This window comes from Archocentrus centrarchus, chromosome 4, assembly GCF_007364275.1.
Source record: "Archocentrus centrarchus isolate MPI-CPG fArcCen1 chromosome 4, fArcCen1, whole genome shotgun sequence".
In the NCBI taxonomy this organism is placed as follows: domain Eukaryota; kingdom Metazoa; phylum Chordata; class Actinopteri; order Cichliformes; family Cichlidae; genus Archocentrus; species Archocentrus centrarchus.
The window spans coordinates 25,137,909-25,282,087 of NC_044349.1; the positions used below are offsets into that span (position 1 = coordinate 25,137,909).

Below are 144,179 nucleotides of genomic sequence, written 5' to 3' on the forward strand. Positions count from 1 at the left end.
TATATATATTTCAAGCAGAGGTTGACAAACTCTGCACATGAAGGCATCTCTAGAGAATTTAAAGATGCTTTTTTTTAATGTGTATGAACCAAGATTCTAATTGGACCTCATTTTATAGTCACTTTGCATTAAACAAATCTCTGCTACCATAAATCTGCTTTTTGACTGATTTTGATTGATATTAAGTCTCAGAGTGTGCATCTAATATAAGATTAGTTTATCATAATACTCCAGCCGCACGCTGAATGCTGTCAGTAAGGGTTTAAATAACGTAAATGTTTTATGGGCTATAATTCAAAACATCTTGGAATTTATCACAATTGTAATAAGTGCTGCTGTTTAGTTGTGAGTCCTTCTCAACCTTCTAAAATATTTTTCTAAAATATGTATAAAAAAAAGTAATTTTCCTGAAAGTTAAAAGCGAGCCGTACGTCTCAGTTATTAAATCAACTTTTTACTTTCTTCTTTGAAAATCATGGGCATACTGTCCTCTGGGCTAAAGAGGTATGACTTCATCAATCTGTCGCTTTGTTGTGGAGGAATTTTGATCCACTCTACTTTACAGTGGGGTTTCAGTTCATTGAGGTTTGTGGGCATTTTTTGGTCAGCTCTCCTGAGATCCCACAGCAGCATTTCTGTCTAGTTGAGGTCTGAACTTTGACAGGACTATTGCAACATCTTGATTCTTTTCTCTTTCAGTCATTCTGTTGTAGATTTGCTGCCGGGCTTGGGGATCGTTGTCCTCATGTACGACTCAGTTTCAGCCAAGCTTCAGCTGTTGGACAAACATTCGACTCTAGAATATTTTGGTATACAGAAAAGTTCGTGGCCGGCTAAATGACTGCATTGTGCTGAGGTCCTGTGGCTGCAAAACAAGCCCAAATCATCACCTCTCCATTACCGTGTTTGACAGTTGATATCAGGTGTTTGTGCTGATATGCCGTGTTTGGTTTTCACCAAATGTGGCACTGTGCATTTATGGCCAAATATTCAAACATCTCCACTGTGTGCCACAGGTCCTGTGGTTTGTTGTGATGGAGATACCATATTCTTTTTTGGAGGATAGAGGCTTTCTGCTGGCAATCATATGGTGCCATCCATATGATGCTACTTTTTTCAGTAAGGTCTTGTTTGTTTTTTTAAAGCAAGACAATGCCAACAGCGTGGCTCCATTATAAAAGAGTCCAGCTGCTAAAATGGTTTGATACCGAGTCATCTTGCCAAATTACTTCTGTTACAATATATAACATATTGTACAAGTGATGCATTTGACAGCAGAGCTCCATAGGCCAACAGGTCTCTTTTTTTTTATTTATATTTAACACGGGAAATGGGATGGTATTTGTGAATATGTGGAGTTACTGTGGTCTGTTTTCTGTTGGCAGTCCAGCTACAGTAGATGTGAGTTAAGTGGGGACTCTAAATTGGTGATAAGTGTAAAAGTGACTGTCTGTATTAATGTGATAAAGTGAGGGCCTGTGCACAGTGTTCCCCTGTCTCACACTAAGCATCCTGGGATAGTGTCCAACCCACCATGGCCAGAAATAGAATTAATATACATAGACAAGTTTGCTGATATGGTACTATGTGAATGTACCACATGTCACTGAATGTAGAAGCACCAGAACACGAAAGGGCATCACATCAGACATTAGTATGGGGCTGTTGCAATGCTCTTTACTCTAGCTGCAGCATCATCAGAGAGTAGACACTATAGAAGTGCTGGTCGCTATCTGGAAGGCATGCCAGAACTTGAAGCCACTCTTCGATATCCGCACCACTCACTCTCACCGAGAGGACTTTGATTTCCTTGCCAGGCTCCTGGGCTCTCCTCATCTATCTCCCAGCACTCAGCAGCACTGGCGGGGAAGCACACTGTACAGACAGCCCTTGTGGGAGCGAACGGGGTCGTAGCTCTATGACAGCAGGGGAGAGGAAGCAGAAGGCAGTGCAGTGGTGGGGGTGTGGGTGCACTGCTGTTTGGCAGACGGGTGGTACAGTATTGGCAGGTGTGTGTCAGGTACGTTAGTGTGAGTTGGGCTGACCTTTATTCTGACTGATTGGTAGTGACGCATAATTAACAAACATCAATTTTCCTGTAAATTACAGATGAAAAGTAGTATACCCTTTGAGGCTTCTTTAATCATCTGCATGTCAACCTTTAAGTGGCAAACTCGCACAATAAGTGTGAAGCCTATTAAATTTCCCCCTTTGGAGACCATCTGTCTCAACAGTGCAGGGAAAACTGTGGCTCTTAAAATGGCACTCCAAAAATGTCCTAGCAAGGACGTCTAGAAGTGGAAACTTGTTTTGTTTTTGTTTTTTTTTCAAGTTTTGCTTTTGAAAAATTTCAGAATGTTTTAGGTTACTCATTGAACACATTTTTAGTATTTTAGAATATTATTTTAGCAAGAAACAATGTGAAAGCAAGACCCAATTTTATTGTATTTATTTATTTACTTTAAACAAGTGGATATTTTGTTATTCTTCAGTTTCTCAGTTTTATTGTACTCAAATGGGCTCCACAATGGTACAATAAGAAAAAACAATTATTTTGAAATGAAATTAAAGCATCCAGTATAAAAGTAATTGCTAACTATAAATATTTTGGGTGGCTACATATGTGCTGTATTCATTTATATAGACCTTGTAGAGTAGATAGACGCAGCCACCATAAAGTCACCAAATGGGTTGTCAGAAACCGTTTTAAAGCTGTAGTTGACATAATCTTCACACAAACCAGACAAAAAAATTCAACCTGTGGCAACATTTTAAAAGTAGCTCAGCTCAGACTAACCTGCCAGCAGACCAGGAGGCGCTGCATTAGTGGCAACATATGGGCCCCTAATCCAAGGGTGAGCAATGGCAAGTAGGTCATCCCAGCTTGGTGTGAGTAAAGTGGAATCCATGATGCTTCCTTTTTTTTTTTTTGTGGTGGTGGGGATATCAGTTTGTGTTAATATCTTGGCCATGTTTGCTAATGAATCCAGACTATTTACATCACACTTTCCCAGATCCTTTGCAACCTTTACCTCGTGGAAACAAGAATGTGTACACCTGGGACCTGAACTTTAATTTTGACATTATTGTTGTCTTTGGTTAATTATCATGATTAAATTGCATTAAGAGTTTCATCCATTCCTATTCCAGATGTTTATCCAGATCAGAGCCATGGTAGGAAAAGGTCAAGCAAAGCAGCTGGGTAAGTTTTCCTTAGCAACTGCTCAAGTTCGTCTTAGGAGGTCCCCTGGTTCTACAAGACGAGCTGTGAGAGCATTTACATTAAATACTGTCCTATGATATTTATCACAAACAAATGTATAGAAATGTTTCAGGGGAAAATGGTCACTGTAGATGGAAAAAACATTAGAGGAAAAAAATGGATGTTACTGAAACGAACACTCAATGATTAACTACCGAAAGGGGGCATAGTACAGGAAGTAAGTGCTGGAGTAAGTTGAAGTACAGTCAGTATTATGTAGAATAAATACTTCATACTAAATAATATCTTGCATAATTATCAGGAATGGGTTATTTACTAAAACAGAAATGTGTAATAGTGCAACAGTAAATATTTGGGCCAGTAAATGTGACTCTGCCGGTCACTGGTCAACATGTAGCTCAGAATGCCACTATATGAGCTTATAAAACAGATATTAAATCTGTTAAAACACCACTTTATGTAGATGATATTTTCAGATCATAACCTTTATTTGAACTGCAAATGATGACCATATTTTCAACATAAAATCACTTTTACAGGATCTCCTGGACAGATTTCTTGCTAAAAAAAAAAAAAATACCAAATGTTAAGATCTCTGTACATGACATTCTTATATATGTAAGATGTCTCTGTGGTTATTAAGCCCATGCCTACTTCCACATACAACCTGGATTCGTCATCAATTTTTCAGACCAACATGTAGCCAGGAAGGCAGACGGAAGTGCAGTAGGAATCAATAACCCCAAGGTTCATGTAAATTATTGATAGTTCCTAATACCCAGAAGGAAGGTCCTGGGTTGAGTGGCATTAAATGGACTAACAAACATCACATTTCTGTACAGAAGTCGTAACCAGTTGTATTTCTTAAATATGAGCTGCATTTGAACAAAAGCTTTTTAACTCACACATGAAATATTGCGGTATCTTTGATGTAAACAATCAATAACAGCTCGGTCAAATGAAAAATTGCTTAATGACAAACAGAGAGCAGAGGCATTCATCTTTACTGTATTAAGAAGTTCTGATTCTATTATTATGCACAATTACTGACTCATCACGTTTGTGCTTTTCCAACATGCTAACCAAAAATAAATCACCTAAACATGAGGCAGCGGAATCATACTGTATTCAAATACAATTTATTGGTTTAACTCTGTAGTGGGATATATGTGACAGTGACGTTTGCATTGTGAGGAGCTTGCATTTTTACAGCCACACACAAAGAATATAGTACACGTATGTGTAAACTACGATATTTGCTAGGCACTAGGTATGCACAGTACATGTTATGGGATATGACAACTGCAGAGTGGCTCAATGACAGAAAATCAGGTCCCTGACTCAGAAACGTCTGTACTGCACTGTTGATTTTTCTTAAAGTGACGGCTTGAGATTGTCGGTTTGCTTCAAGGGAGTTCCCGGCAAAGAAGTTGTCTACATTTGTCTGTAGATTTAAGGTATCGATAGGCTGTTGGTATTGGCTTTGTACTGAGTCGCTGTAATATTGAAGGTTGTTTCACTGACAAGTCAGGGATCTGAGAACATGGAAACAAATAATAAATAAATACATACTGAATCATATCGCACCACATCCCATAAAATACAGAAACAGCCGGTATAAAAATTGCATCATATATATTTTTTTTTTCTAGTTGCTATTGGTCAGTAAAGAGTGAAATAATCCAAACTCATTAGTATAATTGTACATTTGTGATAATGTCGACGACACAGAATCACATCCCCGCTCAGTTCAAATGAACAGCCCTTGTAGGTAAACATTTTAAACACTCTGATTCACCATGCTTTACTCCCATCGATGAATTCAGATATGTTAGAATAAAAACTGGAATGGTAGATACTGTAGTCTAACTTTGGAGAAGCACTGAAGATGAGAAAAATGAGGCTCTATGAAGAAAGCACACAAATACGCAAATACAGATGCTACTGTTGCTGTTTCCGCTGCTGTGCGTGCGAGTGTGTGCGTGTAGCACAGATGTCTTACAAAAGCCTTGAGCATGTACTGAAAAAAATTGAACAGCTGAGTTGCTGTAGCATTTACATAACACTAAACATGTTTGTAAAGTTGCAGAAGAAGTTAAAAAAAAAAAAAAAAAAAAAAGAGTGCGTTTACAGAATTGCGGGCAACACGCTGCTGATGTTTCAGCGGTGGCGATGAAGGGTAAAAATAATGCTAAACTGAAGTGGTAAAAGAACCAGATTTTGCAAATTGATCGGGGGTGGGAGATTACAAAAATAACCTAACAAATAAAACACACACAGTAGAAGAAACCATGCAGACCTCACAGCAACTGGCACAAGAATATATATACAAACTCTGGGTGGTAACTGTGAGTGACTGTAGAAAAACTTTTTTTTTTCTCCCCTTTAATTATTATGTTCAAGTAATATCAGCTCATACCAGATGATAATATGCATTCTGTTAGAGATTACAAAGAGATTCTTTTTTTCAAACTTTTTTATATATATATATATATATCAGATCTACATTTACAGTAAACTAGGTTATATAAATAAATAGTCTGGTTTACATGATGCACACTATGTTTACACATAGAAATACCATGTCTGTCAAGTTATTTTTAGTGAACAGTCAGCATGGTTTAAATCTATCTGCTTCCAAAGACAGATGTTAAACAAATTCTCTTTAAAGTTTGGGATCTCACTCCTAAATATTGCATCTTCGTTAACACCTCGAGGACAGAACATCATCTGCATACAGTGGAGCATTCACTCCGTTTCAAACAGTTATTGCTTCATGTGATAAACATCACTTTCAGACAATAAGACTGGATGAGTTTAGTGTTGTCTGATTTTTATGCTAAATCACTGTGAGGTTTGCACACACACACACAAAAAAAAAACTGCAATCTTTGGAACTTTGGTTTCAGTTTTCATGCGTAATTCAAACATGGGGTTTAGTTATAATCATTAAGCCTGATCTGTAATATCTTGTGATATGAGTTAAGGTACTGATGCCAACCTTTTTTTGCACTCAGTCTGGTTTACTCTCTTTCTCTGTTACACTATCATCCTCTACTATGTGCTTTCCACTGAAGTAAAAATATCTATAAACTAATTTAGTCACAAAATGCATTTCCTGTCCTAACAGAGCGCCTCCAGGACACAATCTGAAGTTCAGAAAAATACCATTCTCATAACAAGCCTCTATTAATTATTTTGGAGTACCTAATAGGTTCCATGGGGCATAATTTGGGGATAAAACAAAAACACAACCTCAAAAACACTATACAAAAATACTTATAAACCTTGAACTTTGTCCCATTCGGAACTCTCAAGGTGGATAACAATGCCCGAACTGGAACTAAACAAAATGAAAATGCAAAAATGATCATAGGAGACGAACTCATTATTGGCACTGTATAATGAAATCCAATTGAAGGAGAATAATAACAGTCCCAAACAGACCCGGGGGATTCCAATTTCCACACTCATTACCCAGTAATGGTTCAGGCATTAGTGAGATGAGGTGAATAGAATATCAGGTCCAGGAGAAAAGGTTCCCTTCCTAATGCTTTTGGACTCAAATTGCCGGAATTCCGTGTCCTCTTATTGAAGCCTTAATAACAGAGGCACACTGCAATATACATCCTGCAAAGTAACAGCACCGTCCTTGGCTGTGGACCAAAACTGTAGAGTTAACAGTAGCACTGAGCTTCGCAGGAGTATCATTATCGGTGTGAATTGGCTTTGGCATAGTGACACATTGCCCAAACTGCAGCTAAAGGAAAGTGGGATTAGGGGTTGGGAAAAGAATGAATTTACATTTTGATGAGAGAATTTACATTTTAACTACAAAAATCATTTTAATTGGCTGGCAGTGAATTACAATTTAAAAGAATAGAATATTTCCACAATTGTGGGATATTACCACTCACATGACTACAGTCCATAAACCTGTACTTCAGTACGTGTGTGTTCGTCCAAAAAAAAAAAAAAAAATATATATATATATATATATATATATATATATATATATATATATATATATATATATATATATAAATGATCTCCTTGTGATCTACTTATATGATGGACTTAAACGGACCTAAAGCTGCATCAGTCAGTTTGTGGTCACTTGAGGGCCAGAGTCTGATATCACTTACCTTAGAAAGTTGCTCACATGAGCAACATTATTATTGCATCACAGTACTTTTCTGGGCCCCTAGTTAACTCTCGTTTGGTCTCAGTAAGATCATAAAAACTATTTTTTTATGATAGTTTAAAATTCAGGCTGAGACAGGGCTGAATTTGTCTCTCTGTAGTTGCTACTCTGCAGGTCTAGCATATTTCAATATTAATTATTTGCTGGAAAAAGGGTAAACAGTACCACAAACTTGCAGGTGTTAAAAAAATGGCTAAAAGAGGGTCAAAAACTCCAGAGATGCAGACTGAGATCATCAGATTCACTGTTAATTTAAAATACAATGATGAATGCGGCTTTAAATAAAACAAACGGGCTTATGTGCACTTTTGAAATAAGTGCCCTGGCTTAAAGAAACAATACAACTGCAATTTCAGCATTAAGGATATTAACTGTCTGTGATGTGACATGTCTTGGACTTACATATTTATTTGAGTTATGGACTATCATATCTTATTACTCTGGTTTATAAATCCACTTTCAGTCAAAGTCAACTCCTTTTGCCTCATATTTTTAAACATCATCTATCTTAATATTATCCAATTTTCTTTTTCAAAATTTGAAACTGACAAAGTTTGCTCAAATATAGCAGTAAAATCCCATTAAAGTGCCAACTTCTGATACCTAAAACACTTCCCATCTTTAAAGACTTCTTTAATTCCCATCCGATTCTAAGTTTGCATAAAATGAGGCAATGAAGAGGACAGTGAAGCAAATCGCCCATATGTTGTTGATTATGTTGTGAAATAAAAACGCTACTGTACCATTACCAATCTGCAACTAGTACTTCTGTTAGTAGAAACATCTCAGTGCTGCAGTGTTAAAAGTCACCATACAGACTTTATGTTAGAATGATCAGTTCTCAGTTTCTCCCTGCTGCATCTCATTTGACATTCATACAATCGGATAGTCAAACTGGAGTAAAGAGAAGAAGAATTGTTGGAGGGGGAACAGAAATCCCTCCATGTTCCTGCAGTCAAGACCGTTGTTGAGTCACTGTCCTAGAAATGTTTAATTATGTTCACAAGTTTGAGGACAGCCTGGATCTGACTTTGATGTGGTCTGTCTCGGGAAGGCTCACAATAGAGTCCTTCTTGGGTAGTCCTGATTCTCCCAGACCAGTTCCCACTCCTCCTACTGCTACCCCTGCACCAGATGCAAAACCATGAATAGAACCAGGAAGGGATGCTACGGGGAAGGCCCCAACAGACATTTGGTGTGGGAGAACCACCCTATGTGGTATAGCGCTCCGGATGCCTGTGTGACCCAATGGGGTCTGAGGGGGCTCAATGGAAGTGGAAGAGACTCGTGTAGACTGGGGTGGACTAGGGACACTTGGTTGTGCCACCTCGTGAGGCAGTGAGGGCTGAGAAGCTGACAGTGCCCTGGCATCTTGGCTCAGACTTCCCATTTGCAAGGAATGGGTGCTCTTATGTGTGCTGGGCCTGTGTATAGGGCTGGCTATGTGCTGCTGGACTAGAGAAAGCTGCGAGCCTGAGGTGGGACCAGCCATGGCACTGGATCCATACTGGAATGATCGCCCGCCAGTTGCAAGTGGGCTCTGAACAGGGCTGGACAGGACCGGAGCAAAGGCACCAGAAACAAGTAGTTGAGACTGTATTGGAGAGGCTGAGACAGGGCTTGGTACATTTTGCATCACCTGAAATCTCCTCATCACCCTGGGAGACTGCAGGTTCCCTACTCCCACAGAGTTTCCTTGCATTGGTGGACAAAAATTCATGGCTACAGCCTGCTGCAGAGTGGCAACTGCTGAATTTTGGGGCTGGATGGAGGAACTCAGAGGAGTAAAGATCCCACCAGGCAGAGGAGGTGTCATGGACATGGCCCGCGGGCGTGGCACATCCACCTGTTGAACCATCTCTCGATCATATTTAACTATCTCCTGGATCATTTCGTTCTCACGATTGTTGAAAACACCTGAGTTGAGATCATGCTGAACTTTGTGCATCAGGATTGAGTTCTTCTTGCCTGTAAAGACATGGAAAAAGGAAATAGCAGTGTTGCTGGAGCAAATGCAAACAGTGGGGGGGGAGGGGGGGGTCTTTATTAAGGCATGAAAATGCAACATTAATTATTAACAATATGCTAATATATAATATATATATAATAATATAACAATATAAAAAAAACAGCTCCATCCTTTACACATGGCCTTAATCTAGCCTTCAGCAAGCCAGATATACTGCATGTATGTATTTTTCTGCAAACATGAAATCCAACACTGATGGACACATAGACACAGAAACACCCTCTGCTTAGAATAGGGTATCAGAAATATAGTGATTTCCTGTTGTAGATGTAGGCACTCATTATTTTTGCTGTCACCTCTCTGCGTATGATGTAAGAACATGTTCACTGATAAAATTTTTGTTTCCTCTGGAACTCTGCATGTAGTAGCCCTACAGGAGAAAACACTATTTACTTCACTGCAATTCTAACTGCAGCCATGACAGCTATTGCAGCTCACTATTAACTCGGCAGCTTACTGATAAACAGCAGCAATTGTTGCATCTATTACTAAATTTGACGGTTGCATGAGTTGTAATGGATAAAGGAAGCTCAGCAAACTACAAACAAGAGATTAGTGAAACCATCTGAGGAAGAAGTCTATGCCCCACTTAATCTGGCACTGGGACTCTAGCCTTGACCACCACTGAGGAAGGCACACCTGGGTTTACTGCCAGATGCTGACCAGCCGCATGCCCTCCTGGAGATGATAGAACCGGATCCAAATTAGCAAGCCAATCAACAGAACCTAAGCTGCCAGCAGCGCACTGGATCCGGTCTTGCCAGCTCAAAGCACAGCTGGATGCAATGCTGGATGAGTGGCCCCAATTTCAGAAGCAGTTGCACAGCTGACTTGAGGCCTTTCTCCATCATCATCTCAGCTGTGAGTGTGGTGGCCAAAAACACACACTTGAGCAAGTGATGTGTGATCTGCTGCCTTAGCAGCAGCATACTCAGTGTAGTTGGTGAAGTAAAAAAACAGCCACATGATGTATCACACACTAAAATCAGTACTTAAGAATCCCCAACTGCAGTCTCTCCAGACACTTCAACAAATGCACTACAGTAAGTAGACAGGACAAGAAAAAATACAATATGTGCACTCTGATCTACAGCAACATGGAATGTACAGGTCATGCAGTATACATCAGGGAGTTAGGAACCATACCGGCATGCACCAGTTCATTCCTTAATTCAGTTGTCTGTAATGATTCATATCACTTTAAAATATTAACCTGTTTTATGTGATCTCAGACTGCAAATGACTTCGAGAAATGCACTGCTTCCTATGAGCAACACTTAAAAGCACTTAGGAGTAAAATGGTAAACCCGTTGGGATTATAAAGGAAGATTTGCAGGAGGTGCTATGATGTATGTCACTGACAAGTGAGTTGTAGAATCCCACTTAACAGATATTTTTGTTTTAGGACTAAGACAGAATAATTCAAGTGAAAGCAGGTGTGCATTTCAGCAGGGGGCCCATCCAGGGTCACAGCACTACTGTAGAGAAGAGCGTAATGGGATCACACAAGTTCAAACCCACCACTGTCAAGCAAGTAAGATGACTGTGTCAGAGACTATTGTGTTTGATACCTGCTGAGTGCCGAGTATCTTCCCTCTGATGTGATGTCCAGACAGGCTAATAGTCAACAAACAGAGCATGCTCTCGCCTTAATAATGACACCCATTCACATGCGAGGAAAAGGCAACTAATGGTGAGATGAACTGAACAAACCTTCAATATGTCAACTTTCAACAAGAAAAGTAGAAAGTTCATTGCAGGTGAGCATTAGATACCATTGAAACAGGAGGCAATGAAGTATGAGAGGAAAAGAAGGATGCTGTGATGTGTTGCTGCAGGGATTGGAGGTTGAGACCAAAGACAGGATTCTGGCAGCTTGTTGGCCTTCTTAGCAAAATCCAGATGATCCAACATCTGTTTCTTAGTAACAAAGAGAGACTCACAGGAGATGGGGCATGTAGAGATATTTGTGTGTTCATATGGAAACTTCAGTAGTCCATATGACTTCTATAGTATTGCAGCCAGCTTGGTTTGCCAGTGCAGAAGGCAGTCTAAAAAGCTAGCTTATCAGTAAGCGCAAAGCCCGAGGCCAACTGTACATCACAAACAAAGACAATTAACCAGAAGGAGAACGTGAGGGGGAGACTGATGATGATCATTTGGTGACTTGTGCCTTACCAGCATGATGCATTTGTTGCACGTGTGGAATGAAAACACTTACAGTTTGGCAATATAATGGTGGGAGAGCAGGATGATTATGCAAATTTGCACTAGGTGGAGTGTATAGAGGTGAAAACAGATCTACAAAGGTTGAATATATTTAAACCTCTGCAATTTTGCTTGATTCTGTGCAGCAGAAGCCTGTCTGCCCAGATTCTCCCATACACTGAATTCTCCTGATGCCACCAACAATCAAAAATAGAGGACAAGCTCGCGATCACCATTTGTGGGTAGCCATAAACGTGTGAATCAATTTAGCGTTTATATAGACACACAAATAATTAGAGGGCTTGGAAAAAATCATGGGAGTTCCTGGTAAGTTCTGAATATATGTTACTGTAATTTCATTCCAGCTGTCAGTTGACCTCCTCTTCCTCCTCCCACTGGTTTTACATCCCACAAGAGTTGTACTCACTGGCGCAGACTGACTCAGATTGACTGCAACATGTTGGCAGCCTGTCCGCATTTATAAATTAGGTGTCAGTTATTTGCAAACCATTGCCAATCTGTGTGAGAGTGATTGTGATCAAACGTGGTCACCGAGAGGTTGAGGGTGTTGGATGCTCAACCTCCGCGCGACCGGTTGCTGAATGTGAAAAAAATACAATGCATTCCCCAGGTAACAACCAATTTTTCCTGGTCCGTAAGAGATGCTGTCGTACTTTTCTCTAGTTTGACTGAGCATGAAAATTCTCATAGATATGGTGATTTTTCTTGTTATACATCCTCCTCAGGTGGTTAAAAACTGGCAAAGAAATACTGCCAGCTGCTGCCAATCAAGTGTGCATAAATAACAAAGAGATGATAAAAATGGATGACAATAAAACGGGAAAAAGGCCAGCAACCACCTGATCGTGTTCTCCATTTGCATTCTCTGAAGTGCAAATGGAGAACTTGATTGGGGTTATTGTGCCTTTGAAGAAGTTGATACTCCAAGCTGGAGCTGCCTCATTTGCAGACTTCAGAGCTAAACCACAGACAACACATCACTGTTTCCACAACAATACCATTACCAAGTAACACCTCCATCCACTCTTCATTTGCTGCTGCTAGAGCTTGTTTTACTGGCCACTGAATTGTAGAGAACACACAAGGTCACACTCCATCCTCTTGTTTGTAACAACCACATATAGACACTTATTTGACAATAGACACGTAATTAATGGCCCACACAGATCAAAGACTGTTTTTTTTTTTTATTGGAATGTATGGAAAGCTGAATCCGCAGTCCTGGTTTCGGTCAACAATGTAAGCATTTTGGTCTGATCTGAAATTCAAGCTTATAGTTGCCCCCAGAGAAAAAAAATAAATACATGTTAAAGACAAAAGAGCTTAAAAGCTACATTTTTTAAAGTTTGGTATTTAATTATGAAAGATATTTAACCAACAAAGCATCTCTTTTTGTTTAGATTCCACATTCTTAACATGCCTGTCTACAGATCTCTGTGTCTGTCGTCCACTTGTTTTGTTTTCTGACTGTCAAGAAAGCCAATTAAAAGAGTTCATCCTTAGTGACTAGCATGCATCAAGCATGGATGGAGCCCAGTGGGAATGTCTGATTGGAGGTTCGGTCTTGAAGCAGACAATCCTCTCTTCAGGTTTATGAGCTGCCTGATTGAAGGCTGCTCATGTGTGGAACCTGGCTGCTATGGCAACAGCTGGCAGGTGGCAGAAGCAGGTCCTTGTCAACGTATGAGGCGGGGTCATGTGATGGGGGGATGCAACATTAGCTGCACAGCTGACCTTGGGGGGCATGATGGAAGGTGGAAAGTTGTTTTTAATGTGAAGGAAAATATAAACTGTCAATCAGCATTCAGTGAGCGCATCTTTGTGATGACTTTTTGTTTGTTTGTTTTTTTGTTTTGTTTTTCTTATTTTCACCCCAATCAGACAGTCACCGCTGAGCAATCATTGAAGAAATCAGTATGACACATTTCAAGTAAAGTAAAAGTATTAAATAGCTTTTTCTTCTCAAAATAGCAAATATCTACCAAAAGCATTAAACTACACTGAAACAACTGAACTCAGCAAACCTAATGAGATACATATTCACCTTTGATTTATTTCCTCAACGCTCCACCAAGCACAGTCCTTGTTAGGATCATTCATAGAGTACATCACAGCTATCAGACAGCGCAATGTTTTGACAGAGACATCACAGTAATGAATGAGTATGTTTTCCTTATGCTTCATTTCATCTTGTGAATGACTCATAAGCTCATGAAGACAGCACGCGTGTGGCGTAATTATCCAAGACTAAATCTCTTTTCACAAGTCATGTCAAAATAAATATATATTTCTTTTGTTTATTGCTCGGTCTTGCATCTTTTATTCCAGTGTTTTGTAGCATCTTTCTCTATAAATTTGAATAACGCTGGGGCCTGTGTTGCTACAGTACTGTGCAAAAGCCCCCCCCTAATTTCTTTTGCTTCTTAAAATACAGACTTTCTTGTATCTGAAAGTCATGTCTTTAAGAGATAGGAAAAAAAATCCAGCCCTTCAGTCGAGCCATCTACTGTTCACCAAAACCTCATCAGAAACGGGATCATTGTCAAGGAAAGCAAACATAGAGAAAAGGCTGGGTCGACCTAAACCTAACTACACTGATCAGCCACAACATTAAAAGTGCCTGCTTAGAAAGTCGAAGTCCCCTATGTGCTTCTAAACAGCCTCGAACCACTCTCCTTCTGGGAGTGTCCTGTGGTGTCTGACATCCAAAAGTTTGCAGCAGATCCTTTGGTATCCTGTAGGAAGCAGGGTGGGGCCTTCTGGGAATTGGGCTTGTTTTGGTGCATCCCATGGATGCTCATTTAAACTGGGATATCATGTTTTTGGTGGGGTGCAGTGTTGTAATGGGTGCGGCTGCTGTTGTCAGCTGTCAAGGAGTGCTATTGCTATGGGGGTTGTATGGCATGGTTTACAAAAATGTTTTGGTGAGTGGTATTATCACCATAACATCCACATAAATGCCAGGACCCAGAAGCATTGCTAGCAGCGGTTTTAATGCTGTGGCTGGTCAGTGGAAATACAAATTCTGGGACTTCAACCATAGAGTTAAAATTTTATTTTGAAATTCTGTATAGGCATCATATCAAAGCAACTGCTGGGGATTTATCAATCCTCTTTTTTTTAATGAACAAATCATCTTACCTATCCTGTCCAATCTGTCAATGGCAACTGTCTCGAACGCCCTCCTCATCATGGGATACTCCTCCAGCACCTCGTTGAAGTTGTCCACAGAGAGAGAATACAGGCGGCAGTAGGTGTCCGCTCGCACACTGGCTGTCCGTCTGCCACGAGTCAGCAGGCAGATCTCTGCAGGGGTGAGAGATATGGTCAGATCAGAAAATGGCAGAGAAACACTTTGTCTTTCTGCTGAGCAGTCGGAACCTCAGCCACGGCACTGTTACATTAAATTTTAAAATGTTCATCTTAAAAGAGAACTTGTTTTTTCACTGGGCTGTAGAAAAGTCTCAGGCTTAAGGAAAAGTGTGACCAGAATAAAGGGGTTTAATAATACAAAGGCTGTGCGTTGTCAGTTTGACCCACTGACAGTAACCTTAAGTATTTCCTCAACCACTAGCAGCACTGTAGTTAGAGATGTGCAGCTAAGCTTCATTGCGTTCTGTCGTTTCCCTTCCCTTTTTTAGTATCTTCTTCTCTGTTGCTTTTTTTCTTTTATCGGCTGGGGCTGACTGTTGTCTTGACAACCATATGCCCTCCTTTTCCCTCACCTGAAAGGTCGACCTCCTCTGACTCTCTGGGGAAAAGGGGGGGAAAAAAAGGAAACACGGGTATACACCGTTAAGAACACTGACTGTTCCTGTTTATATGAGATTTCTCACAAACTCAGAGTAATCCCAATCACATTATATACAACGGGTGATTTGTTGTTGTTGTTGTTGTTTTTAAATCTATTTATTTATTTTTTGTAACTCATCCCTTTGGGCAGTCTTAAAGTAACACGGCAGCTTTCTTTGAGAGGTGTGCTGACACAGGTACGTGTAGCTGATATCTGTCTGCTAGGTGAATTCAATTTTAGTATTTTATTAGTTTGTTACTAAGCACTAATTAGCAAGTATGTGTGTCTATACACTGTACCCAAACAGCCCCACCCCCACTCCCACCCCATGCAAACAAAGGTATTGTTTTAAGTCAATACACTGCAAGGTTCGGCCACAGGTGCCTTCACCTGCATGCACATACACATTTCTACACAAGAGACACACACTGTACATAGAGTACCTTCGTATTAATTCACTGACTGTGAACTTGATGTTCAGAGGTTACCGAAGAACAACCTCGAATGTCACCATTTGTTCTGTTTATCTAATAAAGGTTTTCTGTTTCCTCGGTAGATTAATGATTAACGGCCTACACAGATGCTTCACTTACTGTTCATAGTTAGCTGCCACAGTGGCAGTAAAAGCCAGAGAATTACTGTATAAAACAGATATGCAGGTACAGTATTATGCTGTAAAATGAATGAAACAGTTCATTAATTACAACAGCAATTAATTAAACTATACTGTATATGACCCGGTCCCCTAAAAACAACAGGTTTTGCCCCGTGATCTTTATTAACTGAAATTCTGTATTGCCTTCATATTAAAGAATCTGCTTGTAATCCAATTTTATCAGAGTTGTGGAAAAACCACAAACTCTCCCAGACGTCCTTTTCAGAAAATTCACATCTGGGATATCCCTGTTTATACAAAACACAGACATTTACATGTTGCTTGCATCAATATGTGTGCAGTGGGAAGTGCTGGCAGACGATAGGAATGCTAATGAAACTGCTGGTGCTGAATTAAAAGGGTTTTCAAACCGCTGGGTGATCATTTGTAGCTCGCAGACAGGGAAGCTGTCATCCTTAAATATACTGAGAAAAGAGAAAAATGCTGGGTGGTTAATGAGAACTGTAGTAATTTTAATCTTCCCCAGAAATTCTGGATCATAACCTGTTTCTGTGGCATGAGCTGCATTGATGAATTGCTATTCCAATTAGTATAATGACTGGAAATTCTCTTTTATTGTTTCATTTTCTGATGCGTTCACAGGAATTAACTCCTTCTCCTGGTTCTAACAGCAACTTGGGATGGGGAGTACTACTCGGACTGTAAAATCTCTTCTTGTTTGTCTTGTTGTTGTTGTCTAGTTGTAAATATACAGTTACAGACTGTTCTGTAACAAATGCATAGAAATATATAGAAATATGATGCCAGTATCTGGAGAAGAGATGGAGACTGTGCACTCTGTGGAAACTGTGGGGAAGAAATACAAACCCTTTCTCAAAAGCGTCAATAAAATGTTTGTGTGTGATAAATATGTCCAAAAATATGGTTTGATGTGCCAATAGCTAAGGTAGAAAGTTGAAACACCATGAAATTGCTTCTTAATGTTAGAAAGTCTAAGAGCTTTGTGCTTTAGTTGGTTAGTGCTGTTGACACTACCATCTACTTACTGCTACTGAGTTACTCAGATATTTTACCAAACATACACACTCCAGTGGCACTGAAACTGTGTTTCCCCCTCAATATTCACGCACTGCTAGTTTTGTGCATGGAGACCTATGATTTCTTCCCTGGTGGCAGGCATGACTTCAAACACTCGATGTTTGACATTATAAATGGCCCCATCATCTTCATTCTGCTGTGCTAATTAGGTGTTATTAATTAGGTGTGTGTGTGTGTGTGTGTGTGTGTGTGTGTGTGTGTGTGTGTGTGTGTGTGTGTGTGTGTGTGTGTGTGTGTGTGTGTGTGTGTATGCGTGCTGTGCAGTCGAGTCACTACAACAGCGCTCTGGGCAGCTGGCACATCAACATAACTGCGAGTGGACAGAGCTTCTGCAGAGGGCACCGGATGTTAAAAATGCAGCCCAAAGAGTCACGCTACAGGACTTAAAAAGTGTATGTCGGTGTGCGTGTGTGTGTGTGAGTTTATATGTGGCAATAGCAGCACTACATGTTTCTAAACAGCCACAGAGGAACAACAGCCTGGGAAAGTGGGACAGAGGTGGCTGTAAGGCAAGGCTAAACAAGAAGTCCAAATAAAATGTTATTTTTTTGTTTATCTGCTTGCTGCAATATTTTCTATTTAAACAGTAAACACACGTGTGGTATTACTGTAGTGGATTCTAGCGGGATTTAATGTGCAAATAACACCTAGAAGAACAGAAATGAATAGACCCGAGTATAATACTGAGTAGACATACCTCCAAAGTAGGAGCCGTCCATCAGCTTCATACCAATGCTTCCTTTGGTCAGGACGCTCACCACCCCGTGCTGAATGAAGTACATCTTCTTGCCAATTGTGCCCTCTCTGATGATGTAGTCTCCAGGCTGAAATACTTCGAAACGCAGTTTGGTCAGCATGGCTGTCACAAAGTTGGGATCTGCATTGGCAAACAGCGGCATGGAGGCCACCAGCTTACGGCAGTTGAAGTTGACAATTTCCTAAACGGTAACAGGAGACAGCGAATGGTTAATTTGTGGAGATTTTTTTTAGCACTTGAATTCACAGCCACAAGCACTGGTTTGATGATAACTGTGTGATGAGTGTAGTACAGTATATTCACGTTTTGCACAGCTGAAACACTAATCTTTATTTTATTTGTTTCTTTTTAGATTATCTTGAGGGACCTTTGCACAGATTTTTTTTCCTTCCTGTTTTTCACTTCAAACCAGATATTTTTCAATAAAAACTGTTTAAAAAATATATAATTAATTTAATAACTGCTGAATTAGTAAATTAGACACTTAATAACTAAACAGTACAGTTCTAGTACAGAGAAGGCTGGAAATAACAGATTTTAATTAAGGGGTTACATTTTTCAGATGAAGCAACTATAAATGAGTATTATATTGAATTTATTCCACCTTATTTCCTCTGTGGGGAGTTGAGAAATGTGTGTATTCATGGGTGAATGAGCACATCACAGTGAATGGGTGCTTTCATACCTCGCGCAGAGGCTCATTAAGCTCCTCCAGGATGCTCTCTTCGTCAAACATCTTGCCCTGGTATCGGTGCTCATAGTAGTCATGGATTTTCTGTCGGAAGTCAGCTGGGAGTTTGTGGAATGACATGTACTGCTCCACTTGTTTGTACTAGAAGGTGGAGAGAGGTGTAAGATATATTAATGAGAATGAAGAGAAGCATAAATCAATGAGAACAGGATTTGGCAACTTTCTTGTTAATTTTGACAGTTTGAGAAGTATGTCCAACTTTAAAGAATCATGGCGGCCTCGCTACAGAAGTTGCAGCAGCTGCAAAGACAATTCTCAAAAGACTGTTTATCAGACTGTTCCCATCAGCTTCAGGCGTGCATGAACAGTAAATCTACTGAGATGTACAGCTCTGCACACACAAGGATCCTATGACCTATTTATACCTTGTAGCCATGGGAGGAAAACTGTGATGAAGTAGTAAAGGAAACATGACAGCTCTGTAGTGCCCATGAGGATTCCTCATGCTCTGATGTGTTTAGAGAAGAAAGATGCTGTGATGGTACTTGCTAAATAAAGCCAGTTTCTCTCTCTCTCTCTAGTGATGTTGCTTTACTAAATCCTTTTTTAAGTAACAAAACTACAGAAAATGCAATCAAGATTTTCACAGAAGAAACATGTATTCCTGTTCTGCGTTTCATTTTTCATGAGGAAGGAAATGTGAAACAAATCTTCAATGAGCTGTGAAGACTGAAGGAAAGATGGTAAATAATTAAATGGAAATGGGCATTTGTGTAGAGAGAGTTTCTATTTAGAGAAAAGAAGATATTTGCCACCTATGCTTGATTAATATGTATTTATGTGGCCAGAAATAATGACGTGAAATGATATGATGACGTGGTTGGCTTTAGCGCTTCGTGTTTGCTCACTGGGGGAGTCAAATTGAACCCACTGATTCACACCATCGCATATTCAGCACTGTGATGCGTATCTGAACCAAATGCAGCCTGAATGTCCACTTTGTTGCTCCGTAACACATTTAATGCCTGAACTCCCCGTGGAAACACAAGCTGCTGGACCTATAGCTTCTCCTACAAGCTGAAATTGCATGGCACCTTACTCACTGTACACAAACCGCTTTTGGATTAGCTTTATTTATTTATACCATGAATATCACACGCAGTTTTACATGCCACCAACTTCCTGAATAAAAAAAAAAATATGTAGATCATTATGCTGCACACACTGTTAGTGTCCTGAGGGTGAAAAAGCGACCACATGATTTAGAATAATGAGCCAACAAGATAACCCCTGAAACTAGTCCAGAGCTCTTCACTTCCTGTGATATCAGCAGACACAGCAACACAAAATGATGCATAAAGATGCAACTTGGACACACAAAAAGGCAGAAACTATTGTATAAAAATAAAATAAAAATCTCTGAAAAAATCATAAAAGTGGAGAATAATATGAATGAATCAATATTTATTAAGGACTCGCAGATAGAAAAGCTGCTTTAAAACAACAATCAATACTGGTCGAAGCGAACAACAAATCCACGTGGCCCAGTGGCTGGAGTTGCTTAATGTTACATAAGGTCCCTCTCTCTTTCTCTTCCAAGTGTGTGTGTTTTGTGTGTGTAATAAGCACTGTGAGTCATACATCTGTGGAATAAACTGTCAGTGGGTTGAGTAGTAGCTTTCATGGGAGAATCTTCCCTGTCTGACACTTACAGTTAGATTTAAAGGACACAGCATGCATGGAGGAGCAGCAGCAGGGGCACTGACAGTGACCTTGCTTGTAATGGTCAAAGACACATTCATTGGACAGGATGGCTTGCTGTCCAGGAAATTACATTTTGCCACATTGTGAGGTGACATATGGCTTAGAGACTAAAATGGAGGCTTGACCCTGATGACAAGGGTGACACGGCAAATCACAATATCCTTTATGCAACACATACTAGCTGCCACGGTATGACATCATTAAACTGTTTCTCTACAGGAGAATTTTCTCTCCAAATACAGCATGGGGAGTGGATTTGACAAAAACAATAAAAAAAACTTGGCTTTATGTAAGAATTGCCATATTGTCAGAAAGGCGTGACCTTTGTCCCTGGTTTCAGGAGAACATAATAAAGTTCTCCAGGTAGTTGGACCATTATAAATCCGCTGCATCTGCTATAATCCTTCTACAATATTTCTGTTTATTATTTCAAAGTTTCCTAATACTTTTTCATTTTCTATCCATGTAACTGCCTGCTATTGTACCGTTGTGGGATGCAGATCCTGGACAAATAAATGTTACTACACACAGTACCGGTCACACCTTCTAATTCAGTGGTTTTTCATTATTTAAAAATTGTCTGTATTATAGATTAATACTAAAGTCATCCAAACTATGAAGAAATACATGATGACAGATTTGCACATCTTGGCATTTTCTCAGTCAGCTTTATGAGGTAGTCGCCTGGAATGGCTTTCAGTTAACAGCTGAGCCTGTCCAGAGTTAATTTTTTTAATTTCTTGCCCTCTTAATGTGTTCGAGGCCATCATTTGTGTTGTGAAAAGGTAGAGTTGGTATTCAGTGAATAGCCCTATTTGAGTAATGTTTTAATCCATATTATGGAAAGAACTACTCAACTAAGTAAAGAAAGATGACAGTCCATCATTACTTTAAGAAATGAATGTAAGTCAATCTGAAAAATTTCAAGATCTTTGAAAGTATCCTCAAGTGCAGTCACAAAGAGCATCAAACGTGATGCAACTGGTTCTCATTAAGACCGCCCCAGGAAAGGAAGACCAAGCGTTCCCTCTGTTGCACAGGATAAATTCAGTCACCAGCCTCAGAAACTGCAAGTTAACAGCACCCCAGATAAGAGCCCACCTAAATGCCTCACAGAGTTCAAGTAGCACACACATCTCAGCATCAACTGTTCAGAGAAGACCTCCTGAATCTGGACTTTATGGTCAAATTGCTGCAAAGAAGCCTCTTCTAAGAAAGTACAACAAGAGGAAGAGAATGGCTTGGGCCAAGCAACACAAAGAATGGACACTAGACCAGTGGAAATCTGTCCTTTGGTCTGATGAGTCCAAATTTGAGATTTTTGGTTCCAAATGCCATGTCTCTGTAAGACACAGAAAAGGTGAGCGGATGGTTCCTACATGTGTAGTTCCCACCGTGAAGTATGGAGGAGGAAGTGTGATGGTACTGTATGGGGGTGCTTTGCTGGTGACACTGTTGGCGATTTATTCAAAATCTAAGGCACACTTAACCAGCATGACTACAACAGCATTCTGCAGCAACATGCCATCCCATCTGGTTCGCACTTAGTGGGACCATCATTTGTTTTTCAACAGGATAATGACCCCAAACACACCTCCAGGCTGTGTAAGGGTTATATGACCAAGAAAGAGGGCGATGGAGCGTCGCCTCAGATGACCTGGCCTCCACAATCACCTGATCTAAACACAGTTGAGATTGTTTGGGATGGGTTGGACCGCAGAGTGAAGGCAAAGCACTGCACCTCTGAGAACTCCTTCAAGACTGCTGGAAAACCATTTGATGGGATCACCTCAGGAAGCTGATTGAGAGAATACCAAGAGTGTGCAAAGATGTAATCAAAGCAAAATGTGCCTACTTTGAAGAATCTAAAATATTTTGGTTTGTTTAACACTTTTAAGTTTACTACATGATTCCTTATGTGTTCCTTCATAGACAGGATGACTTCAGTATTAATTTACAATGTAGGAAAATAAATAAATAAATATAAAAACACTGAATGTGAAGGTGTGTCCAAACCTCTGACTGGTACTGTATATATACAGCAATGGATTACACTTAACATACATACATGATCAAATGTATATCATGTCTGAGTAGATCACCTGCTTTAATGAACAGCATAATGAAATTTCAACTGCAAAAATGATTTAATGCTTCCTCCTCTTTCTTATGTAAACCAATTTTAATCTCCTTCTCATTCAGTCTTAATTAATTGCCTTGGGTCATGGTTAATTTAGCATGAAAGGCCAGCACTAAATGAAACCTTACAGGTTGTCTTGCTCAGCCATCTGCTCAGATTTCTAGCATATGTTGAATGCAAACACATAATCCAAACAATAATAAAATTATATCATATATACAGAATAAAAGGGGGTTCCCCCCAAAATGAATGTGCCCCTCACAGACCCAATAAAAAAAGAAAAGAAAAAAAACAGTTTAACTTGACAAATTCCTCCCCATTCACCATGTGTCAGTAACAATAAAGATGTAGCCAACTTCCATAATATCTGACTCATTCAGTCAAGCACGGGGATAAACGGGAAGGCTCCAATTAAGTGTTTCCTGCCCCAGGATTCAGTATGTGACAGTCTCAATTAAACTGGAATGACAACTCTCTCTCTCGTGAGCTCGCTTCCTCGTTCTCCTACTCCTTAAAATTGGTTGGTGAAGAAGCTTTCTGGTTTTCTCAGCATTAGACTCAGATTAGTGACTATGTCAGTCAAAGTTAGTAGGACAGAGTGATGCTCAAAAGGCCTCGTGTTTGAAGAAAAGCACGTTTATAAGTAAACAGCTAAATTTGAAGGTCTCACATGAGGGAATATTAAGAAATTATGCTGTGGAAATACAAAAGAGCAAAGGAAGAAATGGGAAAAATGGCCAGTGGCTGTTATTCTCACTCAGTTAATGCTTTCATTCATGCTGAATAATACACAAACCATATAGGGAATACAGTTTCTTTGTGTTAAAATTTCCACATAGTTTCTCTGTGTCCTTTTCCCTGTGTTTCCACCTGTGCTCTGCATGTTGCTGTGTCAGTCATTTCCTACTTTATTTTATTACTCACTCTCCTTGCAATTCGCTGTCAGTTTTACTCCTATTCCTTCCTCAGCTTCCTGAGTATATTTATAGTGTCCCTAAATTTAGCTGTGTTTTTTTCTGCATCAGTTTAAAGCTTTCCTTTTGATTGCTATAAGTCCATTTGACTGTACAAAACAAATACATCCATGTCAGGTACACCTGATATGTTTCTGATTTGTACTAATAATGCACTATCCGTTTTAAAAACTCAAATAAAACGCTGTGCAGGAGAAAGATGACACTGAAATCAGGTTCTCCTGCAGTCGTTGTATAAAACTAAATAACATTTATAAAATTAACTCAGAGACTGTGGATCTAATATAAGTGGCAAAAGCTGAACATATTTTTTTTTTTTATTTTTAACTGGACATAAAGCTCCTGGTTGGTGGCTTGCAAGCATGATGCATGGCTGTCACCGAAAGCTGACGCAGAAATTGAATTGGTGCTCCGGTTAATGGGCTCTGTCACTGAGAGTCATGGCTTGAGATGTGACAGTCTTATATCTGTCTATGTGTGAGCTGTTCTAAGTCTATAAAACCCATATCAACTTCAGCAGTACCCTTTAGCTTTTTGACTGAGGAGCAGAGACAGACCCATGGCTTATTGTTATTGTTGTTATATTAATATATTTCAAATGTATTTCCCAAATTACACTGATCACATTGATTTCTTAAAGGCACTTTGGTCTAATCAAGGAGGATTATATATAATTATATTAAAGGTTATAATCCTAATCCATACTTTGCTTTAGTTTAGCTGTTATCATGGATATTTACTTGATTACACGAAGACTTGAACACAGAACCAGCAGGAGTTGCTGTAAAGCCAAACGTTCATCTAAATAACATTGAGATGATGCTGAGTGTTCACTGCAAATGAAGGTCTGGTGTTTCTTACTTTAAGCCCTGAGAAGTGTCTGAGGGCCTCACAAAGAAAGTAAGTAGTAAGTGGATGCTAAGAAAAATGTTTTTTTGGGATCAAACTTCAGATGATGTAGCTGCTCTATCAAATGTAAAAGATGGACTCCAAGTAGTCCAGGTTAGGCCTCAAGTGATTGTCCAGGTTATGAAGTGAGTGGTTCTTCAAGTCGCTGTTTGATACGTCAAGGCCAAGTGCATCACTGCTCATCATCAAAGGCCCCAGGGGTCACATCTCCCTCCTCTCACCACTATTTGGACACACTACCCCATGGCTCTTAAGGGGGAGGAAGTGATGGGGTAGCGGGAGTACAGTTACATAAGGGCTAATGCCCTCTGTCCATGTGCAGTGTCCACTAGCAGATGGTGTATTGCCCAACAATCAAGGGCGAATGGACAGATAAAATGGGAGGGCTTGAGGAAGGAAGATGGGAAGGGGTTTTTCAGACACCAATCACCTCAAGACAAATGAGACAAACGTTCAGCTGCATCTACTGCTTCATAATACCCACAGACATTTGAAAAGTCAAAAAAATATCATTCACAAATTCGTGAAACGACATCAACTATTTAAAAAATTACAATTAAGATGTTTTACATTTTATGTTTATGTTGATTTTAGATATTTTTGTCTTTAAAATAACAGCGAATATCTGTAAAATATCTTGAGCCAGCCCTAATTTTTTCAAATTTATTTTGCAAGGAAAATGACTTCAGCGATATATTGAAACATCCGCAAACACAAATACAGAATATGAGGCAAAAACACAGATTGTACAGTTCTAATGAGTTTGAAAGTCAATATTTGGTATGACTACCTTTATTCTTCCACATGGCCTTCACTCTCCTTAGTAAGCTTTCTTGTAATTTCTGCCTTTGGCTGCCTTTTGTTCCATTCTCTGCCAAGATGATCTCTCACTGCTTCAATAAGTTTGAGGTCCTGGCTCTGTGGAGGCCAATCCATAATTGGTGGTGTTCTATTGTGGTGGTTTTTCTATCCAGGTATACTTTGACTACATTGATAGTGTGTTTGAGAAAAATTAAGCCATTGCTAATCAGAAGCTTTCTAGATGGAATGACTTGGTGAATGCAAATCTGATGGTACTTTTCTGGTGTCGTAATTCTGTTAATTTTAACAAGATCTCCAACACCATTGGCATAAATCAGAAGCTATAGCCGTATCCAAGACATGTCAGCCAGATATGGTTAGTGCAGGACACTTTAAATGGCTCTTATCTGGTATGAAATATTTAGGTGTTAAACTGTGTGCAAATATATCAGATATAATACCTATTAATATGACTCCCCTCCTGGTAAAGATAAAGAGCAGTCTGGAGAAGTGGAATATGCTTAATTTAACATTGTTGGGGAAAATAAATACAGTCAAAATGGTGGTTGCACCTCAGTTTAACTATTTGTCAATGATGCTTCTGATATCAATACCTGGAGAGCTTTTCGCGTAATATAATAGAATGATTAAAGATTATTTATGGAATGGGAAAAAGGCAAGGATTAATTTAAATAAACTTTATGTAAGCATAGTGGTTGGGGAGTTTACAATTATTTATATTCTGTTGAAAGTATAGTGGGCATGTGCTGCTTGGTTTAGTTTGGTTTAGTTTAGTTTGTGCTGTTATCTGTATTTTAGGTTGTTTATTTTATGTTTGTTTTGTATGTTTGAATGGGGCAGGGGTGTGGTTGTTTTTTTTTTTTATGTTTTTGTTTGTTTGCTTGTCTTTCAAATTTAATAAAAAATTTAAATAAAAAAAAAAAAAAAAGATCTCCAACACCACTGGCTGAAATGCAGCCCCCATACCATGACAGAGCCTCCACCGTGTTTTACAGATGGCTGTAGATACTCACTGTTGTACCGCTCATTTGAGCTACTACATATTGACAATGATTTGAACCAAAATTTCAAATTTTGATTCATCACATCAAGACCTGTTACCACAGCTTTTCAGTCACATTCTTGTGTAATTTGACACACCTCGGCCTTTTGTCTGTTTCCCTTCTATAAGAATGGCTTCCTGACAGGCACTGTTCCACTGAGACCGTTACTGATGAGTCTTTGGCAAATAGTAGTAGTAGTAACAAAGTCCCTAAAGATACAATTTAAAATTGGTACTTTGATAAGTTGTTCATTATGTGTAGTCACAACACTGGTCCTTCCCTTGAGGTAGGTGCCTTTTTTGTGCTTGAATAATTTATTGGTCAGTGTTAAGTGGCGATTATGCACTGCATACTTGCAAACACATGATGGACCATCGTCATGTGGCCACAATTTCACCACAGAGAAGTGAATGGTGGATTCACTTCTCTGAGGATAAAACAGAAATGAATGATGTAATTTAAACATTTAAGCAATGCCTCTCTGGATAATCTGGTCTGCTGTGAGCAGTTATCATTAGAAGGACTTTGTAGCTACCTTTTGCAGCCAGTAAACTTAGATCTGTAGACTGCCCCACTCAAATAAATCCAACACTAATTCAGAACCATCTTTTAAATCCACTTCTCAAAATACATTCCCCTAGACTTGCTTTTATGTAATTACTTTTTGATCTTGCCAACTTTTAACCTTGCGATGCTTACCCATGCATTTTTTTAAATCTAATTTCATTTCATTTGTTTTTCTTTTGATCCTGTTTTCTATTTTTATTTCCCAGTAGTTTTTTTTTATTCTTTATTAATTTGTCTTTTTATTATTTAATTTTTGCTTTCTTGTTATGCATTTTGTGCAAGTGCTATTTTCAAAGTTTCTCATTTTTATTGTCACTACTGCCTCTTCAAAGGTGGTTATGTTATTGATTATGCTGATGTTTGTCTGTTAGTTATCAGGATAATCTCGAAAAGTTCAAAGGGATTTAATTTGCTTTTTTTGGGGGGGGGGGGGGGGCTCATTTCACAAAAACCTTGACATGTGGAAGATTAGTTTATGCTCCCTGGAATCACTAATACACTATTCCCATTTGTGCCTCAACACACCTTCCACATTTTCAACTTTCTTCATATTTATTTGATAGGTGCATGGTATTGGTTTGTGACTGATTTTGGTTGGACTGTTTGTCATTAATGCCATAAATCTAAAGGAGGGCCTCTTGCAGTGAACACAGATCACAGTTATCCTTCTAATAGAGACTCAAGAGAGACTGGAAAAAAAAAGAAAGGAAAATGAGAGTCTGTCTCCATGCTGCAGTCTGTTTTGTGTCAGTTATGTGTTTCTGTCCTCCTATTAACACTGTGACGTCTGGAGCAGTCGGTTCCTGCCGTCTTTCTGGTCCACGATTCTTCCATGATGCACAACAATGAAATAATGAACAGAGGAGCAAAACCATGTAAGGCTGGACCGAGCCAGCTTAGCCAACATCCAGTTTGTCGCCAGTCACTCCTGACTGTTTGTTCATCATTAACCACTGAACTAAACAGTGCAGCACAGCGGTCCATAATAAGTCCTGCCAACAGATAACAGGCTGGAGACAGAGCTATGAGCTGCAGTCGTCAAGCTGACAAAACAGATTCTTTGTGTAAGACAGTCTAAATGCTAGCAACAGCATGGACTTGTATTGACATACCACAAAGTAAACAGTTAGCATTGCATGCTGTGTTGAGACAGAAATGTCATAACTCCCGTACTAAGCATCTTCTCCTACAGATACCCCACTGACCAAAGAGAGCTGTGGATCTGTTTACTGTGGTACTGAGTTAGACAAAGCATGCTGGCATTGTTCTGCTTTTACCAGATCTGACATATATATTGTTGGGTTATTGATCTGTTTATGGTTTGGACCATAAATAGAGATAGTTAGTGTGAGATAAGGAGAGGGATGTTGTGTTAATGAGAAAGTGGTGAGCAGTGATTCCCAACATTTTCCTTCTGTAGAGCATATCTCTGTCACATTATTTCAACAACCTTCCACAACCACAATATCAAATGATGCCTTCACTTGAATTGTGAATATTTAGAAGTATTTGAATTGTTTTTCCTTTACTTTGAGCCGGTTTGACTGTTTATTTGTGTGTGCTAATCGTGTCAACAATGTTTATCTATTTTAAATCCCTAACCTCTCTAAGATATCTCAAATATTTTACCATTACTTTTGGCTAACTATTTCTGCTTGCTTCACTAAGTAGCTGTAAAGCATTATGTTAAGTTTGCAACTGACTCAGGTTGATAGGAGGGACTGGGCAGTCATTTAGCTATAGTTAGTAGCTCCAAGAAATTTACTAAAGATCACTTTCATAGCAGTTTGTAATCTTGTTTTAATATTTTTGCCTCCTAAAGACCAATATGTGGATAATCTTTACTAGGTCTTAAATATAGATAATCAATACAACTTCAAATGAACAAAACATGTGACATATTATATTATTACATTATTTATTCAACAAAAACTAAGCCAATGTGTGAGGCCATGTTCTTTTTAAGGAGAAGAGGCTCTCTCCTGGAAACCTTTCCAAACAATTCACACTTGTTCAGTCTTTTTCTAATTGGCAGTGGCAATGGAAATATAATTTATATGGCACATTTTATTATACTAAAACTCAGTGTGTTTAACAAACATTGGATTTTCATGAACTGTAATTTAACTTGCTTACTGAGGCCTGCAGAGTCTGAGATGTAGCTCTTGCGTTTGCTGCAGTTTCTCTGAGCATTGCATGATCTGAACTTGGGTTGAATTTCCTGGGACAGCCACCCCTGGGAAGATTGGCAACTGTCTTAAATGTTTTCCACTTGTGAATAATCTTCCTCACTGCAGAGTAATGGACTTCAGATTCTTTGGAAATGGCCTTATAACACTTCCCAATTTGATGGGCAGCAAAAGTTGCTTCTTTGAGATTATTGCTGAAGTCTTCCTTCCTTGGTATTTTGTTAACACACACCAGAATGCTGTAGACCAGCAAACTGCCAAAACTTGTGCTTTTACAGAGGTGCTCACACTTGCTCGTGATCAATCAATTAAGTGATTAATTAATGTAATTTGATTTGATCTATTTTAAGAGTAGCACCTGCCTGCTACTCACAATCCCATGGAAGCAGTAAGGGGGCACTTAGTTGTTCAAGCATGGCTTCTGCAATTTGGCTCAGTATTTGTTAAATAAATAATGACCCGATGCAATACATCATGTTTTACATTGGGTCATCTGAGGCTTGCAATAATGATAACTTATGGTAAATCAACAAAATTAAGGTGTGCAAATCACCTGCACACCTGTATCTTTCTGTTTTTATAATGACACTGCTAACATAGGTCCCAAACACTGAATAACCTGTGCCCACTGAATAAAGAATTAAAATAATTTATACCAAACATGTGTTTTCTGAAAAGGGTCAATTGTGTGAATGCATGCCACACTTACAATTTATCACATCTGCATGGGTGAGTAGGGGAGCAGATAGCATGAGACATCTCCATGTCACCCAGGATCTAAGGGAACTAACAAGACACAGAGCTCTAATAACACTGTCACCATTAAAAAAAAAAAAGCAGGAGCAAGCTCCCCTCCCTGGTCTGCAGAGACCCAAAGCTTTGATCTGCTGTTGTACAGAGACGACAGACTGGCTGAGGCCCAGCGAGCTGCACCCATGAATATCAAACTAATAGAGCAGATGCAGTTCCTATCAAATGAGCTACCGTTCTTTGTCTGAAATCAGATGTGATAAGCTTATCCATGTTGTTGCAAGGGACAAACAATGGAGATTTAATTTCTTTTTGGAGTCTCCTTATGGTACCAGAGAGGGACAGAGAGGCCAACTGTGGATGTTAAAGGTGATTAGAGCTTACTACCAGTAATCTAAAGATAGACTGGGAATAAAGTCATCCCCCTTTTTCTGCCATTTTTCCTTGCAAAGAACTAAAAATTACAGCATAGCTTGCTGTACAATTTGCTAACTCAGTCATGCTGTCCCTTAGAATTTTGATGGCACCCTGGCAAAGTGGGGGTAAAATAAATGGTGTTTGTTAATAAATTAAATTTATTACCCAAAGAATATGATGTGAATTTTTCAGTTTTAGTCTTTTTTGGTCTCCGCCAACACATGTCGGATCCCTACCTTTTCCTGGTATTGCCGTCTTGATGAGTCAAGTGACTGGATGAGTGCGGTGGCGTGGCCGATGAACATGGCATAGCAGGTGGCTCCTACGATCATACTCAGCATGGTCAGCCAGATGTCCGACATGCTCTCTGGGGCTTGTCTTCCATAGCCAATGCACAGCATGTGGCTCATGGCTTTAAAGAGGGCAAAGGAGTACAGCTCGCTCCATGAGTCATTCTGTAGAAAGAGATATGGGGTTAAGAATTGGTTTTGGAAACAAAATATATAAGTTAAAAAAGATGACAGAAGAGATAGCAGTGAAGGAATATCAAGATCAAGGTCCTAGAATAACTTCCGCTTTCATATTTTAATTTCATGGAACAGTGGTGATTACTTTAGCCTTGTGACCGGAGACTGCCTTCATTGCTAAAGGTAGACTGTTCATACAAGTTAGAGTGGTGCCAGAGAGAGTGAATTAAAGAATGAGAGGTCTAAAGAGTAAGTACATTCCTGGCGGCATCTATGGCTCCGTGTCTGGTGATTGTTTCAGGTTTAGTTGGAGGGTCTAATCATCATCACTGAACAGCCCCCTCTCGCCTTGGCCAAGCAGAGGGAGATGGGAACACGGTGTCTGGTTAATGAGGAGCCCATACATCTGCTTACTCCACTGTGCCTTTGATTGATTCTCACACATTCAGTCTACCTTAATTCTCCCATGTAGAGTTCATTAGACAGCCCTCCACAGGCACTACTAAACCTCTCATCCTCCCCTTCAAACAGATGTGGTTCACACACATACGCATGTACCACTGCATGTGTGTGCGTGCTTCTTCTACAAACTCCTCGGCCTGTCAGCCACTGATTGACTACACATTTTCTCTGGTTTCTATTTCTCCACTGGTATTTGCATTGCATTTGAGATTCAAATTTAGCTGGTTTTGGAAGAGGTGAAATAGGATGTACCGATGAAGGACTGCTGTCTGATGTTTGTAATTTAGCATTTAAAAAGTTGATTTGAGGGACTGCAAATAAAGAAATGAGATTTCAAAGGCACTTGGTCTCGAGGAATGGGGTAACCGGAAACCTGGCATCACTCTGTAAGCTTAATTTGCTTAGCAGTCCTAAGAGCAATTATATCAGCTTTGTTGTTTCTATACAATGCCACCCTTTAACCAATGTTTGTTCCATTCTCATTTGAGCTTTGATGTTTTTTCAAACTTCTCCCATTCCCGGTGAACTCCACTGTCACTCCCTTCCCTGTTCCGGCCCGCTTATCAACCGACCAACGCACAGCATCATTCACATCGACTACTGTGCAGTTGGGATTTTGGAGGACTGCACAGGAGCATGTTTGAAGTGGATGAAACCTCTCTCCATAGGCAAATACCTTCGCAAATGGAAACAACCTCATTAGCATAAATTAAACCTAAGTCTCTCTGACTGCCACAGGTGGTAAACAGACGTGGAGCTGCCATCAGCATGTGGGCCACATTGCTGGTGGATAAACAGCAGGAGCAGGGAGCCCTAAGGTGTAGAAATAAACTCCTTCTTTCATTCAGCTGCATATGCTCGCCTGGGTTTCCAGCTTTTTCTCCTATAGTCAAACACATGCACAAATAAGTATATAATGCACACTGCGTTTCAACTAAGGCAGCTTGACTGCAATGCAAATGTATTATCTGAATGATATTCCAAATCCTTCTTGTGATACAACAACAAATTCTAAAAGGGCTGCTGCTGAACAGATTCTGTAGACAATAAGTAATAACAAATCCACCCATTCATACTCCCGGGTTTCACTGGTTCATGACCACATTCAGTGGTCCTTAGCCTGTCCATTTGTGATCTATACAGCAACTCCTGGTGGTAAAATAGGCTATCTACTACTGCCACATGCTATTGTGACATTTATAAGACATCATTACTATAAATACACAGTCAGTGTCAGTACGTTTTTTTATTCTACTATCTTGGCACAGGCACAAGAGGTGAGAGTATAACTCATATATGGGTCGAAGATGCAATACCCTGAATGTCTTTCTGTGTGGCCATGTGACTGTTATTGAAAGCCCACAGGTGTAAATTAACTCATGCTGTATTCCCAGAAATGTTTTTTGTTGATGTCAAGACCTGTGTTGCAGGTAAGCTTCCTGTTTCTGATCTGATTTTCATACAAGTACACAACATATGCAGGATGTATTTGCAGAATTGTTACTTCAGGTTAGGTAATTAAATGGAACCTACACTCAGTGACAACTTTAATGGGTTTAACTGCTTGTTAATGTAATTATGTAACCAGCCAATCACATGGCAGCAATTCTGTGTATTTAGGCATGTAGACATGGTCAAAACAACCTGCTGAAGCTCAAACAGAGCATCAGAATGGGGCAGAAAGGTGATTTTACTGACTTTAAATGTGGCATGGTTGCTGGTGCCAGACAGGCTGGTCTGAATATTTCAGAAATTGCTGATCTACTGGGATTTTCAGACACAACCAAGACTAGGGTTTATAGAGAATCATCTAAAAACTCTAAAATATCCAGTGAGCGCTGGTTCTCTGGCTGAAAATGCCTCATTTTTGCCAGAGGTCAGAGGAGAAAAATAACAAGTCAAACCTTGAAGCAGAGGGGCTACAGCAGCAGAAGATCACACGAGGTGCCATTCCTGTCAGCTAAGCACAGGTAACCTAGGCTACAATTCACACGGGCTCACCAAATTAGACACCTGAAGACTGGAAAAAAATGTATATATAGTCTGATTACTCTCAATTTCATTTCTGCTGTGACATTTGGCTGATAGGATCAGAATTTGGCATAAACAACATGAAAGCATGGCTCCATGTTGTCTTGCATCAATGATTCAGGCTAGTGCTGGCTGGTGGTGTAGGGAATATTTTCCTGGTATACTTTAGGACCTTTAGTACCAACTGAGCATCATTCAAACACCACAGCCTACCTGAGTATTGTGGCTGACCATGTCCATCCCTTTATGTACCCATCTTCAGATGGTTGCTTCCAACAGGATAGCACACCATGTCACTAAGTTAAAATCATCTAAAACTGGTTTCTTGAACATGACAATGAGTTCACTGTACTCAAATGACCTCCACAGTCCCCAGATTTCAGTCCAATAGAGTCCCTTTGGGTTGTAGTGCAATGGGAGATTCGTATCACGGATGTGTAGCCAACAGATCTGCAGCAATTGTGTGATGCTGTCATGTCAATATGGACCAAAATCTCTATGGAAGCACCTCGTTGAATCTATGCCATAAAGAATTAAGGCAGTATTCAAAACAAAAGGGGATCCAACCCAGTAGTAGCAAGGTGTACCTAATAAAGTGACCAGTGAGTGTATAATGCTCATTTCCACTTCCATATTTTATTCTTACTCTTCTAAAGTAGATCTGCATGTTTCACAGTTTTACTAATCCTTATTTACCTTTTTCAGGGCCTTATGCAACCCCTCAGTTCATCCTCTGACTGAAACAAATCATTTAGCTCTCTTCCTGTTTGCTTTAAGCCAGTTGCCTTCTGAAAGACTGCCACTTTTCAACAAAAGGTTTGAACAGCAGGTTGTTGGAGCTTCTGTGCACACAGCCAGAGCTGTCTACCTGATATCCCCATATAAGGACATCCACATCACTGACATCATACAGAGCAAAGAGCTGAATGAATGTATGTATGAAAGTTAAAAAAAAAAAAAGGCTCTTCAAACACAGTAAAAAAAAATGACAGAGAACCATATGATGCTTTAGAGATAAAGCTGACATTTTGTAAAGCATGCTTACTTGCATTTTTGAGAACAAAGAACCTGAATAAGCACAGCTTCCCCAGTGTTGAACTGTTCCTTCACATGTGACTATATGACCAAGATAACCCTTTGAGATGAAGCCAAAAACACACTGCCCAGCTGCAACCAGCTAGTATGCGTTTGAGATAACAGCTGATTAAAACTGACACAGAGCACAACTGTCTCTTACTATTGAAAATCACAACCTTCATAATAACACAATAAACTAATTCTACAGAGATACCACCCTATATGAGGGTGGGATGGGTGGGACAAATTAAATTAGCGCTTGTGTTCATTTTATTCGCTATCAGTCTTCACTGAGCAACACCAATGATCACTAATTGTACATAATACATTTAGAGAGGAGCACAAAGGGAGTATGGGACATCTATGATGCATGATGGCGTAATTATAGAATAGGGGGTGTACGTGTGTGCTGGCACACCCATCTGGGTTTACATGGTGTTTGACTCGCAGCATATTTGACTCTGGGTGTATTGAGCATCTCTTAGACACACTGCAGTCCCTCTCTCTGAAAGTCTAAAGCTGACACAGGGAGCTTGGTTTGCCTACATTTAGAATTTTAATATGTAAAGTTCCATAAAAGTGCTTGTTAGCAACGTTAAGATTCATTATTTAGAACCAGGGGCTCCATGTTTCTTTTTATTATTCAAACCCAAATGAGTCCAGAAAGTTGCAAGATGTTTTGGTGCCTGCTGGAATTACATAATATTAATTAAGAATGCTTTAACAGCATAATGTAATGTGTTTGATTAGAGTGCTCGTGCACAAAGTGTCAAAGATAAATAATGGACTAATGAGTAAGACACATATCAGATAACTAAATCACAGGTTTTAATTTGTTATTTGAGTTGAACATCTCATCTTGTCATCTTTTGCTTAATTAAACTACAAGCATTTCATTTAGCATCAGGTGTGGAGAAAACCCCCAAAGGTTCAACCAAATTATTTTATGCTTTATTTTCTTCACCTGCACGTTGCAGTTTAGAGCATTTACGATGAAGCAGGAGTTAATATTCTGAGAACAACTTATCGCAGCACATGCGCCACCAGTGAACAAAGATCTGGACATGCACGGTTTAGTTGGGACATGCATCAGTGATTCAACACAAATAATATCACCTCATAATATGGCCTCCTGTTGAAAGTCCAAAGATGATAATATGTGGACTTTGTAATAACAGTACTTAAGTTCTGATGTTTAGCAGCATTCTCGTCTTCTCGGTCAAGTATAATAACCTGATATTATTAGCAGTTACAGCTGCAGCCGCCAATGTCACTGCACTACTACTGGTGTTTCGTTGTGTAAAACTGTAAAGTTGATGGATCAGTGCAGTAAATAGGATTCATTGTCTTTCATTTCTATCAAATCCATATGAAATTGCTTGAACTATTTCAGTGGGAACCAAACTGGTGGAACTGGCATCCCCAGAGCTGCTAGTATGGCTACAATTTAAAGGAATAGCCCACTAAAGGAACACTTGTGATGTACATGTCCATAATTCAAATTTTATATTTCAGTCTGGTTTATTGAAGTCCTACTCCTGTGTATTGTTTAATTGACTTTTTCAAAAGTGAAATGAATGCCTGTAAATTTTATGTCCAATTTAAATGATCTGCAAGAAGAATTTGACTCAGTGGATCGAAGCTTCCTGCTCAATAGGCTCTTATTATTGGCTGTGGGGTTTATTAGTCTTTAACTGGTATTTCTCCTTAGACAGATATGTAGACGGAGAGATACAGCATCATATGCACAATAAACAGCTGCCAAACAGATAAAATCATCTGTTTACTTGTTGGCTATACCAGCAATATTCAGTGTCTTCTTTATTAGTTTTATACACACAGAAAAAGCTAAACTGTCTTTGCGAAGTATTTGACATCTTTATTTATTTTTAGGCCATTTGCAGCTTTATTTGATAGGTGGGAGTGGAGAGAGACAAGAAGGCGAGATGGGAAGACACACAGTAAATGGCCACAGGTTGGGGTACGAACCCGGGCTGCCCGTGCCACCACACGGCATATATGGTCGCCTGCTCATCCACTGAGCCACCCTGGCACCTGACAGCTGTCTTTTTTTTTAAAGCTGATGTTAAGCCCTGAAGTATTCAACACAGGCAGCGCTGGACTGGAGAACATCACAGCTGCCATCCTTTTGCTTTCAGCAAAACTGAAAAGCTACCCATGCAAGTATATATTTTAACAGACAAGGTTTTCTGAGGTAACAAATTACAGGTGCACTACAGTGATTGGGAGTACTTTAAGTTCATACAGAGACTTTACTGAAGGAAATCAGGGTTCAATCTGACTACCGGATCCTCTAACAAACCCCACCTGTGTGGGCTGTTTCATTTGGAGGATCCAGTCTCTAAACAGAGGCCCAGCTGTTGTATTCCGGACTGCTGTTGGTGTGCAACCATGTGCATCTGTCTAGTTAATGATGCAAGCTGTGGCCACATGAGTCCAAAAGCATCTATTCTGCTCTCATCCAAGTACGAGCTTGTCCTTTGTTGTAATGGCAATAAAAAACTGAGGAAGAACAATTCTATAGACTTCTAAACATTTTTAAGAGACATATTTTGTTGTTATGTTTTGTGGCTCCAGGGGACAACCCCCACTGTGGGTTTAAATACCTGGGTTGAAGAAACATCTTCAAGAAACTTAAAGAAGTCCAGTCGCCTTTTTCAAGCTCCAGAGACTTTGTTTTTATTGAGCTTTCGCCTTCAATAGATAATAAAGAAACAGAAGGGCGAGGAGAGAGATGCAGCAAAGGGCCCTCACTGTATTTCACCGCATAGCTAAAAATGACAAGAATGGGGTTGGTTTCACAGGGGCAACTTGCCCCACAAAGACTGCAGCTCCAACCAGTCTGTGAGGACTTTTTTTTTTTTTTTTTGCTACAGCATGAGTTGACCTAGCAAAATAAAAATACGTTTAAAGTTCAGTTTTTAATTCTCTTTGACCAAAATACACGTCTATGGGCTGCAACAGTCACTTTCACTTGAAAATGTATTTAATTAGTTAAAAACATCAAAGTTAATATGCTACCCTATAGGGCGGCATATCAGTCCCAGTAGGCCAGTCCAGTGTACATGAATACTCCCATTATCACATATCATTTGAATACCTGAAACTAAATAAGGAGTAAATCATTTTTTTAAAGTCTCTCTTCTTATATTGCCTGTTCTAAATAGCACACCTTACAGCACCTCCCACTTTTCTTCTCTTAAAAATCTTTCTGAGGTTTGTATCAAATTAGTGCTGAGAGCAGCTGTCGGATCATACAAAGCCATTATCATTCACACACATACACAACAACATCTCCACACACAGACCTCACACAGTAACTGTCCATTATTTTTATGTGCACTGACAGGCCTGTCTGCTGGTTCGATCACTTCAGAATGAATGGAGGGCATCCTTATTAACTTTCAAAGCATGACTGTTTCTTGAAGTGCATCCCCTGTGTGTCTGAATACAGTGCACATGCATAAATAGGTTCTCACAAATTGGCGTTCTATTGCAGTTACGGCAGCTCTTTGGCTTCGGCTGTTAAAAAAGCAGCCAAAATATTAACTACAGAAACACAGTTCAGTTAAATGCAGAGAAAGAAGTTGAGAGGAAAAGAGTGTCTTTATTCTAATGCCATTGATCTAACAGCCAATCAGGCTGAGGTAGATGGGACCAAACCACCTGTCATCTTTCACATAACAGAAACCCACTTACATAACACACCACGATCATCCGGTCTCTTGATCACTCTGCTGCAGGAGCCTGATTGTTGACTTACAATAAACACCACTGTCTGCTACGAGAATATCTTTTCTCTTTTTGATTGTTAAGAGGCAGAGATGAATACATTACAGAAAGGAAAGTAGTCTGAAGGAGGCTATTTTGATGATCACTTATTTATACTATATAATCACATGCACACAATGCTCAGCCACACAAAAACAACACATATACATAAAGGCATGCATAAAAGTGCATATAAAAGTGGCTTCTGAAGAACTAAATGAGTCCCATGTTTCTTTCTGGAATGGCTTTCTTGCCACATTTACATAATTGCATGTGTGACACAGAAAGGAAAACAGGGTGGAGTCCAGAAACTGTCCAGTGCAGGCAGGGAGCCTGTCAGCTTGAAGAGAGGGTGAGGATCATTTAACGCTGCATCTCTCATTCAAAGTGACTCTGAAGATGTGACCTTGATTACCCTGAGATGTCAGTGACAGGGGCCACACCCACATGAGTGCTCACTGGCATTGAGGCAATGAGCTTGGAAACAGGCACAAGGCACAAACAACACATGTCACTCTGGGGCGTCAAAAGGGAAAACTGAATATATACAAGGGGACCGAAAAGAGTCACGGCACGAGGTATGTCAGGAAAAAAAGAAAGGCGGGGTGGGAGCATAAGGGATACAAGGGTGACTGAAAAAGAAATAATACAATTTCTGTACATTCAAATCCTTATGTGTGTGTGGAGAAAGAGAGCAAAAGGGAAACAAGACTACAAGAGATGAAATGAGAAAGCAAGTGATGGAGCAACACAGAGGTAACAGTGATCTCCCCTAGGGTCAATTGGTGTGAGATCCATCTGTTCCTAGAGATCACACATACTCATATCAGAACCCACCTATCCATGTAAACACGTACGCCATAATGTCACAGTACACAGTGTATTTCAGGGACCTGAATGCCAAAATCTCTGTGCCAAAATTAGAAGGTTTCCTCTCAGCATATCAAGCATTTTGTAGCTGCAGCACATTCAGCTGGCATTAGACAAAAGCATGAAGAAGGAATTATCCAGAATTCTGAACTTCCTTAGAAGAAGAAGCAAAGATGTAATGTTCCCCATAAAGATGGTTTCAAGACAGTTACAGTCATGTGCAGAAATAAGCATCCAACAGCCACCCTACAGTAAGACGTCTTTTAGCGCTAGCAGAATGACTTCTGTGACTGATAATATTGTTGTCAATTAACACATTAGATTAATAGACAATTTTTCCCACTTTCTTCCTGTAGTTAGACCCTGTAATCCGAACTTTCCTCTACAACTCCTAATCTATTTACACCCATTAGTGCATTTCTCTTCTCCCTGTGGTTGCATGCAATCTGTTTCACCAGTGTTTGTTTACAGCTGCTCACAAACCAATCATCACCTCTCTGTTAACAACACTGCACGCGCTCTATAAACTACAGAGTCACAGCCATTCATTAAGTTTATTAACTCAGCTGCTTTATGTACCCGAAATATCCCTTGAGTATTTAATATAAAATATTTAAACCAATCCCAGTGTCTCTCGTTGTCAAAGAACTAACAGGATTGACATAGAAACTAAAGCATCTCAGAAGCTACCAGGATTCTTTTATGTTTGTCCATAAACATACCGTCTGTGTGAAGGTGTATATATGTGTGAAATACAGTAAATAGGCTAAAAATTATGTGTGAAAATAGCACAAATGGAGTGACAGGGCAAGCAGGGATACAGTTTACACCGTTCTTATCTCTGACTTGTCTGTGCCTCCGGCCGCTGTCAGTCACCACCTTCCAATCTGTTATCTCCAATCCAGAATGACAAGTCAGACTGGATCAAGGGATTAAGTTCAAAACGATAAAGACCAAAACAGTATTTTTGTGTGTTTTTCCTCTGTATTTGTGTCCACACTTGTGATTAATTATATATTTTAAATAAAAAGCAGACACAGAGAGTGTTTTGTTAAAATGGGCAGACAGGCAACTGAATGTCTGGTGTTAGTTTGTACACTGGTATGTCTCCTGATCATTCTTAACACACAAAACCATACACACAGAGCATTTTTCCTTACCACCATCTTGTTGAGGGAGACCCAGCAGTCAGATGGAAAGTCCTGCAGCATGGGAACAAGAAACTGGAGACAGCCATCCCAGTGGCACAGCAGCAGCATCATACCAATCAGGTTGAATATTCGCACCACAGCACTGGCTAGATCATAGGTCATGTGGAAGATCTGTCAGGAGGAGAGATGGGAAGCAGGGATTACAGATTTGGAGACGAGGAGGTAAAGCCAGAATTGATGTGTGAGGAGAATGAAAAGTCAGTGTTTATAGTGGCTGAGCAACGGTAAACACTACTCAATCGGCTCTCGCAAACAGAACATCCAGCACGTTGTCATTCTGCTGATAGCACTGGCAACAGTTACACTGTGGGGTCTATGTAAAATAGCCTTCAACTTGTGCACAGTTTGCACAGTGCAAATCCTAATCCACTCTGTAGGATAATTATGTTGGTAAAGAAATAAATCATGCACTTAGTGCAGATTTAGCCGATTCATTTGCAGAAGTGAGAAAAACGCAGCTTTCATACGTAGTGGTTTTCTTGCCACCAGCCAAATATAAGTCTAATATTCACATTTACTGTGTTTGTGTTGCCAGCTGTTTGCTAACCTCGGAGGTAGTAGTATGTAGTATGAGAGCAGTGAGAGTGAACCATTACAGTAAAACTGGTAGCTGCAAAAACCAAAACTAATGAGCTGAAAAATGCTGTAATAGATTTGTGTCCACTGCAGGGCAGTGCTGAGCAGAGGTGGTAAAAAGGGTGGAAGAAGTCTGAAAATCACCGCACTATCACAAGAAAGAAGAACAGACTCAGCTTCCTCAAATATCACCAACAAATTCCCCATATAAGTGAATGCAACAAATACAGCAAGCATTTCATTTTCCACAACTCTTTTTGAGGGACTGAAGTGACTATTGTTGCTTATTTTTGGTACCACCTGTAAAATGTCTTACAGAGTTTTGCAGCACTCAAAATTGATGCCACAAAATTATTAAATCACTACATCTACTGGATGGCTCATACCAATTTTTTCATGTCAGAACCATTTGACTTATAGCAAATGGTTCTACCAGCTTTCTTTTCCTCAGACCTTTGGCACATCTCCAGATGCCTACAGAAATACTGCAGTGGATTTATTAGTGATGGGCCCGAGGAGGAGTGCAGAACACCAGTGGATGATTTTGTGGAGTGGTCTGGAAGGAATCATCTACTTCTGAATGTGAATAAGACCACAGAGACGGTGATTGACTTCTGAAAAAAAGAGGATCGCTACATGGTCTGAGTCTATCCACTGACAGGATGCTGATGTGGTGGAGGAGTACAAGTACCTGGGCATCCATATTAACAACAGGCTGAAGCGAAAGACCAATAGAGGCTGTATACAGGGGATGAGAAGGCTCCATTTTCTAAGGAAACTGAGATCCTTCAATGTGTGCAGCAAAATGATGGAGATTTTCTATCACTCAGTTGTAGCGAGTGCAGTGTACTTTGCTGTAGTGTGCTGGGGGAGCAGCATCAGAGCTGGTGACACCAACAGACTGAATAAACTGATTAGGAAGGCTGGCTCTGTGACTGGTTGCAAACTGGACACTTCTGGAGCCGTGGTGTGGAGGAAGTCACTGAACAAACTGTTATCCATCATGGATAATCCTCGGCTACACTTACTGGACAGGCAGTCGGCCACCTTCTCTAATAGACTGATTCAGCTTTGCTACCAGAAGGACAAATACAGGAAATCGTGCATACCATATGTATCATTTCATGCCAGAGGTTGTTATTTTATCTACTGCTAATATATATAAATACATATTACGGCAGCTTTAAGTAACATCACAACTTGTGAGGAAGAACTGTGGGAATGGATATTTTTAAAATCTCAGTTTATTGATCACTTTTTTGAAAACTAGATATATTTTAATATAACATTTGAACATTACAGGAGAAACAATTTGATAAAATATCACAACAGATGCTATAATTTTGACCAGTTTTGTAAAAGTGTGCTTTTCAGTCTCAGGCTGAGGTTCTCCGTTACAACCAGGTGTGAGACCACAGGGTATACAATATGCATTCATGACAAAACCTCATTTGTTGCTGATGAAACTTTGATCAGCAGCCCAGGCCAGGCTTTCACTGCTGTTTCTTAAGATTGCTCACCCCAGGTAAGAAGGCTAATTTTCATGGATGTGGTCACAGCCTTGTAAACACCATTCACTGTGGCTTTGCTGGCTATCTGCCAGGCCTTATTATCATGGTGTGTGTGGGTGTGCGCGCGTGCGTGCGTGCATGGGGGAGGAAGGGGGGTAGATTTACAAGGATGTGTGCACTTGCTTAACTTAGCTAAGTGGATGGCGAATGGATGCAGAAGCATATTCCCCACTAGGGACAAGAGAATCCTTCTAGAGGGAAAGAAAGGAGGCCAGACGCTATGTCTGCATGTCTGTAAATGCAGTATATGCATACTTGAAAACCCTGCTTTATGGGCTAATTTGATGCTTTCTTCCATCAAAAATAGAGACTCTTCCCACTTTTGGGACTTTAGAAATTCATCTTAAATGTAAACTAGGCCTGTGTGTGTGTGTGCGTGTGTGTGTGTGTGTGTGTGTGTGTGTGTGTGTGTGTGTGTGTGTGTGTGTGTGTGTGTGTGCGCGTGTGTGTATAGACCTGAATGAGTAGCCTCTGTTTAGAATTTACAGTTTGGGGGCAGCAGGGTCAGGACGCTCTGTCACACATCTCTTCACCTCAGAGGCCTCTCTGTCCTCAACACACAAGTCACTTGAATATCAAAAGCTCACACGTATTATACTCCAGACGTTAATGTGCACAGTTCTCACTTACATACCTCTTGGACTTTTCATGTGGTTTGTGTTTGGCTGAGTAATGGTTATTTTATCAAAACCTTTGAATTTCTTTAAATGATTCATAAACTGTGCAAAATAATTTCCTCAGAAAAATGTAGTATCTTAGCTGTGCACTGCACTGAAGATCATATCTTCTTCCACTTCTAAAAATAGCTACATATCATCAGCACCTGGTTGTTTTTAACTGAAGGGATAACATCTTTTAATACACATAGAATTCTCTTCTTTACAGCATTTTAAGTTTGATCCCTTCCCCTCGTCTACGTTGGGCCGGTGTAATTAAGTTTAAAAACTACTAAAGTTGCAACTTTCTTTGCATGTTTTGTGTATCTCCTGTAATGGCTAATGGCCTTAGGTCATTTCGGAGAACCAGAAAGGGAAACACACTGTGAGGCCGTGCCCTGTGATTAGAAAGCATTCCGATTATGATTAATGAGGCTCCAGGACTAATGTTCCCCCTGACACAAGAACAGCACCTGGCCATGAGTCACTGTCACAGCACAATCTGGGTCAAAGCATAGTACTGTGACCACGAGTCACAGCCTGAAAAACACAGATAAACTATTTTCTGCTCCTTTCTGTCAGACTGCTAAAATGCATTTTAAGGTAAACTAGTGAAAATGATTAATATGAGCCTTTTTTACCCTTCCATCCCTTTCTATTGTGCATGTACTCTTGCCCATTCACCATCATTGCCTAGCTCATGAAAAAGACATCAATACAAGCTTCCTGCCTCAGCAAATTGATCAGGATACTCACAACACTGCTTTTCTCTGTTACTGAATCACCAACATAGAAGCAGAGACAAACATAAGCAATTTATTCTGAGATCATTTCAAATAAATTGTTAATCTGGTCATTATTATTTTAAGCATGGCTGTTGTCCAGTGCTCACCTCTGTGCTGGCCTTTGAAAAAAAAGCTATACAGTGAAATCATCACAGTATTAAGACAAGCGTTTAGGAAACAATGCTGCAGCGAGCAGACTTAAGCTGAGCCGAGCTGAGCTGGGCAGAAGGGAAACACAGTTCGCCCTGTTTGGATCAGGCAGAGCAGAGCAGAGCTCAGCTGAACTAAGAGGATCAGGGCAGGGCCAAGTTGAAGCGAAGGAGCATTCGAATATGTGTGTGTGCGTATGTGTGCGTGTGTGTGCGTGTGTGTGCGTGTGTGTGCGTGCGTGCGTGCGTTTGAATGAGTAATTAGGGTTTTGTCAAACTCAAATTACCACTGTGTAATCAAAAGAGCGGTGGTTATTTTCAGAGTCAGAGGACACACATTTGAGTGGAAGATGTTTGGTTAGGCCAAATAAGGAAGAAGCACAAAGAAGCACATGCACACTGTAATCCACAGATACTTGTGTGTATGCAGAATGGGGGCATATGATGGATGATAATGCTTTTGTCTATAGAACATTATTTCCTGATGCAATTAGAGATGCAAGGGGTTTTTGCATTAGCAAGTCTTTTAGCATCTAGTTGCAGCTGTTTGATTCCTTAATTGCTTGAAATGCTGCAATAAAGTATTTTTAATATGCAGATTTTTTTTTTCTGGTGTTTATTTTGAAAACCCCCCTTTTACTTTCCTAGTGATAAAAACAAAATAATCTTTCATGTATTTTGTAATGCATCAATATTGCACTCATCAAGAATGGTGAGCTATAATCCAGTTATTAGGCGTACTGGAATTCAACAAACACTTCATTTTTTGTGTCTTTCCTTGTAATATCAGAATGACTGTTATACTGACAGAACAAATCTGCTATGGTGTTATTAATTAGAACCAAATATGTCTAGTTTCTCTGGTCATAACTTTTGCATTACAGTGCAAAAAATATTGAACACTGCATATGTAACATTTTGTGTGCTTGTTTTTAAAGCTGTTAAAATAATTTAATTTCCATTGTGTTTTTTGCTCTTACAAGTTTGTTTCATCTTGTATTGACTGGTATTTTAACTAAAGGGGGTAGATTTTCAATTTTATTGTTCAGCTTGTGAACATAGAACATAATTTTTGAATAATCAGATTGTATCAATTATTAACAGACTTTATGTTTAGCATTCGGTAGCCAATCATTGGATATTGATTAGGTTGAAACTAAGGCCAGCTGTACAGAACATTTAAGTTAGCACAGCTGTTTTCAAAGTGAGATTCAGTTGTAATGAAATATTTAAAAAGTTCATATCTCTAGGATGTTGATCATTTATACCGATTAAAAGTATTGCATCCATTAATCTTACCTGCATTATCTTTGGACCAATAGAAACTCTGATATGGTTGTGACACAATACAGCACATGCATCTAGAATTTAGGTCAAGTATTTAGTATTTATTAAAGTTTTATTTGAACATTTGTAGAAAAAAATAATGCTAAATGGTAGTTAGCATATGCTGTTTTAGGATAAAGAGAGGGTCCTTGGAAAAGTTGATTCCCTGTGAGGAACCCCTAACCTTAAAAAGTTTGAGAACTACTGAGTAAATACAGCACATAATCTAAGATAGAGATGCTGGATGGAGAAGTCATGTTTCCCTTGAAAATTATGTATTTCTCATGTCACATTTGCTGCACATATACATCAGCACACCATCTAATCCCACATGCTTACTTTACACCTAGACTTATTATCCAGTAATCATCCAGCCTAAACTTTAATGGTCAACGAAACACCCAAGCCCTCCTTTCTTCCCTGTGCTTGTATAAATGCTGAAACTCAGCATACCTCCTCCCACTGGTGGATGTAACGGATGAGTCTGGACAGCCTCAGCAAACGCAGCAGACTGAGGATCTTAGTGAAGCGGACGATGCGGAGCGCCCGCGCAGTTTTGTACACCTCTGAGTCAATCCCTTTCTCCACTATCAGGAAGATATAATCCACAGGTATGGAGGAGATAAAGTCCACCACAAACCAGCTCTTCAGGTATTTCTTCTTAATCTTCTTGGGATCGAGGATGATCTCGGTGTTGTCCTCGAACACGATACCAGTCCTAAAGTTGAGCACTAGGTCCATGAGGAAGAAGGTGTCAGAGACCACGTTGAAGATGATCCAGGGTGTGGTGGTCTCATCTTTAAAGAAGGTAATGCCTACAGGGATGATGATCAGGTTGCCAACCATGAACATCAACATGGAGAAGTCCCAGTAGAACCTGTCAGGATGAATGAGCAGAAGATAATTAGAAGCAAAGAAGGTGCTTGTTTAATTCAAAATAAACACAAAACATACAAACACACATAAACAAGGCGCAATACAGAGTTACATGTACAACTCTGAAATCTGGTAGAAAAATGTGATAATAAAAATTTTAAAAAAGACAAAGCTGAGGCAATGCTTATGAGCAGGGGAAACATGTCTAGAAACTGATGTCATTGTGGTGCTGTTTGCTATGGATATCACACACCAGGGAAGATGCTGATTCTGCTTGATTTATGACAGGTGGTAAGCATATTTCCAGCCTTCTCTGTGTCATGAAGCAATGCATCCTCATGGGCTAGACACACTGAGAAAACTAAGCCAATCCAAACAAATCTTTGATTTTTGTTTTTTTTATGAAATACCTGCTTTTTCCTTTACCTTACCCTGTTAACCAATACCACGCAAATAAAAAAACAACTCAAGAAAAAATTGCAGGATGTACTCCAAACAAATCAAGGACAAACAGCGACAGACACCCAAATCAATAAAGCAGCCTTCACAGCTGCGGTGTTGTGCTCCATCAACTATTTCCAGTAGTTAGTTGATGCTATATTTATTGGTCAGAAAAAGCCTTTACACAATAGCCAGTCATGCCGGGCATTAGCTGCTGAATTGTGAGAATAAAATTGATTTTAAATGTAATTCTTCCCTTTTATTGATAGGAAATTCAAAGCAGTTAGTAAACTGATTATCCAAGGCATTCGACCTGTAGTCAGGAAAAAATATCACCCTGGCCTCTGAATGAAAGACATTTTTTTGACTATTTTATTGTATTTTACTTGAGAGACGATAACTGGCATCATTAACAACTACTGTTAGTGTTGTAGAATAAGAGGAAGATACACTGCAGCTACTTCTATTAGAGAAACTAATGGAAGCATCTGCTGAGTCATGACTTGAACTGTGATTATTTGTGTCCTACTGTTATGCTTTGCCTGTAACTTAACACAATAAAGCCAGTTATCATTATTAAACAGTAGCCTATAAATATTTGATGGTATACAATACTAATAAAAGACAAGAAATCTAGTTTTCTACACTTTATTAGAGGAGCTGTCCTCGGTGCTGAAAACCAAGCACATTAAGACACATTTATAGTCAACTTTTTAACAACACTGGAATGTGTGGCATTTTTGTAAACACAGAAGTGTTTATGTTTTATCGTTTAATGCTTTGGGAATGAAGAAATAGCCGTGTTCATGATAGGATAAGGGTCAACCCTCTTTTCAGATAACCATGAAAGAGGGCTTAAAATAGCATTTGTGTGTGTGTGTGTGTGTGTGTGTGTGTGTGTGTGTGTGTGTGTGTGTGTGTGTGTGTGTGTGTGTGTGTGTGTGTGTGTGTGTTCACATTTCCCATATAAAGTTGTTTGTCATAAAATAGAGGCACTAGACAATATTCAAAAACAGCTCTTTATATTCCTTCCAAACCAGTTCACTCTAATAACACGTTCATTGACCTAACACAATTTGACCCATACCTGAAGTCGCTGTATGGGTGGATAATCCAGTTACCCGCTGACTTTACGCGCTCTTGTTCTTTCTCCACTGCCTTTTGACTGCCAAACATGCGCAGGGAGAATTTGTTAACTCCAGGCTGAAGCATGGAACTAAATTGCCGCTGCATGTATGTCTGATTCCCCTTGGAGTCTCCATCATCCGGCACTATCTGAGAGCCGTCCTCTGCTTTGCTGAATGTGACAGAATTTCTTGGCTGCTGAGCCTGTCCTTTACTACTTGGGGCGTTGGAGAAGGAAACTCTGGAATCCTTTTTCTCCGTGGCTGCCGTGGTCTTGACCTCGGCCCCCGGCCCCTGTGTCAGGGACCCAGCTGAAGTGACAGAGCCGTCCATGCTTGCAGCCTGCCCCTTATCGTCTCCAGCTGCTACTACTCCATCTGCCTGCTTCTCCTGTCTTGAGATGAGAGAAGAAAGGCTCCCTGAACTGGCCGGGTCTCTTCTACAATCTCCGTTTTTGTTGCATATCATACCGATGCCCGCCTCTCCTATCACGCCCGCCTCAGACTCTGTGTCCCCAGCACTCCTGTGGTCTGAGTCTGAGCTGCTTCGGCCGCCAGCAGCATCCCTCTGGCATAACAGAGCAGATGCACTACTGCCACTGGCAGTGAAAGGTGTGGGGTCCTCGTCTCGCAGGAGCAAGAGCTCATTGTTGTTGGAGTTTTTTCGCGCAGTAGACACGGCTCCGCCTCCTGGCGTAAATTTCTTCATATTGGTCCCCCCGCTGCTCCCATGATCCTCGCATCCGGCCGAACTGACTACTTGAGGTGGTCGAGCCTTCTGGAATTTGGGCTCCTCGTCGCCGTCTTCCGCCTCTTCCATTACAGGCTAAACAGACACTCCCGTGCCTTAAACCGGGCGAGACTGGGCGGCGGCAGGGGAAGGAGCTGTGGAGTTCAAACCCGCCGTCTGTTTTCCATTCACATCACTTAACGGCGTACCGGTGGTGTTGCTATGGCTGTTGTTATTGTGTTTGTGTGTGGTCGAGAGAGAGCGATAACAGCGTTACCCCAGGGCTTCAACCACCTACAGGTAGCTGACAGCCTCCCGAATACTGAAGAAAATGTGCGCACAGAAAAAAAAAACCAAACAGTTTTGTTAAACTAGGACACACAAATCTTACTTGTTAACTAAATAAACATGTAAGACATGTTTTTTAAAAAACTCAAACTTACGTGATAGGAGGAATACAGAATAAGTTAAAGTACATAGAGTATGATGTTTGATTTTATTTTTTTGTCATACAAACTTTAGATCAGAATGAATCATTAGTCAATAGCCCATGCTGCCATACTCAGCTGACCCAGAATCAATTAGATTATATCTAGACTTTCTCAAAAAGACTGGGAGTCTTGCAGCAGCGTCTCTGCCTGTTGCTTTGGTTTTTGGTAGCGTTCCTAAAGCGGGTAAAGTTTTTACGATGAAATGGCCCCACCTTGTGGATCAACATATTTTTAGCAATCGTCCATGGACCTTTTATGCTCATCAGGATTTGGAAGAAAACCATTATGTTTGCTAACAGGAAATCCTTTTTGATAAACTTTATAGTTAGACGTGGCTCAGGTGACCATTCCTTAGTTATGCTGCATATATATTTCTCCTTCACTCACCTCTTTTCACTGTTTATACACCTCTACTGCATTTAATCATTAGTAATTATCAAACTCTGGCTCTTAAACCACTAAATTATCTATGTAAATGTTTGGTGATGTAGAATAGAATGCCTTTATTGTCATTATACAGGATGTACAATGAGATTGGAGGGCCACTCCTGTTCAGTGCCATGTAACAGAAAATCAAACTCTCTAAAATAAAAATATTATAATCTAATATGATCAATATAATCAAGAGATATACAGAAATAAACAATGTGTAAAATATACAAAAAAATAGAATGTATAAAAATATATACATGCATTGGTGCATCTGTACATTGTAAGAAAAGTAAATATGTGTATACATATAATAATGAAGATGATGAATATTGCACTTGGTGAATGAATATTGCACTAGTGAATGAATACTGGATATTACACAATATAGGAATGTCAGATATTGTTCAGTATGAATAATATAATATTGCACAGTTACAGTGGGTGAGTGTGTGAGTTCAGGGTGGTGATTGCTCTGGCGAAGAAACTGTTCTTGAGTCTGTTTGTTCTGGCTTTGATGCACCTGTAGCGGTATGGTGTGGATTAGTTTATCAGGAGTTGAACTCAGCCTCTTAGTTCCAGTGAAAGAAACTCTTAAGTACTTGAATGGCCTGACCTCAGCATCTTGAGGATGAATTACAGCAGAGCCAGGCCTTCTTATCCAGCATCAGTGTATGACCTCACAAAAGGGGTTCTGGAAGAATGGTCAGAAATTCCCATAAACACACTCCTAAACTGTTTGTGGAAAGCCTTCCCAGGAGATTTGAAGCTGTGATAGTTGCAAAGGGTGGGCCGACATCATATTATAACCTATGAATAAAGAATGGGGTGTCACTCAAGTTCATGTGTGTGAAGGCAGGCAAGTGAACACACTTGGCAATACAGTCTAGCAAATAAAGCTGAACTAAGAGTCAGTGTCTAATTTCATGTAGTACCAATTTGTACCAGATTATGCAGCAAGTCAATCCAACCTTTAGTTAACCAGGTAAGTCATTAAGAAAATAACTTCTCATTTATTATGGCAGCCTGGGAAAAGTCAAAGGCTCTTGAGAAAATGGGGCTAGAACTAAAAAGTATCTAGATAACAGCTGCACACATCTGGAATCATCCACACCTAATGGTACAATGCTGTCCCCTGGTGGTGAAAGTTATGAATTCTTGTAGAAAGTAAACAAAAATATTTTCGGCTGTGCTGCCTCTCCGCCTCCTGGCAGTAGAATCTTTAGGCGGTCAAATCCCCTGGAAATACAAGTTCTAGAACACATAATTACCAGGTCTCAGTAGATCTCAATGGGGTGCATGAGAGCCTTAGTGACTTGATTCACCATATCTGTTCAAAAGCAAATGGCTAAGACCAAACCAGGCAAAGGAAATGCTAAAATTATAACTATAAACCATAGGCTTTCTGTAATTGGCATTATTATGGTAAGAACTAGTCCAAGATTTTTAGTAGTTGAATCTAAGGTATCAATTTGAACATCCTCAGTCACATCAGTTATCAAAGCTGAAAGCTGGCTGGCCACCCACCCAGCAGGGCGACAATACCCCCATCAGCTTTTTTAGGGTGAGGGTTTAAAAAAAAAAAAACAAAAAAAAAACCACCCTAATTCACTTCAGTAAGTTGGTTGAGATGCAAACTGATTACATTTTGTCTGTGTGAAATTGCTGCTAGTATTGATTTAAAAGGTGACAAATACTGAAACTAAACAATTAAATAGATGTGTAATTGTTTTGTACACTTTTGTACAATTATTACACAGTGAACCTTGTGATCTCAATGCACTTGTACTTTGAGTGCATTGAGACAGCAAATTAAGCAATAATGCTGTCAATTTCTAGAGATACTATGATACTTGATATGATGGCACTAGTGTTTTAAAGTAAACCAGTTCTTTATATATTTCCTTAAAAAAATAAAATAAAATAAATAAATAAAAATCATCACAGGAACATTTTCACTTGGGGCTTATTTTCTGTTGCAGCTTACTATTCTAAGCCACCACTCCATCTTGATAGTTTAAATTGAGAAACAAAACAAGACAAATTTTAATACCTTTTATTCAGTTTGTGCAAGTTGTACAGGAGATGTTGTTCCATGTAAACGGAAGGTACAACAATTTACACAATTCTGGCTGACTAGGTCTTTTAAACTGTAATTCTGAAATGGCAATATCCAGTCACAACACTACTCTTGGTTAAATGGAATATATGGCTTCTGAATCATCTATACAGTGAAAGGGAACAGAAACAAGGACCCAACAGTCGCACACAACTGGTTCATGTTGAATGAGTTTATAAAAAAAAAAAAAAAAAGTCAGCAGTTTGTCTGCATCAGTGTGGAGCATAAAAGATCCATTTGACAACAGTTACACCTCTTACAGTTGGTCCTTAAATTTCAGCCATGTAAGTGAAGTCAGCAATTAAAGCAATGATTAGAACCACAATTTAAAATATTTAAATAGGGAAAGAGAAGCTATATATATTATATATATTTAAAAATTTTTAAAACAACCTTTCCTATTCAAAACAGTAGTTTCTGATGGTAAAATGTAGCGTACAGTTAATCTCAGTTATTTCTGCATTTAACTTTAAGTGACATTAAAATTTAGTGGCAGGTAACAAAAGAAAATGGTGCTTGTTAAGGCAAAGTGTAAAACTCTGCTAAGGGAGGTTTGTAATGGTGGTGGTGGTGGTTCAAATGCATTCCATTATTTTATATTAAGAGTGGCAGTGATTCATCAGGATAATAATAAAAAAAAAATAATAATAATAAATGGTCCAGATCCTCTAAACACATCTTTGTGCTGCTTTATAGGTCACTATTTCAGATTGGAGGATATAAAAGCAAAGACTGACAACTGTGAGGTCAGTGCAGGAACCATCAGCATTAACAGAAAATAACCACAAACTATGCATTCCTCATGTGAGCATTCTAATGATTTTACAACAAACACACACACTTGGCTGGAACAACACAAAACTCATGCAATAATTGCCCCATGGCCTCAAGCAGAAATTATTTCACACTATGATCTCTGGCTGTACAATGTGGAGAGGAATATAGAAGAAACCAAAGCAAGAGGAAATCATATTCTTTAAAACATTACCAACCAACCATGAAAAGGTACTTAAAATTGCAAGGTGCACAGTATATTGTGCCACACAACAGCTGAATCCTGGAGTGTCATCTGGACAGCCATCTACGTGAGGGGGGGCGGGAAAAAAGAAAAAAAAGCAACCAACTTTATTAAAAACCTTTGTAATATATTAAGAAATTATGAATGTTCAAGTATAAAAATGAATAAATAAAACTGCAGACTGATAGAACTCATAAAATGTAGTATTTGAATTCCAGCAGTTATTTTAACTCACCCATTTCAGCTTCTAGTTAGAGTTCCTTTGCCTCACATTCTTGTCTTTGTGGTTTGCATTAGAATTGCTCTTCCTGAAACATATTTAACAAAATGAGCTCCAAATAAGCAGCAACCCCTTTAATGACTATCAAAGTAGTAAACTAGTAATTGTACTTACAGAGGAGCAGATCCTGAGTCATCATCTGGACAGCAGTGAATGATCAAAGACATACGAGGGGGGGAAAAAAAAAAATTAAAAATTAGATTAAGCTAAAAGGTGTCACCTTTGATTGGTGTGAGAAAATGCATGCCATCCCCAGCCCACAGATGATGGTAGCAAATGTTATCTTCTGCAACATGACTGCAATGGGGTTATGATCAAATCCAACTAAACATGAACAGAAGCATGCCCACTTGTTGCATTTCTGTCAATGAAACAAAATCCTTATAAAATCCATTTAACAGTTACAATCATTTGATTTTACTCATATCATAATGTAGCTTTAATACGTTTGTAATCATGATTCAAAAGCCTATTCATGAACATTTTTAGGCATTGTCTTGAGACACCCCTTCGCATCACAGAGGCTCATGCAGTTCAAGCAAAAGGACAAAGGAACACTGCAGTGCACTGCTGTGTTAAAAAACAGTAACCATCTTTAAAGTGGCAGTGCTAACACGCATCCTGCATGTACTGTGGCAGAATTCACACCCGAGCAACAGCATGTATTCACAATAAGGCAAAACGTAGGCTACCTCAGCAGCCAAATGATGAATGAGACAAATGGTATATTGATTTTGAGAAGGTTGCCTGTCATGTATCATGCATAAAGTACAAGATGCAGAAAGCATGCAGACAAATAGTTGAGACCTCTTTTCAACCTACCCAAATTCATGTCAAACCATTACAGTAGTTTAAGTGTCTCATTTGACTCTTTCATTGGCTCAGACACGTGTTTAAGAACCAGAACAAAGTGAAAGAAATATTTGAAGCTTGCTCTGCAGGGCCAGTGAAAGAGTGACCAAGTCTTTGAGCACATTCCTCTTAGAAGTGGTTACTATGAAAGCAGTTCATTCAGACTCCCACTGCCCGTTCCACGCGGTCATCTCAGGTAAACCACTTCAGTCTGACATGCAGTTTTGTTCACTTACCAAAATGCAAAATCAGCAGCGAACAGAGAAATAAAAATGTAAATAATAAAAAAATAAAATAAAATAAAGTTTCTAACAATTGTTTATACAGTGGCGGCAGCTGATTCCTGATCTTAATTTCCAAAATGTAAAATAATGAAAAATGCATGCAACTACAGCCTGCATATCTCCCCATACAAAATTCTTTGCCTTTCATAGTTTCAAAGGGCATTCAATCCTCTCAACTCATTGCTCAGTAAATTAGCCCCACAAGTGTTTTGGTTTTGATAGAAGTTGAATGACTTGATAAGAGGAGGAGGATGATAAGCCTTTCCTGCAAAAAAGTTGAGCTGCAGATTTAAAAGTAGAAAAAGGCATATAGCTGACTACTTGTTTTAATAAGAACACCAAAACGGCCCTGAAGTTTCTGAAAGTCCAACTACTGCAGCCAACTGACAAAAATAGCTGTTCAGATGAAAATGTGACTAAACAGTTATAATAAAAAAATAAAATTAAAAAAAAAAACAATGGTAACAACAGCTATGAGAATTTAAGTGGTATCTTCAGCTTATGCTCTGATATTTGCAAGGGAAAAAGTAGAATGAACTTGTTCATGTTACAGAATACATACATTTCACTGTCAAATGTAGGGCTAAGTACAACAATGTTCAACAACGTCCCAGGATTTTTTTAAAATCTCTAAAACCCCCTGGTGTATTCATTGTGTTGCAGTCTCAATGATATCAAAGATAAGGCAGTGTTGCCTCACACGCAGCTAAATTCAGTCTGGATATGACCTAGATATGGATGCAATGTGTCGTGGACACAGCATACATACCGTCATTGACCTCGTCAGGCTTTCTCCTCTTCTCATAGATGAAGATTATGGTCACGAGGATGATGACCTCAGCCACAATGCCAAGGAAGGGCCAGAGAGCAGCCAAGCGACTGCGGACACGCAGGTAGATCTTGTCATCAGCTGTGCCAAGTTCACTGGTTCCAGAGCACATGTAGTTTCCAAGGTCGCTGTCGATGTTCAGGTCATTAATGGTCAGACTGGTCTTGTTGGAGGTGCTACTGATCTCGTATTTTTCAGTGGTGCCATTGGTAAGAAGCTGAGGATTATTTTTAAACAGCAAGCGAGGAAAGAAAAAAAAAAAAAAAAAAAAAACAAGTTGGGTCATTCACTGACAAACAGTCACAGTTAATATGCAGTGTCTCATGAACTGGAATATGACCATGTGTACAGTGAAACATCAAGATGGGCAATCAGGGCTTTCAAATTATGCCGGCCGCAGGCGCATTTTCCACCTACTCCACCACTCTGCGCAGTCTACTTTTTAATTTTCCTTAAAAAAAAGTTTTTTGCACCGTCCGCCATTTCCAGCGCCATGTGGACGCACGTTGCAATATTTACGTTCTTTCAATCTGAGCCATTTGATTGGTTCATGACTGCCATGTGACTATTCATATCGTCTGCTGCCGTCATGGCTTCGGTCTCAGTCATAAGGTACCTGCTACTTTGGCATGCCCCCCTGCTACTCCAAAACAATTTGAAAGCCCTGGGCAATGACATCCATGCAAAGTATTTTTACATAATCATGATGCTCGGCTAAGCATTGTGAGAGTTGGCAGCAATTCCAACTTTAGTGAACATTAGTATCATTCCGAGTGTGACAGAAACTCACCAGTGGGGTTTCATTTTCTCTCTCCTTGAACCAGACCCAATCAGTGGGTAATGGATATCCATGACTCACACAGACCAGCACAACTTTGTCATTTTCATTGCCATGCTCAGAGTGCTTGTAGGCAGCGACATGTGGAGGTGCTGCAGGAAAATGATAAACATGGATTAAATTACAATATGATAGCAGATAGGTTTATTTAATTTACTATCCTTGGGAAAGAGGCAACTTCACATATTTACTACAAATTACCTATAAACTAGAAAGCAATACACTATTCCACTTCACATTCACTATGCCAGCATTCATGATACATTTTCCTTGATACTGTGAAACTTAAACCACTAGGCTCTAGACAATGAAAAGCATTCAATTGTGCACCCTGCAGATTAAAGTCATTATATAAATTTCATTAAAAAAAACCAAACTATATCTCTATATATCTATAGATCTATATATATAGATCTATATATCTATATCTCTCTATATATAGATCTCTATATCTCTATATATCTATATATATATATATATAGATCTATATATCTCTATATATCTATATATATAGATCTATATATCTCTATCTCTATCTATATATAGACAAAAAATTTCAAAATGAAAATGTTCACCTCTGAAGTCAACTGACATAATTCAATGTGATTCCTCTACTTACTTTTGACTTCAATTGTCTGATTCACCAGTGGATCAGTCTCGAACACACATTCATACTTTCCACTATTGGCATGAGTAATCTTTTCCAATCTATGGGAAGAAAAAGAATAATTGATTTGGAATTAGTTTAACAGTCCTTGTTAAAGGAAAAATTACTCCCTTTCTATTAAGACATGGTATCTAATAAGTGACTTAGGACCACTGCTGAAGCCACTTTAATGATGCTGATTAGTTTCCCATTCGGCCAAGCAGAAAATCCACAATAGATCGCACTCATACTCAAGAGCTTGGTAAAACTAAAGCTGCTTATTCACCCAGCAAATATTTCATATTTTCCCTCTTGATTACAATCCCACTTCTGTTTGGTGCTACTGTCCTGTACAGTCCTGCATTCTCTCTAATGGGGAATTAAGGTCGAGCAAAGTGAGAGCACAGCTAGGGGCGCTTATCACTGCTGCCAAGACTACCAGCCAAGCTGCACGTCTACACTGTCCATCTTTCTGCTAATCAAGAGCAGTGAACGCTTGAATGGTGTCCCTAGCTCTGTTGCTAATGCTGAAAGTGAAGGAAGATGAAAAGCGAGAGGGTGGATGGCAGACAAAAACCCACAAAGGAATAAATAAAGGATAGAGAAAGACACTTAAATTAAACATAGCCTTCTTATAAACACAGTAACAGTTAAATGTCCTCAAGCCAATGATGCTTAGCTTAGCCCATACAACCGAACATGCCAAAGTCAGTCTTCTAGTGCGATTCAGTCACTCAGTGTTTCTAATTAAATAAATGCAGGACTGTCCACAACGTGCCTCTCTTGGGGGAGTATGGCTTTACCAGCATAATATTCCACAGAAACTCCAGGACAGACCTGCCTACAAAGCACTTGGATGCATTTTTTTCCTTCTTACTTGAGGGTTGTGTGAGATTTTCCATCACTGGTTTTGGAGCCTTCAATGATCTTGCCATTGTGAATCCAGTAGGAGCCCTTGATGGGAAGGTTGCCATCTGTGAGGTTGCAGCTGAGCATAGCAGAGGTTTGGTTGCTGACTTCAGGAGGTTCAGTGTGGATGTTTGGGGCTTAAGATGGAGAAAAGGGGGAGAGAGGGGGAAGAAAAAAAAAAGAAAGAAAGAAAGAAAAAAGAAAACCAGATCATTGGAAGTCTTTGTAAAATCAGAAATTACATTTTACAGGGTAGATATTAATATGCTCATTTAAAAAAAAAAAAAAAAGCCTTTAAATGCATTATTGCCACTGGATGCTTACATAAGATACAGCTTAATTTATATTTTTATCTTAACACTCAACAGCTGTCTTCAGAGAAAACCAAATTGACACAATGACATCTCTCAGTGCATAATCTATGGTAGAAACCATTTTATATGAAAAAAGTCAACAGTTCACAGTGGTTCTGAGGGGATTATTTTAAAGATTTGAATAAATCCACATCTCAATTTAGAAGCTACATTTTTAATGTTTTAGAAATTCTATGTATACAACAACCTTACGCTCACACTCACTGATGAGCAAAGAAAAAAAAATGTAGAGTTAACTATGACTAACTTAGTAGGTTATACTATCCTTAATGTTGCCAGACATACATATGTATTATTTTTGCTCAGACAATTGTTGAGTGTTGATTGGTCAAGCAAAAGTCAAAGAATTGCCAACCAAGCCTTAACATATTCAGCTTGCCAAGTTTAAGGATTAATAATGAAAATCCATTCTGAGAAACCATGAGAATGGGACACAAGCGCTGTACAAATGCACAGAACTTTCTGAGAAAGGTGGAAAGAGCTCCCCACCAACAGTAGAATGAGAGGAAGAACAGGAATTACACTGGAAAGGTAATGAACTACAGAAAGGTCATAGGGTAAAGATCCTGTAATACATGCAGAAGCAGCAACAGGGATAAAAATTATCAGCAATTTAACTGCCAATCATGTGATGATGGTGAACTAAAGAATTATTTATTTATTTTTTTTTTAAATCAAGTAGTTTAGCTCCAATTGGTTAGGCTAACAGATTCTTCTAAGTTAAAAAAAAATAATAATAATACTGGGCCATAAGGCAGAAAGATGCCCAATGGCTAAGAATCCATTTTTACACTTAGTTGCCATCTTCTGTACCTACAGTTCAGTAGGTTATAAGCCACAGGGATGGTCTACAAGCATAAATAAAAAGGGGCATTGCTAGTGTTAGTACCAATTAAGGAAAATAATAGCAAAATATCTAACAATATGCAACGCTAATCTGACGCCCCTTTTTGGGTTTTTGAGTACAAATAGTTAAACCGATTGAAAATATTTTGTTCATGTACAATGAAAATCCTGAAGGAGCCATTTTCAAATTTCCAACCTTATGACCAGTATTATATCCAAGAAAACCTACCATAATAATACCCAAGCCTTAAAACAAGAAGAAAAAAAAAAGGCATCAGATTGAACATATGTTTTGTGTCTGGTAATAAAGGGTTAGGGAGCTATGGATGTCTTAAGACCAGGTTCATGTTCTACTAGGGAACACTCTTGGAGCTTTTGAGGAAGGAGAGGGAGTTTATGTACTGGGTGAAGCAGGATGGAGGATACTGGTCCGGGAGACATAGCAGAGGTGTGTAACAGGAGATTAACGTCCAGGACATCACTAATGAGGAAATAACAGTCATCTACTTTGACTGGAGTCTCCTCATGCTTTCTCTGCCACTCACTTTCAATCACAATAATGTTTGCTTGCGAGCGGATCCACTTGATTTTTGGCGTCTTCTTCAGTTCATTGCGGTCAGGGTCGTTGGAAGCACGGCACTCATACGTGCCCGAGTCCGCAGGGGTGAGGCTAGTGAGGTGAATGGTGCTAGTGGCATGTGCTATATATGTGGCATTTATTTTCACATGGTCATTCCGTGCCCCATCGAACAGCTGGGTAAAAGTCTCATTTGGCTCCTCACCTTCTACAAACCACCACTGCACCTCAGGAATAGGGTTCCCTACAACCTCGCAATGCATCTCTGCACTGTCATTGATTAGCTTCATTTGAGACAAGGGGGACTTGATAAAACCCGCTGAGCACAATTTTAAAGTCAGCCCAGCGAACAGATTAAGAAATTTTGAATGTGGTGGAGTTAAAGCAAACCAAATGAGTTAATGAATTGATGATAAAATGCAATGATGAAAAGGATAGGCGATAGATTTAAAAACAAAAAAAAAGCAACAGCGGGAAAGAGAAAGAAAAAAAACAGTTAATAAAACACAAATGAAATGAAAACATGAAAGTAAGCACAAAGAAAAAGCACAAATTAGAGCAACATTTTTACACAATCTTTATGGAAATATTTTAATCATTCCTTGTCCTCTGATTAGGGCTGGGTGGAATAATGAAAACACTGATATATCCAGTATCAGGCTTTTAGGTCCCAACTAGCTTTTACTGTCTGGACTGGCACTACGGTGATGAGGGGGAAGTGGTGAGACAGTATAACACTGCCTTAAACAAGTCAATTTGATATTCTGTGGCAAGAAGCATGTATACAACATTTAGATAACTGTTATATTTAATCTTGGGTCCATCTAGAGATTTAATGGTTGATTTGAATAACCTAGGGTGTAGTCACATAGGTAATCTGTACCATGCCTGAGCACACTTGACTCCAGTTTGTATGACTAGTGTAACTACTGTCACCATGCCTGTAGTGTGCTCAGTAACCAAACACCAGTGCTTCCTGCAGCTACATCTGGGATAAATACTTTAACAAATCTATAACACTTGTGAAGACAGTATGTAACTTCCTCCAATTAAGCTACAAAAACTACAAAATCATGAACCTCACTGGGCTATGCAAAAATTCTTTTCAAAAGCTTGTGATATCTTGGTCGCACACAGCCAAAAATGGCTGACAAATGCAGGTGCAGACAACCGTTAATGATCCTTTGACAGGCTCTCTTTTCATAATTTTGGCAAAAGCTGAACTAAACTGAGAGGGTCTTTTGAGAGAAGTGAAAGTGCACTGCTGAAAAGAAAACATGAGCTTGATTTAAAACACCACAAGACAAAATTAATGCACAAAAGAAGCCCATAGTTTATCCTCATTGTGTTTTTACAACTGAGGAAATTAAGAAAAATCAGATTGCCAGCCCTAACAGAGGAGTGTTGTTTTTTTGTTTGTTTTTTTTAAGTCATATCCCCCAGCCCTAATTCTAATCAATTAAGATGAATGTACTAAATGCTACATAAAGGCAAATAGGGATGACCCAAGCTGACACGAGTGTAGCGACAAGCCACACAGTTTCCACTTAACATCCAACTAAAACTATTTAACTGCGATCTACCATCTAACAATGTTTCCAATTCTTTAACAAAAAAAATAAATAAAAAATCTGGACTCTTGAGAAGCTGTTGCAAAGTGAACTGTAACTTTGCTGAAACACAATTTTGAGCCATTTCTATTGTTTTATTTGTTTTAATTAATCTAATTTACAAGATTAATTGCCATAATGTGTGTTTGTATCAAGTGTAGTCTCTGGCTCCACTGGTATACTGGATTACGGAGACTAAATGCCAGCCAGCTCTAAGTATTAGCAGTTACACAATCCTACATCTTGAGACTGTTTTTAAAAGAAAGAAACACAACAAACAACAAAAATAAACTTGCTCGGGACATCCCTAAAGGCAGGTGAAAACAAAACACACACCAACTAAACAAGGCAAAAGCTTCCCGATGAAATTAACAATTTACAATGAATGAAAGAACATGAAAAAAAAAAAAAAAAAAAAAGCAGATGAGGTGGAGATGAAAACTTTAAAATGATAAAGTCAAACTAAAAATACATGGAAAAACAAAGCATTGTAGGCAGATTGCCTTCTGTCAAACAAATGTTTAAACGGGTACCGGTGCCAGACTAGTCAGTACTAAAGCACTGATAAGCAGATGGACATATGTTATTACTATCATTATTTTAAGCACCATTAATTGACTATAGGAATTTGACATCACCCAACTGCCTCCTGCTAGTATCAAGAACAAGTTTGCCGGTGAAATGTGCATATAGCGCTGCACACACCAAATGTCTGAGTTTGCTGAACGTGGCTAACGTTATCAGCGCTAAACACCTCCTGTTCTTAGAGACTACGTCCACCGGTCTGTGCAAAATGTAGTTGGTCGAGGTTATGTGTCAGTTTACACCCACACACCTTACATAGAACTCCTCATTGTCAACATTAGAAGTACTACATAACTGCACCAGTTTGCACAGTTGGCATCTGCTTACTGTTCAACTTGCCATCACAACTACAGATGGGCACAGCTGTCTATTGGGGTTGCTGACCTAGTTAATGGTGGGAGGAGCTGTAGCATCTTATTAATATTTAATTGCTGTTGCACATTACTGAAATAAAAATCATTTGACCAAACAGCTATATTTCAGGTGCCAAGAGTAAAGGATGGCAGTTTTTAAAAATTGGTAGATTAGTAGCCCACATCCCTAATGTTTAGTGAACACCTGCAAGCAGAGGTATGTCTAAAGGTGGAGCACTGGACTCTGAATGCAACTATCACCACATGCTTGCATTCCCTTCAACCAAAGCTACAAAACAGATCAAATTTTGGGATCAATTTCCAAAACTCTTCAAAAAACAGCAGTCAAGTAGCGAGCAATTATAGTCCAAACAGAAGACATATCTGTGAACCTGTAACAAGAGCCTCAGTTTCCGAGTTTAGAATGGCTTTCCCATTACTGCCAAAGGTCACCTTAAAAGCACATGCCTTTTAAAAGTTCAAAATTAAATATAGTTTAGACCTCAGTCCCAATGTTCCAACGTGTGTTAAAATTGCAAATTACCCCAAATAACCTTCTGCTCTATAACACGAGAATCAGTATGATGTGTTTAAAGCCCTTTCATAGATTATCTGTCCTAGTTACCAGGGTATGCATGCTTCATTTTCAATGAGTTTTTTGTTTTTCAACCAAGCAAGTAGGAATTTAATCAGTCTTTCGAAAAGACATCTTTTCACACAAAAAAGCTAAAACCTTAGGCTTAAAAGTTTAGGCTATTTTCAATGGCCACAAATACAATGACATTTTCACACTGTACTGTACTGTATGGTTTATGGTTTTCAGTCATGTGACTAGCAGAGACCTTGAGGGCATAACACTGTTCCACCATGCTTAACACAAACTGTTCCATAGAACTGCAGTTCACGTCAATTTTCCATCTGTTTCAAGGAAAGAGTGTTGAGAACATGTCTTTTAAAAAGATCTTTAAAATCTAAAGAAAGCACTCGCTCAAGCATTTCAACAAGCAAAAATTACAAAGCTCCTCCCAGAGCTCCAGCTTGGTGATGCCATCCTCATGACTAATGACTACTAACAAAGTTAGTAGTCATTAACAAAAGTTGATAGCCTGGCTGAACAACTGCTTGACCTATTAGCTAAAAACGTGTTACTACAGAGAAGCAGCCTTGCTCCTTTGTAGTAACAAGCATTAATCAAGTAGGACACTTTGTCCTATATAATAACTTGGCTGTAACAGACCAATAAAGGTTTCCAGCTGCTATAAGAAGGATGTGAGCACTCAAACTGATGGAAGGGGAAAAAAAAAATCTGCCACCTTCAGGACTAATGCTTAGATATCAGGCTTTTATCATTAAAGCATAATTTTACTGAGAGCAGGTTAAGCAGTCTCAAAATGGTGGCCAATAACAAAATGGGTGTGTGTTGAACACCATTTACCAAATTACTTGAACTGAACATTAAGCAGCTACAGTGTAAAAATTGCTTCTTTTTTTTTTATGCACACACTCTCACACACAATTAAAAAAAAAACACAGCCTTTGTAACCTACTTTTCACACCAAAGTTAAGCTAGAGAGAGGAAGGTGAAACTCTAGGGAGGTCTAATTTTACACCTGATCTCCTCCAGAGCTGCCGTGGCCAAAGCAGAAAACAATGAAAGGCATGAGGGGCTCTTGTGTGCCTCTGGCTTAAGTACATGTAAACATAAAATTCAAACAGTCTATTGGTACCAGCTCTACAAATTTCAAGTGCCAGTGGTTTTATCCACGTGTAGTAAGCCAAACTACTAATTCATTTTACAGCGCAATGTCTCAGCACACGGATTTCCCCGTTTTTCTGCCTTGGTGATGAAATTCTGATAGGAAAATTAGTCATCTCTGTTAAGTAACCTAGAAGTGTAACCACGTCTGTGTGCGTCCAAATTCAATATTCAAGGCAGGCCAGTTCATTAAAGAAATTTAAAGACCTAAATTGTTTCCCCAACAACCGTCAACTTAAAATTCCCAGCCGATAATGACAATGCCTACACAGAGATTACATAGCTGTGAGCACTGGGTCAACTGGCTCGTATTTAGTGTGAACATGCTATCGCTAATCAAGCTGAATAGTTTTAATGTTGTAAGCCACGGCCGCACATAAAGGAACATACTGAAAGACTTAAATGAGCAATATTATTTCAGCCTTTAAGTCGTTTGGGAAAACGAGGCTTAAGTTCTTTAAAAAAAAAAAAAACACACACACACACACACACACAAGGCATGAATGTAGATTAGGTATAGTACTAAGAGCAAACATTTTGGCTCTTACGCAACTGCTAGTTACGTTTGAGCAACCTAAAAGATTAGACAAAGCAACAAGGTTTCTGAACCACCATTTGTTGTAAATTAACATGGAGCCCACGTGATTAACATTTGCTAACGTTTGGAAAAACCTCAAAATACCTCCCTGTGAAACTCTTAGATACAAAGGGCGTTAAAAAGGGGAATAAAAATGAATACTCAACAGTAGCACTACATAATAAATGTCACGAAACGGTGCGAAGGGTTTCTGTACATCGGTTAGCTAGCAACAATGGTACGCCTATGTTTTCGACATCACGTTTTATAACCGACTGAGGATATTGTCTTTTAAGCTTTTCATTTAGAAAGGCATTCAACGTCGAAAATACAGAATACCGTAACTGTCGTCACTTTCACATAACAGGAACACTTGAAAGAAAAAAAAAAAAAAAAAAGCAAATGTTCATAGCCGGGCAAAGTCTACATCTTCGAACAAACATGGCTGACGCACAATTCTTACCTGTAGAAGCATCGGCTCGCCAACAGCTCAACAGAAGGGCACTGACAGCCCACAATAACTTCATTGTTGACAATAAATAATTACTATGTCGTCGAATAAATTTAATGTTAGCCGCGTTCGGCTAATTCTTCTTCCAGCTAGATGTAGGGACTGAATGCCCGACGTTGAGCCGATGCAGTCGTCCTCTAGTTTTCACCTCACGCACACGCCCTGATCAGCACGTAGAATATGACGATTCTTTTTTGGAGGCGGGGTTACTTTGATTTGTTGTCCTAAACAGTCCGAACTTATTCAGGCCATCGTTTTCCTTTTTGGTGAACTGTGGGCTCATTTATATACATTAAAATGCACAATCATTCCGGTCCAACAAAACTATTATTAGTGTTTTAAAACTGTTTTGTTTTAGCATGCCAATATCTTAATTAATTTAAAGTTTAGTCTAAAAATAATTACGTCACGATTCATTTATGTTGGACATTCAATGTAAGGCAGTGTTCTGAGTGCATGTTTACGTATGGAAATGATTGAAGTATTAACAGAACTGTGGTGCCTACAACCCACAGAGAAAAAGAAATTAGAAAAAAAAATCTTTCAGCAGGTATAGTACATTACAGCACAGGTAAATGGCTAGAATAAACAAAATATTTGGCAAAATTTCATTGGAGGGATAGTTGTCACTAAATCTGACACTTTCATGCAGTGTTTCAGGGTCAAAAGCAACAGTGGAAATGTTGATTAGGCCAACTGCCACCCAAATTAAATTCAGTTTATGTAACTATGGAGATATTCCCAAATTCTTTTCTGTTTAAGGCTTCTGGAAAGATTAAGAATGCTGCTAACATAAAATATTTAAAATATTTTATTATAATATTTTGTTACAAGATTCACAAAACCTTTATAGAAACTGCAGTATGAGAAAACAAAAACAAAAGCCACTTAACTACATATTCACTTTACATATTTTATATAATGGTAAGTCCACTGAATCTATAGTAATCAAAATTTTAAAATAGTCTGAGATATTCCAAGGTTCATAGCTACAAAACACTAATAAGGTCAACAATTTTTTTAAGGAATTATGAATCAGTAATTTCCCATTGTGAGATCAAACTGAGAGCTATATGTCAAATGTATTCATCTGTCTTCCAACAAGTTCAATGTTCTGTCCATAACAATCCCCTCACATTAAAGGCCTTTGAACATAAAACCCATGAAGAGAAGTACAATGTAGAGGAAGTACACCCATATGGCTAAACAATTAAAGGAAACAGAATTTTTTGGCTTATTGATAACATTAGGCAGGCAAGTACACCAGTGAAGGATTTAATTTAGACTCTGTTTACTAGCTGCATGCCTTTGGACCAGGCCTTACTTTGAAAGTACAGAATTATCTCAAAATCTTATTATGCATTGAAAACAGGTCCACCGTTGCTCACTAATGGGGTCATTGTTCCCTGGTTGATGCTTGGTTCTTCTAAGAGACTTAAAGACGTCATGACAGGAACAAATCATTTAGAATGGGAACCAAAACAACTCACAACTTAAGTTAACCTAGTACTAATTATTTTTATTTGGTACTAGAAAAAGATATTTTTGTCTCATCTTTTAAAATGCCCATTTTTTTGGTTGTTTTTTTTTTTTGATTACTGCACAACCATCTAGTTTCTAACAAGAGCACCACAGTTGGAGTGCAAAAAAATATTGATTCTGATTACTGATTATTGTATAGCCTTTACAGTATTGTAACCACAACCTAAGAATGACTTACAGGAAATAAGTGGTAGCACCCAAACATCTTTATTTTCATTAGTTCAACAGTTTTGTTTGTACATAATCATACTGCAAATCAAGAGGTATTCAACTGGCAACTTTAGAAAATATTTATCTTTAAATTAAAATGCACAGAAATGTTTCTAAATGTTTTACGTGTATCATATATGGAAACTTGTTTTATGCTTGCAAATATAACTTTGATAAATCATCATGTATGTAGTAACACAAAAATTACTTCAATTTAACAGATCAATTTAAGTGCAATCAGTGGTACCTGTGTGGTGTCAGGTAATCTTAAAATGGCAGGTGGAGATTGACAATAAAATACCTGTAGAAATTATTGGAAATTTCTTTAGAGAGCTAAAGGGATCAGATAACATATTTTTTCAAAGCAAGTACAAAGTGCACACTTAAGCAGTGCACTATACTGCACTTTGAGTCATTTTATTTGTGAGATATGAATGCTGCTTAAATAAAAGGAAAAGCTACAGTACCAGAAAAGTTTGGCTTTTGCCTGGTACTGTATATTTTTCTCTTGCTTCTTGGAAAAATGGTGGATCATAAAACAAACAAGAGATTTAAAAAAAAAAAAATAAGAACAGCAACTGTCTTGTTCTGGTCTTCTACCTTTGGATTCCTTTATTTTCTCTTCTTGTATGAGGTGATTCAAGCAGATCAAGCCTCTTGAAGTTTCCATGCTTCTCCACATCCTCCCTAACTGAAGCTGCACTCCAGGTCTCCGCCCTTCCTTTGTTCAGAATCCTGATGAAGGTGGGAGCAACAGGATGGGCAGAAATACATGGGCCTCATGTATCACTTATCCGTGAATCAGCGTGAGTGCTCCTGGCGAGATGCACTCGGGTTTCTGCCCTCTGGCAGGGAGAGAATGAAGGTCACCGCGCTGAAGTACAGCAGCCTGAGAGCTAAAAACAGCTCATGGGGTGACACATGTTCTTCCTACGAGTTATCTGTGGAGTTCTCATTGCTGGTCGAACTTGAGGACTGGGGCGTTGAGGAGGATGATGAGGATGACGAGGAGGAAGAGGAGGAGGTAAAATTCATCCCTGATAGTTCTGGAGGGTTTGTTGCTGTGTTCTGTCCACTCAAACTTTTCCTACACACTGGACAAGTGTCATGCTGGAGAGAAATATAAAGCCTTTTTTAGGGTTACTGCTGAAGTCTCCCCATTTAGCCCCTAGTTTAAGTCAGCAACTAGTGAATATTTACTGTAAGTGTAAAGAATAGTGAATAGGTGATGTCTGATACCTGTTCCAGCCAGGGGACTATGCAATCATTGTGAAACATGTGATTGCATGGGAGCTGCCTCACATTTTCACCAACACTGTAATCTTCTTTACACACTGGACATTCCAGTCCTGAAGCTAAAAGACAATGTTAAAACAAATTTTGGTTAAATATGGTGCAAAGAGCTCAACTGGTTCTGGCTGAAAATGTTACCAATAGACTTATAACTTAGTACTTGGATTAAATTAGCCTGCAAAGCAGTAAGAGTGTTTAACAATTTCCTTTCAGGAGCATTCTCAAGTAATACATTAAAAAAAGAAAAAAAAAAATAGCTGTATACCTGACACTATTAGTTTAAACTTACCAACATGCTCGGCTGTAATTTGTACTGTAGGAAGACTTTTTATTTTATCTCTATCAGCAGGTGGAGGCCCTGTATTCTCAAACTGATTCAATAACTGAACAGTAGAGAAAAGAGAATATTAAAAAGGAGAATAAATGGAAACATTTCATGCACATTAGCATCTATGATCTTAATCTAGTAATTAAAAAAAATATCTTTGATTTTAGTATTTTAAAGTTTCTGAATGAATACCTGTGTTATAATAGCATCTAGTCCATTAGCACCCCAGGCATAGTCCATAGGATTTGAGTGAAGAACACCCCTTTAAAAGTAATGAGACAACAGTAAAAAGTAAGCATGTTTTGTTGTGAACTTGCTCACTATTTTATCACATCTCTGTTTCTCAAACTCACCAGGGTCCAACACCAATATTTGGCATTGCCGTAGGTGCAATTATTCCATTTACTAGCTGCTGAATGATTCTGCAAAGAACAAAGAGGTATGATATAGTAGGTAGGAATATTGACAAATGACCCAGCAAGCAGAAAAAAACACCAGTTCAGCATGTCACAATCTGCACTCTTTACCCTTCTAAAGTGGGAACTCCCTCGTGCCTCCCTGCTTGTCGTCTTGAACCATGGCGACTTCTTGGTTGCCTGGCACCATATCGCTGCCGAGATGCAGTTTCCCTTTCCCGACGGTTTTCAGCATCCCGGTTATCCTCTGTTGCCAGTCCAGCTCCAAAGTCAAAGCTATCATCAAAGACACCCAGGGCAAACTGGCCATAGCCCGAAGGGAACGTAAACAAGTGCTGGTCCGCATTCTGGGAGACAAATATATGAAAGCAAATACACTGACTTGGTAGAAACCAGTCAAGCTTTGGGAATACAAACCCTAAACATTTACAATCAATACAAAACTCTTGCAATGTGAAAAGTTTTGTTGACCACTAGGTCAAACTTCACCAACAGTTAAGTCACAGAATGCTGACATGCAGCATTTCCATGTTTACTGACGTAACATGATCATTTAAGTCTCAGAAACTATCCGTCAAAAATCTTTCTTCATATGACACTGCATATTACTGACACTCATTTTTAACTGGGCAAAGTCAAACTAGTCCATTTATTCAATAAAGTAAAGCTCAAAACTATAGCTACAAAAGTAGAAGTGAAACCCCTAAAACAAATTTCATCATGTACAGTTCCTGATTAGCACAAACGTCACTGGAAGCAGTTTTAAGAAATGCTGACTCTGTTGCACAACAGTGTGCCTAACAGAGTCAGAGTGGTACAAAACAGGGAAAGGTTATGTGATAGACTCTGAATAAATAATAGGTTAGAAACCTCAAATGGTTGTTGGTTCTGGGGCCCACTGGAGATGGTAGACGTGGAGCCATTGTCGGCACTAAACAGGGGAAAATAATTGAGAGTGTTATGTGTAGATCAAATAACGTGTCATAGTTTTCATCATTTTCACTTCATATGTGAAATATATCAACTGTGATTTAGACTGTTTACGGTTCATGCTGTGTTATCATGTAAAAATGAAAGGAAAACACCATTAAAGTAACCCAAAAAATTTGAGAGTTGGGCATGGCATTGAGTAGAATCAAATGGTAATTTAATATCAAAAAAAAAAAAAAAAAAAAAAAAAAAAAGGAATTATTCTTGTTTTTCACAGTTTTACAATATCCCCTATTACCACAACCAACCAAATTTAACAAAACAATCCATATGATGCAGCATTTATCTGAGCATCCATCAGATGTAACCATTTAAGATCATTCTCATGATGGATGTCATTATTGCTGCCATACAGCTAGGTTTTATAGGTTGCGTCCATCCTAAATGTATTAATATATGTAGTATTAATAAGCTTTTTAAAGCTCCAGAGACTATTAATAAGGAAAGGAAAAATACACAGTTAAAAATTGCAAAATTTGTTTTCTTTCTCTTTATACTAATAGACAAAATTTCATAATCCACAACTAATTGTGGAATGCTCTTTACACTGATTGAACATTAATTTTTATTGTAGTTTAATTTTAATGGAGAGAGACAGATTATCAACCAAAAATCCAGAAAAACACATTACATAAAAGTTATAAACTGATTTGCCTGACATTGAGTGAAATAAATATTTGATCCCCTACAACCCAGCCAGAATCCTGGCTCCCACAGATTAGCTGTGCCCATGTGGCACACAGATTACGATCAATCAATTACAGATACTCCTAATCTCAACTCATTATGTGTTTATAGCACACCTGTCCACAGAAACTATTTCTTCACCACTATGGGTAAGACCAAAGAGCTGTTAAAGCACATCAGGTTGTTAGACCTGCACAAGGCTGGAATGGGCTGCCAGATCGTTAGCAAGAAGCTTGTTGAGAGGGTGACAACTGTTGGTGCAATTATTTGGAAATAGAAGAATTATAAAATGACCATCAATCACCCTCAGTCTGGAGCTCCATGCAAGATCTTGGGGTGAGGATGATCATGAGAAAAGTGTTGGATCAGCCCAAAACTACATGGGAGGAGCTTGTTAATAATCTGAAAGGTCATCAGATACCGCCAAGCTGTGAATTTTTTCTGGCTAGATCCCTGTAATTGCAGCGCCCCAAGGTCCCCCTGCTCAAGAAGGCAGATGTACAGGCAGGTCTGTCTTAAGTTTGCCAGTGAACAAACTGATTCAGAGAAGGCTTGGGAGAAAGTGCTGTGATGAGATGAAACCAAATCAAGCTCTTTAGCATCAACTCTACCCACTGTGATTGGAAGAAAAGACATACTGAGTATGATCCAAAGAACACCATCCCCACAGTCAATCACAGAGGTGGAAGCATTATGCTTTGGGGCTAAGGGTATAGGACGGCCTCACCACATTGAGGGCCAATAGATGGGGCCATGTACTGTAAAATATTGGTTGAGAACCTCCTTCCCTCAGCCAGAATACTGGATTTGGGTTGTGAATAGGTTTTTCAGCATGACAGTGACCCAAAATATACCGCCAAGGCAACAAATAACTGGCTAAAGAAGCAACACATTAAGGTCATGGAGTGGCCTAACCAGTCTCAAACCGCAATCCTATAGAAAATCTGCAGAGGGAGCTGACGCTTGGGAGTTGCCAAGCAGCAGCCAAGAAACCTAAAGGATTTAGAGCGTTTCTGTAAAGTGGGCCAAAATCCCTCCTGAGACGTGTGCAAACCTGTTGACCAACTATAACAAATGTCTTACCACTATGCCTGCCAACAAGGGTTTCTCCACCAAGTACTAAGTCATGTTTTGCTTAGGGATCAAATACTTATTTCACTCATTGACATGCAAATCAATTTATAACTTTTATGTAATGTGTTTTTCTGGATTTTTGGTTGGTATTCTGTCTCTCTCCATTAAAATTAAACTACCATAAAAATTTATGTTCATTCGCTGTAAGTGAGCAAACTCACAAACTCACAAGTTCAGCAAATAATTATTTCCCCCACTGTATAAATGTTGAAAACAACTACAACATATGGTAGATATATGGATAAACTGTATTTGATAGAAACTTTTTACACACCTTCTTTCTTCCAGCAGTTCTTCAATAAACCCTGACTCACATCTCGGACATATATAATCCTGTTAAAAAAAAAAAAAAAAAATAGTAGTGTGAACAAATATATAATGCTGATCCTTGACTAGAAGTGAGAAAAAAAAAAACCTACTTTTAATTCTAATAAGAAGTACATCCTTCAAAGCGCGACAATTATTGACATTCATATAATGTTTTTCACATAAAATATCATCTTTGCTTCACACTCACAGTTTACAAAGAGGTAAAGAGCGATATCTGTTAATTTTTAGCTACAACTATTAGTTGATTAAAGCTAATGCACCTGCAGCCAGCATTAATTAACAAGAAATGATCGCATAATTGTTTCTCATTTAAATACTACATATTTGCTAGTGACTCCAAAGAGGTGTACTACAAAGTGAGAGTGATCAGTTAGCAAGCTATATTGAGCCTAAAGTCAATGTCAAGAAAGTCTTTTTTTTTTTTAAAAACATGGTTAGGCAACCATAGCAGCTTATGCTGAACAAATAACCTGATCTGGAGAAGGTTTCATTTTTGGTTAAAATCAGCAGGAAGCAGCAGATTTAGGATGCCTCCTATGTAAGCTGTTTCGGGCATGTCCTACTGGAAGGAGGCCCTGTGGCAGACCTAGGATACACTGGCTGGCTTGGGAATGCCTTAGTGCCCCCCCAGAAGAGGTGGAAGATGTGGTCGGGGAAAGGGAGGTCTCAGCATCTCTGCTTAGACTGCTGCCCCCACAACCCAGACCTGGATAAATAGCAAAAAAATGGATGGATGGATGGATGGATAGACTTGTGAATTTATAAGATTAATGATTTCCTACCAGTATTGTTCTCTTGCCTTATCTACAACATGAGTGCAGGTTTTTGCCTTGAGATTTTTTGAGAGCATATTCTTTATAGATCTATATCACCTGTTCCTGTTGTGCACAGGGCATTAAGCAGAAATCCTGTGTAAACCAAAAACAACAGCAACAAATAAGATATCTATTGTTATAATACCTGTTATCTCTGACTGGGATTTAAGGTCTTGTCAATCTAGCTAGCTCAAAAAAGTCTGGCTATGTCAAACTTGCTACATAGTACACACCTTTGGCCTCTACATACAACCATTCTGGATGAGGTCAGAAGAGGACATACGGTCTGTGTCCCACATCCAGTTATTATAGTTGTGTGTGTCTGTATATAGTTTTTCAGTTCAGTTCAGTTTCTGGAACAGGTTTGCTCAAAATATAGTTTATTAAATATGCTTGGCATCTGTCAGCCTTAAGATTACAGAAGTCCAGCACATACAATACAAAAATCTGACTCAGGGTCATGTAAAAACCTATTTCTAATAAACAGATGTTCTAGTGCCTCCTGCTGTTTCCAGTGTTGATACATTTGTTCAAATAAAAAATCTGATTGGTCAAAATTAAATTGTTATATCAGTTCAGAACAATTGTTATCAATTAACATTACTAAGAATTAATAAGGACTGCAACCAGTTACATTTACATTATGGACTTCAAGGATGTCAAGAAAAATAATTTACCCATTGTAATCAAGTTGCAGACATAGTCTGTCCCTCACAAAGTTACAACAATTTTGCATTAAGAGGTAAGATTAAAGACATTCAGAACATGTGTTACAATACAAAAATTTGACTTGCAGTCATGTAAAAATCTTTTCTAATAGAGATGCTTTAATGTCTTATGGTGTTTGCAGTGTTGACAAATCTGACCAAATAGAAAAAAAAAACTAGACATTTTCTACACATTTCTAGTTTAATTTAACAATATTGCCCAGTTTATTTTCTTTTTTGTGTGAGGCATTTATTTTTATTTCGGTTAACTAGAAGACATGACAAAATAAACTTTAATGGAACTCATTAAATAACATTCTGACTGGGAGAAAATTAAATTGTTATATCAGTAATGCAAGAACAATTGTAGGTATAATCAAATAACACTAGTGAGAATTAACAAGAACTCAATCAGTTACGTTTACATTATGGCTATGTCTTTCAAGGAAGTCAAGAATAATAATTCACTAGTTGTAATCAGGTTTCAGGCATAGACAATGGCATACTGCAGGTCATTACCAGCAACCCACAGAAACTGTTGACTGATATTTGACATTGTAAACGGCACGTTTGGCGTCCTGTGACAGATCCTTCTAGCCTGTGACAGACGTGCCACTTGTGTGTCTGACTGAATGGCAAAAAAAACAAGAAAAAGGATGGAATAGTATTGCTGCTGTTCAAACATATACATACGTAATTTAAAAAAGACGTCAACAGTTATTTTTTTTTTTTGTCTTAAATAAATGAAATTCCACGAGTCTATGATTACACGAGAATCCATTTTTAGCGTTAGTTACTGCTAGTCAATGTAGCTAACGGTAAGGCTAATACGCATGGAATGCTATAAAATGACGATCAAATTATTTCACAAATGTTAGTGCAAATTAGAGATCGTTGTGTCTCTGAAGACTACGCAGTTTGTGTTTGTATGACGACAGATCCTCTATTTAGACGAGAAGCCAACTGGGTAGAGTTAGCGAGATAAACGGTACTTCGTAGGAGTCTGGTAATACCGTTAGCATGCTAACTGTTGTCCTCCTGCTAAAACAATATCTACTAAAGTACCACGAACGCCATTGCGTTTTCCGTTTGCACAGCTTTCGTTTGCTATAATTTCTACCCACTGTACTCACAGGAAGCCGAGGACTAATTTCTGCTGAGCATCTGTGACAGAAAAACCGGTTGGGCCATGGAGGAGCTTCCGCCATCTTTAGCTACTAAATAGGTAAAGAAGAGGAAAAACTACGGAGCACCAAAAGGGACAATCGTGTTCGCCACATGAACGCGCAATTGTTCACAACGTGCTGGAAATCACGACGTCACTGCGACTGAAATTAGACACTTAATAGTATAACGTGGGGTTTTAATAAAGCTAATGTCGACATAGAATGTCATGAAAAGTTACAGTCAGTGTGAAATATTATAATAGATTACATGGTATTATTATTTTTAATTTTTTTTTTTCATTTATTTAACAGGGACGACGTCTATTAACGGGCATCAGTAAACCAAAAATATAACATGCCAGATTATAGAAGAACTGCTCATTTATAGCTGTAAATTTGGGCAGGTTTCATAAAAACTATAAACAAAGACATGCGACAAAAACTTCACAGAAATTACCCATCAGAGAAATGAGTGAAAAGTGGTCACAGACACGGTTTACCATTAGCCATTGTTTGAGATGAACTGTTCCAATATTTAGTTCCCCTTATTGACTGCGCAGTTTGTTCTCGTGTAATTATCAGTCATCAGTCAGTATTGCAATAAAAAAAAAAACAAAAAAAAAAACAGATGTACAGACGCAAATTCTACTACCACAAATGTGCTTTAAAAAAATCCCAAATGTGGTTTGCAAAATGTTGCCACATGGTGGTGCTTTTGTGTATCAAGTGGTGACTTGAGATTATTTCAGTGTAGCCAGTGACTTAAGATACAATGCACCCATGGTAAGTTTCCCCTTTTTGTAGCATGAAAAAAAATACATATATACAGTCTAGTTATTACATGCTGGGAAACTGGTGTAAATGCCAATTCCTACTAATATGGCAGCATAAAAGCCTAAAGAAACCGAAGACTGGTCAATGTAATTACCCCTAGTGAATCTGTATCACCACACAGTGTCTCCATTGAACTTGTCTTATCCCTGCAGGTTCAGTACCCCCTGCTCTCCCTCTTCACATGAAAACCAGAGATGTGTTTTTGCAATTTGGCAGCACCCTAGATTTATTTTGACACATGCTACTTTTCCACTGGATTCCTGTCAACCACCTTATGAGCCAACAGGCATGCTCCAAGTATTTAAAGGTTTTGTAGCATCTGTTTTTGAACAACACTATTTCATCAAATGTGTATTTGTATTTCATGCATTGCTTTTTGACAGCAGTTACTGGAATTTTCTGGAATTCAAGTGTCAAACCTGAGATAGAAAACAGTAAAATAAGTAGCCACTCGCAAAGAAAAATGGTGTGTTGTTTTTAATTCTTTTTGGCAGCAATCTGGTGGCCCTGAGATAGCAGTGAAGGTCTCAGAAATCACTTAGTTGCATAAGGGCTGGAGCGCAAAATGATTGATTTTATTTTGTTTTCAGGTCTGTTTTTATTTTTGAGGTTGTCAGCTAAAATTTAAGCAATATTTTATTATCCACAAGTGTCCTTAATGAGATTACCCTAACAGCAAACTCATGGCTATAAACATATCACATAAGTCTGGATTCGCATCAGATGTTGACAGAAAGTAGGAGTTCCCATCTGACCAGCTGTTAGCCAATCAGGTTTCTAAAGCCTTCTGGCCTGATTTTTACATGAAAACATTCACTTTCATGCTCTTGGTGACAGCAGCCCTATATGTAACCAGAACCTGGTATTTTATGGTATGCTGTTTTGCATGAGCAGAATACAGTCATGTATATGAATGTATTATTCAGAAAAAAATAATTTTTTTGTTATACTGTCAGTATAACAAAGTTTAAGAGAAACAATAGTTTAATTTCCAATTTTGTAACCCAAAGGTATGGTTATGATTCATTTAAAAAAATGCTGGATGTTTCCACTCAGCAAAGCTAACAATGTAACCTTGTTAGATCCGAATTTGCTCCCTAGGTTGATGTTGTGTCTGATCTGGCCATGTGGGAGCAGGAGAGACACGGCTGTCCCATGGGCTGAGATTAGAGAGGGTCTGATAGCACCGAGGTTTGCTATGTCTGCCAGACTGAGGTAAGCTATTGTCTGCCTGAACCCAGTGCGTCACTGCCATTGCAGTTGAATGCTCATTGTAGCAGTGCAATCTGGGGACTGAGTGACTGTGGGTCAGAAAGAGGTCATGTGGGGAGCAGAAAACAACTCTACCAAACCAAGAGACCTTCTACATTGTAGTTTTTGGAATAGAAGTTTAATCTGGGAAATATATACACCAAAAGCTATTTTATTCTGCCAATGACTGTGCTTTTAAACACTGGATATTTAAAAGTTTGCAAGAGGTAAGAGTAGCATAATCAATTTCTCCCTGGAGCTGCGCCTCTACACTCTGTCGAACTCCATTTTGGACTATTAGAATGTATGTGCACAAGCATGCATAAATTCAGAGTGACTCACATTAATACAATATTTGGTGTTTTCTTGACCTACTTTTTATGGCTTAATTTCTATTGAACTCAAAAAGACAGTAAAGTGTTGCAGCCAAGGCAGCAGACCGATATGGTGCAAGGGACACTGCTGCTTTTGTCACTCCATCAAGTTTTTCCAGACACTCCCGCCAGGATTGCCCCACACTGTTCCCCTGGGCCCCAGAATCACACTAACATGCACACATAAATACACACACATGCACACACAGCAATAACAGCCGCCTGCTGGAACTTCCTGGGCCTCTTAGTCATGCGTCACTTGTTTTCAGTCCCACCCATCGAAGACTCTCTTTTCCCCCAGACATACTCTGTCTGAGGCCATGTGTCACAAGACCTGTGCATCTCACACACACACACACACACACACACACACACACACACACACACACACACACACACACACACACACACACACACACACACACACAGTCAAAAGGACAACATTAGTGATGGTCAAAAGCTCTTTAACAAAATAAACCTAATGTGTCTATGAACATAAACATATGCACAGCATATAATCATATATGAATCACAGCAGGTATCCCTGCAGTGTTTTTCCAGTCTACTCGTGTTCCAGAACAAAATTCCATGCTACAGCATTGGTACATAAGTGTTCGGGATTACATCACTGAGCAGCTAACAAAATATAGATGCTGCTAGAGAAACATATGTGTACAATTAGCTACTTAGGTTCAACTGACTTTGTTGTACTGGAGTGTTTGTGGTTACTAACTGCAGATGTTTTGGCAAAGTTTAACTTTATCTGGTTTTATTGAACAATTATTTCATTAGATTGTGGTAATCAGTCCTGATCATTAAGAGTATGTTTTGTACCTTTGACTCAATCAGTGTCTCTTTGTATTTACTTCAGACTTTTGCCTTCTCACTTTGGAGCTTGCCTGATTTTTCCTCAAGAACCACCATTGCATTTATTTTTATTTTGCTGTTTAAAATCTTAAGAACTACTGGATCAACTGTCATATATCTGCTTGGTTGCAGACATCTGTGTTACTACAGGAAAAATTGCAATAATTGCAAGACTCACCGAGTCATTCATTTTGCAGGAGGAAAGGAGTACGATCTAAGTGGGTACTGATCCTGTGAGGAAAGAAGCAACAGTTACAGTTTATAATGAGCCAGCAAAATGAAAAAAAAATTGTGGCTGAATACTACCTAAGAACCACTGAATGTGCTACAAAGTGAGTATGAGCTCTGTGTGAATTATTTAAGCTGCTAGAGTTTAACATATTTGTCAAAGAGACAGTACAAGTACACCATTTAGGTCTTTCAGTTTAATGTGTGGTGTTATATGTTGGGTAAAGTGGGAAATCCAGGGTTGAGACACTGAGCGGAAATAGAAAGGCAGTTCTTCAAATACCAGGTTGAGGCTGGCCCTAAAAGTAAAGAATACCTTTACTTTACTTTACTTAAAAAAAAAAAAAACATTAGTGTGTTTTTGGTTTCTATATCTAATTTTCTCCTTCATGACGATTGACATGTTTGCTTTGAGTTACCAGTGGATGCTGAAAAAGGCAGCTGTCTGATAGGCATCACCCCAACTAATAGAAGACAATGAAATGGATCTTTTGACTGTGTTAGTGGTGCTAATGGCTTTTGAAGCATTTTTAATGCGGTTAACTGGTAAATAACATAGTGTGCTGCTCGATTGTGCTGATTCATCATCTAAGAAATGGTGAGTGAAAATTCAAGTAACCCTGTGTCAGATTGTTGACCCATCCAGGATGTAACCTACCTCTCACCCGGAAATAATTAGAATAGGCTGCAGCCCAGTGTGACCTAAACTGGATAAGTGGAAGAAAATGGATGGATGCATGGATGATGTGTGTTACTTATCTGAGTCTGATCATTACACCTATACAGTAGATGTACCTTGCTAACCAATCCATAACCAATATAGCACTCCAACCACTCATCCAAATCTAGTCACTTCTGCTAACAGCTATAAGGCTCTATTATAGTATAGCCTGAGATGGTGTCTAATAACTGTCACAGAGCTAATATTTTATTCAGTATTATAAGCTCTGTTCTTAATCCTCCCAGTACTGCTCCTCTTGTAGCATCTAAAGCAATGTGTGAGAAGTTTCTGGATCCTGAAATTGTTTTTAGGATTGCTAATATTAGGTCTCATATTATCCCCTCCTGTCACTGACCCATCTGCTCACACATCAGCCTCTGTTGACTTTGACCACTTTGAGCCCATCTCTTTTTCACTGCTGAATGAAGTAGTCAGCCACGAGTTGTCCTCTGGATATTATCCCATCTCAGCTACTGAAGGATGTTTTTCACACTGTGAATGAGTGTGCTGTCTATTATCAACAGCAGTCTTAATTCTGGGTGTGTCCCTGCAGATTTTAAACATGCTGTTGTGGAACCTTTTAGATCAAAATGGTATTTCAGTCTGGATGCATTTTTAAAAGTTTATAAAAATTCTCTTAACAATTGCTGACTTGGTGGATTCTGCCATTTAGTACTATTAGACCTCAGTGCTGCCTTTGACACCATAGATCATGGGATCTTTATCTCGCTGCCGGAGCACTTTGTCAGAATCAAAGGGACAGCACTGGAATGGTTTAAATCTTATTTAACCAACAGAAGTTTTACAGTTAGGCTGGGGGACGCATCTTCCTCAAAATGCCTGCTCTCATGTGGGGTCCCCCAGGGATTTACTCTTGGCCCAAGTTATTTTCAATTTATATGCTCCCCTTGGGCTCGATTAAAAAACAAAACAAAACAAAACAAAGCAAACAAACAAGCAAACAAAAAACACGGCATCTCCTTTCCCTGCTATGCAGATGACTCACAGATTTACCTGCCACTGAAACATAAATCAATTAATTCTCTGAAGGCCTTACTGGCTGTTTGGAGGATGTTACGACATGGATGGCTTTAAATTTTCTTAACTTAAATGAACAGAAAACAGAGGTTATTGTGTTTGGTGCTCCTGACCTCTACAATATCAGCACTTTAAAGACTTTGCGAGGAACTTGGGAGTGATCTTTGATAATAATCTAACTTTTGACAAACACATTAATGCTGTTATTAAAACTAACTTTTTTCATCTCCAGCTATTTGCAAAACTGAAGCCATTCCTCTGTTTTAAAGACTTTGCGAGAGCTATCATTTCATCTCGACTTTGACTGGATTAGCGCCTTCTTACCTCTCTGTTTTTTAAATTTGCATGTTTCCTCTAGATCACTGAGGTCTGCTGAGCAAATGCTCCTAACTGTCCCGAGGTCCAGATTAAAACATAGAGGAGATCGGGCCTTTGCAGTTATTGCTCCAAAACTGTGGTACAAACTGCCCCTTCAGATCAGGACCTCTCCAACATTAGACAATTGAAAACCCATTTTTATTCTCTGGATTATAAATCGGACTGCGTTCTGAGAATGTTATTTGTGTTGTTTTCTTATTTTATGTTTCCTTTCTTAACTTTGTCATTTTATCTTATGTTTTGTGTTATTTGATTATTTTAGATGTACAGTACTTTGGTCAACAGCTGTTGTTTTTAAATACATGTATTGCAGTTGCGTGCAGGTATTGTGTCTGTTTGTATTTATGGGAGTACAGAGTGTCATTACACATACAGTATCAACAAAATGTGTATTTATGCCATACACCACTAGAGCTTCCACTAAACATGGTGTCAGTTCATTTAAAACCAACAATCTGTTTGTTTATAAGATCTTCAGCTCAGTATTCTGGGAAATAGATACCGTACGAACTTCCTGAACTTATTTGTGGTACATACTTCTTCAGCTAACAGAGGATGTCTTAACAGGTGATTTGATTAGGTGTATCCTGGTGGCTATTGCAGCCATTCAACTAAAATAAGTTTATAATGAGCGGGAAAAATCTAATGAATTTGGACCCAAGGCAACTTTTCCACTCTCATCTTTACTGACTTTGCATGGCATGCCGTAACGCATGACAGCAAATAAAGGCTCAAGCAATTTTCCATCATAACTATCCAACTTTCCATGACAAACAAGCAGGTATTTGGCCAAGGCCAATAAAAAAGGTATTTCTGTCTTATTTCTGTAAGAGAGCCACCTGAAAAGCTGATGAGAAACTGGTCGTGGTCTGGTAGTTCTCCAAGCCGCAAACAGCACAATTGGCCTTAATTTGAGTCAAGGTTGGGAATGTAGTAGAACCCCATCATCACACTTCACTGATTTTTTTTTTTTTTTTCAGTTGTGCGGCTTGATATTTCAGCACAAACCCAAACCAGAGTTAACTCACTTACCTTGTCAAGTGCCAAGGCAACCACCTCCTATTTTCTCAGCAGAAATGTTCCCATTGACTTTAAAAACCATGAACAGACACTCCCTCAAGAGATTTTTGAATATTATGGCGAATTCATCAGGGACCAGTATTGTATAATTATGTTTGTAATTATATTTAATTCGTACAGTATATTTTCTGTGTTCCAGTTATTCGCACTACATACGAGCCAGACCACACACAGAGCCCACAGAGAAGCCAGAGGTCATGATGAGGAAGTGAAACTATTCAACAAGAATAATTGGGGACAATTAGCATTTACACAATTTCCTAACTCTGACTTGTTGTTGATGATCCGTACTTGGATAACACTATTTTGCACTACACTTGCCGAACGTTTTAGATCATTGTTGCCTCAAATGGCTCAAAGTAAGTGATGTGGGTGATCCCAGAGCTCTGAAGAATTTTTCTTTTTTTTTAAAGAGCATGGTCTTTACTTGACATCCACAAAAAAATCTTTGGAAATCAGCTGTGTAAAAACACTTCTTCAGTGTGAAAGGAAACTTCTAAACATTGCCTAATTATTATTAATTGATGTTTATTATAAAAACCTTTTGATGAGTTATAATCAGCAATGACAGGTTCCTGAACAGATAGAGTATTGTGCTCTTAAATAACATATCAACCCATATAGGAGATAAAAAATAAAAAAGCTTTCCCAAGAAATCCATAAAACATCATCTGTAAGGATATAATCTGAAAGGCTGGAGCATTGGCTATTGTGTCAGTATAATAAACTGTTGTCAGATGTAAAATATTGTGCGCATGTGGAAAATTAAAAGACTCGCTGTGTAACAAAGCAACTCTGGAAAATAATGTCTGAGGCAGATATGTTCTGATGGAGTGATGGATCTGATATCTATTAGTTTCAGCTGTGGGATGGAGATGTTTACAATCCAGTGGCGCGATCCAGAGAGTGGGTGGTCTCCAAAACACTCCACAGCACTGGGTTTCATCACAACATTGTTTCAGATCTAAAAGTTGGCTGTTAACTTACTGGAAGTAGTATGGCAAGTTGGAGGAAATGATAACATGTGGACGTCGTTGAGAAAGAAGCTTGACATATCAGAGCAGGATGATGACGCATCCCTGAAATGTCAGTGTGGGCGTCACATTGTAGCCGCATGTGTTTGTAGGGATATAAACAACTCAGCCAGGGGCTCTGATGTAAAGTGTGTGACTTATCTCATGGTCATGACAGGTGAGCTTCAACATGAGAGATGTATCCATAATCACACCCACACACAAAAACATTCAAACACACACACACGCAAAAACCATGTTCCAGTAGAAGAAGGCTAACACCTCTTTGGATACACCACAAACCATAACATGTAGTAAAAGGAATGAAATATGGAGCAAAGTGGGCAGAGAATTCCTGAGGTTCAGTGGTAGTTGTAATTAGAATTGCTCCGAAATGGCTCATAGGTTTACTCTGTGGTTATGTTATTACCACCACTGGTATGACAGAGGCACATCATATCCGACATCAGCTGGAGGCCTATGTGGTAATGATGTCCAGGTTGTTCCTGGTGAAGATATTACACAGTCATAGTGACAACAAATGGATTTTATTTGTCTCAAACAAAATGTGCCCATGAGCATAGTAGGTTCACACACATGAACCAAAACTGCTGTCTCTCCTTATTTTCCACTTGTGTATTTTACTGAGAGACCACAGGCATTTCAACATATGCACCTCAAAGTGTGGCAGATTCTTTATTGCAGTAGGTATTCATTACAAATTCTTGTGGGGTTGCCATACTTCAAACTTTGACAAAAAAAAAAAAAAAAAAAAAGCCTCACTTGTTTGGTGTGCTTATTATTCAGGAATTTATAGATGGTAAAGGTGTGGGACTTTTTGGCTTTAAATAATACATTTTTGTTTCACAGACATGTTACATTAGGTACTTTAGGTAGCCACTATAATGGATTAGCATGTGGCTCATTTCTATCTCCATATCTTTAATCTTGGATTATAATAGAGATGCTTTGCATGTTTTACAGGTGAAAATAATCCTGATTCATCTCATACATGGCCTTAGTGCAGCATTCAGTCTAAAACAAGTCATCTAAAACAAGACATTTCAGCTTCTCTCCAACTTTCTTCTGATTGGCTGTCTTTAACAAGCCAAAGATAGAATTTTTAGGTAGAATTTTAAGGTTATTTTCTAATTTTTGACGTCATACAGAGCTAGGGACAGACAAAACAGTCACAAACAGAGCATGTAGAGCAGCCTGGGCACTTGGATTGTAGTATGACTCATCACGTGAACTCATTTTTTTTTCAACTTTGGCCATGTTTAATACAAATTCCTCTTTAATGATGAAAAGCTAAACTGGCGTGATAGCGACACTAGCTACCTCCTCTGCCCAGAGAACTCTAGATCATGTTTGTATACCTGATGGCAAAAGCTGACCAATATGTGTATGCAGCAATGCTGGAGTCAAATGTTCTCAGTAAAATTCTTCAATCAAATTAATGACTTTTTATACACAGCAAACGCAGTATATTAACAACATTAAAATTCACGTTTCTGAAAAAAATACATTTTATGAGTGGGCACCGTGACAACTTCTCTGTGGCATTATTATTTGCCCTGTTTGGACTAACAAAACATCTAATTCCATTCCCAGTGTAATAAAAGGGTACTTGGACAGGAGTATAAACATCTGCCTAAAGTTGAACCAGATGCTGCCGCATGGCAGAGTGCAGGACTCAGAGGAGGGAGGCTAGAGACAGAAAAACAAGAGAGGTACTTTACACAGGAAAGTGAGTCAGTACGCAGGCCTCAGCACTTCGAAACATTCAATCCTCAGCTCCTTCACCCTTCCTCCCCCTGACCTGTCCCACCTGATCTAGAGCAGAGGAATATCCCTGAGGAGATGGGAGGAAAGTTGGCCAGCCTGGATTTGATTCTCTGTTGCTTCTCGCATGAAGGCTTGAGAGGCGACTCACCCACTGCACGCACAGGAGACAAGGTCTAACCACTGGACACAATAACTGGCAGTCTCTGTCTGGCTGTTGGAGTCTGATCCGCCACCCTAAACCCCAGTATAAGAGGAGAGCTGATGAATTCCCTTTAGGGTGCGAGTATGATCTCATTTGGCTGAAGTGACTATGATTAAGACTGTGACGCAGTTAAGAAAAAAGTATATGTAATCAAATACATGTCAGAAGCTGTTTCACATTTGCAAAGTATTGTGCATTGTTATTAAACTACAACTGAGACAATATAACATGACAAATTGAGATAAAAAAAAACCAAATAGATGTGCTCTCTGTGGCCATAAAATCAAGTATTCTGTTTCTAAAAGAAAAGAGACACACTGTGACACGTGAAACTTTATGTTGTTTTACAACAGCAGTACAAAAATACAAAAATATGTTGATGCATTTATCATTCAAATTTCACAGTAGGTACACAGGTAGGTACACACAAGACTGTTATTTACAGAAGTAAAATGAACATGTTTTAAACTACACTAGTAAGACTGTTTAAAGTATCCAGGCATTTGCTTTGAGTTTAAAACATTGAATATCACTTGACCACTTGGAATTGGGTACTTGTGTAGATGTGTGGAGGGTTACGGCAGATTGACTCTGACGGCAGTATAATCAGGTATTTTCAATTGGCCCAAATTGCACTTCATTCCCAGACAAATTTAATCTTCCTTTAAGTCAGGCGGTGCTAATTACATTTGTCTGTCCCATAAATTTATTAAAAAAAAAAAAAAAAAAAAAGCAAAGCAGCGAAACAGCATCAGAGCAAACTTGCATGACGTACAAAAAATATTTTACAAAAATAAAGCCAAGCATTCAACAGAGGAGGTATTGTAGTGGGCTTGGGGTTGTACCAACAGTCTTCTGAGACTCCTAGAAACACAACAAAACTGTTAATTTTGGTGATCAGCGGGCGGCCAAGAGTTTGGCTTAGGATTCAGAGTAAACATGTGTGGGGGGGAGAGAGAGACTATACAGGTTTGTTTAGACTGAACCCCGTCCTCACCACCCCTAAGTACATGCAGCAGAACTGTAGTTGTCATGTTCTTGTTTGTGGGGAATTGAAACCACATCAATAGACTACAAAATAGCATCAGCTTTCCAAACAAATTAGCATTGCTTGAGGGAAAATGTTTGTTTGTGGGGAACGGAGACTTTAAAAATGTAAAAAAGTGTAAAATGCCAAAGCCAGTGACTGTATATATACAATAAAAAAAACAAAAAAAACAATAAATACGTTCTTTTGCATGAGCTTTCCAGGGATATATGATTTTTTTTTTTTTTTTTTTTTTTTACTGGGCTAAAAAACATAAATAGAGTTTTAATACCTTCTCCAATAAATAGCACTGGTATTCTATTTACAATATGCACACATCTCCCAAAGAGCTCATGAGATATATTGCTATCAAATGCATTCATCTGCCTCCACTTCCCAAACTAAAACATGGTTAACAAAAAATAGCTTTTTTTTGAGGCAGTTACACCAATTTGTGACTTCCAGCAGAGGTGTTTCATATCACATCTGCCATTAATATGTGGACAGGGGGAGGGGTAGTGATTGTCAAAAAAAAAAAAGTTCATGGTGGGAAGCTAGTGGCGCAAAAAGGGTTTTTTGATCAGCTCATATCCTGCAAGAGGGCTGTGTCAGGAATCGTCCATCTAGACTGCGTTTTCCTCACTGCCTTCTGAGATGTGAGATTTCCGAGGTGGAGCTGCACCAAAAAAAGATTCACAATTGACTTTACTGTAACTAATAATATTAAAGTAATGTAAAGACTGGTAAAAGACAGGAGTTGGTAGGGGCTTATGTAGTCTTACTGTTGCAGTGGCCATAGTGACGGACTCCTATGGAGTGGCCGAGGAAGCAGGTGGCCCGACGGAGGTGGCAGGCGCTCGGGTAAGTGATGTTGTCATTACCACAGATAGGATGCTCAGACAGCATGGGTATTGGGCAAGGTGCAGTGCGGCACATAACGCAGTGAGCGCTGTTGGTCTGGTCGGTCACACACGTGTGAGTTCCTGGACACACGACATTGGAGCACGACTCTGTAAGAAGCAGAAAGAAGGCATTACTGCAGCAGAATTAGAACGCTAAAGAGCAAAAGAGCGTGTACATGCAGGGAGAACTTACTTTTGCACTCTCCGTGGTACATGACCTCAAGGTCTGGGTGTCCCATACAGCGCGCCATAAGCAGAGAACACTCATCCTTATATGACTTCCCGTCACTGCCGCACACAGCGTGCTTCCGGGAAATGTGAGCGCAGTCTGGAGAGCAAACACACTGAGGCCTGCCTGTCTTCATCTTGCAAACTTTCCCGGGACTGCATTTGACTCCCTCACATGTCTCTACAAAAGCACAGTGTAATGTTACTGTATTAACAAGTCTGCAGACATCAGGTGATTCACCAGCGTTTTCATACAAAACAGGCTTGAAACCTGGGTTTTTTCCCAGATCATAACACAATTCCCGCCTTGCACAATATTTACAATAATCACATCTCTTTATTGACCGTTACACACAGAGGTGTCTCGCCCGATGGAATGTGAGGCTGGCGTGTTTTCATAACAGATCTGTGTATGGCTGCACACAGACTGGGCAGAGCTCCTGTAGAGGGATGAGGGGCTGTGAGGAAGAAGCAGTTCAAAAAGCTGTCAGAGAAGTTTACAGGCCGACAAATGAGGAAGCTCCAGGCTCTTCTGACACCTCATAATCTCAAGGCACCGGAGGATCTGTAATCCTAGTGCAGAATCAACATTAGACAATGCACACAGGTCTCTTCCCAGGACCTTTATGAGTCTGTGGAGATGATTCCTGATCAGCTTTGAGGATTCTGTAAACAATCAGGAACTTATTTCCTGTCTCCAACAGTACTTTAATATCCTGTTTTATTTCAAAGCTGTGTTTTCATTCCCTGACTCCCCTGGTCTGTTTCTCTGGTTGAGTTCAATCTCAGTTTCCCTCTTGCTGTGTGTACACTTTCTCTCAATGTCCTCTGTGTATCCCACTAAGGTGATGTCCAAAAACAGGCTATTGCTTTTTTTTTTTCTTTTTTAATTAACTTGACATGACACAACACAGTTGATAATACTGATGTTCTCCCCGTGCAGAATTCCAAACTGTCAAAATAATGCTGCACATTATGATTCCTAGGCATCTGGGGAAACTTCAGAATGCACGAAGGCATTTTCCTGTTTGTGGAAGAAAACAGGGCTCTTTTTTAACTCGCCTTGGATTCAGCCAGCCTCATTCATTTTCCATGAGTTACAACAGTTTATATTTATGTGAGAGGCATTTTAACAAAGATTTGACTGTGTTCTTTCTGCTTATTTCACATTTATCTAAAAAGAATCCTCATCTCAATTTCTCCATGATTAGCTATGTGACAAAGCAAGAAAAACATGGGGCTGGGTGTAATTTCCTAAAAATGTCAGTAGCTGGTTTTTTGTTTAGTGGAACTTCTTAAATGTGGAAAGAATGAAAAAGCACATTGATCACATGCAAGCTCTGCTTATGAAAACAGAATTTATGTGCAAGTGAACCTGAATGAACCTTGCAGAAATTCCAAGGGAGGAATCTTCTCAGGACAGCTGGAGTTCTGTATAATGCCTCTCCTTGATCCGCGTCTGCAATTTGTTAGAAATCTGCATCGGGAACTCATTGTGTAAATATCTCACAAATGACTCAAATGGACCTTCACAAACTCTCTCCAAGAGACACAATGGTTGTATTATGCAACGGTCTGGACTAGTATTAATCAAGACCCAAGAATATTGTGTTTTTAAGTCTGCAAATTATATCGAGGCTTTTAGCTGTTACTTCTTGTACTTACCTCAAACCAGCTACAGTAGCAGACCAAGCCCAGTAAATATTTTCATGATGTTTCTCCAGTTTATGACGGTTAAGAATTACACAGCGCAGTCACTAATCAAAGCAATACATGCAACTTAGCTCCTTAGACGTGGCAGATGGAACTCCTTACTTTCTTAATGGTTTGTTTGTTTACCTTTGCATGGTTTACAGGAGACAATACCCAGGAAGCCCAGCAGGCTGACTTCATTCATGGGCAGGCTGGTGTTGGACCACGCCGTGTCCAGGCGACTCCCGGCACAGCACTCCTCCCTGGTCACCCCTCTCATCAGCACCATGTCGCACCTTCGATCTTGACTCTGCTGCAGCCAACATATCCCAGCTGGAGATGATGCCATAACAGATGTTAATTATTATAGGAATAGTTATCTATAAATATTACAGAAACACCTAAGAAGTGTATTATGCTGTTATGGATAACTGTCAAACTTCAAATGGCTAGTCACAAATCTGTCTATATGTATGTATTGTTTTTGTATTTTTAAAAGCCCTAATAAAAATACTAGACTAGCTATAATACTATATATGATATATATTAACAGCATGTGGATACACAAAAGATAGTATATGTATATGAATTACAACAGCATTTGTGCCATTATTTTAAAAGCATAACACATCTTGATCAAATGTTTTATAAAAAAAAAAGAAACAAGAAAACATCTACTCACCACTAACAGGATTCCTCCCAGTCTGACAGAAAGTGAGAATCACCCCCAAAAAAGAAATGAAAACGCTCATTGTGGCCTCTTAAGTTTGTTTAAAACTTCTTCCCAAAAAGTTGTCTCAGCAAAGCCCCAGAAGAAGAGGTGATGTTCCTCTGGCAAACAGAGCAGATCACTCTAAGTTAACTTTGCAAGTAGCTCTCCCTTATGTGAATGAATGTGTTGTGGGTAAGTGATGTCGTTCCCCCTCTGTATAAATATTTATGCTGCTGGGATGGGCGATCCTCTCAGCCAGTAATAAGCCAGGGCAGGACACAGTTTGACTCTGACTCAATTTCCAGAGTCGGGAAATGATCCATGCCCTCCAGCACTAGACGCAGGGCACTTATATGACCTCACAAAACATTTTCACACCACTCTAATTAAAGGCTAAGTAAGTCCCGAGACAGATTTTAGTGTTGCTTTTAAATAGCCTATTCATTATTGAGCATTAAAGATCCTAAAGATAGTGGAATTACTTTATGTACTTTAATTAATAGATGAACCTTTGAATGTGACCTTTTTGTTGCCTGTTGGGGGTCCTATATGTTTTGCTCTGTGTAGTTTCATCTCAGTCTTTAATGTGGCATAGCTTGGGGAACGTATTCGCTTCACAAATAGCATAACACAAATAGCATTTAATCCTTTTTCTTTCTAACAGCTGCTCTGTGGTTTTGGGAGATGGCCCATTGAAATTAAATACTTATTTCTTATCTCATTATTCTTTTGAAGTGACCCTAAACTGTTCTTTCTGTAGTGTAAATCCTGCAGAAGGCAAAAGTTCCCCACAACAAAGTTGCTCACTTATAATGCTGTGCTAAGAGCAAAATCAAATTAGCATCAAATGCCTGGCATTATAGAAATCTAGAGAATTTGAATAAATGAAGCAGTTTGCCCCACCACCACTGTTACTCTTCACGTTGTTGACTGTCTGGGTTTATCAACGAATACTTGTGCTTCACTCTGCAACTGGGGTTAGAATATTACTGCGAGATGAAGGGACGAGTGGGAGTAAAGGTGGTCTGCCCTTGGGCAATATATCAAGTTCAGTAAACAAAACTATGATATGTGTGTCTGCCCTTTCATTGTTAATCTATGCTCAAACATAGACAGCCGCAAGCAGCGAGACTGAAAACATTAAATTAAAAATGTGGACATGTATACAATATCTGTCAACTGGGGACAACAATGTTCATTTAACACCACCCAGTCTTTAGAAATGGCTCGCTAGGAGTGACTAGAAGCCAGTCTGTATTAATATTGTGTTAAATCAGGACATCTGCATTTCTTTCCTCCTTTCCTGCACTCATTCACCCCGTGACACTGAGAGGTAATGACAAAATTATGTGAGTCTGCCCATCTGTCTATCACAGCTTTATTTTTAATGCTCCCTTTTGATGGTTGAGGGGGAAATGAAGGTAGCATATGCTGTAGTATTGGCTTCTTCGATGGAGATCCCCAGGGCAATGAAGGAATGCTGCCTGACCTAGGAGGGGAGGAAAGACAAAAAGAGTGCAGCAAGTAATGGCTGTGGGTGGCCTGCCTCTTCACTGGCTTTCTGTAGATCCACCGAGCTCCTCATATGGTTTGGATCATCACTGCTGAGCGATACAATGAATACAGGATGGTGGGAACTTTGGAGCACCCTCTGCATGATCTTTATTAGGGTGCAGTTTAATGTGTCCCATCTTTGGGGGATACTTTTTTTTTTCAATCCATTAAAGACTCTTTCCATTGTGAAATAAAGTAAGCACATTGCTGACAGAGTAGGTGTGGGGTTCAAAGTCACACTATGCATATTTCTGTGGAACACAGAAAAGGCAAAAAACACACCACTGCCATCTAGTGGACAAGTTTGGAATACATAAAATTGTGCTGTTTTGTTTATGTGCTCACACACATTTAACTTAGATGTACTCACTGGCCACTTTGTTAGGTGCACCTTGCTGGCACTAGGTTGGAGGCCCTTTTGCTTTCAGAGCTGCCTTAATTCTTTTTGACAGATTCAACACGGTGCTGGAAACATTCCTAAGAGATTTTGATCCATATTGACATGATACCATCATGCAGAGATGCACATCCCAAAAGCGCTCTATTGGATTGACATCTCGTGACTATGGAGGCCATCTGAGTACAGTGAGCTCATCGTCATGTTCAAGAAACCAGTTAGCAATGATTTGAGGTTTGTGACATGATGCATTATCCTGCTGTAAGTGGAAGCAGCCAATCGGAAGATGGGTACACTGTGCACATAAAGGGATGGACATGGTCAGCAACGATACTCAGGCAGACTGTGGCATTAAAACGATGCTCAGTTGGTCCTAAGGGGCCTCAAGTTCCCCCCACCATTACACCACAATTAGCCTTAACTGTTGATACAAAGCAGAACGGATCCATGCTTTCATGTCATACCTCCAGCAGGTTGTCTTTGCCATGCCTACATGCCTAACACAAATGTTTGACACTTGTGTTAAAAAAGCAGTTGAACTGGTGTGCATAAAGTGGATGGTGAGTGTATATTGTGTATATGACAGTGAATTATACCCTGAGAAATATTTTCAACCAGATGTTGTCTGCTAAATATAAGACCACCTGACTCATACGGGAACGGGTCTTAATTCTGCTCAATACAATACACTAAGTAATACTGACTTTATTGTGTTATGCTGTAAAATAAACACACTGTCCCCAAATGAGAGGACACTATGAAATGACTATGTAACAAAGTGACGACTTCCTGTTAAAAAAAGGAACCTGGAACTGTGAACTAAAGACCCCAAACACAAATAATAAGAAAATACCAGTTTCAGATGGCAGAACAAGGCAAGTGATTTACTTATTATTACCTTATGCATAGCTTTATTTTGCTAAATCTTCTAACCTTTTGTTTTTAGTGTTTAAGATTAGCATAAGAGGTTTGAACTTTAAGTAACTGAAGTTAAAAGGCTGTGAATTCTATGTTTGAAGCTAGAGCTGTTGTTCAATAGCTAGAAAATAAATATTTTATCCCAGTTTTAGATTAATGACTATATTAATTATATAATTCTTTAATAAACTGAGAAATTCTAAACACTTTAATATAGTAATTTCATAATTTACAGTAGCTATGGGGTCATATTCTTTAGCTAACACTTAGCATTGACTTTGGTTAGCTTATGTCAGAACTCGTAAGCTGATTATTTACTTTGCCACAAAGTATTTAATTTGTGTTTTTGATAAGTTTTACTAATAGTGCTAATTGGACGGTTCAAATGTTATGATTCTCCGGTGTTTTTTTATTTTACTTTAGATCAAAGGTAGCCTAACTTAACAAGAGAAAGACACACATGGACTGCTAGTCTCTGAAAGAGAAAATAAAGTCAGACTTTTTCAACTAAGGAGAACAAAATAAACTCAGCTGCCACCTCATGTGAGAGTGAAAAAGAGTGAATAGAAGAGAGTGCAGTGAAGCGTACCAGGGTTCAATTAAGAAATGAAGAAACCCAGGAGCCAATCAGTGATGAGAAAATCAGGAGAGGAAGTGAGATAAAGGAGGTGATGTGTGGATAAGTGAGGAAAAGGGTAAATAAAATAAGACTCTCTCACCTCTTATCTTTAAGCTTGTTCCATACAGCATACAGGTTTTCCTCTTATCTGTTTAAACGCTTTTGCATCTTGTGAGTAACTTTGGGTCCATATTTTTTAAAATGAGGCTGTTTTTAGAGTCAGTGCTTTTTTTGGTGCAATTGATAAAAATGACCACAGGAGGGTGCTTCTCACATGCGTCTGAAACTTTCAGCCAGCATTTCTCAAGCCTCTACCATTCACCATTCATCCTCATATATTAAAATGGCCACTAGGAAGTATTCTTTTTTTTTTTTTAAGAAATTAAAGCATTGTTAAATTAAATTTGTTGGCTTTCTTGTTAATGCCTTCATGCATACAGCTTATCTTCTCATTCAAACAGTTTCAGGTCACTTCCTGGCCTGAGGAATGACAGCTGACATTTAAGTGAGCACTGAAATGGCTGGAATACGTGAAGCTGATTTGCTACATGGTGACTGTGCCTAAGATTTTCACCTGTTAGAGCCGTAAAAACACGTATCGCTTGCATCTTTAAATTCTATATTTCTCCAGCAGTTTCACAGTTTGTCCTCCAGTGACATTACTTTGCAGCCAGTGCGTGATCTACATCTCATCTCATCCATTGTACCATTTTACAGGTGAAAGGCCACACACTCTTGACTCACTGAGAATATAACTTTCTCGTGTGCACGAATGAAAGCACTCATTTTATTTCTTACCATTACAGATATCAAATCAGTTGAGTAAAAAGAAATGCACCCACAATGCTTCCATCCACCCACTGCCCTATCTTAAGTCATACAGTGTTGGTGTGGACGTCACAGAGCTAAACACGGCCCAGCAGTGGTAATTGCTCTGTTTGCCCCAGACAGGCTGAAAGCAGCTGCATCATATATCCACTCAATTTACTCCTAATGTGTGTTACTGATTGAACTGGCAGTGAGGGCAGGAAAAGTGACAAGGCCGGATAGAATCACCCCGTCTGTCCCTCTGCAAGCAACTTTCCTCCTCCTCCTCGCCCACCTCACCATCGCCCTCTCTTTTTCTGCTTCCTTCCTGTGTTTAGTGTTGCCCATGAGAAGCCCCTCCAGCGTTTCATTAATGGGGTGAGTTAATGTTGGCGCACGCGCTGCTCATATAAACAACACTCACTCCCTCTTCACCTTTCTCCTTCCCTCCCTGGCCTCCCCTCTTCCCCCATGTCACCTTTTCCACTCACTTGAGTCCTCTCTTTGCCCTCTCACTCTGCAAGAGCCGGACACCGATGCAGTCGTGACTGAGGATCTCCCTTGGTGTCAGAGTGGCTGTTGTTTAGCTCTAATTCTGTGCAGCTCTGGATCTCTCTGCTTTTCCCCTGTGGGCTGAAATAACCCCCATTTCAGATGGCTCTGTCATTTAAAAACTTTTTTGGAAGAATGTCTTAGCTGAATTTTTATTAAACGTCTCTCTTTCCAAATGTATTTTCCACCCTCTTCATCTAATGGTAATTGTACATTGATACTGAATTTAACCAGTATATTATCATCAATATATCCAACATATTGGCCAACTAATATAATTAGTGTCAAATTATTGTCATGGTGTGATGAAAGTAAGTGCCATTTTACTGGATTACTGGTACTTAGATTGTCTCATTGAGTATTTTTTGGTAAGGCCATTGTAATAAGTCAGTTGTTCATTTCCTCAACATGTGGGGATGATCCCATTTCTGGGAAAAAGGTTCCTTTTCATCAAGTCCGTTGGCATGTAATTTCTTTATAACTGCATATAAATATTTCCCAATGTATTTTAATTATAAAAGCACTCCTGAACACTGCTAAATCATTTGATTTTTTAACATGAGCTTGACCAACACTAGATTTTTTTGTGAAAGAAAATGTTTAAAAATTTGTTTCCAATCTACAAACAATATATTAGAGTTATGTGGAAAAGGGGAAATGTTTGTTGTTCCAGCAGTGTATTTTCCCAAATCCATCTGGAACCAGAAGGGGACTCCCAGCCTATTTTTTCTATGTGCCAGTACCATGCTGCAATAGATACTACCCAATGTTGTCATAATTAATCCTAAATAATTTTCAGCACTCTGGATCATTAGATCTGAAATCCTCCTTTGATCATGAACAAACTTTGCTATATGACAGAACTTATGGTCATGTTGCAGCCTGATTCTTTTTAGAGGATTCTGACTTATTCTCATAAGATTAGACACAAATATGTGAATATTGTCTCTATCTCACAAAGAATCCTCTTACAAAATCGTTGTACCACCACCAACAACTCCAGAAATTTTCATCAAAATCTGTTTGTAATTTTCCGAGTTATCCTGCTAACAGACAGATAGACAGACCAACGCAACCGGAAACATAACTTTCCTCCACCTGTTGGTGGGCGAGGTGACAGCCAGCCGTTATATTGGAAATTATCACCATTTATCTGGTGGATGAAGTTGCAGCCGATCAGATATTACCCTTAAGAATGATACTGTTTTTTTATTGTCTCCTTATTTAGACATCAATCAAAGGAAATGTCTGCAAACAATTTTAGTTTATGTGACACAAAGATTATAGGATGTGACGATCACAAGAATGTTTTTAGAATCAAATTATTTAACTGCTCCTTTCATTTTTGTTTGATATATTATTTTGTGAAACAGTAACCAGGTATTAAACGAGGGAAATGCAGTTAAACAGTGAAGCAGAGTTATTTACACCATATCACTCAAACCCTGCTGTATCAAATAACTTCACATAAATAAAACCAAACACTTAAAAACAGAGTTTAACATTTGTATTTGAAATTTTTTTTTTTTCAAAGTAAAGTTTTGCAATACACATCCAGCTGGATCCTGATCACAACTGTGCTGATTTACATATTGTGCTTGTTTTGTGGCTGCAACTTATGTGGTAGCAACCATCTGCTGTCTTTACACTTCCAGGTGCCTTATGTTGCACTGAGAACTCACTTAAACAAACAGTGTTTGTCAGGCCTCATTTAAAGCTGTCACATTCAGTCCAGCTAATTGGTATTCAACTCAATATGACTCAGTTACTGTAGGCAGCCAACCGCCACTTACCGTAGTCACTTACTGCATTGCTGGGGAGCATTATGTAATATGAAGAGGACTAAAGTCTCAAAACTCATTCCAATGTATACCAAACACAGGAAGAGCATTAGGAAAGAAAAACAGGGAGCACATACAAAAACAAAAAAGGTGGTGGTGGTGGTGGTGGTGGTGGTGGTGGTGGTGGTGGTGGTGGTGGGGGGGGGGGGGGGGGGGGGGGGGGGGGGGGGGGGGCAGCTGTATTCTAGTACTGATAAGAAGCCAGACACTTCATTACATTGATGGAAACAGCACATCAGCAGTCTTAATAATATTCTGAGCTTCACCAGAAGTGATTTGACTACTGCTTTCAGAAGTGCAGCGCTGCTGAAATGATGCACAAGATGAGATCCTTCCATTGCATAGGGTGCTTTTGAAAGACTAACATTCATAAGCTCTTTGCAAAGATTGGGAAATGGGTTAAAATCCCCGAGGTCTGCAGCGCTGTCATTTAAGGTAGATTGCTCTCTTACCTTCCTAGCATCTTCCTTTTTCATCAATCCCAGGTGATCAAACATGGATCAGGAATCAGTACCTCTGGGAGGGCAGGATCAAGTCATCTGGAGGTGCTCAGACACAGTATAGCATAAATAACCTTTGGAATTTAGGTGCTATTTCAGTATGTATCAGTATGTTCAATTTTAGCTGCGGAATATATTTATTTCCATTAGTGTCATCACTAGGCGCAAAATATGAGTCATAACTGTTCACAATCTTAATGTGAAGGCTTCAATCTCACATGATTTTCCAACATAAGTGAGCGATATGCCACTACATTATGAAAAACGTTTTCTGCCCAAGTATGTAGCAGCCATAATAGAAAACACAGAAAGGTTTTTTAAACCAATATTTCACCTTTCTGCTGTTCAACATTGTTAAAAAATATTGTCTTGTGGAACCTTCTTAAAAGAGCACCTAAAGTGGATTGTTTGTCCAGAAATAAAACCAGAACATTGTCCTCTTTCCATTGTTCAAGGATGCTCAAATATGACCCTGCAAAAAGGTTCCTGATACTAAAAAAACCACAGTAAGTAAGTAATCATTCTCCTGTTTGCCTCTGAAGCAGCAATTTCACTCACCTTCATCCAGGCCTGAGTCGAAGTGCTCCAAACAATTGCACTTTAGATGAAAAATGACAATGCCTTCAGTAGATTTCTCTGTGTGTGTGTGTGCCTTTGTAAACAGGAGCTTTTGGGGGTTTTTGGTGTCTTTTATGTGTTTAGTTTTGTGAAGTGGCAGGATAGCTAGTCTATGTTATTGGGTGTCCAAAAAAAATACATTGTTTTCCAACCTGATCGCACCAGAAAATCAACAATAGTGGTTGATGTTTCAAGGCGGTTATCACGTAATTGCATATTTGTATGACCTTTTCATGAAAGGATTTTGTGGCACTGTTGTAATAACAAAAAATGGAGGTCTGTTTTGACTCATTTTATCTCAGTGAGAAAAAATGAAAGTAATAATCCAAAACAAACAAAAAAAAAACCCCATCAACAACAAAAAACTGAATAAGTACACTGCATCTCTTGGTCTCTTGGCTGTGTCCTGTTTTTGATTTGTGCCGTTCTAAACCCTCTGCCTCTGAATGCAGGTTTGTCAGTTTTCACACTGCCCCAGAGGCACTAGTGGTGCAAATGTGAAAACACTCACAAGCTGTTTCTGCATACACTCTGCATACACTATTATTAAAACCACATGCCTAATACTGTGCAGGTCCCCCTAAGACTAAGACTTCGCCTAGCAGCGGGATGCTAGAGGTGGATCCTTGTGGCTGTGATACAGTTCCCTCAAACTTAACAGTCTATTTGTGCATCCTATTGGAGCCAGGTTAAAGCCTTGAGCTCTTTATTATGTTTTTGAGACACTCTGAGGCATTCTTTGGTGCATTGTCCTGTTGGACCAGGCCACTATTGCTGGAGACTGTTGCTGTCATTGGGAGGGGTGCTTGCTCTGCAACATCTCCATAAAAGGCAGGACCCAAGATTTCCCAGCAGATTATTGCACTGTAATGAAATAATCAATGCTATTCACCTCACCCATTAGTGGTTTTAGTGTATGGTTGTTGGTCAGTGTTAGTCAGTGTTTGAGTTATTGGAGATTGGCCTGTTATGTTGTTTAGGTATGAATATGTGATTATAAACTACTAACTAAGCTGTACTGAGGAATACAAATATGATACATTATATTACACATTAGTCCAAACAAGCAAAAGCTGACATAAAACGTCAGCATGGACACAACGAAAGGAGATATTAATGTTTTTGTCAGACTACATCTAAACAGTCATCACTACACTGTCATTTTTCCAACTTCCACGCCTGTGTCTGCAAGCTATCCCTTTAAAGACTCTTGACTGCACAAGAGCTGATGCTCGTGCTGGCAGCAGTTACCATGGCAACAAATGACTGAAGTGTATCTATGGCTGCTGTTACGCTGAGAGCTGTCAGAAACAGATAAATAAAATGAAACGGAGGAGGGAAGATTTTGAATCTTACTTTCAGAATTGAGAGCCATGTGACAGCTCTGAAACACTGATTCACTGCATTCAGGCTGAAAACGAACCAGTCACGAAAACAAACACATCCATTAGTCAAGTATGCGTACAGTGATATTACTATTGGTTACTGTCACTGCCAGCATGATTTTATTTTGCTGCTCTTAATATTTGCAGCTTGTTTTTGGTTGCAGAACAATGTTTGACAAGCTGATCGATGAACTTCCTTTGGCTACTTCTCTGGTCATTAACAACAATGAATTATTCCAGAGAATTAAATCAATTTGTCTGCCATATATGGGAGCTGTTTCTTTACAGATGCAGGCAGAGCAAGCGACAGTGGATGGAAATAAATAGTAGGTGAAAAAAAAAACAAAAAAAAACTGACTGCTGTATAAATATTTAAACAAGCAAAAGGGCAGATGGTTCTTTAGAATTAATTACCCCACTCAGTGTAAATATGAATGTTAGGGGTGACTTCATCAGTAGAGGCTCCATGCTGGAGTCCATGCAGTATTAATGACTGGCAGCAAAAGGCCTTCACCTTTTAAAGTGGAATATGCTCACTGGGTACAGAAGGAAGCCTTCAGTGTTACACTGAATGCCATTTTAATTGGTATTTTCTAAAGCACTACTAGTGAAGGAAGCTACAGCAGCACGTCCTTCTAATGATCACAACCCATTGTGGAGTCACTTCATGTATAGACAGGCCCACACAAAGCCTCAGGAAGGGATAATTGCTTACTGTATGCACTACTGTGTGGGTCAGCATGAAAATACTAAGACAATGCAGTACTGAAACACTGACGATTCTGTTGTTGTTTCAAAATAGCCATCTTGTAAAATATTTTCTTGACCTGAGAGGATCGATACTTTCAGACCATGGTGGAGGTGTGGCTCAGGATCGTGGTGGTTGCTGACAGTTTGCACACGAAGCATATATATTTTAACAAAAACGTATGAATAGGAAGCTTAAAAAAAGACTTTCGAGATTCTAATCACTTTTCTAATTTCAAACAAAAATGCTATTTGAATTATAAGACTATTCTTTGAACCCCCCCACCACCACGACCAATGTCTGTGCAGTTATGGCAGGATTGTGATATGTTAGCTTTACCTGACAAGGTTGCGGTTTTGCACCTCATTTTTTCTTTGTCTTTGTATGTCTTCTGTTTGCGCAGCACCACCAAACCTCACAGCACCACTGGCTTTACTGTTTTTTCTTCTATTTCTGTTGTTTAAGGGTGATCAGAAAATAGCATGTGGGTACATTTCCACCCCCTTCTGGTGGTAGAGGTACTTTGCATCCTGCCAGGCACCAGTAACAAGACAAAAAGGACATAAATGATTTCATTTTCCTGTAAAGTAATGACTGTTCAAATATTCAAAACCATGGCCATACATAGTTGTTGCTAAAAATTCACCTGTATCCACCTGAAAATTCCAGTATCTATCAATATACAGCTAGTGTTTGCTTCTTTTATTAAACAAATAAATGTCAAAAGTCTCTCCCAGAGAGTTTTCCAATACTTAATTAAAGCTGGGATGGGATGTACCCCTGTGACATTTGGATTGAGTATCGGTCTGATACAGGCCCAAAAAGCTTGATTGGATATCGGTGACAATGAGCAGATCCATTTGATTCAGTTCTATGCTGTTCTGTGTTTGCTTTGCCACATGGCAGCAGCTAGCAGCAGAGCTAATTCAGTTCAATTCAATTCAATTTTATTTATATAGCTCCAAATCACAACAAACAGTCGCCTCAAGGCGCTTTGTATTGTAGGTAAAGACCCTACAATAATTAGAGACAAAACCCAACAGTCAAAACGACCCCTTACAAGCAAGCATTTGGCGACAGTGGGAAGGAAAAACTTCCTATTTAACAGGAAGAAACCTCCAGGCTCAGGGAGGGGCAGTCATCTGCTGTTACCGGTTGGGCTGAGGGGAGAGAAAAGACATGCTGTGGAAGAGAGCCAGAGATTAATAACAATTAATGATTAAATGCAGAGTGGAGTATAAACAAAGTAAATAAGGTGAATGAAAAGAAAAGTGCATTATGGGAACCCCCCAGCAGCCTAGGCCTATAGCAACATAACTAAGGGATGGTTCAGGGTCACCTGATCCATCCCCAACTATAAGCTTGATAATAAAGGAAAGTTTTAAGCCTAATCTTAAAAATAGAGAGGGTGTCTGTCTCCTGAATCCAAGCTGGGAGCTGGTTCCACAGAAGAGGCGCCTGAAAGCTGAAGGTTCTGCCTCCCATTCTACTCTTAAGTATCCGAGGAACCACAAGTAAGCCAGCAGTCTGAGAGCGAAGTGCTCTGTTGGGGTGATATGGTACTATGAGGTCTTTGAGATAAGATGGTGCCTGATTATTCAAGACCTTGTATGTGAGGAGAAGGATTTTAAATTCTATTCTAGATTTAACAGGGAGCCAATGAAGAGAAGCCAATATGGGAGAAATCTGCTCTCTCTTTCTAGTCCCTGTCAGTACTCTAGCTGCAGCATTTTGGATCAGCTGGAGGCTTTTCAGGGAGCTTTTAGGACAGCCTGATAATAATGAATTACAATAGTCCAGCCTAGAAGTAATAAATGTGTGAATTATCTTTTCAGCATCAGTCTGAGAAAGGATGTTTCTAATTTTAGAAATATTGCACAAATGCAAAAAAGTGGTCCTACATATTTGTTTAATATGTGCATTGAAGGACATATCCTGGTTAACAATGACTCCGAGATTTCTCACAGTGTTACTGCAGGCCAAGGTAATGCCATCCAGAGTAAGTATCTGGTTAGACACCATGTTTCTAAGATTTGTGGGCCCGAGCACAAGAACTTCAGTTTTATCTGAATTTAGAAGCAGGAAATTAGAGGTCATCCAGGCCTTAATATCTTTAAGACATTCCTGCAGTTTATATCATTGATGTGTGTCATCTGGCTTCATGGATAGATAAAGCTGAGCATCATCTGCATAACAATGAAATTTATGCAATGCTTTCTAATAATACTGCCTGTAAATAAAATTGGTCCTAGCACAGAATCCTGTGGAACTCCATAATTAAGCTTGATGTCTGAAGAAGACTCCCCATTTACATGAACAAACTGGAGTCTATTAGATAAATATGATTCAAACCACTGCTGTGCAGTACCTTTAATACCTATCCTCTAAACTCTGTAATAAAATGTTATAGTCAACAGTATCAAAAGCTGCACTGAGGTTCAACAGGACAAGTACAGAGATGAGTCCACTGTCAGAAGCTGTAAGAAGATCATTGTAAGATGGGGGAAGATCACAGCAGAATGCCCAGAAATTGAATTATTTCATTGTAGCTACAAAGTTGATGCGTACTCTTCCACTCACTCATTTACTTTCACTTGTCATGTTCTTTATTTAAGAAGCCAGAAGGACATTGGTTTGGTGTAACATTTGTTGGTTAGCTTTTATTATCCTTATGCTAACATAATGGGCTATTGGCATGATTAAAGGTTAGTTCACTTCAGCTGGAGGAGGAAAAGGGAGAAACTAAATGACAGAAGTTTGCAGCAGCCTAATGACTCTGATTTTGATTTGGAATAAGACCACTGCAAATAAATTAGTTGATTTTTTTTTTTTTTTTACTGTATTTATCCTGGGCCACTTTAAATTTATTATTTCACTAATAAACACCAACAATTCACTAAATTTACATTCCTAGATGTATTTACTTGTTAAATTTTATATTACTGTATTAAGAAAGGTGTTTAAGTTGAGCTTGATGTTTTTTTTTTTTTTTAAACATATAAATGAATCCATCGGATCACAACCGGAAAAAGCTGAATTGGGCCAGCCGTAATCACGACATTACTTTTTTCTGTGATGAATAGAAAATAGATCGCATGCACTATTGGTGTGTTTACAGTTCATGCTTCTTTTATTACTTCTTTAATATAGTACACCATGTACCTCACACCCTTTTACTGCCTTGTTTATAATGTTATTGGATAATGTTGTTGTAACTTGAACACGGTGGCTGATACTTGAAATTGCACAACTGTTGTGCTGGCCATGTCATTTTGTGAGCAAATACAACTTTAACTTGTAAACTTGCATTACATTTCATTCCATTTCATGTGTTTGTCGCTGAAATGGCTGAAAAAAATCTTCCACTCTTAGCTAACTAGCATCCTTGGTCTACTAGGTCAAAAACAGATTGTCGGTCCGTCGTTTTCCGCTATCGACCCAAAATGGTGACCATTAAAGGCAGACTACTATCCGGGCATTTGTAGAGAATTTTCTTTTGCTCAAAATATCAAGTTTAAATGTGGGAGCATGCAATTTTTGCACACTAGTGCAACATTTTCCTCCAAAAAAACCCCCAAAACATCTATGCTTGTAAAAATACAATCTAAAAATAACATGTAAAGACTCACATGGCAACTTAACAGCTCTTAATTGGTGGCATCACAGCATTCTGACTGTGAAATGGGCCAAAAAAGGGTGAAAACTTGCTTTTGCCTCTCAGATCTTCTTTTAACAAGAGAAAAAAAAAGCCAGCTAAACCTTGAAGTGCTAAGTACAGTATGACATAAGCCCAAAAATCATTTTGCTGAAAACATTTTCAATTCATTGTTGAACTTGTTGAAAGTCACACATAATTGCCCCTTTTAATGTTTTTATATAACCGCAGTGGTGGAGGTGGTGGAGTAAGTTGTTTGATGCTGGAAATGGGAGTGGGTAGAAGAGCTCTTAGTCTCAGGAAAAAGGAAGAAAAAGTCATTTCTGGAAATAATAGGTATTGACAATTGATGGAAGAACTAAAATGGGGACTATAACAAGGCAAGCATGGACAGTACATGTGACAACAGCACAAAGAAACCAACCGTTGCTTAGTGTGTATGTCACTGTCTGCATTACATGAAAGCGTACACACGCTCCTCCCACGCATCACACACTCTTCACTACGCTCACACCTTCCAACGCCTGTGCCCACACATACACACATAGCACTTTACACAGTTGGTTATAAAAAAGCTCTACACACGCGGGCGCGCGCACACACACATGCACACAGTCATTCACAGCTACCTACCTTATGCCCCTGTGGCTCAGCTGGCATCACTCATGCTCTCTGAGCTGTTACAAAACAAAAGGTCTATATCCCTCCATCGCCAAACATTACTCACTGCTTGCACAGAAAGGATGCTGTGTGTTACATGTCTGACTGATACATAACAGGAGAAAGCCACCTACAGAGGACACATGTAGTATAGTGACAGTGTATACAACTATTGTGAAACCGTCCATCATTCACTCCCCCCCATTCCTTGCCTTTTTATGTTTCAAGGCCATTTAAAGCTGCATCAGTAAAACTGCTTTATATAATTTTTCATTACATAGAAGTGATTCTGTGTCTTGTTAAATGTAGCTCACATTTTCATAACACGCAATCATCAGCAGAATTATCAGCAGAAGACTGTTCAGCCACTTAACAGTTAGTGTTTCATAATGTGAAGTATCTGCACAAGGTCACATTAAGGTGTCCAGTTTTCTTTTAGAAAGTGGAGAATCTAATGGTACACAGCAGTGTTCTGAATTTCAAATGTGTTTTGATTATCTTGAACGACAAAGTTAATATTCATATGATTGAGGAGGGTGAATCTGAATGGGTCCCAATTGTTTTGACCAGGCCCTAATTAAGACCACAGAAGTGTCTTTATTTCGTGCATGTTGGTGCGTCGTGAGTGGACGGTCTGAAATGTGTAAAAGAGAAACAGCACACTTCATAATGAGGTGACACCAGTCACGACCCCTGTTTTTTTATTCCCTTCTCTCATTTTTTGTCACAGAGCGACTGCACGACAGATATTCATGCACATATTTGTCCCACATTTGTCAGTATGTCATTTATAGATCTATAAACTTGATTTTTATCCACTAACAAGCTGTCAAGGATTAATGCATTGTTTTTGTCCCTGCTGCTGGTTTGTTGTTAAAAAATACAAGAAACTGTATTTACGCTATCCCAAACTGCTTTGGAAAAACATGCTGCAAGAGAAGTGAAATCACAGAATTCTTAAAACTGAATAAAATATGAATCAGTTATCAGTCTAAACATTTCTTTTTCTTCTTTTGTTCTTTCCTTTGATCATTTTGGGGAAGAAAATTAGTTGTTATTTGGGGAGAATATTGAGAGAATAATTGCAGACTGCCACTAGTGACTCAACTTTTAAGACCATTTATAGTAAACTCCATCCATCCATCCATCCATCCATTTTTTCCCACATATCCAGTTCAGGGTCCTGCTGTCACAGGACACAGCCTATGGCAGGGTTAACACCTAGAGATGCTCAAGTTCACACCTACAGCCAATTTAGAGTTGCCAATTAACCTAACATGCATGTTGTAGGACTGTGTGAGGAAACCGGAGCACCCCGGCAGCCACGGGGAGAACATGCACCCAAAGTACATAATTAACCAAAAACATCACATCAGTCCCTGGTGCACTCAAACCCAGGGCTTTCTTGTGCCGCCCATTTTTAATGAATTCATTTCCTGTCTTAAAGTTTTATTGTTGACCTATTACATAACTTTGGCTTTCTTTTAGTCAAAGTAATCCTTTATTATTTATTATAACATTACATTATTACCCAAACCACTTAATCCATAGACTAGAAGAGATATGGCTGTTTTTTTTTTTTTTATTTACTTTATGGCAGAAGGAAATTTCCCCTTTTTTAGCATTCCATTTTTGAGCGTTACTACACTAATTTCAACATTTCAAACAGGAAAACCCCAAGTGCTGAAAGAATGTTTGAAAACATTTTTTGAGGGAAAGCGATATGAACTCAACATCAACAGTCACTATTACATAATATGACCTTATTTTTGCAGAAAGCTGTCTAGGCCTGCTGTTTGTGCCAGACCTTTTTGCAGGGATAAATGCAGCAAATTGAGTCTTGTTCCAAACACGAGTGTCTCCCCACATGTATTCAGCTCTCTCATTCATCTTTCACTCAGCTGTCACACACACAACCCCTCGGTTCCTTTTCAGTGTTTCCCGACTCCTCGGCTCACTGTCATTGCTCTTTTAAGTCTTTTAACCTCTACTCCGCCATGCTTCCCTGTCCTTTCTAGCTACCATTTGTTCTCAACACAGAGAGGAGCTCTTGTAGGAAAATAGCTCTACCCCCAACCCCTTGTGATGAAGCACTTCATCATGACAGAGATGGGTGCACAGGCGCACAACCTAATGACAAGTTGGTAATGATTATCTGTTTCAGTGTCTAGAAACAAGAGGCATGAAGCATTTGTGTCTGATTACCCATATGTCTACAGGCTATGCTGGCTTTGAAATCATAAAAAAAAAGAAGATTAAGGCTTGCAGTTTGGTTATCAGAAGTATGCAAATAACTGTGAACACACAGTGGTGGTATCTATAAATGCTGGTGGTAATGGCTTACAAAGGTGCGGACAATTAGAAATAAGGAGCTGCTTGGGGTTTCTGTAAATAAGCTCGTGCTGGGACGACTGCAGCAGTTTACCACTATAAAACAAAAGAGGTGCACACAGTTTATTTAAAAACATCCACCATGAATTGGCTAACATCTTATGAAGGCAGTTTAGGCAGTGTAGTAATTATGTATTTTTATTCTTGCCTAAAAAAAAAAAAGAGGACTTTTAAGTGTTTATGATTGAGTTTAAATTAGCTAATAAGAAGGGTATCAACTGAATACCTTTTTCCATTTTCCTAATAATTATTACAAACTCCTCTCTTCAGGAAACCTCCCTGAATTTAATGGAAAAAAAAAAAATACAGGCTCATAAAAGCAGGCATGCATAGCATTTTGCAAGCATGCATTGGCTTACATTTGTATCGCTTGCTAAGTCTAAAACTTTAAGTTTTCTTAATGTCTAATGTAGAGCAGCATAAAAAAAAAATGTATGCCACTGTTCAGGATGATTCTGTAGTTGTGTCAGCAGCTATGGCCCAAAGAGGCATTTGTGGGCTGACTAACAGAAGGTGCTAGCAGTGCGCAATATGTCATTGTCTCTTGTTTGGCTAATTACAGCATGGTGCCGGTGTCAGCCCTCTAGCAAGCCAACACACACTCACAAGCGCACAGGCATGCACATTCAAGCACGCATTCACATGTAGACACACAGCTATCACTCATTCCTGACTGAAAACTCAATCAAAAGCTTCAATGCAGCAATGCTTTTTATTTAATTTGTTGCAAATGTGCTTTTTTAGGAGCCTTCTTATTTACTATTCTTATTGCTTATTGACTTTATTGCGGTGACTCAAACAGGGTGATGAGAGGCTACATTACAACAGTCTCTTCAGATCTGTTCATAATCAAGCCTCCTCAATCACAGACCCAGGCAGCGTATTGTTGTGGCAGGCAGGCAGAAGTTACAGAGAATGATCTTTTTATTTGCTGTTATTACATGTTTGCCTGACTGCATTACAGTATACAGGCGAAGTAAGACCCGTCTTGATGGTCACATGGGAAATTATATCTATTTATTTATTAGCCTGTCTTGTTTTATTGTGTTAGTTTTTGAATTGGAACATTTATTTTTCCATAGGAGAGCTTAACGAGCTGCCTGGAAATGTGAGTGTGTGCACACAGGAACCAATTAAATTAAACACGAGGACCATCATTCTTTTCGCCCCCACCTCCAGGATGGTAGGACGTGAAGAGGGACATAGTCTGATTCATTTTCTATTGCCAATTAATTGCAGGTTAAGTATGTCAGACTGGAGTCTTGTTTATGTGGTGGTAGGAAATTAGATTACTTCTTCTTCTATCTGAACTGAGGGCACACATTATTTCAACACAATTTAGCGATTGTACAGAAATGATTTGGGGGGAGGGGGCGAGCAGTTATGGTTTTCTTCTCTTTTGCTGAGGGGAGGGCAGAGGGAGAGACAAAGAATTTGAGGACAAAAACTGGACTTTGTTTCTGGGATTTGTTTCCACCATCACACTAAAGTAAATTATTTTAGTTATTGCTCCATTCAACTTTCCCTGCAACATAAAAGTTTATTTTTATGTCTCGGAAGGTTATATCTTGGAGACGTAAAAATATCTTTTGAGACGGGCCATAAGCCAGTGTACTTCTAGTGCTGGTCCCAAGTCTGGGGGGCCGGCGTCCCCCGGCTAAATCAAACGTGGATCATAAAGAATGAGATTTCCTTACAAACAGTGACCACCTCCAGTGCAGAGTGTGACAGAAGTGGATGCTAGACATAGGGTGAGATGGAGGGTAACCCCGAAAGAGAGCAGCTGAAAGAAGATCTTTGTCTCAAAAGGTTATGCCATATTATAATTTGTGCATTGGTAGCTGTTTAGAAATTGTTTAAATTGGATTATGTTGTTTTATCTCTTTTTTGGTTAATTATGTACTTTATTTTGAGCTTTTATGGTCGGGGCTTTGGGTGCATATCAAATATTCATAAAGCCAGCGAGTGTCTGTGATGATAGCGGTTCATCTTCTGTTCAGTACTTATTTAACCATCTTTCTTCTATATTGACTTGCTTTTTAAGTAATACGTTTATGATATTTGCAATTTTAATGAGTTAAATTCACCTGTGCATCACCAGAGGTAATTGAATATGAGTCATAGGAAGTTTTACAGTTATTACAGATCACCAGAATAGTCAGAACTTCGGCTGAAAATGAAATCTAAAGGAGTTTTAGTTTTGTGGTGGGAGGTCAGACTTTATCCTACATGACTTTAACTTACCAAGGGCATTCAAGCTTAACACCCACACACAGCAGGCCACTACAGTGGAGGAGAAGGAGCCGCTGGGTTGCATACTGCAGTGCTGAGAGACTCACGGAGAGACGGAAAGAGAGAGCGAGGTGCCAGGCATTTTGCCTTTAGTTTTGTTGATGCTTTTTTTTGATGTAGAGACTTTCATGCCTGCTCCATGCACCCATGCATTGCCCTTTACAACCCTTTTTCCCTCGGTGATTTCCATAAATGTACATTCTCCCCCCCCCCCACCCCCCCGTTCGCTGCCACTCCACCAGTTGTTGAAATCACACATTAGAGGAGAGCGTATCTTTAGGTTGCCATAGCAACAGGGTGAGTCATTCTGCTGCAGTCAGTTTAGTCACACTCACACCGACTGTATGTTTCCCTCTCTTCCCTTTTTTTTTCCCCATCCCGCTGTCTCTCTGCCTTCCCACCCTCAACGGACGCACACGCGTGTAAGGAGACACACTCTTCCAGTTCTTCCAAATGTCTCTCATGTTCAAAAATTCCTCGAGGCAGGAAAGACGTCCCCCAGTTGTCACCAGTATTCTAAGCTACGTAAAAAATGGGATCTGAAAAGGTGGAGCGTATGTGTCCGTGCAGCTGTGATGTGCATGACTGATAGCACAGGCCGATGATGAGGACGAGTGGAATGTCGCTGCTCTCACTTTGATTATTTATTTATGGATCTGGCTAATCAGTAAACCCACAGCTGAGAAGCACACTGTGAAGGAGGCGGGTGGTGGCACAAAGAGGAAGGGGGCACCTAACGCTCATTTTAGTCCAAGAACACTTGTTAGCTCTGATTGAATAAAGATGATTTTCGGAAAGGAGTTTTTTTTTTGTTTTTTTTCTGTCTTTGATTGCCATTATGGGAAGCTATTTCCTGTTTTCCCGTAAAAGGACTGAAAGTTTACAGCTGCGTCTCTGAATATTAACACTACACCCCTGCTTTAGAAATTAATCATCAAACGCCTCATTTGTCACTTCATTGTCACAGAGCTTGGGTGAAGACATGCTGTGTTGGAAAAGAGCTTTTTATAGTGAGAGCTGAGGTGATTCACAAAATGCTGTCTGGTTCGTACTTGCACTTGCTGCACCTGGTGTCAGAAAATGAATTATGTTTTGTCCCATTCTTTTTGAATTGTTCACTGTTTTTTTATAGCAAAAAGTTATAAGGAAAATATGATAATACTTCATGTAAATTAATTACACTTTATGTAAATTAGATAGGAGTGTGCTATCAGGCTTATAATTTCCTGGGTTATACTTTTGCCTATTTGAAACAAAACTCACAGGACTAACACCGAGTGACAGCAGTGCTTAGTTTATTAAATATAACATAAGATCTAGTTTTGGTCTGTCATTAATCATGTAAGCTCTTGTTTGACGTTCTTATTGGCAGGTTTCTTATCACACTCAGTCCCTGAGGCCCTGTGTGATCTGGGCATGTGTAGATGACACTGACAGGTGAAATGAACAGCACTGATTGTCCTGTTACAATAGTGTTCTCCTGGGATGCCTTTAGGTCGTGGCATTCATAATGTGGATGTTACTTTCATATGTACAACCCATCTAAACACTATGAAAGAACAAGTTGACCTCTGGTGCTAAAAATGGGGAACCTAACAAAGACCAGGCTCCAAACTCCCCTGCTCTCAGTCCCAAAGGGGCCTCACCCTGCAACCCACAGAACCCAGAGAATCTGCTCCCAACATCCTGTGTCAGACATCTTTAGAGGCTCTATGTCCATCCCCCAACGAGTCACAGCTGTTTTGGCACCACGGGGACCACACTGGGCAAGTTGTTTTAATGTTGTGGTTAGTTGTGCAGGCAAAAGGTAACAAAGACAACATAAAGACAAGCAGTGATATTTCAATGATGGGGATAACTTGGAGTCATAATTCTCATCTTTAATTTTTTTAAAGTGCCGACCAGTCTTCAGGCTGAAATGAAAAGCCTGGAACTCCTGATAACGAGAAAAAAGCAGCTCAATCTGCATGATCAGATGTCTGAGGTCAGACTGAATGTGGGAGTTTGCACCTTCACACAAAATGGACAGATAATGAGACCCTCCCCCCCCTCCCTGCAGACTATTTTGTAAAAATGTCAACACATTACTTGTAAATATTGAAAATATTGTTTCAGTCATCCTCCAGCAATAAATTGGATTTTACACAAAGATAAAAATGTATCCAAAATCCTGAGTGGGATCTTTCACCAAGCTTTGATATACATGACTACAGTTAAGTTAAAGGGATTTTACAGGCTGGTTGATAAATAAATGACTCTCCAGTGTGCAAAATAATGCCTGCATGTGTGTGGGTGTGTTTTTGTCTTTCAACCCATCATGAAGTGTAGCGGCTGTAACAAAAAGCCCGAAAGCTTCAGCCTGCATGTAATAACAAAGCTAAGCTGTGGAGAGTTCTGCTCTGTCCCTGGAGAGGTAGGAGGAGGGTGGGGGTGTGCACACAATGAAGAGCTGGATGACGCAGCTGAGAAAGGGAAAGGGAGGGATGCATGGAGCAGAATCCTGAACAAGGAGAGGAGGAAGAGGAGGAGGAGGTGGAGAGAGGGAGCGTAGGCAGAATGCGTGGGATGGAGATGGTGCATAATAAGCTTTCTAGGGTTTTCTCCTGCTCTCTTCTTTCTTTACTTTTTTTGGTTTTACCGACTTATTCATCCCTATCATCCCTCTCTCTGTCTGCCTGGCTCTCTTACTGTTTTCTTGCTTTTCTTTCTGTCTCTCTTTTATTATGTTTTTTTGAATGATTTTTATTGTGTTTGCCTTAATATCTCATTTAGTCTCATTTAGGTAATTATACTTAAGCCTCAGAGATGAAAAATGATTTAATCTTGCCTCATCAACGATGCTTGGATTTTCAGGCAGACACCTCATATCTGATAGAAGAGAATATTATTGATACAGTGTATCACTCAGTTTGAAGCTCCTCTTCTTTTTTTTTTTATCTTTAGCAGACAAATAAGAAAAAATAAATAAATTAAGACAAACAATTTCACAGTATTTTTTCACTGAGTAATTCACAAAACAACACTGTAGTAGTGAAACCTTTTTTTTTTCCAGCTTTATGGGTGTCTAACACGATGCCAGGGTGTGCTCAGGCAATATTATTTCACACTTATCAGCTTTTGGCATCACATTTGTTTAGCCACATATAATAAGTGAGAAGGAGAAGACTCGTCTAATCGTGAGCAAAGAGTAACCTGATGAGTCATCGGCATCTCTCGCACATTCGAATGATGCCTGGAGCTGCTCTGTTAAAAGGCAATCTGTTGAGAGAGAGAGAGAGAGAGAGCGAGGCGGGGGTTAGCGTGGGTGGAGGGGGAAGAGAGGAGCAGGTGATAGGGGTGGTGGTGGTGATGAAGGGGAGCAATGAGGTGGGAGGGAGAGACGGGGTTTTCCTCTTAGCACCATCCCTGAATACTGAGCACCTCCCTGACAGGCTTCTTATGTTGGCGAGAGAGCAGGTGGGGAGGTTGAGGGAATTGTGGTGGCAAATATGTGTTCATTCATGTGTGTAAGGTAGACTTTAACTGTGCAGCGAGTGGGTGGGTGTGTGAAGGAAGGGCACAAAATAAGGAACGCTGTTGCCATCACTATTTGCGGTTCTAGACGGTATGAGTAACAGTTTAGTTGTGAATGGAGTAGCCTGAATAAGTTATTGTTTGCTTTGTGGGCTAAAGTTACCGCACCAATTTGCGACAAACTCTGACAGCTGAAACATCTGTTTTCACATGTTGTTGTTGTTGTTGTTGTCTATCAGTCTGCGAGACTCTTCCAGTGACCAGAAATCAACAGCAGTTTCGATGCTAACATGAAACCCAGCATCATATTTATACAGCAAGAATGAAAAGTAACAGAAGCAAGGAGTATTGATTAGAGGCACAGTCCTCTACGCACAAGATCTTTTGACTTCAGTACTGCCTCAATTCTTCCTGGCAGGCGCTGGAAACATTCCCCAGAGATTTTGGTCCATATCGACACGACAGTATCACACAGTTGCTGAAGATTTGTTGGCTACACATCCACAATGCAAATCTCCTGTTCTAATACATCCCAGAGCTGCTCTATTGGATTGAGAGCTGGTGATTGTGGAGGCTTTTTGAGTACACTGAACTCATTTATCATGTTCAGCAAACTGGTTTGGTATGATTTGAGCTTTGTGACCAGGTGCATTATCCTGCTGGTAGCAGCCATCAGGAGATGGGTACACTATGGTCTTAAAGGGATGGACATGGTCAGCAACAATACTCAGGTAGGCTGTGGTGTTTAACCAATGCTCCACTGGTGCTAAGGGGCCCAAAATGTACCAGCAAAATATCCCCCGCATGGTTACACCACCACTGCCAGCCTGAACCATTGATAAAAGGCACAATGGAGACATGTTTTTATGTTGTTTACACCAAATTCTGACCATCTGAATGTCGCAGCAGAAATCCAGACTCATCAGACCAGGCAACATTTTTCCAATCTTCTAATGTACATTTTTGATGAGGTCATGCAAACTGTAGCCTCAGTTTCCTGTTCTTAGTGGCACCTGATGCAGTCTTCTGCTGCTTTAGCCCATGTGGTTCAAGGTTCGACATGCTGTTCTCTCAGACATGCTCTTCTGCACGCCTTGGCTGTAATGAGTAGTTATTTTAGTTTTTATTGCCTTCCCATCAGCTTGAAGCAGTCTGCTCATTCTCCTCTGATCTCTGGCATCAATAACGCATTTTCGCCCAGAGAGCTGCCGCTCACTCAACACATTGTCTTTTTAGGGCCATCCTCTATAAACCCTAGAGATGACTGTGCAGGAAAATCCCAGTAGATCAGCAGTTTCTGAGCAGTTAAACAGGTGTTCCTAAGTGGCCTGTGCACACATTTTCATGTCTTTGTGTAGCTACATTTGTTAGTATAGTCTAGCACACTGAACTTTTTTTGTACAGCCCTGGATCGACCGCCCACTTTAGCTAGTTGATTATAAATGCCAGATGAGCATTTAATATGTAACGACTCTAAGGATGTATAATTGGGTTTTTTTCTCAGTGGCTGGTGACTTGACAGAGATTTGGAGATGGATACTCCATGTGAACAACCTCAAAAGATGTTTCGTTGGATTAGCCACACAGCATCGACGATGAAGTGTCTGTACGTACTGAAGGAAACCCTGAGACGTCTGGCTCAGTGAACGGCTGGAACATAATGGAGACAGTGGTGGTGAGCTTTAGGATGATGCAAAAGAGTGAAACGTGCACAGAGGAGAGGCAGTCTGAGACCGAAGCTGTCTCCCTCTTTCAGAATAGATTAATGTCAGGCTCCCCAAAGCTTCACATTCACCTCCCACTTTTTGCTGAATGAATGTCACTTTTTATAGTCTGTGCTTTTCTCCCTGCTGTCTATCACCATAAAGCACAAAGTGATGTGTATTAAATCAGTGCACTGACAGTTATTTGACTAAGGAGAGTACATCATGAAAATTGTATTTTTCCACGAGGACAAATAACATGAAACAATCTTGCTTAAGGGAAGAAAACACAAACTACAAGTCACACTGGTTCTCAGTTTGTTTTGATATCAGCCTTTCCTTATTGCTTTGACTGGTTATTTTCTACTTTGCTTATTTATAGTGATAGCACTCTATCTACTACATTACTTCTAGAATATTTTATTCATGAAAATGGGAATATCTGCACTCACATAGCCCTTGACATATTATTTCTTCAGTCCTTTTAAAATGCATACCTAATGAAGCAGAGGACGTCTCCCTGCAGTCTCTTCCATCTCAGCCAGCAACACTCTGCAGTTTGCTTTACTTTGATATATGGTTTTGATTGGTGGGTTGGCGGTATCCCAAACTTTGATAAGGTAATTGTGACTTCTGTACAGGATGAGTCAGGCTTTGCATTAATCTGGATCACTCTGTTTCCATCACTTCACAATCTTGTAAGTTCACTGGAGGTTTCTTTTAAATTAACCTCAACCCCACACATTTATACAGAGCTGTTCCTTTCCTCCAGGAGTCCTTGCAGTAGTCAGTGAAATAGTCATTAGTAAGTTATTATGTGTTTGCGATTAGGATTACAGCAGTGAAAACTAGAATATCACAGTATTCCATCATTCATTTTTTATTAATTTATTTTTTGCAGTGTGGCTCCATAGAAGGTAATCTAGTGAACATGAGCCCAAGTTATTAGATTATTTTTCATGAAATCTTCAGCTGTGCTGTTACAGTCCTTAGAAGATGAATTAGAAAGTGTTTGCAGATGCACTGCATCCCTGAACTTACTTAATAGAGCTGCATGTGTGAATAAAAAGGTCCAAATTAGCTGCATCAGTCATGAAACGACCTTTAACCTGCCAGCTCCTTAGTACATAATCTACAGAATGTCCGACTGCACCATAGTGCGGGTATTAGTTCATTTGTCCAGTTGTCATATGTCTTGCTTTCTGCATGCTCTGCACTCTCACCTAAACAGAGTAGAATATTTCCACTAGTGAGAGTGTGCATCAACGAGACAATGGTCAGACCTGATTCTCTCCACACTGTCTGGAAGTCATGTGTGGAAGAAGCTCTACTCTGTTGATACGTTGACATTTCCCTTTGTTCCACCATGAGATAATGACTGAGTATATCAGTAACAGATTCCCATAAACTCTGGCGATCCCTCAGCTTTTTATTCCATCACTGGGTCAAAATGTTCCTAACATGCTTCCATGGTGTGGGCTATATCTTGAGTTTTGATCAACTTTTCTGTCTTCTGCACAAGCAGTGGCATAGATTTTTATTTTTTTGTATTTTACTGCTCCCTTTTCTAGTTTAAGTTGTACACCAAAGAGACAGATTACAAGGTGTGAAGAGGAAGGCAGCCATTTGAGAGGTTCCCTTTGTAGATCACAGAGAGGATTTGGCTCTCCTCTCCCAATTATTTGGAGGAGGTGATAAGAAGAGGCAAGAAATCAATAAGCAATGGAAAAAAAATTAAATGAGATTCATGAGAGGGAACCTTATCTGCAATCCTTTCCCACGCCTTGATTAACAACCATTCCCTAGAAATAAGGCACGCTATAACCAATTTTGCTTCATTCATTTATTCACAGATTGGAAAACAAGCCTAAAATAACACTTTTTTAAAATTATTTGGTCCCTCAAGGCTCAGTAGATTTGGATCAACAAAAGCAAAGTTGTTAAGAAAATGTATCTTTTTTCCTTCGAGAAAATAAGCAGTTTACTAATAAGCAAGGAATACAGAAATACTTCTACTTTCAAAGAGATAAGTCCCACAAAATCTCATTGTTTACAGCATCCTAGAATGACTTTTAAATTCCATAAAATACAAAATCTCTAGTCTTACCAGCGTTTTGACTTCTGCATTAAACATAAACTGCATTAAATATGGACTAGATCAGTACCATCAGTCTGAGAAAACATGAAAATTTGCACTAAAATTTGTACTCATGCAGACCAACACATGGCTATGCATCAATGCATTTGTCAGGCTACTGGTTAGTTTACAAACACCATTTACCACAGTACCCCCAGTTATACAATATCTGTCTAAACCTAATAAAGGATATTGATATACTCTAGCTCTTGCGATATTGTGCTTGTACACACAACAAACTGTAATATTTGTACAGATGTACTGATTTCAGTTCAACGCTTAGTGCAGTTTTCTTTGCCGTTGCCGTCGTCTCAAACTGACTAACTTTTGAGACATTTTGGCTTTTGATCTGTGGAAAATGCAGCTGTTTTTTTTTTTTCTCTTTAACAAGAACTGTCAGAATGCACTGAATAATTATCGGCAAGGAGGTGTCACTTCCATCGTAACTGAAAGGGGGATTGTTGATATTTTATTCTCTTCCTGCTTACTAGCACCAAGATAAAAAGAACATTAATTGATGGTACAAAATTGTTCCAGGGCATTGTGGTTTTTAATTGTGACATAATTGTTCAGCATGTGTGGGAGAAAGAAAGACAAGAGCAATTAAAAAACCACTAGGCTCCCTATTCTTTATTTCAGTTCACCTCCTTTATTCTCGGTCACTGTTCTCCTAATGAGAAACTCAGCCTCTGCCTCAGAGTCCACTTAGGAGACTTCTGTCACACGCAAGAGAAAGATCTAATTTGGGCAGACTGGAAAGGAGCATCATCATCATCCACCCAAACAAACAGAGGAGGATAATGTTTGTTGCTTGGATATTTCAGTTCAATTCTTTCAACTGTCTGCATGGCAACAACCTTAAAGGAGGAGGACAGGGAGACAGGGGATACAAGGAGGACTCCCTATTTCCTTGTATGATTAATATTCAACACCATCTTCTACAGTGTTCCCCTCTCTGCATACTGCAGACATGGAGAGCCTTCTGCCAGTGATCAGCTTGCTGCTGCTGATTAGGGTGTAAGAGTAGATTATTACAATAACACTGCTCATTTCTTGCATTCTTTGCCTATAAAACATACATAACAAAACAAACACAATCTAATGTTTTATATTTTAGTGGCAGCTCCAGCTTGTTGTTTTATTGCAAATATGAAGCAAAATAGGAGAAAAAAAAAAAGTTGACTTAAACACAGATATGGCCTTTGTTCTGATAGTTTTATAACCTTTCAGGAAGTTCTAGGCCCCCGAGGGAGGAATCTACTGCACTGTCAACTTTCTCAAGAGAAGGAGAAGAGGAGGGGGGGAAAAAAATCCTAGAATGTCATATGTTGACAAATAAAGCCTGTTTTGTAACCCCCGCCCCCATGCACAGGAGAATGTGCCTCTCTGATGAATTCAATAATAAATTGATGTCAGCTTTCATGTAATTTCCCTTATCATGGCTGTAAACGCAAGTCTGGCTCTGTTCTCATTGTCAGGGCAATGATGCCCAAAGTACTGAAAGTTATAGCTTATGGAGTTGTATATTACTGAAAGATCTTTGACTGATAAAGACTCATTATGCCAGAGTGCTGGAACCTGTCTAGTCTGATAGTTCTGCCTGTTGGCACAGGACGTCTCGTTTTTAAACCTGCCACACTGTCAGTTTTCATTGCCATCTATGCAAGGCAGATGTACAAAATATATTACTACTCAGTAAACAAACTGTTAGACGTAAACAAGAAATTTGTCACAAAGCTGAGAAGCATTTTTCAGCAACAGACTTAGTGATAGAGGATGTCTTCCATTTGATCTTTTCTGGCATTTCAACTTTTTCTTCATCTTTTCTGGCCTTTTGTCATCCTGCGGATTCTTCTTGAACCCACTTGGTCCCAACCGACTGGCTGGACACCACTGATCTAAACAGCCACTCTGAAGTGCTCTGTGTAAGTAGCATCTTTCATATGGGTCAATTTTTAAAAGGAACTGAGTCATTATTATACTTTTTCAAAAGGTCTGTGGTGTCCTGTAATAGGTCAACATCAAGATAATTTATGATTCACATAGTTTCATTATGATATTATAACCAATATTTAGATTCATAGATATGATATAACTACAGCTTTTACTCTCCAATAATGGACTCTCACAGGACTGTAGGTAACTGTTTTGCCCACTTCGATAGCTTTCGACTTGTCTAATAGCACCTGGTTTCACAGTGGATAAAGGAGTACAGAGGCCATACCAGCTCTCAGCTTCATTTACTTTTACTGGAGAGCAGCGACAGTAAGACAGCAAAAGAGGCATAAAGAGAATACACACAAAGAAACACTTAATGAGGAAGCAGTTATTTCTAAAATCATATGATTTTTGATATGTTGATGTTAGTGAACTGTAAAATGGGAACATTCAGCAGCTTTGTAATGCTAACACTTGCACAGAGAGATTGGATACATTTCTGGTGGATCAGCTGTAGGTGTGGTTGTCTGAAAATTGGTGTTTAATTTAAACTGAAGCAAGACAAACCGAACAGAAAAAAAAGTGTGTATTAGCAGACATGAGGTTGATGAGGAGGACGATTGGAGCCCTGCTACACTGGGCTGTGGTCCGGAGAAGCGTGTGTGGTTGTCACGGTCACACACTCAGTGGCTGTGTCCTTGGTCCGGCGAAGGCCCGTGTACAGCCTCTCATCCAGGTTGGCAGTCAGTTTGTCTGTTAGCTCTGCTGTGATGGTTTGTGGACCGTAACCCGAGGAGTCGAGTAGCTGAAGCGAACGCTCATCTGGGGGTTCAGGGGGGTGGCTAGACTGTTTGCTGTCATCCTGAGGATCAGGGAGCTCACTCAGTCCTCCATCTTTCTCAGAAATGGAAGGATGAAGAAGTGAAGGAGAAGAGGTTGTGTGTTCCTCAGTGTCTCTGATAGGGACACCCTGCACGTTGTCTTTTCCTCCATCCTCAGAAGTTGTGGGCACTACCTTTGGAGTTTCAGGAGTGCTGCTGGTCCCGTCACTGGTTTCCTCATCAGGAGCACTGACGATGCGGGGCAGCGTACTGTGGTAGCTTGTGTCCAGGGGATAGTTTACACTGTCACCCCTCCTAAGAGGGGTCCGCTGTCTCTCAAAGGAGGACTGGAAGTGTCTAACACCAGGATCGCTCCATTGCTTGTGGCGTTGCCATTGCTTGCGTAAGTGGATTCGGGACCGGTGCTTTCTTAGTGGGGACTCCTGCTGGTCAAACTGAGGGTCATGACGGAGGAACTCATGGAAGAGTGCATCCGTCTTCTCATCTATGCTGTAGTCTCGGTGGTGCAGGGATAATGGTTGAGGTGGAAACTGCACAGCTTCTCGAGGAGTGAGCACATGACCATATGGAAACCAGCTCAGTGAACCAGCACCTGTTTCAATGGAAACTCCTCCACTGGCACCCAACAGCAACTCTTCTTCAGGCTCCTCCTCAAAGAGATGAGACTCAAAACTCTCACCTATTGTGCCAGTTCGCCCTGCATTTGTGAAATGATGCCTTTTCTCGTGGGCTGTTCTGTCTTTGGGGCTGCTGGTGATGCTGCCACTCCCAAATAATCGCAGGTCTTCTGGACCTCGAGACGGAGCCTCTATTGACGCATAGCCGCTGTCCATCTGCAGTAATTTACGAGTCCCTGTTTCTCCGTCATTGCTCCCTCGCTCTGAGTCTGTGCTTCTCTGTTTCTTCTTTTTTGACTCCTTCACCTCCATCTTCTCATCCACATACACAAAGAAGTCCTTGTCTTCCTCTCCACCCTCTCCCTCATCCTCTAAATCCTGGGATGGGTAGCTGGGGAGCCCTCTTTCTGTGTCTGTTCGTCCGCCAAGTGAACACACACTGTCAGCATCACTGCAGACTGAATTCCTGTCATTGTTGCTGCTCTGGTCAGAGGCGGCGTACTGTTCAAGAGTTGCACGTAATGTCCAGATGTCTCTGTAAAGTGACTGGGGATCCTGGGGATCAAGGGGATCGGATGGGTTTGCACTTTCCCTTCTAGCCAAGAACAGTGCTTCCTCTTGGGGATCAGGGGACAGGCCAATCACCCCTGGTCCTCCATGGCTGCAGCTGGGCTCCACCATCACCTCTACCTCTACCCTGTAGTATCCGCGCAGGGATGGAGAGATGAGATAAAATGAAAAGAAATAAAGAGACGAGGAAGAAGAGAAACAAAGAGACATGCAACACAAGTGTCAGTGAGCATTTACCTAAATGACACATTCATCTGAGATATGGTTGTGTTTACAGCGCACACAATGATTATCATGACGTGCAATGGCTGCAGTTGCATGTCTGTTAACTGATCGTGGCTGAGCAGCTGAAACTGTGTAAACCCAGGAAAAGTGTTTTTATCTTGGGGCAGCAAATTTGACGTAGACCTAATGCACAGAGCATAACATCACTTGAGTAAATGAGCATAAGGATCATTGCATTTTTTTGTTCACAGAAATTGATTTTATTTCCAACAGTAAAACAAATGTACACTGAAGACATTGATTTGTTCCATATTCAGTGTAAGAAAATAAATAGTTATATAAGAAAATATGTATGAAGATTGGCAATTTTTGTTGCATAACATAAAATTCTGCAAAACCTGCACTGCTATAATTGCAAACTTATAATAAAACTGTACTTTTGAGGACATCATTGCATTATCATGTCAGCGATGAATGGTCTCTTATGCCAGATATAAACCCCGCGTCCCAATTCTCCACTCCACTCTGGGTTAAAAGAGCACTCAAGGAATCCTTTACCTGTGGTTTCAACTGTTTTCAGAGGACAGGTCAGACCGTGGCTAGAAAGTATTTACAGTCACTCAGCATTGTTTGATATAAGGCTAATTAAGGTTAATAGCAAACAAGTAGTCTAAAAAAAGACGAGGACAGTTTCCAAAGAAAATGTTTTGATGATGGGTTACAGTTGAATTTACGTGACACTGTTGGTTTGATTGTTTTGTATCCTGGCTCACTTGGCATGAACATAAAGGAACTTTTATGTTAAAGTACAGCGGTGGAGAATTAGGACTTTGAGTTGTAGATAACTGTAAGTACTTGGCACAGGTTTTCTAGCTGAAATAAAGAAATGAGTGCAAGGCAGCAAAGCAGTGGACGGGATGAATGGCAAGGGAATTAAAGATACCTGCCGAGGGAGGGGGGTGGTGTCGAAGGAGGCGAAAGGAGGCGTGTGGTGGGCTGGCTAGGACAATAGGCGACATCATGGGTGCGGGCAATGTATTGGATGAGGTCTATGTGATGTGCATCATTGTCATCCTGGTCCATGCTCTCACTGGCGGCCCGCTGGCGCTGGAACTGTCTCCTCTTTGGAGAGCCTGGCTCGTACCAAACATGAAGAAAGAGCTGTCAGTTATACGTGTATGACAGCAGGAGCGAAGTAACATTTAATTCAGCAGAAAGCTTCTATTAACTGTGGAGGGGATTTTGTGTTATTTTTTTGGTCCCTTGATATAACAGAAGAAGCAAGCCCGGGGAAGAGCAGGGAGAAGTGTGTATATAGGATAAGGAGGATCGGGGTGGAGGATTTACTCAGGGGCTCAAATTGATTTGGAACGACCGATCTTTGCGTCACTGAGCCATCTGTCTCGTATGTTTGTGTGTGCATCTCCACCTCAGTAAAAAGGCAGCTCACAGTTGGTTGCTGAAGCCTGCTGCTTAACCATTCTATGTTTACCATGAGAGAACGCCGGCACAAATACTTAACACACAAATAAATCAAAAAAATACAAGTCTAATAGCATAATTTTATAAACAGAAAGCCAGCAACAACTACTGTACTCCCCTGCTGCATTGGCACAGATTTTTCTAAAAATAATTTGACAGAAATACTTGCAACACCATCAAGGATCTTTACCTCTGGTGTCTAGACTTGAGGCTCTCTGGCTGCTGTCCAGCTTCCATTTCTTGATTTTGAAGTAGGGACTGGCCCCCTCTAGACTAGCATGGCGCCGCAGTTTAGTAAGGAACTGCAGCACCGGCCTCTGGCCTGCACCGCCACTAGCAGGAGAGGCACCGCTCCCTGCCGCCGCCGATTCTCCCACACTGACACTGCTGCCTCTGCCCCGAGGCCCCACTCCCATCATTTCAGTCTGAGCAGAGAACAACATAGTCAGAAAGAAAACCTGCCAAGAGTAGTAGTCCGTGTAAAATCATGTTTGACAGTGATGTCCCTTGTTTACCCATCAGCCATCATTCTTGTTGGTCCTCCCTCAGGCTACGTGACCCTCTAATGCCTGTGTGGATGACTCACTTCTTGACTGGCTTGTGGGTGTAATGACTGACCGACTTAAGAAAATGTATCACTCTACAAATAACTAATGATTAACTCCACAAACTTCATGTTGACCTAGATTCTAATTTCATGTCTAATGTTTTGTTGATAGAGCGAGTGCTTACAGATAATTTATTTGCATACTCAGCACCTGGAAGGCCTTTGGATTCATGCATTTTTAATGTTTGGCTCTTCAGCAATAAAACTGTTGTGTGACACCAGCCTTTGTACAAAAAATATTTCCAAGGTGATGTAAAAAATAATATATATTTCTATATTTTACAGTAGTATTAACTTACAGGAGTGGAGCTTGGCTCTTTGGTGCTGTCCACCACAGAGTTTAGAGCATCTCCAGGGAGAGGACAGCTTGGAGTGACACTCAGGCTGGTCAATGCTGTTTGTGGCAAGGGACACAGCATTGGCTGCAGGGAAGCACACGCGTAAAACTTTGTTACCTTATGAATAATTTGTTGAGCATTCACGCTGTTTTAGAAAAGTTTATTTTTATGTTAAGGTAACAAATATGAATGAACTTCAAGGGCAGATTTCCTCACAGGCTGCCATCCCAACACCCATGATTGAACAGCTTTTGCTAAATGGAAAATTAATGTTGAAATGATCCCTGATCCCTGTGTTTGGGCTCATTAGGTTGACACATTTTCTTGACCTGACCCAAAATAAAAGATGTATTAATTGGTTCCGGTCAACACTAACGACTAATGATGCATCAGTACTAATAGCAGGTCAAGGCTGTCACCTGGAAGATGGAAAGGGCTGACTTAGCAACCGGGCGTGTTGTCATCGTGATGGTGTTCTCCGCAGAGTCGCACTCATGGATGGTGACTATCTTGAGGGCCGGAGGAGGTATGTGGAGGTTTGTAAGCCGGGCATTCTTCAGGTGGTGAAAGTCGCCCTCGGTCAGAGTGTACCTGATGTGGACAGCACTGAGTTAATTAAAAGCTATAAATCCCTGCAAGATAAGACATAAGTTGCATGACTTCTTCATAAGTTTTAAATCATGAAGCTTATCCTCGCACAAAAGGCAAACAACCAGGGGAGATATTTGACTTCAAACCCATTAGAGCTACCGCAATTTCTGGATTTAGGCTTAAAAAATTAAAAAAGAATTACCATATTAGACTTAGGGCTTTAAGAGAAAAGTAGGGCAGTGAAGTAATGACAAAGGATGAGAGCTCTTTGTGTCCACAGCATACATAATGCAGGCTGATTTCATTCTTAACGCTAAAGTAACAGAACGAGTGGGACACAGTAAAAGGTTTACATCCTTTGAGCTCACAGAGAATTAAGCGTGGTGCAAACCTGCAACAATGAGAGCTGAATGCTGAATTAACAGCACAGATTAGCAAATGCGGGCTTCTTTGTATGTGTTGGCTTTCTAACCTGCGGCCTTTCTCCTGGGGTTTCTTGCCGTGGTCGAAGAGCGCAGCCTCATTGAAGGAGACGCGACGGCCTGTGGGGCCTGTGGAGAGGAAACGCTCTGTTTCTTGGTCATGAGAGCTGGCCATGGACAGGCAGTCTGACTCATCCACCCTGATGGTGATTTCTACCCAGAATGAAGGAAGAGGAGAAAGATAATTACATAAACAGAGGAATTACAGAGAAGAAACAATAGCAGAAGGACAGAACAATAGAAGAACAATTTGTAGTTGACAGTAACTTATATAAAGTAAGTGTGTGAGTCTGTAATGCTGGTCTTTGAAGAAACTGCATTAGTATAAACTGAAAATACTGGAACAGCATTTAAGAATCCCACTGAGTTTGATGTGTTTAACTCCAGTCTCACCTGTAAAACACATTAACTCACTCACTGGAAATCACTCTCTGCCTAAAATGGACTAGTGCCAAACTTTGTACAATCATGCTCCCAAGACGACGTTCCCTACAGACTTTCATCTCCTTTTTTTGGACCTCTATGAAATTTATCAGTGTGGTTTTGAGTAAAATGTCTCCCCAGTTATTTTAATGGATTGCCTTCAAATTTTGTAAAGGCATTCATGTCCTCCCTGGGATGAGTTAAACAGACTCTTGTGTTGGGTTCATGTAACGAGTGGTATTTAATATCACAATAGAATTAAATTCGACATATTACAGTGTTGAAGAAAATACGCCTGATTCAAATCCCCATGTGTACCTCTCTTCCTTCTCTTTTCCTCTGTTGTGTGCAATAAAAATATCAAATACCTTGACAAACTCTGTGCTCAATCAGCTCCATATATCTGCTCTTTATATAAATATGTGTAGACTGGCTGTTAAAGTGAGGTTAAGCATCTTATCTTCAGACAACTTTGTGAGCATCACTATGATAACATTGCAAACTGCTGACCGGAAAAACTAAATAAAATGCATTATAAAAGCAGTGTGGTGCAAATCTGATGCTGCCTCTAATAGATCATGTTCATTGGACACAGATAGCATTCACTGGTCCCAAAATGTCAAATCGTGTTCCAGGAATTGCACAGCTATTTCAGCTAATTGGGATGAGATCACAATATTTTAATGGAATAGACATTACACAATTGTGCTGATGTGATAAAAATATCCATCCCATCATCCTATCTTTCCAGCTTCCCTATCTCCATTACTTCTCCCTCACTCACTTACTTGCCTCTTTATCTCCTCCTCTATCCCTCCCTCACAATAATTCTTCTTCTTTTTTTGGCACTTTTTTTTTCTTACCATGAGTGGGCTGTGACTCCTCCACATAGGTGTTGTTGGTCTTCTCAGGGTCATCGCTGGCCCTGGGGCACACAAAAACACTGAGATCAGTGCTGTGACATGATTACCCCTGAGGTCTGTCTTTCATCTGACAGACCCCGCTGCTGCAGGCAGCCACCCTGGATACCACAGAACAAAGTCTTATGATCAGCGTCATTGTTTGACCTTGAGTTTAGTCAGAATGATGCACCTGGGGCCAGATGCGCAAAATTCTGTGACGATTCACGTAAAACTGTGTGTTCACACAAAAGCAGAAGTGTGAATTTGTATTATTTTTGTCCAACTCATGCATGTCCTTCCTTTATACAGCTCCATCACCATAAAATCCAGTCCCATCTTTAGCCACAAAAGGATTTGACTACTCCATGATATAACAGTGCGGTTTCAACCACAGGTTATTAGACAAAGGCAAATAAAATAACTGCAAAGAAAAAGCACATTTTCACTGAATCTTAAATTCAGACACTCATCTTAGAAATGGAAAAAGGTCCTTGTGTTATTTGGTGGTGAAATGCAGAGGAAAGCCTTTCTATTTTTTTCTTACTGCCTTGTAATATTAAATTCTTTATACATATAATTGTAAATGCTGAGGTTCTCATTCATAAGTTATATTTGGTGGTCTGTCAGTTCAAATTAAAGAGGCCTGGCAGAAGTTAAAAAAAAGGAATTGTGAGACAACAAAGGTCTTTCAGCACCTCCAAAGCAACCGTCCTGATGCTCAACCAGCTATTTAAAATGACCACAATTAATTCCTTCAAAAAATAAATAAAATAATAAGAGTCTGATCAAATTTATTACATACTGAATTCTTTACAAGATGTGAATGGGACCTTTTAAATATTAATATAGAAGCACGTGTCTGAGCAGATGTAAATTAGAAACGCAAGCTCTGTGAAAAAAAAAAGAGGTTTTTTTTTTTCATATTAAAGATGACATATTATGCTTTACCTTATTCTCTGTCATAAATATACTGTTACAATGGTGGACACTCATATTAAACATGGGCAAAGTGTCAAATAATAAACATTCAGTTATGTACTGGTAAACTGTGTGGACCGAAGGCTCAGGCTTCAGACAGCTCCATCCCTTCAGTTTCTGACACTTTTCTCTTTTCTTGGCTTTGTATGATGTCAGTTAGAGTAGCTACACTTGATATGACACACAGCTCTAGCTGTGAGCACAGAAGCCCTACCCACCTGCCTTTGAAATATTCTTTCTTCTGATTGGAGGACCCATTTGCAAGGGTCATCCAATCACATGAAAGCTGGAGAAATTAGGAAGGAAACTGAAATGCATTATTTCACACGGGGGATGAACTCTGCTTCAAGTCCCTTTATAAGGTAAATAAGGATTATTAGGCTTGCACTGCTGTCTTCACTCATCTCTTTGCACTCCCTGTGTGTGCATTTAATCATTAGTATTTATTAAACTCTGGCTCTTTCCTCCATAGTGTGTCTTTGGCCCGTCTCTCTCTCTGCTCTCTTCTCTTTCACCTCACCTCCAACTGGTTGAGGTGGATGGCTGCCTCTCCCCAAGCCTCTTCCAGTTAAAAGGGAATTTTTCTTTCCCACTGTCACCAAGTGCTTGCTCATACAGGGTCATGTGACTGTTAGGGTTTCTAATATTGTAAGGTCTTTAACTTACAATATAAAGTGTTTTAGGGTGACTTGTTGTGGATTGGCACTATATAAATAAAACTGAATTGAAATAGAAATGTGATTATTTTGAAGTGAGCCATGGAGAGCTAATATAGAAGAATCCAAGAATAAAAATGTGCAGCAGGAAATTAGCATAACAGGCCGAGTTTAAAATGTTCCTGCTTTCTTTTACATTTCCACTTTATCATAATATTGTCTCAAAAAGCTCTTTAAACAACAGCTGGAAGCATGCCTGTGCTACATACATACTTCCTTAATAAATGCCAGATCTTGACTGGGAAAAGGTGTATGCATGGCTTTTATGCAGAAAAAACATCTTGAAGCATGTATTGTCACTCTGGAGCCACCTTGAAGTGCCTCTCGGCACTTATTTGGGCATTTTCCAAACCTATTTTAATATCAATGGCCAACATCACCCATCAAATCTTATATTTCTGGTACATTTATACATTCAGCTCCTGGACTTTATGAATATACTTGCATGTGAACAGCTTACAAATTCAATGATCAAACAGCTATCAGGATAAGGAATTAGGACTGAATGCTGACTGTGCTTTTTATATAAATGGTCAACCTCTTGCGTGTATAATCAATGAAGGCCTAAATCATTGCCAGTAAGCTGATAACCTTAAGGGCCAGGGGACTTCTTGAACTGATAAAGCATGATGCTTTATTGGATTGTACGCTTCCACTCATCTTTAAGGGCACAGAGGAGATACACAGTAAAGGTCATCTTGTTTAGCAGATAGAGTATCTATTAATCTTTAAGTATTTCGTTATGAAACCCTTTCTGTTTTAACATCTTTAATTGCTGATAATCCTCCACAGTGCTTCTTAAATCCCATACACTGGGTCTAGTTGATGAGGCAGAAAAAAAGAAACTGAAAGCTGTTCCAGTCGTTTCTCTCTATGTGATTCCTTTGTGCAGAGCTATGAGTTGCATGTATGTGTGCGTGTGTGAGTTGAGTTGTGTGGGTGTGAAGTGACTTAAGGGATTTTTCTATCCACCCAGATCTGTGCTTCTCCTTGTCTTTCATTTCCTTTGTGGCTCCTGCTTTCCCGTACAGGGTATGCCTCTGAGTTTGTGTGTATATATTCTCAGTGGTGTACACACAGCACTGGTTTGAGACGCAAGATTAATCACCGCCGATGGCGGCTATGAAATCTCATTACACTCATCATTTGTACCGGTCTGTCCCATTCGCCTTTCGCTCTCTCCCAGCCTTTTCACACCTCAGCCTCTGTGGTCTTTGTTTATCTGCATCTAGGTGCCATGCTCTCATGTATTCAAATGTACATGCTGATGTGTGCTGCTGTGGAGATGCACAAAGAGTCCTGAGTGTGAGCCATCTCACTGTAGAATAAACACGGATGCATCGCAAATAAATAAGCATGAATGTTGAATGTCTTTCCACCAAGGTGTTCTCATAGCAGCCCCATGGGAGTCTCAGCACTCAAATGGAAGACATGTATTATGAGTGCATGCACTGTGTTGCTCTGCTTTAACATGCTGAGATGTCTCAGCAGGGAAACATTTGTTTTTCTGCTACCTACTGCAATATAGCTTTCTTTTATCATAAAGATGCTTTCATTTGTTTGATGGCTCACTTTTTGCCTGTTAATGGCATCACACTGAAGATAATATTACAGGACACTGTTACCTTTATTTGCAATGAGCTTTATCTATTACGTATGTATACAGATTTGATATAAGTACTGGTTTGTCTCTAAATAGTAGGTGCAGTAAAGCTGAAGAAGAGGAGTCTGTCAACAAAATACCTGCTGCACAGTGAAAACAACATCTGTGCACCTGGATCTGCAGTCCAACGCACACTTTTTGTTAAAAAAAAAAAAAGCAAAGCAAAGTGTGGATTTCACAGGCTGTTGATTTAAGTTTGTGAAAATTATCAAGGATGTGGAGTTTGGTGTTATTGTGTGGTGTTAACAGGGACAGCAGGCAACAGTCTAAAATATTATAACGAAAATCAATGTCAGAATAAGCGATTACATGTTTCGTGCTCGGGCCCTAATAACACAGCACCGATGGTCACATGGACATGTGACCATATATTAGCATATTATATTATATTAGCATGTTAATACATAATTTTTGCATCGCACCTGGTACAGCATTTTCCTCCTCGACAGCAAGCGATGAGGAAGACAGATATGGATATCAGCGTTCCTACCAAAAAGATGGAGAGGATCACCAGGAGGAGCAAATAACCATCTTGCTGCTCCTCAACCTCAAGTGGGATCTCCTGAGGTAAAAAAGAGGAACCAACATTAGATAGATAGATAGATAGATAGATAGATAGATAGATAGATAGATAGATAGATAGATAGATAGATAGATAGATAGATAGATAGATAGATAGATAGATAGATAGATAGATAGATAGATAGATAGATAGATAGATAGATAGATAGATAGATAGATAGATAGATAGATAGATAGATAGATAGATAGATAAATCTGTTGCAAATTAAATAACAAGAAAAGAAGTAAGTGTTTTCTTGTTCTCAGTTTGGACATTAAACATGAGTACAAGCTCTCAAAGGAAACATCAAAGCACTGAAACCCTCACTGATGATTAATGTTGCATCTTTCTGAGCTGACAGACAGAGGCACCAAAAAAACCCACCCCCGCTCTTCTCGCTCAGTTTTCACCCGTTATTCCTACTCACACTATAATAAAGCCATACATATCATACCTGATGGTAGAAATAGCAACAAATATGCAACATTATGCAAAAGTGTGCACCTTTTATGTTTACTTTAAATGATTTACACACTTTCTGTGGCTTGAAACATGAACAGCCTGACACCTAAGCAGTAGACTAGATTTGCAGGCGTTTTACCTTCACACAGCGCTTCACAGTGGCACCGTGGAGTTCACAAGATTGATTTAGTCCTGCTGCTTGGTTGTTCGGCATAAAGTAAATCTATAAATACGACAGTGCGATGAATCAATACATGCCAGGGCCATTAAACTGTCTACAGTGTACCTTTAGCTATGGGAGAGCTCTCACAGGGAGGACCGCAGCTGAGTGAATTAAGCACATGTGAGGAGCGGCATCACTAAAGTTAAATTTAGCTTTTTTCTCTGTTTTAAAAGAAAAATTTGTTCCCGTTGTAGGTTTCTTTTGGCCCAAGTCAGAACTTCAAAGTCTTTTGATTAAGCGATAGATGACAAAATGATATAGGGATAACAGAGTGAATTTCAGAATGATGAGTATAGTTCTGAGCTCTGCGAGGTAGAACGCTCTGCAAGTGTTAATGAGCATTAGACTCTGACGTCACACTGTAATTTTTCTGCAAGGGGAAATCAAAGCTGAGATTAGATCAGAGATTTAATTATTTCAAGTCCAGGTCAGGATGTTCTCCATTAGCCAGTCATCCAGCCAGAAGAGAATATGAGGGAAAAGTATGGTTCTGGTGCTGAGCTGCACACAGCACACATATATACACACACACACACACACACGCATACAGGACATACAGGAAGTTTGAGAATAAGCCAGTGGTGAAAGGCGGACTTACTGTGGAGTTTTCTGGTAGGATGTTCCAGACGGTAGACTCATTGCTCATGGTCCAGGCCAACTAGAGAGTCCCCTGAGAGATAACACATGCACAAACACACACAAATAGACAAAGGAAATGACTGTAACTGGAGCTGTGCATCAAATCACAAAGTCAGCCTCCAAATGTGCTGCATTCTCTCTGTGTTAATAAATCCAAACATACTGGACATCTAAGTCTAAAACAGTCATACAGGCTGATGTGTAATGACATGGAAATTATTACAATGTGTAACTGTATGATAGCCAGTGGCAGCAAATAATAGTTTTCTCAAAACAGTCGTGAAAGACTGCAAGAAGAGGAAGAAACCAAATGTGTATGTTGTCCTTGTGCGCATGCGTCGGATCCGACAGAACAAGTAAGCTTTAGCATCTTGGCTGTTAATCATCACCCATAATTTCATATCAGTCCGAAGACTCTATCTGCCTCCCCCACACGCAGACACACACACACACACACACACACACACACACACACACACACACACACACACACACACACACACACACACACACACACACACACACACACACAGAACAGAGAGAAGCAGCAGCGCTTATTAAACACTGGCTCGAGCTGCTGAGTTCCACTACCGCTGCTGGCTGCTGTGCGTTTTGCTCTTACAGATCACAGCCATTAATTCTGGTACTGCTGCACCAGACGCCCACGCATACGCACACACGCACTAACCCTGGATGGATCTACTCACCCAGCAAGGGAGAAGCAACATGCCAGCAGCATTCAGCACGCCTTGCTCGCCTGCCAGTCACTGCAGCGCTCAACTTCAGCACCACAACCTGTAAACTATAGCCGAGCTTTGCTGCCAGCCCACCTAATGCCCTGGATCTACCGTCCAAGCATGACTAGTTTAACAGAAAGCACATCAGTCTGTGACCAGAATGCTTTCCTTTGCAGTTGTACACCACATCCTGCTTCCTACCACTCAGTGATCTTACCCTGATGGAGGGCAGTACGCAGCAGCAGCGGCAGCAGCTCTGAATGTGTGTGCCAGGCTGTAGCTCGGGAGTCTCCTCCTCAGCTCCCTTGCTGCATCCTCAGTCACCTCAGCGCACCCAGCCAACTGAGCCTGAGCGGCAGTCTTCCCCCTCAGGGCCGGCCCACTGGCCTCAGAGCAACAGGACGGTAGTGCTGCATGGCTGATAACAAACACATAGAATGATGCAAACTATTTAAGTAGTGATTAGTAGTGAGTTGTTATTAATGAAACATCAGAACAAATTCTTGTGAGGTTCCTACAACATTAAGCATAATTCAAATGACTTGCTATTTAAGATAAATGGAAAGAAAACATATCTAAATATCTCGTTGGTAACCAGATAGAAATAACATCCTACTTTCTACAGTCAAGAATGAAGAAATATATGAAAGTAAGCTATAAAAATCAGTGATTACTAACACTTTATTGAGGACTGCATACTTTTGTGTTGTTGCAAATCCTGATGATAGCAGTATTCTCAGAGCAGATGGCAAGACATGGGTGTCCCAGCAATACCGTATCCAGTCATGCTTAACAAAATTTCTATCTACACCAAGTGAACTACTGCTATCATACAGTCCAGCGTTTTCATTTTAATCTTTCGTCCAGTATCTTTAAAAATAATTACCTCATTACCGTTCTCCATAGAACAAAGTATAAATATGAGGGCTCTTTTTTAAGAAAAAAAAAACGATGATAAATTGTTTATTAAAAGAAATTCTTCCACTAGAGAAAGCATCCTTTTTCTTATTGCTACATACGGCAATATTTTTCCCAGCAAATTAATAGGCATTTGCTTTGGCAGATGTTTCCTACTGAAGGTTTAAGCGGATAAAAATCCTTTTCTTTTTAATTTTTTGAATGTAATCACATTGTCGAAGGAAATGAAGCTCACCCTTATAAACGGGTTTTACAAAAACAAAAACAAAAAATCCCCAAAACTATAAAGCCGGTGTCCGATCGGTTAATGTACATCTTGCTGTATGATTTGCATCAGTCTTGTCGGCGGCACCGACAGACAGAGAAAGGCAGCTCACGATTTTGAATTGGGTGCACGAGCACACACAAAAAGCAGGCACGCAGCGACGGTAACCACTCACCTACCCAAGTAGCCTGGTCCATGCAGGAGTGGAGGGGCGAAGTCAATAACGCAGAACTCTTCCGCGATCACTTTAATGTAGACTTTAAGGCTAAAAGTATTTATGAATGAAACCCCACCGCTTAACACACGCCCACCATCTAGTCAGAGGCGCACCACGTGACAAAAGGAGTGAGGTAAAGCCCAAATGATGGATGTCAGAAATATCCTGAAGCGCAGTTTAGTCTTCACAGCTGATTTAGAGGAGCCACGGAAGGCTACTACGCTAATGTAAACATATCATCCAGGCAAGGACAGGAGTCTCTTTTACGCTCATTAATTAAAAAAAAAAAAATTAATTTATTTTGAATATGCAGTCACTGACCTGCAAGAGTGGGAAAATTATCAAAGCATAAGTAAGCTCGCATACATCTTATTTACACGCGCGCGTGCGTGCGTGTTTGCGTTTTTGGAGCCCTGCAAATGGGATACTACATAAAAACTTGCTCCCCAAACCAGTCTAGATTCCGGTCTGTAGCCTATGTTTACAGGGTTTGGCGCCATCTCCTGGCGTCATTGACTCAGTATTTTATTAGTAAATACAGAAAATTACCGTTTATCTACATTAATTACTCTTCCCCAAACACTGCTCTCCAAACGTTTTCCTGTGTAACTCCAACAAGAATATCCATTGAAAGGCTAAAACAAGCGTTTAAAAGGTTCACAAAGGAGCAGTTTTTACCGTCTGCTAATACAGTGTTTTCCAACAGACTACGTTACCCTGCATTCTCTGCGCCGCAGCAAAGCCTGACGGGTAGCCTCCCGACGTCCTTGTCCTACCAACCGCACACTGACTGTCTTCACGCAAGGGCTTGGGGATCCCTGTCATTCACTCGTGCTTCACAGAACTAAACATTACAAGCATGATGGCAGCAAGGTTTCTCCGTCGTGCTCTGCCTGTGCTGAGGCAAGCTCGTTCCTACGCTGAGGCCGCCTCCGGTGCCCCGCAGATGTCCTTCACTTTCGCCTCCCCGACACAGGTATCAGGCTAATGTTAAGGGTATCGGCTAGGCTTCTCGGGCCCAGCTAACTTATCCAGCTAACCGAAAAAATCTTTACAGAAATTAAACGGTGCTTTTGGAACCATTTAGCAGATTGGTACTGGTCCATGCCCCCCTGCCATTGCTATATCTACACCAGCAGTTAATGCACGCATGTATTTAGGTGTGCGTTAGAGTTTGTGTTGGGAGCTTTAGCTGTGCGCCCTAGCCTAGCCGTCATTCATCATCTTTGACAAGCAATGTGTAGTAGTGCTTTAGCAAAACAGCGACTCTACAGCATTCTTCTCTACACTTTTATTAAAATACCCAGTATATTTTAAAACATATTTTATTTTTCAGATATATAATAAGATTCAGTGACGCTATTAACAAACCATTGTATGTTAAATGCTAAACTATAACCTTGAAGTACATGTTACTGGGACGGGTTTGTAGGTCCAGTTCAGTACACTCCCTATTCTGCAGCAGGATATATATGACCCAGTATTTAAAATAAAGTTCTAAGACTTACGTGTTATATCATTATGCATTAAAATGTAATTGTGAAAAATTGGATTTCAAAAAAATCAAATGTTTATTGGTTTTTATTGAATTCAAGTTCTTGGTTTTGCATCTGCATATTTGTTAATGTGAACTGAAGTTCTCTGTAAATTCATGTGTTTAAAGTGTTGCTGTTTTTTTTTTTCTTTTTCTTTCCCCATCACAGGTGTTTTTCAAAGAGGCCAGTGTGAAACAGGTGGATGTACCCACGCTTACTGGTGCATTTGGTATCCTTCCTGCCCACGTACCCACCCTGCAGGTGCTCCGGCCCGGTGTTGTCACAGTTTTTAATGAGGATGGCACTTCTGCCAAATACTTTGGTAAGCTTCTTCTTTGCAGAAATGATCGAATGACTGCAACTGGGCCTATTGTGAAGGGCCTTCATGCCAGTTTAAAGATTAAATCTTAAGTGCGTGCTCTGGTTACATTATCATTTAGTGTATATGCAGCTTTCTATGCATAAAAGTTTGGAGTATATCTTGATTTTGGAGTCATATTTTGTTAAAGCAGAGAAAAAAAATACACAAATTTTGTTATTTCTAAAAACATAGTAAACATTGAAAAGTGTCTGAGGCATAATTCTTACAGTAATGGTGGTTGTCTGTTTATTCATATTTGAAATCCTCTGAAACTTTGCACAAATACTGTTTGACTAAGGCTCACAAAGTAGAGATAGATTTTTTACTTTTTTTATTTATTTTTTTTAATGAATTTTCAAAATTTTCCAGAAATGCTGTACATTGATGCTACGAGTATTTAATGTGCAAAGCTCAACAAAATTCTAAAAAATTTTTTTTTTTCAATTAAAAAATTTGTGTAATGAATTTTTGAAATTTTGAAGATAAACAGTACATTCATTTTTAACTTCATTTATTGGCTTAATTAAAACTTGCTACAAGTTTTCATTGGGCAAATCTATACAAAATGCTGCAGATTAATTTTGTAATTTTCAAAATTTGTAAACAGTAAAAACGCAAGCACAATGATGGTTGACCTACAGCCAAATTAGTTTCCATTGCAGTATATCACATATTGTACAAGTAAAATGTTTGACAGTGGAGCTCTATGGGCCAGCAGCTCTCTTGTTTTGTTTTTAATTTTTGGTTTGTTTTATAGCTGTACTTGCCTTTTAATCTTGTGTTGTTTTTGTGAGAAAAAATATTTATCATGTCTAAATGAAATACCTTCAATATGGCAGGGTACTGGGCTGGCATTACGCTGTTACCAGTTATAGATGATCTGTTCATCTTATGATGGGAATAAAATATTTGAGAATTTGGTTTAACTGTTCAGTTGAGAGAACATTGGAGGAAGGCGTGGTTCTTTAAGGGCTCTTCCACATTTCACAGAGTAGAACGGTACATACACAGTTGAGGTGACTGTATAGTCACTGTGGATACTTACTGTATGTATATATGTGCGTGTGTGTGTGTGTGTGTATACACAGTGAGCAGTGGGTCCGTAACAGTCAATGCTGATTCTTCTGTACAACTGCTTGCTGAGGAGGCTGTTCCCCTGGACCAGCTGGACATTGCAGTAAGTATAGTGTTCACCTCCATAATAGCAACTCTGTTTTTCAAATTAGTGAGCAAATTTCATTTTTGGTGATTATTGCCACAATAAAAAATCCCTTTCAACTATTTAAAACTAAAAACTTAATTGTTGTAACTTCAATGTTTAAAAACTATTCTGACTTTTTCATTTACTTTGTATCAGACTGGATAGAATCACACCAATCTACACTCAATAAATGTAAAAAATATTTAGAATTTAGGATGAACTTCTGGAAAGTTTATCCTATTCTTCCGTCCTACTTAGACTACATTGTACTGGATGGAAAGTGTCCAGGAACGAGGGTTGTGTTGATTCACTGTGATGTTGGCTCAGTGGTGAGCAAAGTGATTGGCGATAGCATGCCAATCAAGGGGATTTTTAGGTAGTCTGCATCTCATCATGAATCTGCATCAATGTTGTTTCATGTGGTGTGTCCACATGTAACCAAAACTAGCAACACAGACGTGTCTGGGTGTGCCCGCACACACAAGTTCTTGCCCAAACTTCTGCGTGCTGTGAAATACAAAGAGGGCGCCTGGCAGGGTATAGTTTGTGTCTGCTCTCTGTTTCAACAGGATTGGGTTTCCTGCTTTAAGATTGTGAGGTCTTCCCTTTAATATGTAAAGTGCCCTGAAGTGACTTGCATTATGATTTGGTACTTGAAGAAAAGCATGATACAATAATTGACTTGAAATCAGATTGGGAAGCTGAGTAAGGACATTTCTGTGTGGACCAAGTAGCAACCAAAATGAAACCAAGGTAGTGTGTTGTATCACATAGGTGGTCTTTACAATGGAAAACCTTCAGTCAGTGGTTTAATGGGTAAAAGTTGTGCTTTGAAATAATAAATGCCACAAAAGCAAAGGTCAATTTGGAACCGTCATCACTGCAGTCTGGTGTAAATTTTTCTAACACAGTTCCAACTTGTATCAGGCTTTACAAGTTTCCCAGAGGTCAGTATTTAAAGAAGTCTTTATTGATTAGATTGTGTGACATTGTTCAGATGATCCTATAATTACATTCACCAACTCTTTATTTGCTTTCATGACCAATTATCTAATAGGTGCTTTGCTCCCCTCATTATTAACCCTGGTGGTGGTTTTGCTGGGCTTATGTTTCATGCTTTTAATAAGTTATAAATATAAGGGATCAATATTTGTGGCATGTAATGAGTCTAAACTCAACCTTTAATTAACGAGGACTGAGATTCAGTGTGACAACACACAGAATTGGTATTTATTAAACTCATTTTCGATTAAGCTTTTTTTTTATTTTAAATACAAAAATAAATGTTTGTGCTGTGCGATCACTCTGTGCTCATGGTGTTAATGCAGTATGTAATTTTTGAAATTGGTTTCATTAAACACAAATAGACACACATTCTCTAACAGTTTATTTAGATTGTAGAACTTAAATAAGTTGTGTTTAATCAGAAGGTGGCTGTTTTTGCTTAGCATCTTTATTTACACAAAGACTCTGAATTGCTCATGCATTCTAAATTTTTTTCTTCTCAACGTACGTATCTCTGTGCCTGAGGTGCCTTTGAGTGTTTTAATCCTCAGCAGCTCTGTTCTGTGAGCGACTTTGGCTTCTGACTTTTATGAGCTAAAGATGTCACACTGTGTCAGCTCAAATTGTGGGAGCGAGCAGCTTCTCCTCGGAGAACTTAAGAATGTTTTGTCAAAAGCTGTACGAGGAAGAAAGCTTTGAAACTCTTAAGTCAGTTTAAAATGTTTCCTTGTCTCTCACTCACACACACACACACACACACACACACACACATTAAAACACTTATATTTGTCATGCATGTTCAGTGACATTTCAATGAGCAACCTTTATTCTATAAGAGCTTAAACAGTGTGGACACAACAGTATTCATAAGTTGGTTGCCAATTCTTAGTGGATCTTTTATGCTTTAAGGTGATTTGTGTGATTGGTATCTATATATCCAATTTATTAAGGCTTATATAATTCCTAATTGTCCACCCAGGTCATGTTCTTTGACAGCAGAGACCATCCTTTGAACCCACACTTCATTATTTTCTTCTGATTTGATCTGCTGGGCTATTCAGCACCTCCCAGCTAATGATTATCCATCTGGTCAGTTCTGCAGTTGGACTTCAGTGTTGAGTCCTTGTTTAAATGTCAGTCTTGTTAATGCTGGGCTGCGTTACGATGCGCTAGGCTGCGTTGTTGTGCGCTCGCCTTAAAGGTGTCAGTTTGTGACCTTGGGCAGTGCCAGTGTCACTGTCAAGTTGACTACATAGCAGTAAATGAGTTAATTTTTCCTCATCGCCTTCCACTCTGGAGTAACAATGCACATGGGCCCGGTCTGTTAATAAGGAGGGAAAGGTCAGTCACTGTTGAGTTAAAGCAGATGTGTCAAATCCCTACTGGGAGACCTTTAACTTCCAGCTATGTTTGGCATTTCTCGTTTCTAATCGCGACTGTGACAAATGGAGCTTTCAGAGCAAAGAGGCAGTGGGGATTTTCCCTGCTCCTCTTTCTCCTCACTTTTGACGCTGTCTTTTTCCGCCTTGATATTCTGACTGTTACGTCCCAGTCAGCCTCAAAGGGGTTTTTGGGATTGAGTTTTGCACACTGTTTATTATGGTCTGGTGTTTCCCACCCTTGAATAAAAGAGTGATTGCATGTCTCGAGATGTTTTCGTATTCAAGTGAGAGATGATGGTGTATTTGATATTGCACGCTGCAGAACTAGTGTGGCATGAGAGGAACAATGAAACCGATCCAAAATCCTTCTACAATAAAAATATGCAGCTGGAATTTTTGGTTGTCATCTCTAGTGTTCCTGTTTTGCTTTTTAATGGTGACACATTCTGTTATTTTCTATTTTCAGGCAGCCAAAACCAACCTGGAGAAGGCTCAGGCTGACTTGGCCGGAACAACTGATGAGGCAGCGAGGGCAGAAGTTCAGATAAGCATAGAGGCCAATGAAGCCATTGTCAAGGCTCTGGAGTAGACCTGTGGTATGATCTCTCAACTCCTGCACCACGCTCTGTTTATTAGAAGAATGCTCTCTAATTTGTTTCATTTAATAGGATAATTATGCAGGACTGTATACAACTAATAATACCAAAAACGGAAATGTTAACAGGAAATTAATGACCACTTAAAGCATTAGGTTTTGTTTTCAACAAGCTCTTGTTTATTTTCCCTCCTAGGTAATCTTTTCTTTTGTTTTGATGGAAATTGATGGCCCATCTGTGTTTCCAGCTCAGTCACACCAATGTCCAGAAGATTCCATGCTTGCTTTGTACAGTGGATGAAATAAAAAAATACATTTATTTGGAATTACTTACTGGAGGACTTTCTGTCTTTGCTTTCTCGTGGTGCAAAAATGCTCATGTAATATATTTGGTGCACAAACACAAAGTTAGCAGTGTGTTGCAATTAAAAGCTATTATTATTAAATAGCTGTCATGTGTTGTGGAAAGTGCTTCACAAAAGGAGCAGTGTCTGTTTTTTTTTATTTTTTAAGATGGCAACTGATGGTAATTGATGTTTGCTGCCACTTGAGGGCAGCAGACATCATTTGTAGTTTACATAGTATTTTGGCTAATCAAATTTTTCTTCTGCTTCCCAGCAAACCACAGTTTCGGGGAAGTAACTGTTGGATTTGTTGTGTAAGCGCTGCTGGGTGGGATTTTTTTTTTTCGAGGTAAATCCTCAAGGATTCTCTTGACATATGTGTGGAAGCTCCCGTATTCAAAAGCTTAGTCATTTTTGCTGTTGCATTGCTCACATGTGGGTTGGAGGTATTTGGAATATTCTGTTGCTTCATTTAAATGTGTTGGCTGTGCTCGTTTGTTATGAGTGATGACTTCAGGCTTATGTGACAGAGCCAGGAAACGTCCTTCACTGTCCGTTCTTTGGAAAAGTGGGCTTTTCTTTTGTTTCATAACCAGCTCAGACTCACTCCAGGAGGCGCTGACCTCACTCACGTGCCCACTTCAGGCTTTCAGAGCATAAACTGCAACCAGTTTATTTTGAATGTCAAAACTCTCGCAGGCCCTTAAGAAGTGCGAGTATGGTGGAAGTAAAAGTGTTTATGCAGAAATGTTCTCATGATTACTAATGTGCATGGTGAAACTGCTGCATAAGGTTCAAAAACAAGAACAGGAAATTTTATAGATCATTTCCAGCACAGAATGAAAATGAGTAAAGGCAGATTACACAATTTTATTTCAAAACGGTCATCTTTTTCAGCGGATTTTACACAAGCTGCAAAGATCTGCTTGGATCAGTGTTTATTAATTAAAAAAAAAAAAAAAAAACTTCAGTCAACACCTCACACATCCTGCTCTCTGTTCTCCTTTCTAATCTGCCTCTTTCATCAAAACCTCCTCATCCCAGCTGCACACACACTTCTGAACAATACATGTACTCATCACTTAGCCCGAGGGCTTGGAGACATCTGAGTAACACTTGAGACAAACAAGATGAAACGGTTATGTCAAAACCACCATTTCTTTAATCCAGATTTATAATAGAGGATGTTGAAACCAGGAGTTAATCTGTTGTGTTTGTGCGCCGAGATTTTAACTCCGCTCGTGTCGAAAAGTGAGGAAGCAAATGGCCGCGTGCTTTCCAAGTGAACTCAGTTTTCTCTTGAGTTTCTGTGCCGTCGTGCAGCTTAAACAGAGCTGGATGTTCCATCTTTTCTGGAAAACAATGCCCTATAAATGAGGAACCAGTCCTTGTAGTGCTTCCAGTTTTTTTGTTTTAAACCTCTACTGTATGAGTTTGTAGTGAAAGATTTTGAGTTTCACAACATTTGCCTCTTCCTCAGCTACACACACTACTGAAGTGTCATAAATGAACTGCCTGACCCAAGTGTTTTAAGTGCTGCGCAGTGGTATAGAAACAGTGAAGTGCTGCATGTTGATAAAGGACGATGAGTATCCAATGAGAGCCCTTATTCAAGAGCCATTTGGTGATGTTTCAGGGCTGATGATGTATGTGACAGTCAGTTTATATCTCCCATGGATCACCACGTACTGTAATTAAAAGACTGCACTGTCTGCACCCAGGAGCGAATAACATGATACACACTATGACGGCCCATGGTGTCATATTTGAGTGGTACTCTAACACAAAAAACTGGCAGCTTCAGGAGAGCTCATTGGGTTGCATTTACTGAGTCAACCACAGCAGCAATAAAAGGGACCAACCCATGTGAATCATTGTGTTTAGCAATGATGTCATTGCTAAAATGCTTGCTCTAATGTACTGGTGTGTGGAAATACGGCATTGTCAACTTGATTCATAAAGAGTGTAATAATAATAATCAAGACCACTTATCACAAAAGAATGACTTTGCTGCTTTTAATGTGGCTTTGGAATGACTTTCAGTTTTGGTTGTTCAAAAACTTGCACTGCAGCTAATTGTCTTCTGGATAATGTAATATCTACAAACCAAACACAATTCCCATCACCCTCATCTTTTCCCTGTGTTTGCTTTTAATTTGCAAATGTTAGCATGCTGTCATGCACGGTGATTAGTTGGAGAACATTGTAAACTTGACCTGCAGCATGTTAGCTTAGCAAACCGCTCTCAGCAGTTAACTAATAGCAACGGTAAGTGCAGCTGTGCAGAGCCGTTAACATAGGAGCGAGTTTCTTGCACAGAGTTTTTATCCCTTGCCCTCTTGTCCCACTTAGGAAAACAGTGTCCCACATTTTTTGGCTCAGGATCACAGCAGTAAACAGGTCTCACAAGAAATATGTCGATGCGGGTGATGAATGCATCTCGACTGAAATCCAAAGATAACCACACAGAGGACATCAGCTCAAATATATTAATTACAGTCTACCTCTCAGTATTAGTAACTTGCCCTACATTGCTTCACACTTACATACTCTTTGCCCCTCATTTACCCGGGATCTGGTTAACCTACTGTCTCAAGTGATGTCCACAAGTTATTGATTACCTTTGTTTATCACAGAGTTATGAATTAATGGGCCAAATTCAACACAACGCAAGCTCTATGATGATATTGCTTTGGACATTTGATGACATATAATCAAATATAGCAGCCTCAAAGTAGCAGAGAACAAACAAATAATATTAAGCATAAGCAGGGAATACTTAGGCTTGTGTCCAAGCGTGTGTCACTGTGGTAAAGTGGCCAATAGAATGAATCACAAAGAAAATGGAAAGAACTGAAGCGCAAGATTTTCTTATGTACTGGCAGAGGCTCCAGCATATGACACACGCTGGCTGTGACACTGTGATATTTTCCTTCATGACTCCTTGCAGCCTCAGTTACTGGCTTTATGGATTGGGACGTGAGCGACTTTAACCTCATCAGACTTGAAATGGAGATGAGAGACTCTCAGTGGGCACTCAGACCTAAAACCTCTTCATCTCTCTTTATATCGGTGCTCTTATTAGCCTCATGAAATCGTGGGACACACTTCACATGCGCCACCATTGACATTTCAGTCATCGTGTTAATGATAATTCATGCAGCTGACAGTGCTGTGAGAAATGTTAATTTATCAGGCTTTATTATGAAAAAAACAAAACAAACTATGTATTAGGTGAATAATAAGGGAGTTATGCATAAGAGGGGGAGTGACAGATGACACATTATGATCAAGTCCCACAGACCTTGCTTTTGAACAAAAGGTATCACGTGACACGCTGAATTATTCATTTACAGGAAGTCATATTCAGCAGGGAAAACAGCACAACCTGCGACGGGCTATTTATAACTTGTTTTTCCTGTTTAATTTTTGCCTGTGCTTTATAGACACCAGAAGTCTTATATTAATTAGTGTTTAAATTGCATTTTTAATAGCCTGGAAAGAAGATGCTTTCCAGTGGTAGGTAGAAGAATACAAGATATTGAGAGTGTCTGATGTGTGAAGGCAAATGAGAGACCTGTGAAGGAACTGAGAGGAAATTAAAGGTCTGGAAAATGTAAACGCTTTGAGCAATGAGCCAACTACGAGGATGTCAATTTTCCACACACCAAAGTGCACTAAAATTACACATATCATCTAGTGTGCATAATCATCTGCCTTGGAGCTTTAATTTACAGTAGCTGCTACGCGGTCCAGATATATAAACACATTCTGGAGCGGCTTTCTTGTGAGTGAAACCTGAAAATTTCCACCTGTGAGATATGGTCAAGCATGGCTAAGTGTGTATCAAGGGGGCAGATTGAGGCTATGCAGCAGTAAGAGAGAAAGAGAAGCATCCAGAGACAGGAGCTGATTGAAGTGCTGACCTTTTGGTGGGTCTGTGTAAAGAGGGGGCCTGCAGACTCTCAGTCAGCTGTCAGATACTGCATCCAGCCTGGTAGTGGGAGTAGGGCCCTGACACCAGCCTCCCACCACTTTGCCCTGTTTGTGTCATCCATTCCTCCATTCTTACAGCCTTCCATTCCACATAAACACCCACCCACCCACCAAATACACAACGCACACACGCGCAGGCACTGCCGTAAACACTCACCCAGACGCAAACATCCACACAAACACAAATATATTTCTGCCTGTGCCGGCTAGGTAACATTTCTACAAATAGAAGTGTAGGCATTTGGGAGAAAAATCGCAAAGCTGCAAACACAGCCTGCTGTAGAGGTGAGATAATCAGCTTTGTGGTAACAGCAAATGGCCCCCTGAGTGGCAAGGCAGGTAATCATTGCACTGAGTATTTCTGTGGGAGAGAGGAAAAGTGCTATTCATACAGAAATGAGCAGCCAATTCAAAGACATGCAGGTATAAAAGTATCACATATACTCACCTAGAAGATTAATTACTGTGTATGCATATGGATGACATGCTTGCTGTTCTACCACTTATGCTGGCTATAGGAAAATTAGAATAATAAAAAATAAAGATGCGTTTGTCCAGCTGTGAAACATCCTGAGTCATACCAATGCAATGAGACACAAAAAAGTCTGTTGTGTTCAGAACTGCACTCACTTCCTAAAAGCAGACCAGGTGGGGCACATTTACATGAGAGGCAAAAAACATGCTGCAGATTTGCTTAAATTGAGCTTGGAGTTATTCCATATCCCCGGTCTGTTTCGAGTTTAGCAGCGCTTTGATGATCTCGACTGAATTACTCATTACCAAAAAGAGACATTTACTCTTTCCTTTTTGTCAATTCGCGGCTCTAATTAGCAGATTTGAGTGGTTTCATCCACATTTTACAGCAGTATGCATGAATAAAAACTAAAAGATGCAATAGCTGTCAACAAAAGGCAATGCAAATTTAATCTTCCCTTGAAGAATAAAGAAAAAAGTGAAGGCGGCACATCTGTGCCTGTCTGTATGAGAAAACGTGAGGCCCACTTTGGCCGAGAAAGATGTGTAAAATATCTGTCTTCCCCCTGGAGCTGCTGACTATGAGGACTGTGGCTGTTTGGCGTTCCAGCTAGAGGTGTCACACGCTGCAAGGGTGTGCATCAGCAGGGTGGGACCCATTTTGTGTACAATGTGTACATAAAGTACAGTGCCAGTAGGTATGTGTACCTGTGCAGATAGAAAAGGAAGATGTCAAAATGTCACGGTGTACGGTTAGACGAGGTTAAACCACACACACACACACACACACACACACGAACACATACACATTGTTTCTGCTCACATAGTGTGATGAGAGTAGCATGGCCTTTTGTGTCTCTGTTGACAATGCACACATCTCTGTGTTTAGTCATGGGGCAAATTTAGACTTCCATTTACGGCCTATTTTGGCTTTACATTTGTCATGACTCAATCTAAATCATCAACAAAGCACAGACAGATAAAGTCTGACTGCTTTCTTGTGCCAAAGAAGTTACTGCTTCTTTGGGGTGGAAAGTAAGTGTGTGTGTGTGTGCGTGTGTGTGTTTAACAACTGTTTCAGATTTTTAAAATTTAGCATTGAATAAAAAGCTTATTGTTTGATGTACATGGCTATCATACCTGCATAATAGATGAGAATAGATACAAATAAGTATAAAACTAGGCCAATCAGAGAGAGACATTAGTGTCTGTGCCACATCAATATAAATTATATTCTCATCTCAAGCCTCAGCTTAAGGCTACCATATTCTAAGCTGAAGCATTTTGACAGTATGTACCTTGTGTTAGTGTAGAGAGCTCTGACAGCTAACTAAACACTGGATATTTTAATAATCCTTTTACGTGTGGAAATCTAGTGTTTTTAGTGACCGTAAGTGTTTGATATAGTGGGGCCAACTGTTTTACCCTTCAGTAGGCGTGGTTTTGCCACAGTTGAAAAGGTTAAATGGTGAGACTAGTACAAAACAACAACAAAAAAATAGAAGTGTTGCAAAACACTGCTTTACATTTTCTGGGAAATGATTGATTGCCCTAGCAGACAGGTGGTACCTGTGGCACCCTGAGGGGGGAGATGGGGCGTTGACAGCTGTGAGCAAGCTTTCCCAGAGTCGGTCACCTCTTTGGTGATTGCAATTTTCCTGTCACAGAGAATCACACACACACTTTCCCCTCTCCTGTTCAGATCACTTACTTCCATATGGTGTAACAGGCCCAGGGTGTGTTTTTCTGCCTCATGGGGCTTTTTTCAAGCACATTTTCCTGCAGACTCTTCAGCTGGGTTAAGCTGCTCTGCTGCCTTTTTCCAAAACATGTACTGGATGTGCCTGGGCACGTGAGGATACATTCACACACTAGTGCATATGAGCACACATACACACTCATCATGAAAGTGCAGTATTTGTTGCCCTTTTAACTGCACAGTTGCATAGCACAAGTTAGGACACAGTACTCTTGTGCACGTGTGTGTGTGTGTGTATGTGTGTGCATGTGCGTGCGTGTGAGCAGCCACAACATGCCAAAAGAGGAAATGAGGCAGAGTGTAAATAACACCAGAGGAGCACCTCCGAGTGGCCTTTCCTTCCTCTTGAGCTGTGTTGAAACCTTCATGTCATTGTATCTGTTCTGCCACCTGTGCTGTTTTGAAACCTTCCAACTCACACTGAATTTCTTTAAACTACGCTGGCGATGTGACAATTCCCACAAGCAGATATAATGAGAAAACAGCGGTGTCATTTTAGCATGTGGTGACTGATAGCTGTGGCACTGTCTGATGGCAATCTGCATGTGCCACGTGCATGTAAAGAAGGCTAATCACAATGATGTGAGTCATATACAAATTAGGTTGAAAAGGAAAAACAAACTGGCTAAACTTTATGTTTAATG

At 39.6% G+C, this 144,179-nt stretch overlaps 6 protein-coding genes across 10 annotated transcripts; 1 reads left to right on the top strand and 5 right to left on the bottom strand.

The window, feature by feature from the left end:
• Positions 1 to 8,352: 8,352 nt before the first annotated feature.
• hcn2b (hyperpolarization activated cyclic nucleotide-gated potassium channel 2b) lies at positions 8,353 to 48,449 on the bottom strand. The gene is made up of 8 exons (XM_030727514.1): positions 47,593 to 48,449; positions 45,642 to 46,065; positions 40,075 to 40,236; positions 30,452 to 30,670; positions 18,635 to 18,781; positions 17,890 to 18,130; positions 14,827 to 14,991; positions 8,353 to 9,395 (listed from the first exon to the last, which is right to left on the bottom strand). The coding sequence occupies exons 1-8, from the start codon at positions 48,447 to 48,449 to the stop codon at positions 8,428 to 8,430; spliced, it is 3,183 nt and encodes a 1,060-aa protein (XP_030583374.1). The 3' UTR covers positions 8,353 to 8,427.
• Positions 48,450 to 51,318: 2,869 nt separating this feature from the next.
• bsg (basigin) lies at positions 51,319 to 64,404 on the bottom strand. Of its 3 annotated transcripts, none has more exons than XM_030726919.1 (9): positions 64,196 to 64,404; positions 58,820 to 59,170; positions 57,023 to 57,191; positions 56,119 to 56,207; positions 55,452 to 55,591; positions 54,602 to 54,878; positions 52,811 to 52,823; positions 52,652 to 52,724; positions 51,319 to 52,479 (listed from the first exon to the last, which is right to left on the bottom strand). In XM_030726919.1, the coding sequence occupies exons 1-8, from the start codon at positions 64,257 to 64,259 to the stop codon at positions 52,664 to 52,666; spliced, it is 1,164 nt and encodes a 387-aa protein (XP_030582779.1). In that variant the 5' UTR covers positions 64,260 to 64,404; the 3' UTR covers positions 51,319 to 52,479; positions 52,652 to 52,663. The 3 variants fall into 3 exon arrangements, with proteins under 3 accessions (XP_030582779.1, XP_030582778.1, XP_030582780.1); XM_030726918.1 differs by having other exon boundaries at positions 52,811 to 52,835; XM_030726920.1 differs by lacking the exon at positions 58,820 to 59,170 and having other exon boundaries at positions 52,811 to 52,835.
• Positions 64,405 to 65,131: 727 nt separating this feature from the next.
• Positions 65,132 to 73,967, bottom strand: LOC115778926 (E3 ubiquitin-protein ligase RNF126). The gene is made up of 9 exons (XM_030727305.1): positions 73,829 to 73,967; positions 71,118 to 71,176; positions 68,903 to 68,963; positions 68,144 to 68,379; positions 67,970 to 68,038; positions 67,809 to 67,878; positions 67,578 to 67,671; positions 67,235 to 67,350; positions 65,132 to 67,105 (listed from the first exon to the last, which is right to left on the bottom strand). Exons 1-9 carry the CDS (start codon positions 73,901 to 73,903, stop codon positions 66,926 to 66,928), a joined length of 960 nt encoding a protein of 319 aa, XP_030583165.1. The 5' UTR covers positions 73,904 to 73,967; the 3' UTR covers positions 65,132 to 66,925.
• Positions 73,968 to 83,955: 9,988 nt separating this feature from the next.
• fstl3 (follistatin-like 3 (secreted glycoprotein)) lies at positions 83,956 to 88,395 on the bottom strand. The gene is made up of 5 exons (XM_030728181.1): positions 88,167 to 88,395; positions 87,632 to 87,817; positions 85,758 to 85,973; positions 85,445 to 85,672; positions 83,956 to 85,338 (listed from the first exon to the last, which is right to left on the bottom strand). Exons 1-5 carry the CDS (start codon positions 88,234 to 88,236, stop codon positions 85,286 to 85,288), a joined length of 753 nt encoding a protein of 250 aa, XP_030584041.1. The 5' UTR covers positions 88,237 to 88,395; the 3' UTR covers positions 83,956 to 85,285.
• A 25,854-nt stretch (positions 88,396 to 114,249) lies between these two features.
• cbarpb (CACN subunit beta associated regulatory protein b) lies at positions 114,250 to 130,990 on the bottom strand. Of its 3 annotated transcripts, none has more exons than XM_030727611.1 (11): positions 130,842 to 130,990; positions 129,701 to 129,901; positions 128,706 to 128,777; positions 127,283 to 127,422; positions 123,465 to 123,526; positions 122,169 to 122,331; positions 121,525 to 121,696; positions 121,067 to 121,189; positions 120,351 to 120,585; positions 119,622 to 119,811; positions 114,250 to 118,589 (listed from the first exon to the last, which is right to left on the bottom strand). In XM_030727611.1, exons 3-11 carry the CDS (start codon positions 128,751 to 128,753, stop codon positions 117,056 to 117,058), a joined length of 2,667 nt encoding a protein of 888 aa, XP_030583471.1. In that variant the 5' UTR covers positions 128,754 to 128,777; positions 129,701 to 129,901; positions 130,842 to 130,990; the 3' UTR covers positions 114,250 to 117,055. The 3 variants fall into 3 exon arrangements, with proteins under 3 accessions (XP_030583471.1, XP_030583472.1, XP_030583473.1); XM_030727612.1 differs by having other exon boundaries at positions 130,846 to 130,950; XM_030727613.1 differs by having other exon boundaries at positions 114,251 to 118,580.
• Positions 130,991 to 131,613: 623 nt separating this feature from the next.
• atp5f1d (ATP synthase F1 subunit delta) lies at positions 131,614 to 137,295 on the top strand. The gene is made up of 5 exons (XM_030727614.1): positions 131,614 to 131,859; positions 132,587 to 132,740; positions 133,868 to 133,956; positions 136,834 to 136,963; positions 137,159 to 137,295. The coding sequence occupies exons 1-4, from the start codon at positions 131,743 to 131,745 to the stop codon at positions 136,954 to 136,956; spliced, it is 483 nt and encodes a 160-aa protein (XP_030583474.1). The 5' UTR covers positions 131,614 to 131,742; the 3' UTR covers positions 136,957 to 136,963; positions 137,159 to 137,295.
• The last annotated feature ends 6,884 nt before the right edge of the window (positions 137,296 to 144,179 follow it).

Bases quoted from the DNA above. Each gene is read 5' to 3' on its own strand.
- hcn2b (XM_030727514.1), bottom strand. From the start codon at position 48,449: ATGGAAGAGGCGGAAGACGGCGACGAGGAGCCCAAATTCCAGAAGGCT. The intron at 46,066-47,592 runs GTATGGGTCAAA...TCATCCTGACAG, and splicing joins CACCCATACAGCGACTTCAG to GTTCTACTGGGACTTCTCCA. The intron at 18,131-18,634 runs GTATGAAAGCAC...GTTACCGTTTAG, and splicing joins TTAATGAGCCTCTGCGCGAG to GAAATTGTCAACTTCAACTG.
- LOC115778926 (XM_030727305.1), bottom strand. From the start codon at position 73,903: ATGGCGGAAGCTCCTCCATGGCCCAACCGGTTTTTCTGTCACAGATGC. The intron at 68,380-68,902 runs GTTTCTAACCTA...TTTGTCTCCCAG, and splicing joins AGAACCAACAACCATTTGAG to AATGCGGACCAGCACTTGTT. The intron at 67,106-67,234 runs GTATCAGACATC...ATTTCTCTCCAG, and splicing joins TAGTCCCCTGGCTGGAACAG to CATGACACTTGTCCAGTGTG.
- cbarpb (XM_030727611.1), bottom strand. From the start codon at position 128,753: ATGAGCAATGAGTCTACCGTCTGGAACATCCTACCAGAAAACTCCACA. The intron at 123,527-127,282 runs GTGCGATGCAAA...TGTGTGCCCCAG, and splicing joins GGAGGAAAATGCTGTACCAG to GGCCAGCGATGACCCTGAGA. The intron at 121,697-122,168 runs GTTAGAAAGCCA...TGTCCACATCAG, and splicing joins CCCCAGGAGAAAGGCCGCAG to GTACACTCTGACCGAGGGCG.
- atp5f1d (XM_030727614.1), top strand. From the start codon at position 131,743: ATGATGGCAGCAAGGTTTCTCCGTCGTGCTCTGCCTGTGCTGAGGCAA. The intron at 131,860-132,586 runs GTATCAGGCTAA...TCCCCATCACAG, and splicing joins CTTTCGCCTCCCCGACACAG to GTGTTTTTCAAAGAGGCCAG. The intron at 133,957-136,833 runs GTAAGTATAGTG...TTCTATTTTCAG, and splicing joins TGGACCAGCTGGACATTGCA to GCAGCCAAAACCAACCTGGA.
- bsg (XM_030726918.1), bottom strand. From the start codon at position 64,259: ATGAAGTTATTGTGGGCTGTCAGTGCCCTTCTGTTGAGCTGTTGGCGA. The intron at 59,171-64,195 runs GTAAGAATTGTG...AATTGTGCTCAG, and splicing joins GCGAGCCGATGCTTCTACAG to CGGGTTTTATCAAGTCCCCC. The intron at 56,208-57,022 runs GTAAGAAGGAAA...TTCTTCCCATAG, and splicing joins AAATCTCACACAACCCTCAA to ATTGGAAAAGATTACTCATG.
- fstl3 (XM_030728181.1), bottom strand. From the start codon at position 88,236: ATGAGCGTTTTCATTTCTTTTTTGGGGGTGATTCTCACTTTCTGTCAG. The intron at 85,974-87,631 runs GTAAACAAACAA...GTGCTTTTGTAG, and splicing joins CTCCTGTAAACCATGCAAAG to AGACATGTGAGGGAGTCAAA. The intron at 85,673-85,757 runs GTAAGTTCTCCC...TGCTTCTTACAG, and splicing joins GTACCACGGAGAGTGCAAAA to AGTCGTGCTCCAATGTCGTG.